This window comes from Oncorhynchus nerka, linkage group LG10 (genome assembly GCF_034236695.1).
Source record: "Oncorhynchus nerka isolate Pitt River linkage group LG10, Oner_Uvic_2.0, whole genome shotgun sequence".
Classification (NCBI taxonomy): Eukaryota; Metazoa; Chordata; class Actinopteri; order Salmoniformes; family Salmonidae; genus Oncorhynchus; species Oncorhynchus nerka.
Window position 1 is genome coordinate 25178619 of NC_088405.1, and position 144179 is coordinate 25322797.

Sequence of the window (144179 nt, forward strand, 5' to 3'; positions counted from 1 at the left end):
TAAAGGTTGGGTTGGGGGATGTGAAAGATCTAGCTATACAACATCCAACATGTGACAACAGAAAGAGGAGAAGAAGATTGTAGGTGAGTGTGAGTAAGAATAGAGGGGGGAGGGACAACGGGCAGGACAGGAGGGTGGCCCTGTGGATCAGTTTTACCCTCCCCTGGGTGTGGGGGATGGGGGTGGTGGAGTTGGAGGTGGGGCAGGAGGTCTTGAGGTAATGAGTGGGAATGTATTAATGTAGGGGATGAAGACGCAAAGAGGGAGGGAGGCAGGGACCTCCAGGGGTGGCCCCAACAACACATTTCATTTTCACAGATAAAGGAGCGAGTCCCCTGGGATGGGGGAGCAATTGAAGGGGGGATGGAATTTGTATTCAGAGCTCCTTTCCACTTGCCGTGGTGACTGTGTTAACAGCTTGATGTGCAGGTCACTCATTAGTAAATACAGCCTGCTCTCAATTGGCTGATCTCCGATCACGCTCCTATATCTGATCATTTACAGCTCCTCTCACCGTCTGTTTTTTCCTCTCTTCTTTTCTAAAACTCTGATACTGCCTCCAGTGGTCTCGTCTTAATCAAAAGTGACGAGAGCGAATCTGAGACATCAGGAAAAAAAATCTTGTTTTTATTCTTTGGGGGTTTATCTGGGCACATTGCAAATCTCATTCCTCTGTTGCCCCGTGTCTGAGAAGCATCTGTATCTTATGTTGAATATTGAAATATCTCTCTCTATCTTTCCTCCTCCCGGCAAAGAAAAATGTGAGGGATAATTAATCCAGAGACACCAGTGGAACTGAGGAACCCACCCGGGGCCGCGCACATCCCCTATTGATCTTTTAGAATACACACACGCACAGATGAAACAAAACATAATGAGAGCTGTGGAAAAGCTGAGGCATCAGATCAAATATCTCAAAATGATGTACTGGACTGTGTAAGGGCTGATGATTTGGCTCTTTGACCTTATTATTTCTTCATTTCCTGCTTCCTGTTGACAAATATCATACGCCATGGCTACTATTTCCACAACATCAAACCTCTTCTCAGTTACTCTTCTTCTCCCACTTCTCTCAGACTATTCCATCCCCCTTTTGTTCTTTCTCTCATTTCTGATCCATTTTTCATGCATTACTTTACCCACCGCCATCTCTACTCCCCATTTACAGTGCATTACCCCCCCTTCCATAAACACACTTTCTTACTTCCCTCCTTCCTTCGTTTACAGTGCATCACCCCCCTCCATAAACACACTTTCTTACTTCCCTCCTTCGTTTACAGTGCATTACCACACTCCCCTTTCTTCCCCCGTCTCCCCCTATTATCCCTTGTTCCCTTCCCTGGTAACGGCTTCTCACACTAAGCTTCCTTTCCTTACATCATCTCTTTTCTATCTCTTCCCTCCATCCTCCCTCCATCACAGTATCCCATTGTCTCTGTGAGGCTTTCACCATCTATCTCTCCCTCCACAGTAATTGAATGCTTGATCCATGCAACACGTCCTCCTGGTTCTTAATGAGCCCCTCTCTCCTCCGGCCATCCCCATATAGACACTAAGATGGTAGCCAAGACTCATAGACATTTATTACAGGCCATTTCTCCACACAGACGAATCTACAGTGGACTCCTCAAAACAAATGATGTCATTAATCAAAAATAAATGCAGTACCGAGTGTGACCGTTAGAGGGAGTAGTGGAAATATGATACAGGCAGTGGGTGATTAATTGATGCGGATGATTGTAGAATGTAGATAGCATTGATAAACAGATGCACATGTAGACAAATCAAATTAAAATCAAATCAAATGTTATTTGTCACATGCTTCATAAACAACAGGTGTAGACTAACATTGAAATGCTTACTGACGGGCCCTTCCCAACAATGCAGAGAGATAAAAATGAGAAGTAACAGAACATTTAAAAAAAATGATAACACAATAATACACAATGCGAGAAGAGAGGTGTTCATATCCAGGTCAAAGGTGGTTGTCAGTCTTCATGGGACACAGCTTACCGGATCCCATTTTCATAGCTGTCAGAGAGAGAAAGAAACATTTGCTATAATCAATTGTTGTAATCAAAGCATTTGCTGTAATCAAATTTAGTTCAATTAAAGACGAAACGAATTACTCACTAGGTTTTAAGGGTAATGGTACTCGTACTCCGTGTATATAGCCAAGTTATCGTTGCTCATTGTGTATTTATTATTACGTGTTATTGGGAAGGGCCCATAAGTACTCATTCCACTGTTAGTCTACACCTGTTGTTTACAAAGAATGTGACAAATACAATTTTATTTTATTTTATAATGTTGCATAGTTTGGATAGTGAAGTTAAGGGATTGCACCCACACATGAAGCTGTGGAACCAGATCTCTGAGCGATCCACCAGACAGGAGATCCATTCATGCAGGGTCACCTTAGTGTTCTTGTTATGGTCACACGACCTGTATGCAGAGAATTAACATACACAATACCACATAAAAGATTACTGTAGCTCTGTTGGAAGAACATTTATAGATAACTTTGACACCTTTTGGAAACAGAAGATGCTCTACAGGAATGACGGAGTCCATCCAAATCATCTTCACTCCTGGCCGGGCTTGGGTCATGACTTATCAATGACCCAAGCCCAGCTCAGATAATCCCTACCACTGTGTCGTTGTTGTCATGCTGTAGAAAATGTACATTATCCCGGGGGTGTTGACAGGCACAATGTAAGTAACCTAATTTATGCCCCTCTAACTCCCCTGAATGCCTCTGTCGATCCTACAGCTATTGTATACAGTAATCGTGTGCCTATGAACCAGAGTTATACTGTTAGCACTGAGGAGGTTTGCCCCACTGTGCAGCTCACCCTGCACTATCAGCTCAAACATAAATAACATTGGCATGTCTACTGCTGATAGGTTTCCCAGTAAAGCAATAAAAACAATCTAGCATCCCAGAAAAGTGCTAAAAATAGCCCACATTAAACATACTGTATGCAGCCTAAGAAACAATGTTCATGGCACTAATAACTTGCTAGTAACAGACAACATTCATATTCTGACTATCTCTGAAACTCACTTAAATAATACATGTTTAAAAATATATATATATATTTCACCTTTATTTAACCAGGTAAGCTAATTGAGAACAAGTTGTCATTTACAACTGTGACCTGGCCAAGATAAAGCAAAGCAGTGCAACACAAACAACAACACAGAGTTACACATGGAATAAACAAGTGTACAGTCAAAAAATTAAGTCTATATACAGTGTGTGCAAATGGCATGAGGAGGTAAGGTAATAAATAGGCCATAGTAGCGAAGTAATTACAATTTAGCAAATTAACACTGGAATGATAGATGGTGATGTTCAAGTAGAAATACTGGTGTGCAAAAGAGCAGAAAAGAGCAGAAAAATAAAAACAATATGGGGATGAGGTAGGTAGATTGGGTGGGCTATTTACAGATGGGCTATGTACAGCTGCAGCAATCGGTTAGCTGATGTTTAAAGTTAGTGAAGGAAATACAGGTCTCCAGTTTCACCTCTTTAAGGAATACCTAGGATAGGATAAAGTAATCCTTCTCACCCCCCCCCCCCCTTAAAAGACTTAGATGCACTATTGTAAAGTGGCTGTTCCACTGGATGTCATAAGGTGAAAGCACCAATTTGTAAGTCGCTCTGGATAAGAGCGTCTGCCAAATGACTTAAATGTAAATGTAAATGTATTTTGGCAATTCATTCCAGTCATTGGCAGCAGAGAACTGGAAGGAAAGGCGGCCAAAGTAGGTGTAGGCTTTGGGGATGACCAGTGAGATATACCTGCTGGAGCGCTTGCTACGGGTGGGTGTTGTTATGGTGACCAGTGAGCTGAGATAAGGCGGAGCTTTACCTAGCATAGACTTATAGATGACCTGGAGCCAGGGTGTAGCGAAGGCCAGCAGACTAGAGCATACAGGTCGCAGTGGTGGGTGGTATAAGGGGCTTTGGTGACAAAACAGATGGCACTGTGATAGACTGCATCCAGTGTGCTGAGTAGAATATTGGCTATTTTGTAAATGACATCGCCGAAGTCGAGGATCGGTAGGATAGTCAGTTTTATGAGGGTATGTTTGGATAGTAGGATAGTCAGTTTTCACTCACTCCGTGAGTGAAGGAGGCTTTGTTGCGAAATCGGGAAGCCGATTCTAGATTTAATTTTGGATTGGAGATGTTTAATATGAGTCTGGAAGGAGAGTTTACAGTGATGATGATACAGTTGTAGCATTACATGGTTATAAAAAATACAGAAATGCCAATAGGGGCGGTGTTGCAGTCTATATTCAGAACCACATTCCTGTAAAGCTTAGAGAGGATCTACTGTTAAATACGGTTGAAGTAATATGGCTACAGGTTCACCTGCCTCACCTAAAGCCCATTCTTGTGGGAAGATGCTATCGACCACCAAATGCTAACAGTCAGTGTCTGGACAATATTTGTGAAATGCTTGATAATGTATGTGATATCAACAGAGAGGTATATTTTCTGAGTGACCTTAACATTGACTGGCTTTCATCAAACTGTCCACTCAAAAAAAAGCTTCAAACGGTAACCAGTGCCTGCAACCTGGTTCAGGTTATCAGTCAACTTACCAGGGTAGTTACAAACAGCACAGGAATGAAATCATCAACATGCATTGATCACATCTTTACTAATGCTGCAGAAATTTGCTTTAAAGGTATCCAAATCCATCATATGTAGTGATCACAATATAGTAGCCATATCTAGGAAAACCAAAGTTCAAAAGGCTGGACCTAATATAGTGTAGTGGCCATACAATATGTTTTGTGGTGATTCCTATGTTGATGAGAATATTTTCTGGTCTGTGGAGAAACCAGACGCTGCACTTGACTCATTTATGAAATTGCTTATTCCTGTCACTAATAAGCATGCACCTATTAAGAAAATGACTGTAAAAACTGTTAAATCAATGTGGATTAATGAGGAATTGAAAAATGTTATGGTTGAGAGGGATGAGGCAAAAGGAATGGCAAATAAGTCTGGCTGCACAAACAATTGGTAAACGTACTGCAAATTGCGAAATCATGTGACTAAAATGAATAAAAAGAAGAAGAAACTATACCATGAAACAAAGATAAATTATATAAAGAATGATAGTTAAAAAGCTTTGGAGCACCTTAAATAAAATTTAAGGTGACAATGACAAGCCACCTGGGTCTGACAACTTGGATGGAAAATCCTTTTTGCCATATCTTCAATATAAGCCTACAAGAAAGCCTGTACCCTCAGGCCTGGAGGGAAGCAAAAGCCATTCCGCTACCCAAGAATAGTAAAGCCCACTTTACTGGCTTAAGTAACTGACCAATCAGCCTGTTGCCGACTCTTATTAAACTTTTGGAAAAAATGGTGTTTGACCACGTACAATGTTATCTTACAGAAAAACAAATTGACAACAGACTTTTAGCACGCTTATAGGGAAAGACATTGAACATGACCAGCACTTACACAAATTACTGATGATATGCTGAGAGCAATTGATGATCAAAAGATTGTGGGAGCTGTTTTATTAGACTTTTGACATTATCGATCATAGTCTGCTGCTGGAAAAATGTATGTATTATGGCTTTACACCCTCTGCTATATTGTAGAGGGTGTTCTTTAATGGAAGCCTCGCCAACATAATCCAGGTAGAATCAGGAATTCCCCAGGGCAGCTGTCTAGGCTCTGTACCTTTTTCAATATTTACTAATAACATTGAGTAAAGCCAGTGTTTCTATGTATGCGGATGACTCTATACTTTACACGCCAGCTACCACAGCGAGTGTCACGCCCTGACCGTAGATTTATTTTTTTGTTTCTATTTTTAGTTTGGTCAGGGTGTGATGTGGGTGGGTATTCTATGTTGTAGGTCTAGGTTTCTGTTTCTATGTGTTTGGCCTGGTATGGTTCTCAATCAGAGGCAGCTGTCTATCGTTGTCTCTGATTGAGAGCCATACTTAGGTAGCCTGTTTTCCCATTTTGAGGTGTGGGTGATTATTTTCCGTTTCAGTGTTTGCACCATACGGGACTGTTTCGGTTTTCATTTATTCTCTTGTTCCTTTGTATTTTGTATTAATTCCTGATTAAAAGGTATTATGGATACCTACCACGCTGCATTTTGGTCCTCCTCTCCTTCCACCAATGAAAACCGTTACAGCGAGTGAATTTACTGCAACACTTAACAAAGAGGTGCAGTCAGTTTCAGAATGGGTGGCAATTTAAAAAATATATATTTCAAAAACTAAAAGCATTGTATTTGGAAAAACAATTGACCAAACCCTAAACCTCAACTAATACTGTGGAAATTAAGCAAGTTGAGGTGACTAAACTGCTTGGAGTAAACCTGGATTGTAAACAACCATGGTCAAAACATGTTGTGTGGTCCAGTTGTGTGGTCAGGTGCCACAAAGAGGGACTTAGGAAAATTACAATTGGCTCTGCAGTTTAGAAAATGCTGTCATAATGCTGTACTGATAAACATTGACAATACATGTTTAACTTCATTTAAGATGGCCCTTAAATATACACAGTGACCTAACATTATTAACATGCATGTCAATCTCTTTAGGCTCAAAGTAGAGGAGAGATTGACTTCATCACTGCTTGTTTTTGTAAAAAGTATTGACATGCTGAATGTACCAGGGTGTCTGTTTAAACTACTAGCACACAGCTCAGACACCCATGCATACCCCACAAGACATACCACCAGAGGTCTGTTTAAACTACTAGCACACAGCTCAGACATCCATACATACCCCACAAGACATACCACCAGAGGTCTGTTTAAACTACTAGCACACAGCGCAGACACTCATGCATACCCCACAAGACATACCACCAGAGGTCTGTTTAATCTACTAGCACACAGCTCAGACACCCATGCATACCCCACAAGACATACCACCAGAGGTCTGTTTAATCTACTAGCACACAGCTCAGACACCCATGCATACTCCACAAGACATGCCACCAGAGGTCTGTTTAAACTACTAGCACACAGCTCAGACACTCATGCATACCCCACAAGACATACCACCAGAGGTCTCTTCACAATACCAAAGTCCAGAACAGTCTATGGGAGGCACACAGCACTACATAGAGCCATGGCTGCATGGAACTCTATTCCACATCAGGTAACTGATGCAAGCAATATAATCAGATTTCAAAAACAGATAAAAATACACAGTGAACAGCGGGGACTGTGAAGAGACGTTCACACAGGCACAGACACACGCATACACATGATAACACACGCACTCTACACACATGCACACATGGACTTTGTATTGTAGATATGCGATAGTAGAGTAGTGACCAGAGGGCACACACTTAATATGTTGTGAAAAGTGGTATGAAATGCCTTTATGTTGCTGCACCCCAGGAAGAGTAGCTGCTGCCTTATATCCTTAATAAATACAAATACACATAAACAAACCTACTATTGCAAATACACACACACACATGCATGCATGTACACACACAGACACACACGCAAACGCAAAGGACTTACGCAAACCAACGCATCTGCATACAATATGAACAGGCTGACATTTGTCTTCACCCACACAGAAACATTATCTTTGAAGGGTACCGTTTCCATTTGTGCTACGGGAAGCACAGTGGGTAATAAACATTATCATCGCTGGGAATAGGTTGACATTGAGCCAGCCAGCCACACTCCCACAAAACCTGTCACTGCAGACTGGCAACACACACCAGCTTTACGACTGAGGTGGGAGAGGGGTGGAGAGAGAGAGAGGGAGAGAGAGAGAGAGAGAGAGAGAGAGAGAGAGAGAGAGAGAGAGAGAGAGAGAGAGAGAGGATAGATTTAGTAGGGAGGAAAGAGAGGGATGAGGACATGGGGTATGGAGGAGGGAGTGTTAGAGGGATGGATGAGATAGAGAGGAGAGTGTGATGAGTGGGGAGGTGGGTTGGCTGAGTAGTAGAGGGAGAGGGGGGACTCACAGGAAGGGGGTTGGCACAGATGATGTCTGCTGAGGATGGGGTGCAGAGAGAACATGAGGATGGGAGGTGCAACATGGAATGGGGGCGATTGACATTTTAATCCTTTACATTAAGGAAATCATTTGACCTTCTCTTTACAAATAGGTCATTGCCCCCAATTTCACATTTTTCCATGACGTTCTCAAATTATCAGTTGAATTTGAATTGATTTCCTGTATTAACTGAGGTTAAAGTATATTGACAGTTGGCAACTGATAAAGACAGGGATAAACATAATGGGGATTTGGACATGTCGTAATTTGTATATGGTGCATAGAGGACAAGAAAGATGAAGTGTAAGTGTGTATTCAGAGTGGGGCTCACTGGAAGAAGGAGGTAGCACAGTGCTCTAGAGGCATTCTTTTGTAGCGTAGCTTCCTCAGGTCTTTCCGGCTCAGCTTTCCATCCTTGTTCTTGTCCAGCAGGCCAAACCTCCGCTATACAATTCGGGAGAGAGAGGAGACATCGAAGCAGAGAAATATTGAATGACAACACTGAGCTATTCACCCCAGCACTCCTAATGCCAATTTACCTAAAAGGAGGATGAACAGTCTAGAGAGAGAGGGAGGAGGACAAAGCTGGGTTAAAGATGTCGTTAGTTGAATAGATAAAGGGAGGGCTAGAGGGCAGGAAGGCAGGAATGAGGATATAATATTACCACCCAGTTATCTTTCTTATTGAATCATTTAGTGATTATTGACTAAGTCTATTTATACTGGGGTTCCTGAATGCTCCCTCATTCTGAGTAGTGGAAGACCACATAATAAGCTACACAGGAGCTTTTCAACCTTAAATGACATCTGCTCCAGGTAACTAACAATTTCACACCACAACACAAATTAAAGTGCTCTTATGCCAAAGTGCTCTTCATGCTCTTCAAGTTAGTTCATGATAAGTGTTATCAGGTGTGGTAGATCTTGTGAACACTGCAGCCCTCCAGGACCAGAGTAGCCCAGCTCTATTCCTCTGTCTTGTCTGTTACCTGGGCTAGTTGGGAGCGCTGGGTGTGGCTCAGGCAGCTCTGAGGCGGGGCGTAGGGGGCGTAGGACTCTCCCATGCGACTCAATAGGAGGAACCAGTCCATGAGGCGGTATGGGAACTGGCCATACTCCTCCTCTGTACAGTTTGCCTTGGGAACTTGGAAACAAATATAAGCAAGCATGAAGTGGAACCTGATCTTGAAGAAGTCTTATTATGTAGGTATAGTACTGCAGTACTGTGTGTGTTTGTGAGTCCTACCCAGACAAGGCCCTTTATGAGCCAGTCCAATGTGACGTCTCTTGCGGCAGGCTTCTCTATGCAGCAGACACTCGTTCCCATAGGTCCTTCCCAGAACACTGCACACTGGTGCCCCCTGCCTGCACACATAGGTCATTACATGCACAATGACATCCTGTAGTGCAAGGCACCTTTCTTTATCACTTGAATACAACTTAATTAAGTTTGTGGTGTGGCCCTACCGTGGGCAGATCTTAGGACACACACACTTTGGGAAGAGGACTCCGTTGTCCTGCACCACCTGGCACCAGGAGCCCATTGGACTGTGACACTTCAGAAGCTCACATAGTAGGACTTGCATATGGATAGATGGAGAAATGGAGAGGGAGGGAGGAAGGGAGGGAGGTGGAAGAGACTTCATGCTTTGAACATAAAGTCAGTCGATACAGAACTACAATGGGGTTATTTTGCAGTCTAAATAAACAAGGTCAACGTGTATTAAACATCCAATTTCACTATAAATGTGTGCAAATGTTAAAAGATATGTTAATTTGGGGGCATTAAAACCATTTACTTGTGTTACAAAAGGTTAATAAAAGAGAAAGTGTTACTGCTTGACAGACAGTGCCTCTTTGCCAACATTACCAATTTGGCGCTTTTAGGGTTAATGATGGCAGACTTACAGTTGAAGTCGGAAGTTTTCATACACTTAGGTTGGTGTCATTAAGACTCGATTTTCAACCACTTCATAAACTATAGTTTTGGTAAGTCGGTTAGAACATGCATGACACAAGTCCTTTTTCCAACAGTTGTTTACAGACAAATTATTTCACTGTATCACAATTCCAGTACGTCAGAATGTGCCTTTAGAAAACAGCTTGGAAAATTCAAACCTGACTCAGTTACACCAGTTCTGTCAGGAGGAGTGAGCCAAAATTCACCCAACTTATTGTGGGAAGCTTGTGGAAGGCCACCCAAAACGTTTAACTCAAGTTAAAGAATTCAAAGGCAATGCTACCAAATCCTAATTGAGTGTATGTAAACTTCTGACCCACTGGGAATGTGATGAAAGAAATAAAAGCTGAAATAAATAATTCTCTCTACTATTATTCTGACATTTCACATTCTTAAAATAAAGTGTTGATCCTAACTGACCTTAGACAGGGAATTTTTACTCTGATTAAATGTCAGGAATTGTGAAAAACTGAGTTTAAATGTATTTGGCTAAGGTGTATGTAGACTTCCGACTTCAACTGTATCTCACCTGGGTCCACTCTACCCAGATATGGTCTCAGACTGCTCTCAGCCTGCCATTGTTTGCGCTGGGCTCTGCCTCCCTGGAACACATAGAATTCGGGGGCAAAAAGAGACAGACTAGTCTGTTATCAGTTTGTAACATGGAATAAACCTTGAACATGTGTTTGTCTTTTAATGCTGTGTTCTTTTGAAAATGCTGTACTAGTACAACATATTGTAGGGCCTAACCACTCAACATGAGTAGATAACCTAACTTCTCTGTTTTGAAAACAGACTTTTGTGTTGAATTATATTTTGGGTGGTTGGGTTCTCAGACAACTAGAGGCCAAGCAACAGTCAGAACCTCTCCCAAATTTTCAGATTTATCTTCAACCATGATAAATCTGTACATGCCTGACAGTCTGCCACTGATAGCAAATAATTTCAAGATAATTAAAGTCCTTTCACTGTTCGTATTGAAGCTATGTAAATCGATGACTTGTCTTCTCTATAACCCCTGTAGTGTATGAAACCCTGACTGGCATAGAATAGCCCCCACTGGGGGGGGGGGGGGGGGGTGCTCCTAACCCCCCAAATCCCCACTATCCTCAATCCACTACTATGGTCTTTGTAGTCTGAGCCAGACCCACATCTGCCCTGAAAGCACCTGATGAGAAACAGGTGCAATCCCACTGGGCACACACCGGGCACACACTGGTTGAATCAACATTGTTTCTATGCAATGACGTTTCAATGAAATTACGTTGAAATAATGTGGAATGCACTTTGACGTCTGTGCCCAGTGGGTTGTGACCCAAAATACTGGAGCCTCAGCACCTTTAGCTCCTTCAGCTCCCAAAACCCAATTGTTTCATTAGTCCATTGATATAGTTGATATATATTCCCCAAAATGTTTTGCATGTCAGCAATCAAGTTTTCAAGATATATCACTTTCAAAATACAGAAATACAGCTGGCATGATGTCACGCCCTGACCTTAGTTATCTATGTTTTATGTATTATTTTGGTCAGGTGGGTATGTGTGTTTTTGTCCTGTCTAGGGTTTTTGTAATTCTATGGAGTTTTGGTATGTCTAGGAATTGGTAGGTCTATGGTGGCCTGAATTGGTTCCCAATCAGAGGCAGCTGTTTATCGTTGTCTCTGATTGGGGATCCTATTTAGGTTGCCATTTTCCATGTTGGTTTTGTGGGTTATTGTCTATGTGTAGTTACCTGTCAGCACTTGTGTTATATAGCGTCACGGTTGTTCAGTGGGTTTCTGTCATTAAAAGAACAATGTATGCTTATCACGCTGCGCCTTGGTCACATCAATATGATGACCGTGATGCATTTTGCATCATGTGATTTCTGTATTTTGAAAGTGATCTTAAACTTGATTGCTGACATGCAAAATATATTTTTACTATATTAACATTGGACTAATTACACAAATACCAAAAGCTAGTTTTGGGTGGAGTTTTCCTTTAACATGAATTTCTTGCCTAACAACTCCAACTCAAATCCATCTCAATAACAAACAGAGGAATGTTGATTTATCTCCAACTCATTTCAACATGTGGGAAAATGTCTCAATGTGTATGCTACATCAAGTTGTTCTATTTCAGTAACGACTTACTATTTTTCCTTCAGTTGTTTTGACATACCAAGATTTCCTCAGCTATACACTTTTACCAGGTGCCTGGCTGGATATAAACGTATGTGTTGACGTCTATGAACATTCTTCAAGGTATAAAAGTCTCAACTTTCCGTCCTACTAGAGACGTATTTAACCAGATCAAAAATGTAGAACGTTGCAGATAGATATATAATGAATAGAGCTGACAACATTCACTATTCGACATGACAGACCATAGACTGTGACAGACAAGCAATTATATCTGTTCTACAATCTTCTGTAACATTTCTGTCTGAACCTTCTGTAACATTGCACTCTCCTGAACAGGTCCCAGCCTCCTAATGTAAGGAGGAGAAAGGTTATTCTCACCATGGCCAGGTCAGGGTGAAAAGCCAGGACCAGCAGAAAGAGCAGGTTCATAGTAAGGCTGAACGCGAGAGAAGAACGTTTCTAACAGTCCTGCAGGAGAAATAAACCAAACAGAACTATTTCTTTGATATGGCCAATTTATGTATACTACTTGTATATCAAATGAATTAAATAAAACAATTTCCTTTTATATGATCCACTGTAAAATAACGGAAGAGTGAAAGTGAAATATAACTTTGAGATATATGCTTGAACAACATACACATATTACCTTATTTGGTGTAATATCCCTCCATTATTCACCAGTCATTCGAATCATCCAGAAAAAAAACAATGAGGCTCAGTCAAAAGAAAGCAATAATTTCCAATTCCTGTTCTGTAGGAAGGTTAGGTTACATGGACAGGAGGACATTAGCCATCAACAGAGGAAGTCATTATATGGAACAAGTCATTTTCCCAGACAGCTTCAGAAATCTTACCAGAGTTTCACTTGCTTCTATCCTCTGTTGCTATTCCGCTTGCTGTTCTGCGTCTTGCCAGCTGCACATATTTCCCTCTCCTTTACACCCGTTCTTTAAAGGTATCTGTTTTTAAGTTCTGCTGCCTATACTTTCTCCCTCCTTTTATTTGATCTCCTATTCTTACAATCCTGCCTTATCTGCCCCTCCTCTCCCCTCATTTCTACCTCCTCCTCTTAATCTTCAGTTCACAATAGCCCCCTGTGTATAGGCCACATCAGCAGACCAAAATACTCAGAGAAAATATATGCACCTTCAGTCAGTCAATCAATCAATTAGATGAAAACAGAAAATGCAACTCAGACAGACAGTAGGTGTTGTGAGAGTGTTTATTAGGGGGTTTGATTTTACATATGATGTAAAGAGAGAGAGAGAGAGATGTATTGGCTGAATCCATGTGTGCCCTGGCCTGTAAATGCATGTGCCTGTGATGTACTGCCAGCCTCAATGAGAACCAGTTCCCCTTTCCTAATAGCCCCGGGAAGTAGGGGTGCTGAGAGTGCTGCAGCAACAACCTGAAAAATCAGAAGAATAAAACAATTACTAGTATTAGCGGACCGTGATACTGTAGCCGTCTGATACAACAGGTGTAGACAAACAGTGAAATGCTTACCCTTCCCAACAATGCAGAGAGAAAGAAAATAGAGCAATAATAGAAAAGTAATAACACGTAATAATAAATACAATACACAATGAGTAACGATAACTTTGGTATATACACGGGGTACTAGTACCGAGTCCATGTGTAGAGGTACGAGGTAATTGATGTAGATATGTACAGTTGGAGTTAGAAGTTTACATACACCTTAGCCAAAAACATTTAAACTCAGTTTTTCACAATTCCTGACATTTAATCCTATACAAAAATCCCTGCCTTAGGTCAGTTAGGATCACCACTTTATTTTAAGAATGTGAAATGTCGGAATAATAGTAGAGAGAATGATTTCTTTCAGCTTTTATTTCTTTCATCACATTCCCAGTGGGTCAGAAGTTTACATACACTCAATTAGTATTTGGTAGCATTGCCTTTGAATTGTTTAACTTGCGTCAAACATTTTGGGTGGCCTTCCACAAGCTTCCCACAATAAGTTGGGTGAATTTTGGCCCATTCCTCCTGATAGAGCTGGTGTAACTGAGTCAGGTTTGTAGGGCTCCTTGCTCGCACATGCTTTTTCAGTTTTGCCCACACATTTTGGGATTGAGGTCAGGGCTTTGTGATGGCCACTCCAATACCATGACTTTGTTGCCCTTAAGCCATTTTGCCACAAGTTTGGAAGTATGCTTGGGGTCATTGTCCATTTGGAAGACCCATTTGCGACCAAGCTTTAACTTCCTGACTGATGTCTTGAGATGTTGCTTCAATATATCCACATAATTTTCTTGCCTCATGATGCCATCTATTTTTTAAAGTGCACGTGTCCCTCCTGCAGCAAAGCACCCCCACAACATGATGCTGCAACCCCCGTGTTTCACAGTTGGGATGGTGTTCTTCGGCTTGCAAGCCTCCCCCTTTTTCCTCCAAACATAATGATCATCAGACCAGAGGACATTTCTCCAAAAAGTACGATCTTGTCCCCATGTGCAGTTGCAAACCATAGTCTGTCTTTTTTATGGCGGTTTTGGAGCAGTGGCTTCTTCCTTGCTGAGCGGTCTTTCAGGTTATGTCGATATAGGACTCGTTTAACTGTGGATATAGATACTTTTGTACCTGTTTCCTCCAGCATTTTCACAAGGTCCTTTGCTGTTGTTCTGGGATTGATTGGCACTTTTCACACCAAAGTACCTTCATCTCTAGGAGATAGAACGCGTCTCCTTCCTGAGCGGTATGATGGCAGTGTGGTCCCAATGGTGTTTAAACTTGCGTACTATTGTTTGTACAGATAAAGTGGAACCTTCAGGCATTTGGAAATTGCTCCCAAGGATGAACCAGACTTGCCGAGGTCTACAGCTTTTTTTCTGAGGTCTTGGCTGATTTTTTTGATTTCCCCATGATGTCAAGCAGAGGCACTGAGTTCACCAGCAGCATACCACCCTGCATACCACTGCTGGCTTGCTTCTGAAGCTAAGCAGGGTTGGTCCTGGTCAGTTCCTTGATGAGAGACCAGATGCTGCGGTGTTGGATGGCCAGTAGGAGGCACTCTTTCCTCTGGTCAAAAAAAAAAATCCCAAATGACACTGCCCTGTGTTGGGTGCCGTCTTTCAGATGGGATGTTAAACGGGTGTCCTGACTCTCTGAGGTCATTAAAGATACCATGGCACTTATTGTAAGAGTAGGGGTGTCAACCCCGGTGTCCTGGCTAAATTCCTGGCCCTCAAACCATCACGGTCACCTAATAATCCCCTGTTTACAATTGGCTCATTCATCCCCCTCCTCTCCCCTGTAACTATTCCGCAGGTCATTGCTGCAAATGAGAACGTGTTCTCAGTCAATTTACCTGGTAAAATAATGGATAAATAAAGTTTGAAGGTAGGCCTTGAAATACGTCCACAGGTACATCTCAAATTATATCAATTAGCCTATCAGAAGCTTCTAAAGCCATGACATCATTTTCTGGAATTTCCCAAGATGTTTAAAGCACAGTCAGCTGAGTGTAGGTAGACTTCTGACCCACTGGAATTATGATACAGTGAATTATAAGTGAAATAGTCTGTCTGTAAACAATTATTGGAAAAATACTTGTGTCATGCACAAAGTAGATGTCCTAACCGACTTTTTAAAACTATAGTTTATTGCAAGAAATTTGTGGAGTGGTTGAAAAACAAGATTTAATGACTCCAACCTAAGTTTATGTAAACTTCTGACTTCAACAGTACATATAACTAGGAATACAGTGACTAGGCAACAGGATAGATAATAAACAGTAGCAGCAGCATATGTGAGGAGTCAAAAAAGTTAGTGCAAATAGGGTCAATGCAGATACTCCAAGAAGCTATTTGGTTAACTATTTAACTAACTATTGATCAGTCTTATGGCTTGAGGGTAGAAGCTGTTTAAGGTCCTGTTGGTTCCAGGCCTGGTGCATCGGTACAGCTTGCTGTGCGGCAGCAGAGAGTACAGTCTATGACTTGGGTGGCTGGAGTCTTCCTCTGACAGGTACTGGTATAGAGGTCCTGGGAGTGTTGTAATCACAATGGACAAACATATGATGCCCCTAGCAATTGCTTTTCTCAGTTTTCAGAGAAACTTCTAGGTATGAACATCTAATATTTCCTTCAGTCCTTATAAAGGGACACACTTTATACAGTTTGTTGTGGGCTGAAGATAGTGAGATGACTGACTGACTTGGGGGCGATGTCAGGAGAAGCTTAACACTGTCACCTAGTGGTCATTGTGATGCATGACCACTATACAGATTCTATTAGACATATCATTACATGAATAACTTGGTTTATTGTACTGTCCATGATCCCACAACAGAACTTCAATTTTTATGTATGTATTTTCTATTCAAATGTAAGTTATTCCCTTCGTTTATTGGTTTTAAACGTTTAGACCAGAGAGCTCTCAGGTTTCTCACTAGATTAAAATGTCACGAAGAGAAGTTTCCCTTCACATGGATGATCATCAAAGGGGATTTGAGAGGTAACTGCTAAGAGTGGAACGAAAACATGCACTTTTATCCCTCTGAAAATTGTTCAATGTACGTGTATTGATGTGAGAAGAGAAAGAGTCATATACTGTGTCTGTGTGCGCGAGTGAGAGAGAGCGAGCTAGAGAGAAAGAGTGAAGGTGGGGGGTAGGGACCATGGTAGTAGGAATGTAACTATACAGGAACGTTTGAGATTATTTATGTGCAGAAATGATCCAACCCCCTATTTTCATCATGTTTTTTATGCAAATGTTTTACATACCTTACTCTCTGATAACACATGTGCCTGCCTTACTGTATATCCCATACGTGCGCAAAAACTCATACTAGCGAGCGCGCACATTTACACTGAGGGCAGGATGAAAATATGACAGATGACGTCAGTGTCAACACTAACGAGAATGACTGAGGTCGAAGTTTGGGAAGGCAGAAAAACATGGATCATGACTCCTGTCGATCATGTGGACTAGTTATTCAAATTGGGAAAGATATGGAACATTTCTAACGGCTTTTACTTTTGTTATCGAACCGTCCAAACGGGGGTTCTACTAAAACGAAATAATTTGCATCACTTGTTATCTCACACATTGAGATTAGAGATGTTGCCAAACCATAGAGTACCACATTATGAGTCATAATCTTTCAATATTTTTATTTATTTAACTAGGCAAGTCAGTTAATAACAAATTCTTAATTACAATGACAGCCTACCCGGGGAACACTGCCTTGTTCAGGGGCAAAATGACACATTTTTACCTTGGCGATTTGATCCAGAAACCCTTTGGTTACTGGCCCAACACTCTAACCACTAGGCTACCTGCCACCCAAAGTAATGCTCACGAATAATATTACTCTGAGTATTTTGGTAATAATACTCATAATACTCATAAAATCCTAGTGGTCAAACAGGGAAATGTTTCCAATCATTTTACCGTACTCATTTTTCCCATATAGGATTTTAGAAACACTTAAAATAAGGTCTGTGTTTTGTGTAGACTTACCCTGGTGTGATGTTTTGATAACCGTGTGAATCTCTCTAAGACAAGGTGACTTTTATCAATATATTCACCTGTATTTACCCCCCAAAAATGAAATGCTGATTAGCTGCTAATGAGGCTATCATAAATGAGGCTATCATAAAGAACTACAAATGCTATGATGATCGGGACGAGACTGGTGAATCAAGGTAATGGATAGAATCTCTGGATTAATTATCTAATGTTAGCAAAATTTAGTAATTAATAAATTGGCAAAATTTCTTCAAATGGACAATTCTGTAATCTGACTTGTTCAAGTTTGACATTTACACAACACCTGTTAGCAAAGTTGTCAGCTAGAGATGATGTGCAGGAGCTTGCAGGGATTTGTAGTTTTGCATGTCTACTTTGATAACAATTGGCATTTTCGAATCTGAGCGTAAATAGAGCTGAATATATTGATAAAAGTAATATTGTCCAAGAGAGAAGTACATGGTTATCAAAACGTCATGCCAAGGTAAGCCTACACGAAACACATACAGTATTTTAAGTGTTTCTGAAATATCTTATGGGAAAAATTAACGATGGAAAAACGATTGGAACCATTTCCCTGTTTGACTGCTAGGTTTTATGGGTATTATGACACCTCCGCCGTGGGACTCTATTGAGGTCCAGGTGACGTCTGAACGCTCCGCCCATCAAGTAGAGGAGGATGCTGGAATGATAAAGCATCATGCATCTAATCTCCTTTGAGAATTCCGCTGAACTGTTTTCTGATGGACGTTTGAATTATTTGACGGCACGGACACGTGGATATGTATGACTGTTGCTTCCGAACATCATTCGACGTTATCATTACATTGTATCGGTGTTGACACGATAATGCTGTAGTTTGCGTTTATCATGACTAAAGTGCAACTAACCTCGTCCCCAGGCTATTGCGCATATAAAGCGGAAGTGTCTGGGGACGAGATTATAGCGAAACCTGGGGTTATTTCCAATGTTCTTTACATTAGTCATATTACAATAATTGAATTGTAACCACATTTCAACGTCAAGACTCAAGATAATGTTTTATTGAACAACAATAATAGTTTAGAAGGCTTTAGTGAGAAAATGCGGTATAATTCTCTTTCTGCCATTTTTGTTGTTGCGTTTTCCACTTATTGTTCACATTCTAAAGAAAATTGTTCTTACATAGAGAAACAAACTTGGCGATGGTGATACCAAGAGGATAACTTCAACTTCAGGACAGCCACTGCCTTCATCTGACACTTGCCTTCGTTGGACCGTGGACCCTAGTAAACCTGACCGAATAACTTCATAATTCTGTTCTTCCAGGTAGGAGTCCATTTTACTTTAAAAAGTTTACCACTATACTAATTCAAAGTGTACCATTAGTTTACTACGCTGTAGTACTTTTCTTTATCCACGGTATTCTGAGCGCATGTCACCTGTGTGATAGGGAAAGAGGAGACACCGTGTATAAATATACAATATTTACATGATAACCACAATAACATGTCAATAACAGAAGTCATTACTCAGGGTAATCCTTTGAGTCCTTCTGTAGAAGAGTAAGGAATATAAAGTACAATACATGGATCACTTGTAAATTATTTTATATAATATTTTCTAGAATGGGCATATTGCAATGGCTCAAATGGTTGTTCTTTGTCTCTCATCACTGTTGTGTTTAGTCACTGGTATATTTAAGCAATAAGCATGAGGGGGTACAGGCCAATATACCATGGCTAAGGGCTGTTCTTATGAACGCAACACAAAGTGCCTGGATACAGCCCTTAGCCATGGTATATTGGCCGTTTTCCATAAACCCCCTAGGTGCCTTATTGCTCTTATAAACTGGTTGCTAATGTAATTAGAACAGTACAAATATGTTTTGTCATAGTTGTGGTATATACCACGACTTTCACTTATTATTAAGCAATAAGGCAGAGGAGGTGTGGTATATGGCCAGTATACCATTGTATAGGCTATATTAAATATATATATGTTTTACTTTTTAAATGTACCTATTCCAACGGTATGCTTCTGTGGCTTGTAGGCTATGCGTGGAAGCCAGGAGATGCTAAACGTGTTTATGTTTATGAACGATCAATTACATTGAGACCGGTAGTTATTTGCATGACAATCACCGGCTACAGCCCTAGTGGCGGGAAAACTATTCTGGGTCCAATAGATTTTCCTGATCTGGTAACCTAACCAGATGAAACTATGGATCTTATATGGTATGACATGATTCATCTGTTGTAAAAAGGTTTAATATATGGGCTATGATGGGATCCAAGTTTTTTAGAATCAAGTCACATGGTTTAGAAAAACTCCTCACCTTGGGGAATATAAAAACCCTGTCAAACTGCAGCAGCCTTGTACTTGTTCATATGAATTATATTTATAGACAGAGAAAGCATCATAGTTGGACAATAAAACTCACAGGGCTGAGCTTGCTTTATCCAGGTTGACATTGTGTAGTCCTGCCCTATGCAACTGTAGGCCTAATGAAACATTTACTCAATCTATGTCAGCTATTGTGTTTATTGATTAATTCCAGTTAATCATTTTGGATTGAAAAAGTGTGGGTTGCCTAGTCAGCCCAAGTTTGAATTTAAACCAAATGTGATCCCATTCACATTTTCTCACAATCAAATGGACTATAAATACACAGCGTTACCACTTCGTTTACCCTGGCCAGAGGGACAGGGCACATACTGTATGTAGTAGGCTAGACTATGCAGCTGCTGTTGATAGTAGCCTACAGTTGATCAGACTAAAAAATAGTCTAATTTCCATGCCATACAGCATGTCAGATCTCACGTGTTAGATGTATAGAGTTTTTGCTTGTGTCTGTCGGGAGTGATGTGTTATCACGCTTGCTAAATAAATACTGGAGGAAAGTGAAGAGCACGCCTTGAGCTTTGTGCTTTGTGCCCGGTCTGCACAACCTGCGATTTCTGTGAATCTGATTGGCCACGACTTGCAAAGAGCCTGAAGCCACACTCTGATGTGAAGGACAGATAAATTGTGTGTGAGTTGACAAATCATGAGGCAAATCAGTCTAAAAAAACAACCATTTTAATGTTTGCTTCAATATATTTTGTTAAACTAAATCAATAGTGGTGTGGCGCTGCCACACATAATTGAAAATACTGTGGCAAATGCCGCCCCCCACACGTTTTCCGACGGCTCTGCATCTGTCAACCGATCATCCTAAGGCCAATAGTACAAACGCTCTCTTTCCCTACTGCTCTCCAGCCATGCAGAAGACACACTGTTATAACCCTGGGGATGTTACTGTACCGTGAATGTTTATGCTATGCTTAGACATTTATGTAATAGTGGTAAAAAAAATAACTATGGGAATTATGTAACTGTTCATTGACGTATTATTATTCATATTTTTTGTTCACATTTGTACTAGAGGGCACTTAATGTGACGCTCCAGATCTTTTGTATAATTTCAGCCAGTAGTTATGGAAGTTGTACTCACAAGCCAAAACGGGTCCCAGTTTTTGTGTACTATGTCATCCATTTCATATGATCTGTTACGTCCTCAAAAAAAAAACTATACATACAGTTCCTTCGGGGGGTATTCAGACCCTTTGACTTTTTCCACATTTTGTTTTGTTACAGCCTTATTCTAAAATTGATTAATAAAAACAATTCCTCAGCAATCTACACACAAATACCCCCATCCTCCGAGACAGGATTATGTCAAGGCACAGATCTGGGGAAGGGTACAAAAACATTTCTTCAGCATTGAAGGTCCCCATGAACAGAGTGGCCTCCATCATTCTTAAATGGAAGAAGTTTGGAACCACCGAGACTCTTCCTAGAGCTGGCCGCCTGGCCAAACTGAGCAATCGGGGGAGAAGGGCCTTGGTCAGGGAGGTGACCAAGAACCCGATGGTCACTCTGACAGAGCTCCAGAGTTTCTCTGTCGAGATGGGAGAACCTTCCAGAAGGACAACCATCTCTGCAACACTCCACCAATCAGGCCTTTATGGTAGTGGCCATAAAGGTACCTAAAGACTCTCAGGCCATGAGAAACCAGATTCTCTGGTCTGATGAAACCAAGATTGAACACCTCGGCCTGAATGCCAAGTGTCACGTCTGGAGACCAGTTATTGTCAATGACATGTGATACTGTCTCCCAAGTGAAATAGATAATCCAGACAGCGCTAAGCTCTCTGTACCATCACCCCAAATGTACAGAACAAGTGGAATTCCTCTGACTGTGATTGTATTCATTGCCAGTTTTGACACTCCATAGTGTAAGTGAGCTGGACATTCCTTGGTTCTCTGATGGAGGCGTTCTCCTCCACTTCCACATATCTCTGTGTGTGTTCCCCTGGCACCTGTCTGTGTAGGTCCCAGCCTGCTGCGTTTGCTACTTTGTGTTTAGTACCGCACTACCCCACAACAGCTGAATGTCTCCACAGAGGTTCTGCCCACGGAGGACCTCCATAACTTGTAGTATCAGGGTATACTCGGGTTGTGTGTATGTCTGTGTATATATGTGCGTGTATTTCTAATACACACAATCTGTCATGGCCGGTGTGTGAAAGCAGCACAAACCAGTCATACCCAGCAATGGTGGTGGCCTTGAAAAACTGTCTAGTTGAGCAGATAAGATGTCATTACTAGACCACACCAGCATAAAGGTTGCATGTTTAGTCACAGAACTGTGTCACTGAGAGTCAAGAGTTTACTTGTATCTCAAGGTATTGAATTTACAACTAACCTGCTATTTTTAAGGTGAGTGAGCATTGAACAACTGAGTATTTAACAGCTTGGTTTAAACTCAACACCTTTATTGCCAGAGTGGCCTGGCAGTGTAATCTCATGTCTGTTGTTTTGAATTGTATTGTGGTTTAGCAATGTGTTATAACATCACTATAACAATTGAATGTCTGACCCCAGAGAGGATTTGGGTAGCAGTGCTCAATGGAAGACTGTGTGTGTAACAGTAGAACATGAATGTCAGAGTGGCCCGCAAACCCCACTCTGAAAAGTTTCAGTAGAGCTGGTTGTAATGTGGGGTTGATGTGACTTTGACGGTAGTCTGATCTGTTTCTCCGTCTCCACAGTCTCACTATGGGGCCTATCATTACAGCTATATTTAGCCCTGCTTATTGCTGCTATCTGACAGAGCTATGTGTTTCACGGTCCGGTGGAAGGTGTGCGTGGCACTGTTTTTAGTCTCTCATTGTCAATAATTGCAACATTTATTCCCATATCTTTTTCACCTAAATTAGTAATAAACAGACTCTCAGAATGTATGATTGGACTTGCCACTAGCCAAAAGCAACACTGTGACATGGATGTGAAGGGATTGTGTGTACACAGGTGTGTTGGGTAAGATTATGGATCTTTGTTTGATTGGGAGTGTTTTGAATCATAGGATATTTATGAGCCTCGTGCTTAAGTAGATTATTAATGTGCAGGGGCTGCTAATACTGGCAGACAGGTGTGTTGTATCAATGTGTATACTAAGGCTAGACAAGGCATCAGCATGATGTGTCCCACCTCAAGAAGTCTGATTTGTGCTGACTGCCATCTTGGCTCTAATGTGTTTGGATGACAAGCAGCATATGTGCTGTTTCCAGTCTCTTAGTAATGCCCTCCAGCTCTCAACAGCAGCTGGCAGCTCCATTGAGACCTTCCTATACGAGCCCCTAGAGGCCCCCTCCATTAGGCCTCCAAGTTGTTTCATTCAATAATACCCCCCCATGTCATGTGATACTAGTTTCAGCATTGGGTCTGCTCTTTGCCCCCAGGGCTAGGGCTGGGACCAATAAGTCCTGCTTATGGACTGCTGCTGCACTCTGAACTGGTGCTTTTATAGAAAGTGCACATGGGTGTGTACATGTCTGTGTGTGTGAACAATGCCCTATATGTAAAAGCTTTAGTATGCTGGCTTTGGATTTCTGCACTCTAAACAGCTGAGTCATTCCAATTCCAAGCATCACCATGTCTAATGTAGTCTGTTGCTCTCTTAAAAAAGCTCTTATACATTTAAAATAGCCATCCAGTATGCAGGCTAATGTGATGCTTAACTGCCATGAGGGTGTTTTCCTGAACATATAACACACAAGAAAGCGAGGATGACATTCTGTGTCCTCTCTTTTGAATTGGTTTCTTCTTGTGTCAAATATTGGAGTAAATCCATTCCACTATTTTTCATGTTGTTATTCAACATTGCCATAAACATTCCACCTACTGCAAGCTCTTATTCTTCCCAAAGAGTTTGCTTAGGATATGCTAAGCACTCACTGTCGGATGGGATCTCTCTTCCCACCTACCACTACATAGCCTCTCTAACAACCTTATTGTGGTCTTGGTAACACTTTGATTTCACTTATTTATGAGATGGTGGCATTTGAAACAAGTGCTCTCCTGTTCAATACACAGCACAATAGCATGCCCCGCCTACTGGCTAAAGACATGGAAATGAGATGGAGCTAATAAAATACTATTTTAAACACATTGTGGACTAAGAAGCTATAGGGTGTGTATTGAATCCAACTGCATTAGCATTGATCTCCATCACTCTCATACCCCCCATTATGATTGGCTAGCATCCATCATATGACTCATAAGCAGTCATGGTTGTCTGATCTTGTTACATATGTCAAATGAGATATGAGAGGAGTGTCGTATCACTTTACAGCAAAGGGAGGGTTGTGAGTGATGTCATTGTTGGTATCAGTGGATTGTGGCTGAGGACTGCAATTGAAGTGATTGAACTTGTGGCATGTCTGTTTTGAGCATCTGTTTTGAGTCTGCCCGTCTGTCTATGTCATGTGAGGAGAACCCTAAACATGTCAATGAAATTACGCCGAGCTTTCACCTCAGGGACTGTCAGTGCAGGGTTATTGGTCTGTTAGTCTGACCTCTACTGAGTTAGCAGGTAGGGAAAGTAGTAAAGTACAATAGTTGGTACGCTTTAGTGGTTATATAGATGTCACATAGGGGACTGTTGCCCACGACAACAACAATCTGACGATGGCGCCGGAGGGGAGGCTGCTGTCTTATCTGCTCTTACCAACCACAGCTTACCAACCACGCTATTAAATTAATCGCAATGGCCGATTAATTAGGGCCGATTTCAAGTTTTCATAACAATCGGAAATAGGTATTCTTGGGCGCCGATTTTTAGATTTTTAAATAAAATTATTTATATTTTTTACACCTTTAATCTTTATTTAACTAGGCAAGTCAGTTAAGAACACATTCTTATTTTCAATGACGGCCTTGGAACGGTGGGTTAACCACCTTGTTCAGGGGCAGAACGACAGATTTTCACATTGTCAGCTTGGGGGTTCCAATCTTGCAACCTTACAGTTAACTAGTCCAATGCAATAACGACCTGCCTCTCTCTTGTTGGACTCCACAAGGAGACTGCCTGTTACGCGAATGCAGTAAGCCAAGGTAAGTTGCTAGCTATCATTAAACTAATCTTATAAAAAACAATCAATCAATCACTAGTTAACTACACATGGTTGATGATATTACTAGATATTATCTAGCGTGTCCTGCGTTGCATATATTCTGACTGAGCATACAAGTATCTAAGTATCTGACTGAGCGGTGGTAGGCAGAAGCAGGCGCGTAAACATTCATTCAAACAGCACTTTCGGGCATTTTGCCAGCAACTCTTCTTTGTGCGTCAAGCCTATCAACTCCCGAGATGAGGCTGGTGTAACCGAAGTGAAATGGCTAGCTAGTTCGCACGCTAATAGCGTTTCAAACATCACTCGCTCTGAGCCTTCTAGTAGTTGTTCTCCTTACTCTGCATGGGTAACGCTGCTTCGATGGTGGCTGTTGTCGTTGTGTTGCTGGTTCGAGCCCAGGGAGGAGTGAGGAGAGGGACGGATGCTATACAGTTACACTGGCAATACTAAAGTGCCTATAAGAACATCCAATAGTCAAAGGTTAATGAAATACAAATGGTATAGAGGGAAATAGTCCTATAATTCCTATAATAACTACAACCTAAAACTTCTTACCTGGGAATATTGAAGACTCATGTTAAAAGGAACCACCAGCTTTCATTTGTTCTCATGTTCTGAGCAAGGAACTGAAAGGTTAGCTTTCTTACATGGCACATATTGCACTTTTACTTTCTTCTCCAACACTTTGTTTTTGCATTATTTAAACCAAATTGAACATGTTTCATTATTTACTTGAGGCTAAATAGATTTTATTGATGTATTATATTAAGTTAAAATAAGTGTTCATTCAGTATTGTTGTAATTGTCATTATTACAAATAAATACATTTTTAAAAAATCGGCCGATTAATCTGTATCGACTTTTTGGTCCTCCAATAATCGGCATCGGTATCGGCCTTGAAAAATCATAATCGGTCGACCTCTAGTCAGGGTGCTCTCGATGGTGCAGCTGTAAATTCTTTTGAGGATCTGGGGACCCATGCCAAATCTTTTCAGTCTCCTGAGGGGGAATAGGTTTTATTGTGCCCTCTTCACGATTGTCTTTGTGTGCTTGGACCATGTTAGTTTGTTGGTGATGTGGACACCAAGGAACTTGAAGCTCTCAACCTGCTCCAATGCAGCTCTGTCGATGAGAACGGGGGCGTGCTCGGTCCTCTTTTTCCTGTAGTCCACAATCATCTCCTTTGTCTTGATCACATTGAGGGAGAGGTTGTTGCCCTGGCACCACACGGCCAGGTCGCTGACCTCCCTATAGGCTGTCTCGTCGTTGTCAGTGATCAGGCCTACCACCTACCTATCATAGACAAACTTGATGATGGTGTTGGAGTCGTGCCTGGCCGTGCAATCGTGAGTGAACAGGGAGTACAGGAGGGGAATGAGCGCGCAGCCCTGAGGGGTCCCTGTGTTGAGGATTAGCGTGGCGGATGTGTTACCTACCCTTACCACCTGGGGGCGGCCCGTGAGGAAGTCCAAGATCCAGTTGCAGAGGGAGGTGTTTAGTCCCAGTGTCCTTAGTCCTTTAGTCCCAGTGTCCTAGTGAGCTTATTGATGAGATTTGAAGGCACTATGGTGTTGAACGCTGAGCTGTAGTCAATGAATATCATTCCCACATAGGTGTTCCTTTTGTCCAGGTGGGAAAGGGTAGTATGGAGTGCAGTAGAAATTGCACCGTCTGTTGGGGCGGTATGCAAATTGGAGTGGGTCTAGGGTTTCTGGGATAATGGTGTTGATGTGAGCTATGACTAACCTTTAAAATCACTTCATGGCTACAGATGTGAGTGCTACAGGTCGGAAGTCATTTAGGCAGGTTACCTTAGTGTTCTTGGGCACAGGCACTATGGTGGTCTGCTTAAAACATTTTGGTATTACAGACTCGAACAGGAAGAGGTTGGAAATGTCAGTGAAGACACTTGCCAGTTGGTCAGCGCAGGCTCGCAGTATACGTCCTGGTAAGCTGTCTTTCTCTGCGGCCTTGTGAATGTTGACCTGTTTTAAAGGTCTTACTCACATTGGTTGCGGAGAGCATGATCACACAGTTGTCTGGAACAGTTGGTGCTCTCATGCATGTTTCAGTGCCATTTGCCTCAAAGCGAGCATAGAAGTAGTTTAGCTCATCTGGTTGGCTCGTGTCGCTGGGCAGCTCTCGGCTGTGCTTCACTTTGTAGTATGTAATGGTTTGCAAGCCCTGACACATCCAACTAGCATCAGTGTAGTACGATTTGATCTTAGTCCTGTATTGACGCTTTGCCTGTTTGATGGTTCGTCGGAGGGCATAGCGGGATTTCTTATAAGCTTTCGGGTTAGAGTCCCACTTCTTGAAAGCGGCATCTCTTTCCTTTAGCTCAGTGTGGATGTTGCCTGTAATCCATGGTTTATGGTTGGGGTATGTACGTACGGTCGCTGTGGGGACGACATTGTCTTCATCTCTAAGTGCATCAATGACTGATGTGTTGTACTCCTCAATGACATCGGAGGAATCTCGGAACATATTCCAGTCTGTGCTAGCAAAACAGTCCTGTAGCTTAGTATCTGCTTCCTCTCACCACTTTTGTTATTGATCTAGTCACTGGTGCTTCCTGCTTTAATTTAGCTTGTAAGCAAGAATCAGGAGGATAGAATTATGGTCAGATTTGCAAAAATGGAGGGCGAGGGAGAGCTTTAAATGCGTCTCTGTGTGTGAAAAGAAAGCTCTCCCTCGCCCTCCATTTGGCAAATCTGACCATAATTCTATCCTCCTGATTCTTGCTTACAAGCTAAATTAAAGCAGGAAGCACCAGTAAAGGTGGTCCAGAGTTTTTTCTCCCTGTGGTTACATATTTAACATGCTGAAGGAATTTGGTCAAACGGATTTAAGTTTCCCTGCATCAAAGTCCCCGGCCACTAGGAGTGCCGCCTCTGGGTGAGCGTTTTCTTGTTTGCTTATGGCGTAATAAAGCTCATTCAATGTTGTGTTAGTGCCAGCCTCTGACTGTGGTGGTATGTAAACAGCTACGAAAAATACAGATGAAAACTCTCTTGGTAGATAGTGTGGTCTACATCTTATAGACTCAGGCGAGCAGCAGCTCGAGACTTCCTTAGATATCGTGCACCAGGTGTTATTTACAAGAAGTAAATAGTCCGCCGCCCCTTGTCTTACCAGACGTCTCTGTTCTATCCTGCCGGTACAGTGTGTAACCAGCCAGCTGTATGTTGATAGTGTTGTCGTTCCTCAGATTTGCTTTATTAAAGTCCCCAGCTACAATAAGACAGAGGTGAAACAGATTTGACAACAGAGAGGAGATTAGTTGAGTGTTGGTGGTTCAGCTGTCCTGTCTTGATCTTTATCTGTGATCTACTGAATGATCTCCAATGTAATGCTGGTGTCATATTGCATGTGGATGCATTTGCTGTGTCTTCTCATGTTGTGATATGGGCAGGTTGTGTGATCATGTCCACTTTGCCATAGAACGGGCGATCAACCAGCTGTCTTCCTTTGTGCTTTTGGCAACATGATACCAGGGTATCTGATACGAACTTCCTTAAAAGGGTATTTTACTTCAATATATGACAGTATGGTGAACACAGTGACCAGGCTAACTCATAGTAGCTTGATGCACCATTTCTCAAGGTAAATTATTTCCATATTTTCTTTGTGCTGTTCACAACCCTCCAGTGTAATTGTGTGTGTCTAAAGTACATGAAAGCTGGGTCATATGAATGTCACATGACTTCCACACAGTGGTACAGCCACAGAAAGAAAAAGCAAGGTTTATCTCTCTCCAAACAAAATAATTGGTTGGTGGTTCCCTGGGCACATGCCCAGCGTGCCTGTTCAGCTCCTTGTAACATGTCTTTGCTCAGGCATTGCAAGGGACATTCCTCCTCCACCAGCCAGGAATAAAGACGTTATTTCCACATCAGCAAATAAAGAATATGGCTATGTGTTCTAAAACATCAGAAGTACTGAGCACAGATTTGATGCCTACTTTAGAGTTGAAGTCATTATTGAATTAAGAAGAGCATCTGATGACGGTGACTAAAATGTAATTACCAATGGATTCTCACCTCTACCCTTTTATCAATGGCAAAATGCATGTGAGCATAAATATTATATTATTTTCTATGGGTGAGAGAGTAGAGTTAAGTATGTCCTCCTGTCGCTCGATAAACTCCTTTAATGACTTCACTGACAGTGATTGACACCACCAACGCTGCTGCAGGGCACTCATCAGCCTCGCTCTCCCCCGCAGCCAATCAGAGGCCAAGAAGTAAACGGGTTGTCAAACGCACTGCAGTCTTCTAACAGTGTTTGATGTCGAAGGTCATGTGAGCACTAACACGCCTGCACACTGCACAGGACACGGCTGAGTTAAGAAGATAAAAGATTGCTGTTGTTGGGAAATGTGATTTCAGTGATATAGCTGTTCAAACCTTTTCAAGTCACATTTCCTATATTAAAAATCTAACCTGACTCCCACTTCAGCAGTGCACAGGGCCATTATCCGGAAGCATACATCATATTAGGGAGTCATTATAATTTTTAATGGAGAAATTAGATTCAATGTTTGTGACGGCGGTTCTGAGTTGCTACTGTATCACTATTAGTCATTTTCTCCCGATATTGATTCAGTAATCAATAGACTATTTATTAAAATTTTATTTATGCTTTATTTAACTAGGCAAGTCAGTTAAGAACAAATTCTTATTTACAATGACGGCCTACCCCGGCCAAACCCACTGCTAATCCGGACGACACTGGGCCAATTGTGCGCCGCCTTTTGGGACTCCCGATAACAGGCGGTTGTGATATAGCCCGAGATTGAACCTGGGTCTGTAGTGATGCCTCTAGCACTGCGATGTAGTGCCTTAGACCGCTGCAACACTCTGGAGGCCTGGAGGGGAGCAGTGATTGATAAGAGACATATGGTAAATCCATATGAATTCAAGCACTTTTTAACAGCATCCCTTTTAATTCAACAAAACCTTCCATACATGTTTGTCCACTTTTTGGATCTGAATGCCAAAACATTCAAGAGATGGAGTTCCTCAAAGTTGACCCATTTTGCATACCCCACTATACCATGAGACATCCATGTCTTCATCACTGGTAAAGATAAACAGTTGAGTTTGATATCATTTAAAATCTTACAAACAGGGTTGTCATGGTATAGTGAATTTAATGTGAATGATCTAAAAATGTGTTTTTTCTTCATATTCACATATGTTGTACTTTATATCATCTGAGGTTTTTGTTTTGTACTTGCCATCGGTTGAGACACAATATGCTCTTGAAGACAGGGTGGGTCAGTGGTGTAGTGGAGGGTATATGCAGGTATATACCGTATACCCACTTATTTTTCAGTGGGAATTGCGTGTACTCACTTCTTATCCCCATGCTGCATATCAAAGTAGTCTAGTGGAGGTATACACAGTATCAATAGGTAAGGCTGATGGAACAGATCACAATGTTTAGCTTAAAATGTTGATTAACTATTTTTTTCCTATTTAAGTGCAGCAATGTGCGCATATCAATAGGCCTATGGGCGAATGTTCCAAAATGTGCAGATAAACACCGTTCTGAAATGCGCACTGCTCATGCAAGCAGTTTTATGGAAAGAGATGGAAATGAGAAATATTGAAAGAGGGGAGATTTTAAGATTCAACAACTATCATGGGTTGCTAATATGACTAGGATAATGCCCTTGGCTGCTAGACAATGAAAGAAAGTTTAAAGAAAACCAATAGAACAGGAGAATGCATATGAGGATGTCTTTCTTTATAAAACACAGTGCCTTCAGAAAGTATTCATACCCCTTGAATTATTCCACATTTACAGCCTGAATTAAAAATGGATTGCAAAAATAATAATTCTCACCCATCTACACACAATACTATATAAGTGAAAACTTGTTTTTAGAAATGTTAGCAAATATATTGAAAATTAAATACAGAAATATCTAATTTACAAAGGTATTCATACCCCGGAGTCAATACATGTTAGAATCACCTTTGGCAGTAATTACAGCTGTGAGTCTGGGTAAGTCTCTAAGAGCTTTGCACACCTGGATTGTACAATATTTGCACATAAATTGTATTATTCAGTCTTTGTCAACTCTGTTGTTGATCATTACTAGGCAGGTATTTTCAAGTCTTGCCATAAATTTTCAAGCGGATTTTAAGTCAAAACTTTAACAAGGCCATTCAGGAAAATTCAATGTCTTCTTGGTAAGCAACTCCAGTGTAGATTTGATCTTGTATTTTAGGTTATTGTCCTGCTGAAAGGTGAATTTGTCTCCTAGTGTCTGTTGGAAAGCAGACTGAACCAGCTTTTCCTCTAGGATTATGCCTAAACTCCCCGTCCTTGCCAATGACAAGCATACCCATAACATGATGCAGCCACTCCCATGCTTGAAAATATGAAGAGTGGTACTCGGTGATGTGTTGTGTTGGATTTGCAACAAGCATAATTCTTTGTAGTCAGGACATTTCATTGCCACGTTTTGTTTTTGTTTTACTTTAGTGCCTTATTGCAAACAGGATATATGTTCTGGAATATTTTTATTCTGTACGTGCTTCCGTCTTTTCACTTGGTCATTTATGTTAGTATTGTTGAGTAACTACAATATTGTTGATGCATCCTCAATTTTCTTGAATCAAAAGCCATTTAAATCTGTAACGGTCACCATTGGCCTCATGGTGAAATCCCTGAGCGGTTTCCTTCCTCTCCGACAACTGTAGTGACTGGGTGTATTGATACATCATCCAAAGTGTAATTAATAATAATAATAATTTCACCCTGCTCAAAGGGATATTCAATGTTAGCTTTTTTTTCTCTTTTTTTTTTAACCTCATCTACCAATAGGTTCCCTTCTTTGCAAGGCATTGGAAAACCTCCCTGGTCTTTGTGGTTGAATCTGTGTTTGCAATTCAGTGTTCAACTTTGGGACCTTACAGATAATTGTATGTGTGGTGTACAGAGATGAGATAGTCATTCAAAAATCATGTTAAAAACTATTATTGCACATAGAGAGTCTGTGCAACTTACGTGACTTGTTATGCACATTTATACTCCTGAACTTATTTAGGCTCCCCATAAAGAGGTTGAATACTTATGGACTCAAGACATTTCAGCTTTTCATTTGTAAAAATGTGTAAAAACAGAATTCCACTTTGACATTTGTATTTAACCTTTATTTGATTGGGGAGTCATACTGAGACCAAGCTCTCTTTTACAGATGAGCTCTGAATTACATACGGTACATTACAGAAAATACACACATCAAAATGCAAGCAGAAAGAAGAAAACACTGTCATAAAAACCTAACACCTTCATCTCATCAGTAATAAGGACCTCAATCAACCTTCTGAATTGCCCTAGAGGCACCAGAACATCAAATTTAAGGACATTTTGAAGATTGTTACGCAAATGAGGTGCAAGAAAATAAAACGCTAATTTACCTAACTAGGTAAAGACCAAAGGAATTTCCAGAGTTAGCTGTCCCTGAGACCGGGTGTGGTAAGTTTAGTAATGATGTTAGGTACAGTGGGTCTTCTTGTAGAAAGGCTTTATCAATAAAAACATAGCAATGTATCAACCTACGTGACATCAAAGAGGGCCAACCAACTTTCTGGTAGATAATGCAGTGATGAGTGCTAAAACTGTCTCCCTTAATAAAGCGCAGTGGGCTATGATAAACTGCATCTAACTGCTTTAATGAGGTGGCAGCTGCGTTCATATAGATGATGTCACCATAGTCTAGGACTGATAGGAACGTCGACTGAATGATCTCCTTTCTACTATTTAGCGATATTTCTATAGAAGAAGCCCATTTTTATGGCCCATTAACTAACTCATCAATATGCTTTTTAAAAGACAGGTTTTCATCTATCCATATGCCCAGATATTTGTAAGCAGGGACACGATCAATATGGACACCAACCAAAGTACATGTGCTTAAATCATTAGTGTTATTTGTATGCACTCTAGAGAACAACATGTACTTTATTTATATTTTTACCTGCAATCAGCACTAATTTCAGGTCAATAAAGTTGTTCTGTAATCAAGGATGCAAACTAGTTTGCCGTTTTGAATCCAAAATAGGTGACCTCAGGTGACAGCTTCATTTCAATAGTAGGCCTACTATTAGCCTACTTGCAGAGTGAAGCTTGGGTTGGCCTGACTGAAAGAACAATATGGGATTTATGATTTTAGGTCATTCAGAGTATATGTCACTGTTTCATAAAATGTTCACACAGGGCGCCTATTCGTAAGTAAGCATTCCACTGTAAGGTACCTGAATACCTGTTGTATTCGGCGCATGTGACTAACATGATTTGATTTGACATGTATTGGCTAGCACAATTGTGGATTGATTTAAAAAACAATAAATTCATCTTTAAATTCTTTCTAAAACTCACAGGCTGCCAGTGCAGACCTTGAAACCGGTGTATTGTGCGCTCTCCGCCTGGTCTTGGTCAGTACCCATGTTGCAACATTCTATATGTTTTGCAGGATTTTTTTGGTAGACCAGACAGGAGAGCATTACAGTAGTCAAGCCTGCTAGTAAAAAAATAATGGATGAGTCTCTGTAGCAACCTGAGAGAGAAACAGATGCACCTTGTCAATGTTCCTCAGTTGGTGAAAAGCAATTTTGGTCACATTACTAATGTGTGATTCGAAATTGAGTTCAGGAATATAAAATAACACCTAGGCTTTTTAACTGGGGTTCTATCTTTATTGCCGTGAAATAAAATGTGTGGCCAGATTCTCTCTCTGTACTTTGGCTCCAACAATAAGTACCCCGGTCTCGTCTCGATTTAGCTGGAGGAAGTTGTGAGCCATCCAAGTATTTAAATCACTAATACAGTAATCATTTATCTTTGGAGCTAAAATCCTCTGGTGACACAGAAATGTAAAGTTGTGTATCGTCTGCGTAGCAGTGAAAATCAATGCTGTGATTTCTGATAACGCTGCCAAGGGGTAACATATGAACAGTACCAGACCCAAAATCAAACCTTGTGGAACGCCATGTGATGTATTTTCTCTGAGTTATGTTCACCAAGGGTGACAAAAAACTCTTGACTGGTTAAATATGTCCTAAACCAATTTAGAACTGGACCAGAGAGGATAACCCATCTCTACATTCTGTCCAGAAGGACATCATCGTCAACAGTGTCAAATGCAGCACGTAAATCCAAGAATACAAGGACAGAGAGCTGTTTGGCATCTGTATTGGCTCTAAGTTCATTTACCACTTTAACTAAGGGGTTCTCTATGCTGTGGAGGGCCCGGAAACCAGATGGGGATTTTCAAAAATAAAGTTATCATTTAGCCGTTTGAAAACCAATTGCTCTAGAATTTTGCTTAAGAATTTAAGGATGGAGAAAATTGCTAAAACCTGAAGAATCCACGATAGCAGGTTTTTAGTGCAGTGGGTTTGAAAGCACCTGTTAACAGGGAGGGATTAACAATAGTTTGCACTTCTTCAGATATGCAGTTAAAAACTGCTTTGAATTGAGAAATCACTTTCCTGAGCAGGTTTGTGTCAACCACGGAAATGTAATCCATAGTGTCTTTGCGTGATATGCTAGGGCACATGTCATCAAACTTCAGGTCTTGCTTGACTGATACCCAGCCTAATGGGTGTCATCTTATCTCTGAAATATGCAGCAAACTCATCACATTTAGATGTGGAGGAAAGTTCACATATGTTTTGCAGGGGTAGGATTTATCAGGCCATCAATGGTCGAGAACCATTCTGCAGCTAGAATAAATGTGATGTGAAAACAAGCCAAGGTTGAATGCGAATCAAAATGGTGTATGACATCAACAGACACTTGTAAAGAGTGGCTATTGAGGAACATTCTCAATAGTTCTTCTTTTTTACTGGGCATGTCTGGCTGACTGGGGAACAACTTGAAACCAGTGGAAGCTGCTGAGGGGAAGACTGCTCATAATAATGTCTGGAAAGGAGTGAATGGAATTCCATTTACTCAATTACAGCAGCATTATGAGCCGTCCTCCCCTCGGCAGGCTTCACTGATTGACACTGTGTCTTTAATAGAACGATAACAGATCCTGTTTACTGGCAGATATCCCTCTGAAATGTGTCTGTTGAGCCCTCTAAAATGGGTTCTCATAGCTATTGCCAAGTTGATATTTCTTTTAGTACTCACAGTTGTGTGCTTGTGACTAGTTTCACACTGAGAAATGCCACATCAGCCTTTTTCTGGGTAAAGTGTGTGTGAATGATCTCTTGGTGGCATGTACCCTTTCTTTCATTTACAGTACTCTAACTTTGCCACTGTCACTTTCATTGCTCCGAACACTGCCTTGTGTGAGAGACTTGTGTGACGTATGCTACACATCTCTAACCTGGCTCCTAAAAGACGCCCCATCAAATACTAAAGGACCCTTGAAAGCCCCTTTCAGTTCTCCCTTAGCTCCCCACCCAATCTCACACACATGCTGTATACAGTCAGACGGAATAAATAGCCAACTGAAACTGAAAAGGTTATTTCTGTGTCCTTGCGTAGCAATATCGCAACTGGGTGACAGTAAGACACGGGAGAAAATGCATGAGCTGTACTGAATGTCTAAACAGTATCTAACTGTGCTTTCAACATTGATGTCTGGGAACTTGAGTAACTAGAAGACTTTGTGGTGTCAAGGCAGGTGGACTGCAAAGATAATGTATTATTCCCGCGGAAAGCGAAGTGCTGCTTGTAATGTCTACAGGGATGTCCCCTGCTGTCATTGAGTCACTGTGAGAGATGGGTGGTGGCATAGTGTGGTGTAATGCGTTGCTCTGATAGAGCACCACGTGTAGTGCAGCACGGTAATGGAAGCCTATCCTGCATCACGCTTCCTCATCCATTTGATTTGCTTGTTAGAATATAGCACTAGCATAGCTTTCCATGCTCTCTCAATCATTTAGCATCACTTGGCGTAGCATCAGTATAGCTTTGCTAACGCATTCGATTTTCATTAGTTAGCATAGCCTCAGTGTAGCTTTCCTCGCTGTCTTATTCAATTAGCATCAGCTAATGGCTAGTTTGGGATCCCTTTGGGAATTGTGGAGGGAGGTTACACTACACTGAGGCAGTGTTTCTCAACCCTTTTCCAAGGACTGGCACGCAATTGTTCTCTAAGGCCCTCTGATTGTACAACTTGCATTTGAGAACTGTTTAAATTAGTTTCAGCGAACCATCTGCTTCATGTATCGGGGTTTGAGAAACACTAATGGATGTCTCTCTTTTACACAGCCTTCTCTTTGCAGAGCCAGTGGAAGGAGTCCATTTCCAGATATGGATGAACTACTGCATCTGGGTTAGACTGACAGGGTTGTGTTGCATGGGGGGCTGTGAGTTTACCTCCACTGGGAAAGCTCTAGTTCTCTATTTCTAGGCATATGTCTGAGAATGGGACCAGTTGCCCATCAAACTGATGGTGTAGAGTAAATGATCAGTGCAGAGAGCAAACTGTGGAGCCTGGCTCAGCTCTGCTCAGTAAGAGGATGAAGAGAGAGGACTTGGGAGAGGCCATGGTCTACTGTAACCTCTTGGAAACTAGGAGGTTACAGTAGATACCAGTATTCTTTTCCATGACAGAAATGATAACAAGAAGCAGACCAAACTTTGGTAATTTAAAAACCTTTTATACATAAAATGCTAGAGCTTGGAAAATAAACACATGTGACTCTGGATGACAACATAATGATGTATGTTTCCAACATTAGGGCTGTTTTCCTAAAGACGTTATTTCTGCTTTGCACTTTGTTTCCTTGCTATGATACTAACAAGAATCGTCATACTGGTATCATCCCGGCCCTACTGGAAACCAGTGCCAATGCCCATTAATGGAAAGAAGATACAGCATGATAACCCAGTTTCCCCCTCGCATTTCCTATCTCTTCCCTCCTTCATTGCTTACCGCCCTTATGACCTAGCTCTTAGTATCTAGACAGAGGCTCCCTAGGTTGGTTGGTTGTGTTTGTGTTTGAGATGAAGATAGAAGAGAGATACTTCTACAGAGAGGAAGGCCTAGTAGTTATTGGTCGCTCCTGTACTCAGACCTATCGGCAGATAGTGGAAACTGAAGGGCGTGGGGAGGGTTATAGCAGGGCAGCATGGGGTTTTGGAGATGGGGGCCGGGACGGCTGCTGTATGATGCACTCATGCGTAAACCCACTTCCCAATTGATCACAGCCCAGGAGCTGTCATGTGCTATCTGTGTCCATCCTGTTGCTCTTGAAGAATGCTAGTCTGTATTTCAAGGGGGCGTGGACTGATTCGAGGCTGTGTGTGTGTGTGTGTGTGTGTGTGTGTGTGTGTGTGTGTGTGTGTGTGTGTGTGACAAGAAAACTCAATTATCTAACTCAACGTCTATACTGTCTGTATTTTGTCCTGCACAATTCAAACCATTTTCTAGGCTTGCTGTATCTTTGCCAAGTGCTAACTGTAGCCTCTGGGTCGGAAATGCGTTCCGGAAAGCTGCACTGCCAAATCAAAAGCTCTCCAAACGCATACGGGAGTAAGGAAAGATCCACTCTCTAAACAGATGATGATGCAGCTGCAGTGCACTCTGATTTAATGGAGGACACATTAAGACATGGCCATGTCTGAGCTGTATGTCTAATCTGTTTGATATGGATTATGTAGGTTACATTAGACACTACATTAGAGATTTCACTTACAGGTACACTCACCATGTAGTATTACTTTGGCAATTAAATCATACACATTTTATAGAGAATATATATATTCTACAGTGTAGAAAATAGTAAAAAATTAAGTAAAACCCTGGAATGAGTAGGTGTGTCCAAACTTTTGACTGGTACTGTGTGTGTGTGTGTGTGTGTGTGTGTGTGTGTGTGTGTGTGTGTGTGTGTGTGTGTGTGTGTGTGTGTGTGTGTGTGTACACACAGTTGAAGTCGGAAGTTTACATACACCTTAGCCAAGTACATTTAAACTCAGTTTTTCACAATTCCTGACATTTAATCCGAGTAAAAAGTCCCTGTCTTAGGTCCGTTAGGATCACCACTTTATTTTAAGAATGTGAAATGTCAGAATAACAGTAGAGATAATGATTTATTTCAGCATTCCCTTCCACAAGCTTCCCACAATAAGTTGGGTGAATTTTGGCTCATTCCTCCTGACAGAGCTGGTATAGCTGAGTCAGGTTTGTAAGCCTTCTTGCACAGTCAACTTAGTGTAGGTACACTTCTGAGCAACTGGAATTGTGATACAGTGAATTATAAGTGAAATAATCTGTCTGTAAACAGTTGCTGGAAAAATGACTTGTGTCATGCACAAAGTAGATGTCCTAACCGACTTGCCAAAACTATAGTTTGTTAACCTCTCTAGGGTACGTGGGACGCTAATGTCCCACCTGACCAACATCCAGTGAAAGTGCAGGGCGCCAAATTCAAACAACCGAAATCTCATAATTAAAATTCCTCAAACATACATGTATTATACACCATTTTAAAGTAAAACTTGTTGTTAATCGCACCACAGTGTCCGATTTCAAAAAGGCTACGACAAAAGCATGCGATTATGTTAGGTGCAAAAAATCACAGCCATTTTTCCAGCCAAAGAGAGGAGTCACAAAAAGCAGAAATAGAGATAAAATTAATCACTAACCGTTAATGATCTTCATCAGATGGCACTCATATAACTTAATGTTATACAATACATGTATGTTTTGTTCGATAAAGCTCATATTTATATCTAAAAATCTCTGTTTACATTGACGCGTTGTTATGTTTTGCCTCCAAAACATCCGGTGAAAGTGCAGAGAGCCACGTCAATTTACAGAAATACTCATCATAAATGTTGATGAAAATACAACTGTTATGCATGGAATTAACGATATACTTCTCCTTAATGCAACCGCTGTGTCAGATTTAAAAAAAGCTTTGCGGAAAAAGCACACCATGAAATAATCTGAGTACAGCGCTCAGAGACCAAAACAAGCAATACAGATACCCGCCATGTAATGGAGTCAACAAAAAGTCAGAAATAACATCATAAATAGTCACCTACCTTTGATGATCTTCATCAGAATGCGCTCCCAGGAATCCCAGTTCTACAATACATGTTAGTTTTGTTTGATAAAGTCCATCATTTATGTCCAAATACCTCCTTTTTGTTCACGCATTTAGTACAGTAATCCAAATGCGCAGGCACTAGGTCGAGACAAAGTCAAAAAGTTATGTCAAACCATGTATATAATCAATCTTTAGGATGTTTTTATCATAAATCTTCAATAATGTTTCAACCGGAGAATTCCTTTGCCTTTAGAAATGAAACGGAACGGAGCTAACTCTGGTGCGCGCCTGACTGAGCACATGGCCTTCTGGCAGACCCATGACTCAATCAGCTCTCATTCTCTCTCACTTCACAGTAGAAGCCTGAAACAAGGTTCTAAAGACTGTTGAAAGCCTTAGGAAGTGCAATATGACCCCGCAGACACTGTATATTGGATAGGCTAAGACTTGAAAACCTACAAACCTCAGGATTCCCACTTTCTGGTTGGATTTTTCTCAGATTTTTGCCTGCCATATGAGTTCTGTTATACTCACAGACATCATTCAAACAGTTCTAGAAACTTCAGAGGTTTTTCTATCCAAAACTACTAATAATATGCATATCCTAGCATCTGGGCCTGAGTAGCAGGTAGTTTACTCTGGGCACGCTTTTCATCCGGACGTGAAAATACTGCCCCCTACCCCAAAGAAGTTAACAAGACATTTGTGGAATGGTTGAAAAACGAGTTTTAATGACTCCAACCCACGGTAAGTGTACGTCAACTTCCGACTTCAACTGTATATACATCCCTGGATTACTGGATCTTTGCGAGGTTTCATCAGACTTGATGAGTGTGGATAGAAGGGCAGGTGGTATAGTGTGTTAGTTTAGGGATGTTTATTTACCACAATGCTTTGGGGGAGGGGGTAATGTAGGAGCTTTGAGTGAGTGACAGATGGTGTGTTGGTAACCCTGACTCTATGAACTTCATATACTGGATGTGTGTCAGTTTCCCTGTTTGCTTACAGTTGCTATTTGTTTCTGTTTAATGAGGCGGTGCTAACATGTTTGTACTGGTCTTAGTGCAGGCCACAAATTAAGCTGTGAGGACAATGAGTTAATGCCTTCAGTACAGCAGCAGTTGTTAGCAATTTTGTTCAGGTGAATGGGTGTATATCGTACATTACAGAACAGAGAAAATATGTTATAGGATAAGTACGCACATATCAGGCAGCCTTGCTGGCCAGCTGAAGATGGTTCCCGAAGCTGCGCCAGGGTGTAGTCTTGTGTCACTCTGGATATGAATGGAACCTGGGTGAGGTTATTGAACTATGACAGCAGTGCGTCAGTGAGAAACTCCGTATATGCCCGTCCTCCCCCACAACCCTGCCCTACCCCCTCCCTGGGCAAAGAGGCTTTGGCTACGTTGTCTCCAGTGACTGACCTGATTTCTAAGAGTGTGTGCGCGTGCAAGGCAGATTAGTGAGGCTGGCAGCAACTCTATTCTCTATTACATTGCAGTGTCAGTTTGGGCTGGTGATGGCACAGTGTGTGCGTGTGGGAATGTGGGTCAATGTGTAGTGTGAGGTCAGTGTTCCCAGACACACACACACACACACACACAAACCAGCTTTGTGGATTAATGGCCCAATGTCATCCTTTAGTTTTACGTACACTTCTGTAGGTTTTTGGTCCAAAACACAATGATTTACTCAAGAATAGGAAGTGGCACATCAATGTAAAAGGGCAGGGATGGGCAATTTTGATAGGGTTGGCCCCCCACCTTGCGACCAACAACTTTAGCGGACCTCTTCTTGACAGCAGAGAGGAAAAAATGTATGTTAATTTCCTGCAATTGTATAAATGTTACCATGGGGCGTAGAGAAAATGTTGCAGTTTTAAAGCAAGTTTGTTGCAATTCTAAATCTTTTGCCATGGGGCGGAGAGCAGATTTTGGAATTTTATAACACATTTCATGCAATTCTACTCATTTTGTCATGGGGTGGAGAGAAAAATGTGCAGTTTTACAGCTAACTTCCTGCAATCGTATACATTTTGCCATGGGGTAGAGACAATTAGATTTCTGAGTGAGAGTAACTAACAAAATCAATGAGGGCCCCTCGGTCAGTGATTTGACCATAATTAATACAAGTGTAGATAGCTAGCCGCTACACTAACTTGCCAAAAGCGGGGCCGCCAGTTGCCCATCACCGGTTTAGGGCGATTCCACGGGAACAGTGTGACACTGAGAGTTTTCTAAATGTATGTCAAACAAAAACCAATTATTGCAAAGTTAAAGGTGTCACGCCCTGACCTTAGAGATCCTTTTTATTCTCTATTTTGGTTAGGTTAGGGTGTGACTAGGGTGGGCAATCTATGTGTTATATTTCTTTGTTGGCCGGGTATGGTTCCCAATCAGAGGCAGCTGTCTATCGTTGTCTCTGATTGGGGATCATACTTAGGCAGCCTGTTTTCCACCTTAGTTTGTGGGATCTTGATTTTTGTTAGTTGCTGTATAGCCTGCAGAACTTTACGTTCGTTTTGTATTTTGTATTTTTTTTTGGTGTTCATTTGAAATAAAAGTAAGATGTTCGCCTACCACGCTGCACCTTGGTCTAATTCATCTAACGAAGGATGTAACAAAAGGTCCAATGCATCCATTTTTTCTCAATATCAAGTGGTACCGTAACGCCAAGTCTAGGTCCATGAGTCTTCTACCCCCAAGCCATAAGACTCCTGAACATCTAATCAAATGGCTACCCAGACTATTTGCACCCCCCCCCTTCTACACTGCTGATACTCTCTGTTATTATCTATGCATAGTCACTTTAATAACTCTACCTATATGTACATATTACCTCAATTACCTCGACTAACCGGTGCCCTTGCACATTGATTGACTCTGTACCGGTACCCCCTTGTATATAGCTTCACTATTGTTCTTTTACTGCTGCTCTTGAATTATTTCTTACTTTTATTTCTTACTTTCTTTAGGTATTTTCTTAAAACTGCATTGTGGGTTAAGGGCTTGTAAGTAACCTGTTGTATTCTGCGCATGTAACAAATAAAATGTTATTTAATTAAATCCTTTCTGGGTAACAATGAACTGATTGCTTTCAATTATAATGGTAATTATTGTTTTTTGTTTGACATAAGTTTGTATGTGAAAGATTTGAGTCTCAGTGTCCCTGTTACTGTGGAATTTCCCTTTACCAATAGAGCAGTAGATATCCCTTATGTATTAGGTTAACTACGACCCCGTATTCTGTGGTTGTGTATGAATACTATGGAAACACATATTAGTCCTCTAGAATGATTTATTTTTGAAGTTGACTACTAGTTATTACAGGCAATGGTGTCTCTTTGACAGGCTTCTGACTGGAGTCTGTCAATATACTGCCTAGACCACCCAGGCTGCATTCATTATTTGAGTTGAATGGTTATAACTGAAGGATAATGGAGTTAGGCCTCAACTCACCAACGGCTTACGTCCATCCTCCATTCAGTATTGACTGAGCTGGCCTGAGTCCCAGCATCAGTATCCTACTTGGGGTCCTGTCCTGTACTTGGCCAAGCCCTCTTGGCATCTTACCCCCAGGTTCTGATATCCACATCTCACATGGCTGCACTGTGGGGTTGGGACTCAGGCCAACACATCCCTTTAAATTATATTTCCTTCTATTAACACATTTCTTCTTTACCCCATTATGTTCTGATAGTCTTAAGTTGACCAACTAAAACTACTCTGGAGTTTCCTCTTAAGCCACTATAGTTCCCATAACTATCTGGAATTTCCCCTTTGAAGGGACTTATCTGATGATGGACAATTAAAAAAACAAAAACAATGATGCCAGTCAGCATGGCCCTTGGATGATGGACACCGTGTAGCAGTTTATCCATGCTCATGAATTAAATGACCTATACTTGTCCCACTATTCCTGTGTCAGATAAGCCAGACATGCAAATTCCCCTCCTCCACAACCTTCTGACCTGGTTAAGGGGACCGGCACGTATATCAGCATCAGCAAGGTCTTTACAAAAGCCCTTATTATTGTCAATATGAAGTGACCTGCTTTGTGTGTGTGTGTATGTGTATATGTGTGTGTGTGTGTGTGTGTGTGTGTGTGTGTGTGTGTGTGCTGCCTTAATGCAGCCTCTGTTCTGGAGCTGATCCAGATGAGTAGTAATGAGTCTGGGAATGGGGAACCGTTGGATAAGGAAGATGAAGGTTCTTTACCAGATGCTGCAAGAAAAGGAAGCTATACTACATGCAGAACCTAAAACTTCCCCTTCCCTTTGAACCAAATATGATTCACTATTATGCCCTATGGTTCTGTGATATCATAAAGCCTATGGCGCTCTGGTGTTTTTATGATAAGGTAGCTGTGACTCATCAGCTTTGTTAAGTGGGGGGGGGGGACCAGAGGTCCCATTGAAGCATATCTAAAGTGGTAATGAATAGAGAAGACAATGGGGAAAGTCCGCCAAATACCTTTCAAAGTTCATTCTTCATTGTCTGTGGTTTAAAAATCTAACGCTGTAGATTTAGAGGAAAAGGCTGATATTGAAATAGTGAAATAACAGACGGTTGTTTCTGGTACTGTACAGTCCAACAAACGATTCTGTCTATCAGGGATTGACTCCAGAATGTTTACTATTTTCAACTTGCATATAAAAAAATAACAATGAGTTAGTGTAACGGCTAGCTAGTTAGCGGTGGTGCGCACTAAATAGCGTTTCAATCGGTGATGTCACTTGCTCTGAGCCCTTGAGGTAGTGGTTCCCCTTGCTCTGCAAGGGCCGCGGCTTTTGTGGAGTGATGGGTAACGATGCTTCGAGGGTGACTATTGTTAATGTGTGCAGAGGGTCCCTGGTTCGCGCCCGGGTATGGGCGAGGGGACGGTCTAAAGTTATACTGTTACATTAGCTTTGATCTTGTGCCAGACTGCCACGCTCGACACAGAACGCAGTAGGGCCGGAATCCTTGTGTCAATGCCGGTTTCCAGTCTAGTCATTGACCCAAATAAATTATTACTAATCTAGGAATCATGACATCATGTCATTGTCTGTCTCACTGCTACAACATACTGTATATATACTGAACAAAAATATAAACGCAACATGTAAAGTGTTGGTCCCATGTTTCATGAGCTGAAATAAAAAATCTCCTACATTTTCCACATGCACAAAAAGCTTATTTCTCCAAAATGTTGTGCACAAATTTGTTTACATCCCTATTAGTGAGCATTTCTCATTTACCAATATAATCTACTAGAAAGGTGTGGTATATCAACTAGCTGATTAAATAACATCATCATTACACAGGTGCACCTTGTGCTAGGGACAATAAAAGGCCACTTTAAAATGTGCAGTTTTGTCATACAACACAATGCCACAGATGTCTCAAGTTTTGAGGGAGAGTGAAATTGGCATGCTGACCTTAGGAATGGCCACCAGAGCTGTTGCCTGGGAAGTGAATGTTAATTTCTCCAAGATAATCTTCCTCCAACGTTGTTTTAGAGAATTTGTCAGTACGTCCAACCATCCTCACAACTGCAGACTATGTGTAACCACAGCAGCCCAGGACCGCCACATCCACGCATGCATGAAAGTATGACTTTGCAACAGAATTTAAATGTTGATCTCTCTCTCTCTCTCTCTCTCTCTCTCTCTCTCTCTCTCTCTCTCTCTCTCTCTCTCTCTCTCTCTCACACACACTGTGCTGGCAGCTGATGGAACAGAAGATACCCATCAAGCTTGCCATGGTGTCCAGACTGCCTAAGTTCGGTGTCCGCCCCACCACGGGGGTCACCAGCCCCCTGCCCAATGGAACCACCCCTTCACCCCAAGACAGCAAGACCACCCCCCCAGCAAGACCCAATGGGGTGGTCCGTGCCTCCTCCTTCTCTCTAAAATGGAGGAAAGACGGTGGCAGTACTCCAACCACCCCCACTAGCCTTGAAGATGATGCATGCCCAAAGGAGGGAGGGGACAAGCCCAAGACTCAGCACTCCACATGGGGGAGGGAGATCAAGAAACCGTCCCCATCCACCCCTAAGAGGGTCAGGGTTTCTGGTTCGTCTGAGTCATCTACTTCAAGCCCCAGGGCCATCCCCCGCCAAGTCGCAAAGTCCAGCCCCAAGGCAGGGCCCAGACAGGGGCAGAGCGCCTCCTTCAGTGGAGGCCTCAAACTAGGCCAAAATGGAGCTACTGATGGCTCAGGACAGTCAGGTTCAGGGCTGGTGAGGCCACGGGCCAGCTCCAGCTCCCCGCGCAGCAGCTCTAGAGATAGCCTGTCCCAGTCCAGCGACAGCCTCAAGTCCCTCACACTGGACAACATGGTGCGCTCGCAGAGTTTCACCCACTTCAAGCAGATCCCGTCCCCGACCAACTTGCCCATGGCACGCTCCTTCTCCTTTAACCGGGCAGTGGAGCTGGCCAAGCCTCTGGCCAACACCCAGCTACAACCACCCAGGACCAACCACATCAGACCCCACCAGCTGTCGAATGGGAGGCAGGGGATGGGCCTCGGCCTGGGGACAGGGCTGGGGGGGCTTCAGTATCCTAGGAGCCTCTCTTCAGCCGGCTCCCCCTCCACAACCCCTAGTGCCCTGAAAAAACCTCTTCTCCCCAACTGTGTTCTGAACAAGCCTTCTGCTCTGGGCTATAGACTGACACGGCCTGGCCAGGTCAAGCAGCAGAAACCCCTGTTTACAGGGAGGGTGAAGGGGGAGGTCACGGCTGGAGGAGTGGGGGATGGGGATAGGGCAGAGTCACCCCCCCTCACCCTCACTCCAGACCCCCTTAGTGACAGCGACAGGACCTCAGGGGGGCAGCTCAGGGGGACAGGGGAGGGGCTAGAGGACATGTCTCTCTCCTCAGCCTCATCGCTCTCTCGAGGAGACACCAGCGAGGAGTTCTTGGATGACTTTAATAACCTGGCTGATGGGGATGTCCCAGATAACAGGGCGAGAGGTAGTACTGCCACTCAAACCCGCCTGCGGAGCTTCCTGAATGAGACCATGGACTGGAATGAGATGGGCCTCTCAGGTAAGCAAAAAAATAAAAAACACCTGCTGAAATCTTATCTTCCTTTGTTACTACTAGTTGCCACGATTAACCACTCTAGAGCTTTTATAACACTGCTTCAGTCCCATAATTCCTGACAGTAAGTAAAATGTACCGTATTAACTGTTTGTGTCCCTTGTGCAGGGCGGAAGGAGGAAGTTGGGGTGAGGACAGCCCTTGACATCCTGCCCCCAGAGAGGGGAGACTTCCTTCAGGGCTCGTCTCTGGAGCTGTCCCCTTCCAACAGCTCGGGGGGCACCTACATGTGGGACGAGGAGGATCTGGAGCCCCTGGGACCCAGAACACACCCATGTGAGAGCTATGACGACTCAGACCGCCTCAACAGCATGGTGAGTCAACGCTTGGTTTGCCCCAGGGTACCAAATTCATACACACAAAAACACCCATATTTACCTGGCTGGTCAGATACAGTCAGAACATAGAGAGTGTCAGGAGAATATTTAGTCATTGTTTAGAAAAACAGACTGTTTTATTGTCAGCAATTGTCTTGTCTTCCGCTTAGCATACACTTCATATAGTATCACTGACTAGTAATGACATACTGTCATTTCTGTATGATGCACAGTACAGTACAAAGTTAATTCATCAGATTGACTAGTGTTGGTATTCACCAGAGGCCTGATAGTGTGTACCTTTGACCCTATTATGTCAGTCCAGTTCTCCCAGCAAGAGCTACCTGCTTTATTCTATCAATTGATCCCGCTGCTAAAAATTCAGTTAAATTAGATCCTTAATTAGGGATTAGGAGAACAAAGACTCAGGTCAGAAAGGGAATGTGAATGCCAAGGCTGCCAGCCACCCACTCCCAACCAAGGTCTCCCTCCTGTGGGGTTCCCAGATTCTGGAATGTCTGCATAGCTCCTTACAAGCCACATATGATCTCCTGGAGATAATCGAAGTTTCTTTCTGTTTTCCTCTCGGTGTTCCGGTGCCATTGGCTCTGGAATGTTTAACGAGCTTAATGACGGGGATTTAAAACAGTTAATCAGCTTAGTCTTTTCTTCCCTTCCTCTGGGGTTTACCATTACATGAAGACAGAATTGTTGACCGAACAGTAGTGCATAGACAACTGAGACAGTGTGTATTGGGGAGAGAGCTGTCTGGGGATGCCAACTGTTCTGAGTGGGTGTGAGTGACTCTCTCTAATATATAATAATAATATTTAGCAGACACTTTTATCCAAACGACTTAAAGTCATGCGTGCGGCTTCGGGAATCGAACCCACAATCCAACTGAGCCATAAATCATTGCACTGATACAATGACAATGTCATTCATGTATCTGGTAAGCCTAGTAGAATAGGGTCCATCTAACATAATGTGTCCTAATTGTTTGGCCTATTAGGTCAAAGCACCCTTGAGATGTGCTGCATTTGTTTGGAACACGTGATTCAGAGCAAACACAGCAAAGTAAAGCATGTATGTAGGGTGACACCATGTGGCCAAAGCCATTTGTTACACCGATAAAGAAGTATAGATTGGAGTAGAACAGGGGACTCTAATAACATATTGTACGGAACACATTTGTACTGTAGTGAAGCTGTCTCTAGAGCAATGCAAGGTGTCTTTCATGATCATGTGAAACGTCAATTGCTATGGAAATGCTGGGATGTGTTTTTCAATGATGTTAAAATTAATTATGATGCAACTATGACGGTGATACGATATGGATTACAATTATCATCATGAATATTAAGGCTATACACACTACATGTTACACACACAGACACTCAACCATGCAAGTTGGCGGAGTTATTATTTATTTGGACAGCACACATTGTAGTCTTACTTTTATACAGACATCGTACACACTCTCACTAAATCACATCCTATATCATACACACCAACCTACTCAGATTTACTTTACACATAATATCTTGTCTCAATTTTCTAACATCTGTGGCATTGGCTCACAGGCAAACAGGCAAGGGAATAAAACCGATATTGCTAGAACCTATTTCTTAAATTCTAAATATCAGACATTTTAAAGCTCTAATTTTGGCCGTCATAATACCTCTGATGGCAGTAACTTTACAAGCACTAATTATGGTAAATTTAGACTGAGAATAGTATCTAGTTATGGTAAGGGGTGAAATAAGTATAGCCAGTTATAATTGTAATGGTTTAGCAGATTACAAAAAAAGAAGATCAGTCTTCATCCTTAGATGAAGTTGTGTGGAAAAAGGAATGTGGTGGCGATTTTTTTTTCTGTCATGGACAAAGGAACTCCAAAGGTGTGATGATATTAATTAACAAAAATGTTGCTCTGAATGTGCAAATAGTCAGGAATGATTCGCAAGAAAGGTGGATCTTTTTGAATAGGAAAGTGGACGAAAAAGAGATTTGGCTCATTCATCTATATGGTCCAAATCAGGATGATCCATACTTTTTCGAAAACATTTGTACCAACTTATTGAACGTACAGTCAACAAATGATCAAATCAATATGTTAGTAGACGATAATACAGTGTTACGTACCTCAATGGACCGTAAAGGTAATCACTCTACAAACTATCATTACCGTGCCCTTAAGGAAATCACAAATATTATGGACACATTAGAAATAGTTCATATTTGGAGACTAAAAACCCCCAACCTAGTGAGATATACACGGAGGAGACTTAATCAAGCTATTCATCTTGACTACTTTCTTGTCTCTTTCATCAAAGGTTAAAAAAGTTTTAATAGGAGACAGAATGTGATCGGATCATCATTTAATTGGCATTCACATAACTCTTATAGATTTTCCATGAGGACGGGGATATTGGAAATTGTATCGAAGTGTATTGGAGGACAACCTATTTTTAACTAAGACAAAATAATTTATAACTGAATTTTTCCAGTATAATATAGGTTCAGCAAATCCCCTTATTGTTTGGGTTACCTTCAAATGTACCTTCAGAGGTCATTCAATTCAATATTCATCAATAATAAAAAAGCAGTTTCTGTCTAAAGAAACAAGACTAACTAATAGTACAGGTAGATAGCAATAAAAATGACACTACAGAGATACAAAATAAGTTAGAGGAAAAACAAAAATAACTTATTCAAGAATGATCTAATGTAATCTATTACAAAAATAAATCAAACTGGATGGAATGTGGAGAAAAATGCACAAAATGCTTCCCGAATCCATGAACACTAACAAAAAGAATTTGGAGAAACTCATTACTGAAGACAGAGTCATCCATGATTCTCCGAATTATATTTTAAAAGAGGAAGCTAATTATTTTAGGCAGATGTTCTCTTTTCCGTCCCATTCTATCCCACTGAATGAAGATTACGGTAAGGAATTAATATAAAAAATGGAAAATTAACAAATGTACAGAAAAAACAGTGCGAAGGCCAAATTACAGAGGAATAACTTTTTGAGGCTATTAAATCCTTTCAGTCTGGAAAACCCCAGAACTTGATGGCATACCGGTAGAGGTATATCAAACCTTTTTTGATATACTAAAAGCTCCATTGTTAGATTGTTTTAACTACTCCTATAGAAATGGTAGTCTGTCGGGTACTCAGCAGGAAGGTCTGATTTCTCTATTATTAAAACAAGACCCAGATGGCAAATATAAAGACCCAGTCTATCTAAGACTTCAATGTTGTGATGCAAAAATACTAGCGAAATGCATAGCACTCAGAATTCAAAAGGTTTTACCAGGTATTGTTCATCCTGATTCATCCTGATCAGACAGGTTTTTTACATGGACGATCCATTGAAGATAATATACGACAACTACTAGAAATAATAGAATGTCAAGAAACATCTAAGAGGCCAGGCCTTGTATTTATAGCGGATTTTGAAAAGGCATTTGATAAAGTAAGACTGGATTTTATTTATAAATGCCTGGATTTTTTCAATTTCAGTAATTCTCTTATAAAATGGCTAAAATAATGTATAGCAACACCAGGTGTAAAATTGTAAATAACGGCTACTTCTCAGAGAGTTTTGAATTGTCAAGAGGAGTTAAACAAAGGTGTCCACTGTCACCATATCTATTTGTTATGGCCATCAAAATGCTAGCTATCAAAATGTTAGCCATTAAAATCAGATCCAATAACCACATTAGGGAAAATCTCACTCAAAATAAAACATAATAAAAAGTATGTTTGAATGACACCTGAGGATCAGTGTTTTTCCAGCTAATTCCGGTTTGCCTGAGGCTGATTCCATGCAGGTGTTTGTGCACATACATATACACACACTCTCATTCAAATAAATAAATACAACACACACATACATGTAATAGTGCCAGACATGCACACAAACATATACAGTTGGCATTGTCCTTGATGTCCTTTGTTTTTATAGATTTTTGTTTGCTGTTTTCTTCTATCTTTTCCTTTTTTCGATTTAGTTCATTCTCTTGGTTGTTGGTGCATTGGGGGATTCTTGGGGGTGAAGAATGAAATTAATTGTAATCAAAACAAATATATATTCTTAGGGGTTTGGGAGGGGTCTTGAATGGTTGAGGGACAGCTAATTGGGAACTGTGGGGGGGGGGGGGGGGGGATCTTGGAGTGTTAGGGTTCATGTTTTTTGGCCAGGTGGGAGATCTGTCAACGTGCCCTTGAGCAGGGCATTGACCCTGGATGCTTCTGTGTGTCGCTCTGAATGGGAGTCTATTGGATGACTGGTATGGTGTAGTTGTTGAGAGGCTTCACTGCAAGTATATTGTATGTTTTGGATATTCAATTTAAAAGAATAAATAAAAAAAAGTTAAGGACCCTGGGACTAAACACCTCCCTCTGCAACTGGATCCTGTACTTCCTGACGGGCCGCACCCAGGTGGTAAGGGTAGGCAACAACACATCCACCACGCTGATCCTCAACACTGGGGCCCCTCAGGGGTACGTGCTTAGTTCCTTCCTGTACTCCCTGTTCACCCATGACTGCGTGGCCAAGCACGACTCCAACACCGTCATTAAGTTTGCTGATGACACAACAGAGGTAGAGGCCTGATCACTGACAACGATGAGACATCCTATAGGGAGGAGGTCAGAGACTGCCAGGACAGCAACCTCTCCCTCAATGTGAGCAAGACAAAGGAGCTGATTGTGGACTATAGGAAAAGGAGGGCTGAACAGGCCCCCATTAACATCGACGGTGCTGAAGTGGAGCAAGTCAAGCGTTTCAAGTTCGTTGGTATCCACATCACCAACTAACTATCATGGTCCAAACTAAAGGTTGACCGATTAATCGGAATGGCCCATTTAATTAGGGCCGATTTCAAGTTTTCATAACAATCGGAAATAGGTATTTTTGGACACCGATTTGGCCAATATATATATTTTTTTACACCTTTATTTAATCTTTATTTAACTAGGCAAGTCAGTTAAGAACACATTCTTATTTTCAATGGCGGCCTACGAACGGTGGGTTAACTGCCTTGTTCAGGGACAGAACAACAGATTTTTACCTTGTCAGCTCGGGGGATTCAATCTTGCAACCTTACAGTTAACTAGTCCAACGCTCTAACCACCTGATGACATTGCACTCCATGAGGAGACTGCCTGTTACGCTAATGCAGTAATCCAAGCTAATTTGCTAGCTAGCATTAAACTTATCTTATAAAATTAAACTTATCTTATAAAAAACAACCAATCAATCAATCATAATCACTAGTTAACTACACATGGTTGATGATATTACTTGTTCATCTAGCGTGTCCTGCGTTGCATTTAATCGATGCAGTGTGTATCGTTGCTCCAATGTGTACCTAACCATAAACATCAATGCCTTTCTTAAAATCAATACACAGAAGTATATATTTTTAAACCTGCATATTTAGCTAAAATAAATCTAGGTTAGCAGGCAATATTAACCAGGTGAAATTGTGTCACTTCGCTTGCGTTCATTGCACGCAGAGTCAGTGTATATGCAACAGTTTGGGGCCGCCTAATTTGCCAGAATTTTACGTAATTATGAGATGACATTGAAGGTTGTGCAATGTAACAGCAATATTTAGACTTATGGATGCCACCCGTTAGATAAAATGCGGAACGGTTCTGTATTTCACTGAAAGAATAAACGTCTTGTTTTCGAGATGATAGTTTCCGTATTCGGCCATATTAATGACCTCAGGATCGTATTTCTGTGTGTTATCATGTTATAACTAAGTCTATGATTTGATAGAGCAGTCTGACTGAGCGATGGTAGGCACCAGCAGGCTCGTAAGCATTCATTCAAACAGCACTTTCGTGCATTTGCCAGCAGCTGTTTATAACTTCAAGTCTATCAACTCCCGAGATTAGGCTGGTGTAACCGATGTGAAATGGCTAGCTAGTTAGCGGGGTGCACGCTAATAGCGTTTCAAACGTCACTTGCTCTGAGACTTGGAGTGGTTGTTCCCCTTGCTCTGCATGGGTAATGCTGCTTCGAGGGTGGCTGTTGTCGTTGTGTTCCTGGTTCGAGCTCAGGTAGGAGCGAGGAGAGGGACGGAAGCTATACTGTTACACTGGCAATACTAAAGTGCCTATAAGAACATCCAATAGTCAAAGGTTAATGAAATACAAATGGTATAGAGAGAAATAGTCCTATAATTCCTATAATAACTACAACCTAAAACTTCTTACCTGGGAATATTGAAGACTCATGTTAAAAGGAACCACCAGCTTTCATATGTTCTCATGTTATGAGCAAGGAACTTTAATGTTAGCTTTCTTACATGGCACATATTGCACTTACTTTCTTCTCCAACACTTTTGCATTATTTAAACCAAATTGAACATGTTTCATTATTTATTTGAGGCTAAATTGATTTGATTGATGTATTTATTATATTACGTTTAAATAAGTGTTCATTCAGTATTGTTGCAATTGTCATTATTACAAATACATTTAAAAAATCATCTGATTTAATCTGTATTGGCTTTTTTTGGTCCTTCAATAATCCGTATCGGTATTGGCGTTGAAAAATCATAATCGGTCGACCTCTAGTCCAAATACACCAAGACAGTTCTGAAGAGGGTACGACAACACCTTTCCCCTTCAGAAGGCTGAAAAGATTTGGCATGTGCCCAAAGATCCTCAAAAAGTTTTACAGCTGCACCACTGCCTGGTATGGCAACTGCTTGGCATCTGACCGTATGGCGCTACAGAGGGTAGTGCGTACGGTCCAGTACATCACTGGGGCCAAGCTTCCTGACATCCAGGACCTATATACTCGGAGGAGGAAGGCCCAAAAAATGGTCAAAGACTCCAGTCACCCAAGTCGTAGACTGTTATCTCTGCTACCGCACGGAAAGCGGTACCAGAGCGCCAAGTCTAAGACCAAAAGGCTCCTTAACAACTTCTACCCCCATAACCATAAGACTGCTGAACAATTAATAAAATGGACACCCGGACTATTTACCTTGACACCCAAACTCTATTTCATGAACTGCATTGTTGGTTTAGGGCATGTAAGTAAGCATTTCACGGTAAAGTCTACCTGTTGTATTCAATGCATTTGACAAATCAAATTTGATTTGATTTGTATGTGTGCCATTCAGAGGCTGAAAGAGTGTGCAACTCAATAGTAGGAAGGTGTTCCTAATGTTTTGTACACTCAGTGTAGACAGACAAGTCTCTTAAGAGGCAACAGCCAGCCATGATGATCTGTCATCTGGTGTAGGATTAACCTGACAAACGTCTTATGATCCTGTGTTGTAAAAGAGCTTCATAACACAGAACCCAGACAAAACAAATCACAGTCATCCTAGTTAAGCTGTGTTGCAATACCTCTGTGACTCCGCTTGATGGCAGTGTTACGTTAAATATGACATAAGTGTGTGTGTGTGGTAAGAGAAATACATCACTTGGTTTCCATGTTTTTCACTTGATGATTTCCTATAGCCTGCTGTTGAGTAGTAGACAGCCAGCTTCATAATTAGAAGTACTCCTGCCCTCATATTAGAGGTTTTAATGCATTATAATTGCATTTTTATTCATCTCTGTTTTGGATATAAATGGCATGATATTTAGTTTAACTTGAGCGAGACGTTCACATTCCCATTCTTCCGCCTGCTTGCGTGTGTACAAGCATCCTGCAGATGAAAGTTGACGCTTGTCTGTTTTGTGGATATCGGCAAAGATATGTCCTAAATGGGCTATAATGATATGGCAGCAGCTAATATTTATTTGGCTTGATTTGGTTGCTATAGAAACCATCACTATCATCACAATGGAAACAAGAATGTAAGTGCATGCATATGCATGAAGTGTAACGCTTGAGTCCAACAAAATGAAATATAACAGTCTGGATAAAGTTCGAAATGACACGGTTTCATATGTACAACATCTAAAGACCTGCCACACTATATTGGGAGCTTTGCTGTTTCTAAAATGCCGTATTTGGGTGTTTCTGTAGCCGTTGTTCATGTTTTCTGCTTCCCCTAATACTGCCCAATGAGCCCGAGGAGGTCTATCGCTGGTGGGGTAAGTTTCTCAAAACCAAGTGAAATCAAAAAGTGTAATGACACTTCTGTAGCCTCCATTTAAATAAAAACGTGTGATTTGGTTAAAAATAGCCAGTGGAAGACATATTGTAGAGTGGCTGTCTGTATTCATTCTAATGTACCTGAAATGGCTATTTCCACCGAAATGCTGTAACTGATAGACATTGGAATAAACAATGTGAAGCCACTCTCTCTTCTATTCTTTTCACTTACTCGCTCCTTGGCCTGTTCATTCCTTATTCCTGCAGATACCTAGTATTTGCTGTGTTTTTATTTGAACTCGGCTTCTCTCATGTGAGACATATCCTCTCAGTAGCAGAGAAAGCTCCTGACGGCGCTCTGTCTCTAATCCTCGCCTCCTCTCTGACTTCAAAGCTGCAGAGCTGCTGCTTCTTGATTTATTTATTTGGATCTAATGTTAGGCTTTGTAGCGCTGGGTGGTGACAGCCTAATTCATTAGCAGATAAATGAGCTAGGTGCTTAAGCCTTTCTCTCTGCAGTACACTGCTGTTTATAGTACACACACTCAGCAAGCAGACTGTTGTCGTATTAGTTAGCTAATATCTAGGCTGCTTTGTTTGCCATGCAGAAATTGCCAACATGTCCCTACATTGTCTTGTCTGATCATTCATTGATTTCTTATTTCTCTCTCTTGCCTTCTGTCTTCCCTCTTAGTATATGACATACGCCTGCATGCATTTATAGCTGCTATACTGAACCAATGTGTCGTCAGCCAGAACCCGTAGAAACACATTTGATAGTGGTTACTACTGTTTTTTTGAAAGTAGCTATTTACAATGATGAAGGTGATCTGTGTCAGCCCTAAGATTAGTGGGCTCAATGTAGTCATCATATTTTCCTGTTGGTTGCTGTCCACAGTGGTAACTATTAGTAACTCCCTTAGTCTGTTTTAAATGTGATAGTTGAAGGTCTCCATTTAATCTCCATTTAGACTCATTTTGTTCCTCAACATAACGTTCTAAAACTGGCTAGTTTTGCCTCCTAGCATCTTTCCTTATGGAGTCTGCTTGATGTAAACCAGGCTTACTTTTACTTTGCTGCTTTTGGGTTTGTCGAATTGATTATGAAGTTGATAAAAGCAGTCAAGTGTGGGCAGTCAGGCAAGGCAAAGGCAGGCACCTGGTTGAAGGAGGCATAATGAAGGCAGAGGTTTATGAAAAGAGTGGAGGACGAATCTGTCACTCACTTATCCCCATAGCTCTGTTCACATCAAATGGAGATGACAGGAGGATGAAAATGGAGTGAAGAGGGAGAGATGTATGTAGTGTAATTATGAAAGGCCTAATTCCCTCATGCCAAGTACAAAGAGACACCGTATCAGAACACACACACACACCAAATACTCGCTCCACTTTAGCACTGTCCTTAAATACAAAATCCTGTAAACAGTGTCGTTTCAAGTAATTGATTATAGTCAGCTAGATGGACAACAGCTTCTTGTCTTGTCATTTAGCATAAATACGACCGCCGCCGCTCTCAAGCCGTATTCACACACTGGCGTCAGAATCCGCTTCTGCTTCCGCAAATGAAAGCGTGCATATAATGTCCCCCGTTTTTCCCATTTTAAATCTGGATGAATTTAAACGAATCTACACCGACCACTGTCCATCCAACACATTCTGGTGGGTTCGGGTTGGCTGAACTAAGAGGCACCTGTCACCAGAAGCAGAGAAAGAGCAGTGATCTATTTCCCACCACTTCTGCCGCCCATATGACCAAAGCAGAAATAAAACGTTTGTTGACTCTATGGTGGTCAATGCGGATTCCGCTTTTTGGAACGTTTATGAATGTGAGGTCACTGTAGGCAGTCAGAGGGCAAATTATCCTGGCACCGGATTATGTCCTCACTGGAATAGCTGGTTCTAATGGAAAATGTGGAAATTCTGCTTGTGTTTCCAACAGTACAAACTCCAGCCTGTGAGCTCATAATTTTTGTGGACAGACACATGTAACATAAATAGTATCGTAGCGTCTGTCAACAGACTGCGGGATATGACAATGAATGAGAAATGTTGTTATGTTTTGCTGGTTTTTAGTCTCTGATTATCTGGACAAGTCACGATTTTGAAGGTCTTTCAAATGTAGCTGTTATAAAAAAATATATATTTTTAAATGTACAGGGAAACCTTTGCCTATCACCTTTAACCATCCCAACCCTGAATGTCCCAACCTAAAGCAGCACAACTGACCTTAGATCAGTGCTATGGGGCCATCTCTCCTTAAATCTCTCTTTTGTGCCCAAGTCAGTATCATTCTAGTGTCCTTGGAAGGGAAGTTCTGCTCTCATCAATCTCTCTAACACTTTCCGTGCTCATAGTGACCCTCTAATTGTCCCTGTAAAAGTCAATAAGCCCTTTGCAGCAACGGACGCCTAGATTACACCACATTACATCCCTTATAGAACCACAGAGAATGGTCATATGCAGTTGGCTAGAGCCTGAGAATTGGGTTTGGGGGAAATGCATTAGTTCAAGAGCAGTAAATGAGTCGAATAATTGGATTACAAAGAAGTGCTATCATTGTAGAGGTAGAAGGCATATTTTATATTTAAAGGACAAGCTTAGTGCTTTCAACTCAGAACTTCAGTGTAGAATAAGGTCAACATAATGTCATTGTGGAGGCATTGCAGAGGCACACTCACACATAGCTTAGTAAAACTTGATTTGGAGATACTGTATGGGTCTTTTATCAAAGAAACAGTTTTGAGATCTTCAGTATCTCAGTATCTCACATTACAGTAAGCCCCACTGTGTTACATTTAGTCTGGGATTGACCTTCAATTAGAGTGAAGATCTACTGAAGGAGCAGCCGTTGATCTGCAGGCAGCTCTGAAGCCTTCATTGAGAGTTATGGGAAACAGAATGGACATGTAATGAAAATGCCATGATAATTCTAATCTCAGGCAGAGGGGCTGGTGACTACGTCTGAGAATCTGCGACAGCTATTGATTTGAACAGTTTCAGACTCATTTCTTAAGCCTCTCTAGGATATATTAGAAGTTTGGATGTTTATATTTGTACCCATAATTCCTTATACAGTAGAACAATCATTTTTTATTTGTTCTAGTTTCATTTTGTATTGATTACGTTTCTGGGTTAGGCAGACTGAAGTTCTGTAGGGCTTGGGTTGTGGGGGCAAAGCTACATCATATATTAATCACACTAGTGGGTCATATGAGGTAATCTGTGTGGGTTTTGAGCCTCAGCTAACCTCAGATTCATATCTGAACAGAGAGTTGTGTTTGTTTGAAGTTTCAATTCAATATGGGGTTGAATGGGCCAAGGCTTTTCCTTTGGTTTATTATTCTTCATTGATCTCCCCACCGGGTGCAGATTGAGAGGGTAGTAGGGAGAAGATGGGGAATGTGAGGTTAACTGACTGAGGGACACAGAATGTTGCAGGAATTTCCATAGCATGTTACAGTCCCTGTGCACAACCACAGCAAAATGCATTCTGAATTGATGTAATCATAATGTGAATAATATGTAACCTCAATCGATTAAATATTTGAACAACGTGTAAGCTCAATGAATGAATTATCTTTATATGAAAGATGTATGACGAGAGAGAGGGATAATCATGCTAATCCTGTAAATCAGTTGCCCATTAGTCTCCATCTACTGAACAGGAGGTGTAGCACCACTGAGGGGACCACCACTGGAGCTAGCTTAATTTCAACATGGGGACCTGCTGTGGTACTGTGGTTCTGTTGGACCCCCCTGTCCTCTCTGTTTGGCTGGCGGTTCCAACGTCAGAGCCCCAGGGCAGTCAGCTGGAGTGGGATTTGTGTGAAATATGACCCCAGATTCCCAGTTCATTCAACCAGCGTTTTTCTCCTCCTTGGGGGAGATTATGTGGCCCGCTCAGCATCTAAGCCGTAGCCTACCGGTGTGAAATGCCATTTCCTCTCGAGCAACTGTGCCGTGACTAAGGCCTGCTCTGCATGAGGAACCTCTAGAGGAGAGAGGGATAGAGTGGGGGAGGGGGAGGGGGAGGAGATGAGGAAAATGGAAGAGAGCGAGGAGACGAGAGGAAGAGGACAGAGAAAGGGAAAAAGAGAGAGTGGGAGAAGTAAAGAGGGTGATAATAGAAGTAGTAAAAAAGCAGAGGAGGGAGCAGAGGAGAGCAGGCATGTGGGAGAAAGACTGAGTACAGTTCAGTTGGGTGCACTGGCAGATAGAAGTATGGATCAGAAGATATTGGATGTTATTTTTCTGTTTTCTATCATGGTTCCCTGCTTCAATGCCAGTTTTTGATTTAGATAACCATTCTCTAACCTTTAATAACACAACATCCATGAAATACCACCAACCACCATCATGTTATGGGTACATCTTCAAGTAGAGGCCTCGCTATGTATTTTCATTTTCTGCTGAAGCACAAAATGGCCTGGGAATTGATGCTTTGGAAAGCAAAAAGGTGAGGAGTACAAATCAACACTTCATACTTTGAAGTAGTAATTTGTACTCTTGCCTTTTTTGCTTTTGGGTACGTTATGCTTTGAATTCAACAACAAGCAAAGTGCAAACTATTTTAGCTTTAATAATAAGACATACTTACCGATTTTACATTATTATACTCATTCAAGAGTGATGTTTCTTTTGAGAAATTCATTTCTGCAAATCTTTTGTTGTCTCCGACTCTGCTTCTTGTTGTTTTGAAAAACAACCTTTGTTTGTCCGTGAGAGTCTGATTCAAAAGGAGAACTGTTAGCATAAAAATGTACTCACTACTTTTGCACTGGCAGACAAAAACAGTGAACTAATCATGCCTTTACAGATGGGAGCATTATGAGATGTTTTTTGAAATACCCCGACATTCTGTACAATCTTTTTTTGAGGATCTCTTGTGAACTGACAAAACAAAACAGTTGACTTACTAGCTTGAGTATTGTCATAATATAAATTGAATCAAAATAACATAACATCAATTGAACCAACTTTTGTCTCTCCCACCATGCAGGACATTCTGAACAACCTGGACCCCCTGGAGCCAGCTGACCTGGAGGATGACGACCTCATGCTGGACGTGGACCTCCCTGAGGACGGCTCTCTACGAACACAGACAGCAGTGGCTCCAGGTACAGTCATCGCTTCATTCATCTTTCCCCAGGCTTGGTGCTCATTAACACTAGTGATTGGTTCAGTAGAGCCCTAATCATTACAATGAAAGCCTAATCACTGTGACCAGACCCTCTCACCTTTTGAGTGTAGCTTTTGATTCCATTCTGTAAATGTAATCATGGAACACCTATGGAAATGACAATTTAATCTCTAATCATGACACATTCCTCTGGTCCTATTTCAACTGCTGATTAAGTAACGAGATAGTTTTGGTGAATAGGTCTCTATTCTCAGAGACAGCAGGATTGTATTTGTGTGTGTAGGTGTGCTGTGGGTGTGCGTGGGCACCTATGTGTGTGTCTGCGTGAGAGAAAGATTCTGGCATTTTGTGACATTATACAAGCCATCACAAACTCCCTACGTCAGTGCTCATCGGTCATTGATCATGAATCTTAGGTTATGAAGTCTCTCCACTGTATTGTGAATGCCATACTGACAGTGTCATTCATGGCGAATGCAGTTCTTTCCACTGCTCTGAAAACACTCGGCCCAGTGTGAGACTGCTGACCAGTCCTGCCAATGGATTGCTAACAAGGGTCCCTTTATGACCATAAAACTCACAGACAACCCAAAGTGCATCTCGTTCTGTCTCTATACACTCAAACACACACAGAGCCTGGTTTGTCAGTTCACAGAGCACTACATTGAGTGTGTTGTGTGTGTGACAGGAATGTTCACTCTGAAGGATTGTGAATCCAACCGGCATCCTGGAAAGAGACCGTATTTATTTATAGCTCTGTATGTCGTAGCGAGGGGTCGTAGTTAAGGGACAGAGGGTCCAGCCAAGCTCAGCCCTCCGTGGCAGGCCTAAAGAGAGGGGAGGAAAGGAGGGAGCTTCAATGTAGCATAGCCGTAGGCCCATCCTCCCTCCTTCCCATGGGCACAGGCTCTGCCAGCCAAGCAGGAAGGGGAAAGGGAGAAGGGAAAAGGAGGCCCTGCTATTTTCTCCTGCAGGCAGGCTCCAGCTCTAATGACAAGAGAGGTCCTGGTGGCCTCTCCCCACCTTGCCCAAGCCAGTGACTCCCAGCCTGGCCACAGACACAGCCACCCCAGCCTCTCCCTCTCTGGCCACTTGGGGAGTTTCTCCGAAAACAGACAGCAGGGTGGAAGAGTTTCTCCAGCCCTTTAAAAAGCTGACCAGGACTTTAGCTTCTTTTCCCTCTTCATTTTACCACTTTGGATTTGTAATGTTTGGACTTGAGTTTTGTACATATTGAGAAGAAGTTGACGGATGTAGCAGAGCATGTTGGAATGTAGCAGGTCACGTGTGGAATTACTGGGCTAACTATTTAGACAGGCTCGTCTTCAGTTGCGGTATGTGGAGAGGCTGCGTAAGGTATTTGTTTAGTCCTCAGCTGAAGAACTCTCATGCTACAACAGTAAGATTGAGTTATTTGAAGACTGGCACACAATTTTATTTTGTCTCAGTTCATTAATGGCTTGTTTTATTAGAGTGTCGCCAAATATTTATGATCCTTGGTTGCTCTGTTTGGAAGATAAATTGTGTGTCTGTCTGTGTCTGTAATGTACAGTAAGGGTTTCGTGGGTGTGTATAAGTTTGTTATTTTCCTCTGTTGATGTTAACCCCTGAGAGTCCTACTATCTGACTGTTGGCCTTAGCTTAAAGCCTTCTTCTTGGGTTTGATGTCTTATTCAGTACAAATCAGTGAATATATATGTATATATATATATGTGTATGTGTATGTGTGTGTGTGTGTGTGTGTGTGAGAACAAATACAAGTCCCCTAAGTTAACCTTGTACCATGAGGCAATGTTTGTGTATGCTTGGCACAGTGTATACAGGACTCTGCTTACCAGAATGGAATGGTATTGAAAACATCAAACAAATGGAAGCCACGTTTGACTCCATTCTAGGACTGACCCCACTTAGTCGACTGGGTCGATTGTTTGGTCGATAGGCTGTTGGTCGACCGAGATTTCTTTAGTTGAGCAGTAGCAAAAAAAAAACACACAAAAAATCACGATGTACAAGACATAGTCCATCAGTCTAAGACGTGCTACTGAAATTGTATATTGTTATATTATGTAAGAACAATAATAATGTAATTATTTTAAAACAAATGTGCTTTCTCCCACGTGCGATTACAGCCCATGCCTTAATTGTCTCAGAAAAGTGAGGCGAGAGGATACCCTGACTTAATTAGGTCCATAATCAATAGCCTAACTGTTAAATGTGCCTGGCTTCATAAATCATCCATATACAGTGCCTTCAGAAAGTATTCAGACCCCTTGACTTTTTCCACATTTTGTTACATTACAGCCTTATTCTAAAATTGATAAAAAATCCTCAGCAATCTACACACAATAACCCATAATGACAGGTTTTTAGAAATGTTTGCAAAAAAACAGAAGTACCTTATTTACAAGTATTCAGACCCTTTGCTATGAGACTCAAAATTGAGCTCAGGTGCATCCTGTTTCCATTGATCATCCTTGAGATGTTTCTACAACTTGATTGGAGTCCAACCATCTCTGCAGCACTCCACCAATCAGGCCTTTATGGTAGAGTGGCCAGACAGAAGCTACTCCTCAGTAAGAGGCACATGACAGCCCACTTGGAGTTTGCCAAAAGACTCTCAGACCACGAGAAAAAATATTCTCTGGTCTGGTGAAACCAAGATTGAACACTGGCCTGAATGCCAAGCGTCACGTCTGGAGGAAACCTGGCCCATCCCTAAGGTGTATCACAACCGTTCGTGACTATGAGTCCCATTGGGCGCCGCACAATTGGCCCTGCGTCGCCCGGGTTTGGCCGGTGTAGGCCGTCATTGTAAAAAAGAATTTGTTCTTAACTGACTTGCCTAGTTAAATAAAGGTTAATTAAAAATGTATGTAAAATGTATGTAAAAGGTGAAGCATGGTGGTGCCAGCATCATGTTTTTCAGCGGCAGGGACTGGGAGACTAGAGCAAAGTACAAAGATTCTTGATGAAAACCTGCTACGGAGTGCTCAGGAGCACAGACTGTGGCAAAGGTTCACCTTCCAACAGGATAACAACCCTAAGCACACAGCCTAGACAATGCAGGAGTGGCTTCGGGACAAGTCTCTGAATGTCCCTTAGTGGCCCAGCCAGGACCCGGACTTGAACCCGATCGAACATCTCTTGAGAGACCTGAAAATAGCTGTGCAGCAACGCTCCCCATCCAACCTGACAGAGTTTGAGAAGACCTGCAGAGAAGAATGGGAGAAACTCACCAAATACAGGTGTGCCAAGCTTGTAGCATCACACCCAGGAGGACTTGAGGCTGTAATCGCTGCCAAAGTGCTTCAATAAAGTACTGGGTGAAGGGTTTGAATACTTATGTAAAAGTGATATTTCAGTTCCAAAAATGTTATACATTTGCAAACATTAATAAAAAACTGTTTTTGCTTTATCATTATGCGGGTATTGTGTGCAGATTATAAAAACAATTGAATCAATTTCAGAATAAAGCTGTAACGTAAACAAAATGTGGAAAAAGTCAAGGGGTCTGAATACTTTCCGATCTACAGAAATAAGATTGATCCTGCTTGTGTTACCTATATGAGTGTTTGCTTAATAGCCTACTGATTCCGTGAGCACCAAGCCTCACACAACCACATGTTGAATACAATCAGAATTGGCTGTAATTATGTAGCACGATTAACACTGTTGATGTTCTGTGGTGGTTGCTGCAGCAGGGAGGAGATAGAGACAACGGGTGTTAGTCACACAGTCATTCTGTCTTTTTTTAACACAGCGCAGCAAGTCTGAGCCCGGCACAATCAAATCAATTGCAGTAGGACTCCCTGTAGTCATTTGTGTGTCTTAATTATTTTATCAAACAGTTTGCTTAAAGCATCAGACAAGCTCAGTGCATAAATACAGTTGATTAAAAATATTTTGACCGATTGATTCGTCGAAAGAACACTTGGTCGACAAAGATTTGTTTTTGTCGTGGACAGCCCTACTCCATTCCATTTATTCCATTTCAGCCTCCCACCAGCCTCCTCTGCTGTTTACATGCAACATATAGTCCCACTATCACACACACACACACACACACACACACACACACACACACACACACACACACACACACACACACACACACACACACACACACACACACACACACACACACACACACACACACACACTTCTAAGCTACCTTGTGGATTACCCATCTATCTATCCATCCATCCATCTAGACGCTGATGAGATGGCCCATTCTGACCGCTCAGAGAGGGGGGGACGAAAGGGTCACTGGAGGAGGAGGCAGCCTCGCTGGAATGGACTAGACCACTTCCATAATGACAACAGGTGAGACTCAGCAGCTGTTCTACAGCATGAAAATGGCAAAAAAAGACCAAACACAACATAGTCTACTAGGTGTGCTGTATTCGTGAATATAAAGCTGCTGTGTGAAATATGATGGGCCATTATTGGATATTTTCTGGATAAAGCCAGAGTGCATTTGTTAAGTGACTTAATTTTCCCATTTAAGCCTAGTCAATGTGGCAAAGGTCCTTCTCTTACTGCCTCTCCTCTTTCTATAATATAATAATAACACATGCTCCTCTTTTTCTCTCTCCTCTCTCTCTGTTCTCTCTCTATCCATCCTCTCTCAGGGGTCCAGTGTTCCAGCAGTATGAGGGTTACACTTGTCATGGAGGGTTCATGGTTGGCCCCCGTCCTCTTCCTCCTGTAGGGAGACACGATGGCTACTCGGGGGCGCTGGACGAGCTCACACTCAAACACATGGCCCAGGACTGCAGCTCTGTGAAAAACAAGCTGCTCAAACTCAAGATTTTATTACAGGTAACACACACACACACACACCCTCAAAGTCTCGAAGGCAGTCTTTAGGAACTCAATACAATTCCAATCTAATCACTTAGTTGATTTGAGCTATTTACTGACTAAGCAAGTGGAAATCACATCTTGTCACTGGCGTCAGCTCCTTTTAGAATCAAATAGATTTAACGTCCAATAAAATGTCACTTGATTAGGATAACTATGATGTCAGGTTAGAGTTTTTAATTTGCCAGACGGAGGCTGCACATGTTTTGCTAAGCAGTAGCTTTATAGGAGTTTATCACACATCAAAATATCCAGGTGACAGAAGGCTTCTGAAGTTTAAAGGCAGTAGAAATATGCACTGCCGCATGCCAGTCACAGTGACCCTTTAGGCCTGTGTAGCAGAGATGCACTGGTTTAATCCATTTTGTGATGTAGAAAATAGCTGCTGGCTTTACTCTGAATGCCATGTCTCATGCCCATGTCTTGAGAGTGAGCAACAGTTAAGCTGTGGCACAGGGTTTTATTCTGTGTGTCAGTCATCTCTTCTTACCTGTTATTACTCCTGGAGCCAATCCTCCTCACTTGTGGTTACCTGTGGCTCCTTAATCACTTAATAGATCTGTCAGATGAAGCATTCCATTCAACAGAGACACACACACAAACACACAGAGTCAGTGATGTGATGTGTGAGACAGTTAATCAGTAGTGTACAGCTTTTGACGGTACAGCGTCTCTGTCTGGCCCTGTAGGACCCCATTATCTATGTTAGTGTCAGGCTGGGTGATATTGGCTTTGCCCTCACAGCCCTCAGCACATTACATTCCTCCAAAACAAGTCAACTGTGCCCAAAGAGGGTCTGTGAAATGACAAAGCACCACACAGCCACTCTCTGTGATAGTAATTTGATTGGCTTGTCAGAGCCTAGAATATGTTCATTATCTCCAAAAAAGGAACATCTTTTATCGTGACCAAAGTGAGTATAAATGTGCGTTATTTGTACCCATGTTTGATTCATGTTAATTTGACCTCTGACTGTGCAAAATGTAGAGATCGTAGCAAGGGGTGGGGGGGGGGTCATAACAGGCCTACCTAGGCAAGGTTCGTTACACTAAGTAATGCGGTTGCTGTTGATTATAGTCATCTAATTGCTAAATGACAAAAATGTCTAATTGAGAAAGTCTGAAAGTATGTCTGTCTGTTTGTTGTCTGTATTTAGCAGGGTAGTTGGCCTTGGGCACCATTAGATGTTCTCTTCTTAATTATCTTTCTTTGGAGCTGTGATGATGTGCTGTGGGCAGCAGCTGTAGAATGACGCTCTACTTTAATCGTAATTGTTCTCTCTGAGCTACGAGCAACTGGCTTTATCAGTGTACCCAGCTGACTATAGGCTAGCTAGAGCAAGGCCTGTCTACAGAAGACATTACAGAAGAGGCTCCAAACTTAGTAGCAATTAGTAGTGTCATTATAATCACCTGTCAATATCCATACAGCTAGTCATGCTGTCTGCCCCCATGTAGTATAGTTCAGAATACTGAAACGTATGTGCTTCGTGTTTGTAGATGGAGGATGGAGGCCCAGAGCTTGTGAAAGAGGGCGAGGAGGTTGAGGAGGATAACAGCACAACTATACAGGTACAGTCAGCCACATCCAGGAACCAAGACAAGTAGCATTGTTAGCCGTGTTCAGAATGAACCACTGTGTATGTGTTCCAGTTGGAGGAGCTAATGAAGGAGGTGCGGGAGCTCAGGGAGGAGCTGAGGGATAAGGACAGGACAATCACGCAGCTCACACGACAGCAACAGGCGGTGAGTCTCCAGGAGGGGTCAGTGAGACAACGGCAGTCATTCTCTGCCAGTGCGTTTGCCTCCATCATAATGCAACACATTACACGTGGGAGTTGTGTTTCTATGAATTCCATAGTCAAGACACCGACATACTAACCTCAGTTATGTTTGCTTTCACATGGATCCATCAGTGTTGTGACGTTCATTAGTGTCCAGGGCCTAGTGTGCTCGTTAGGTAAACAACCAGACTGTCCAATGACATTATTCAAATTCCCCATGTAGAGTAATAGCAAATGTCAGAGCAACGTAAGGTACAGTAATAGCAAATGTCAGAGCAACATCAGTGTTCCAAACGCTCTAGTTCTCCCAATTAGGGGGAGAGGGAGAGGGGGAGATATAATAATAATTCATTACTATGGAGAGAAATAGTAAGGGAGTTACTGATTGAATAGTAGATGAGAGAAATAATAATAGAGAGAATGATATAATTAGCCAAATAGGGAGTAAGAAATACTGAATGCTCTGTGGGTTGAGCTGCCAGGAGTTCATGCAGATGTTCTGTTTTACTCATTAGCAAAGGGTGGTTGGTGTTGTTTTTATTGAACTGTGAGGAGAGAGACAGACGTGGGTATGTTGAATTTTAATGTAGCTCAGCTTAATTGATTATATGAAGTTACCAATTGGATTGAATATTAACCTCCCCTCATCTGACCTTGGTGCTCCTGGAATGAATACATTATTTAACGACAAACTGTGAATTAGCAACTGATCCACTGCTATAGTCTAAAGTTGAAAACCCACTGGGAATGACCTCCATAGTATTAGAGTTAATAGGGTCTAGTAGTTTTTGAATACCAACTCACCTTAGTGGATCAGTTGTTATTGTATTTTCCTGATACATTAGTGGTAACTCTCTCTCCTGCCCCAGTCTGCTCATGCTGACCAGCCTGTGAGCTGTCACTGTCACCAGAGGGCACCGTCGCTGGAAGAGGACAGACAGACGCACCAAGACAAGGCCACACAGACCCCCTGGAGAGGACAAGGAAACAGCCCTGCCGTGAGTACACCTGTATAATATATACCTGGAGAATGGAGTCCCACAGCCAGTCTCATCTGTCCACTGCAAGTCAGTCATCAAGTCAGTCCATCAACTATAGTCCCCTTCCTCACACCCTATCCTCCCATTCAACTTACTCACTGGTACTAGACCTCTCCAGATCCCCCACCCCATCACCATTGTCCTAAATGGTGGAACCATTTAATGGATAGTGAGACTGTCTGTGTGTTTGAGACACGCCGTCAGCCCTCAGCCATCTACACACAAGGCAGGTGTAGTGGCTACCTCTTTTATCTTTCTACCTCTGTATTTGTCATTCTCGCTTATTCTTTCCCTATTTAATTATTATTGTTGTCTCTCTCTCTCTCTCACTCACTCACTCACTCACTCACTCACTCACTCACTCACTCACTCACTCACTCACTCACTCACTCACTCACTCACTCACTCACTCACTCACTCACTCACTCACACACTCTTTCTCCACAGACAGTTCAAAGGGACTGTTGGAGCAGGTGGAACATTGGCCCAATATTTGACCTCTGATTAATTATTTCATTAATAAGATGAGGTCTAAGGGCGTTCCATAGTGACATCGTGTGAGATAAGTCATGCTTCAATCACTGTACCTGCTGTGTCCCACATCCGAAGATACAGCCATAATCTGTAGACGGTTCTGATTGGAGAATCGCCATTGGCATCACATTTCATGTTGTATCCTCACTTTGCGTGCACACTGGTCTGTGTTTCACACCTGTTTGTCTAGCTAATCAGTCTTGCAGTAGAGGAAATGTGTGCGTGCAAAACCAGAACAAAACATTGGCATCCATATTAGATTTTGATTTGTGGAGGGGTGTGCATCTAAAAACTGGGTTTAATAGTTTCTTGTTCACTGATTGGCGATACAAATTGCGATTCTCTAATCAGAACCATCTACCAATTATGGATGTGTCTTCGGATGTGGGACACATGTGGCTAGCAGGTAGAGTCATTGAAGCATGACTTATCTCACACGATGTCACTATGGAACGCCCTTAAACCTCATCTTATTAATGAAATAATTAATCAGAGGTCGAATATCTCCTCTGATCCTAATTACTACCGATACTGTTGTTGTGTGACATCCAGGTCCTTGCCTACCAGTCTCTTTTTGAGGTTTACCCAATACACTACTCAGAGTTTACCCAATACACTACTCATGATCAGGATGTTGTCAGGGCTTTCTGATCTCTTATGGAACGAGAGTCTTCTACACACCACACTTAGATAGATTTAACGTAGTCCACATTAACTACAGAAGATATGAATGGTACTCATGTTATGAGATATAACTCCCTATGGCTTAATTGATACACTGTTAATGCAATGCTGGGATTCGAGAGCGACAGAGAGAGATCGAGAGAGTGCGCATGTGTGCCTGGAGGTTCAGGATTGAAAGAGGACAGGAGAAGAGGTCTCTGAACAAAGGGCTTAGACAACAGGGGAATACCAAACGGCCTCATTAATAATGTAGAAAATCAAACAGGCAGGAAGAATAATAGAATGCAAAACCTTGTTTCGTCACACCAAGACAAAAGGCTAATTACTGTCTTCCTGTCTCTCCTCCTCAAACTTTTCTATTTTCTTTTCCTCCTTCTCTCTCCTTTCCCCTCCCTTTCTTTCTATCATTATCGAAGTGGTAATTAGACACTATGCTCTTGTCATCCTGTCAGCAGGAGGGAGAGAGGGAGAGAGGTAGAGAGAGAGAGAGAGAGACCCCAGAGATTCCACACTCACCGCCCTGCCCCCAGCTACCACCAGAACGCTGCTGCTTTGTAAATCAACTTCATATTATCAGACAGGTGCAAATTTAATTGCCAGAACTACTGAAGTAAACATTTGTGTACAGACCTGGGTTGTATCACTTTTCTTGGTGCTGTCCTCAGTCTAGCAAAATACTTTTCATCTAGTGGATGATACAAGGTACTTCAGGACACTGCTAGCAGAACTGCTAATGCCTTGATCATTTGTAAGGAGCAATGACACCATGCTCCACAAATAAGGCCTCAGACCAGTTTGTAAGATGAAAGGGGAAGTGAACACTTTACTAGTATAACTGCTTGTGCTTTGCTTCATTATGAACAAATCAACAGCAGTATGCACACCTTATTACTGCTTCACACTGACATGCTAGGCCAAGACACTGTTAGCATGCTAATGACATCATGATGAAAGACAAATCCATCTAATAACGGGTCCATCTACTTGTGTGCTTGAGGCCCAGACAAAATCAGTGGACATGTGGGGCAGAACATGGCTAATGAACTGAATGTTTTCTTCTCACAATTTGAATCAGACGAGGTGCAACTAATGAAAGTGTCATTACAAATGTGTGAGCGGGTTATTGTTAAATAGGTTGATGATTTGAAATAGTTCAGGGAATGTAATACACACGAAAGCCCAGGCCCAGACAAAATAGTGTTAAAGTTCTGTGCTGAACAATTATCTGGTGTTTTTACAATTTCCAATCCTCCCTCATCCAGCAACACCTGCCACTGTTGTGGAACAACTCAACAAGTATACCCATTCCTAAAGAATCTAATACCTCTGTGCTGAATGACAACTGCCCTGTCGCCTTTACATCCTTAGTAATGAAATGCTTTGCGGAAATTGTGAAAAGCCATGTCCTCGACCCTTTTCATTTAGTCTATCAGCCCAGCAGAGGAGTTGATTTTGCCGTTCTTACGCTCCTCTAGATATCTAGAGGGCGCCAAATCCCATGTCAGAGTTCTGTTTGTTGACATTTCTTCTGCCTTTAACACAACCCAGCCGTACATTCTGGCACAGAGACTCACTCGTAAGGGACTTCTTCTTAGATGGGGGTGGGGGGTTGTGGCTGTTGGACTTCCTGAGCCAGAGGTCAAGGTGGGTCTCTGTGTATCAGACCAACGCACCACCAAGACAGGCTCCCCACAGGGATGTGATTTGTCCCCACTCCTGTACATTTTGTACAGCAAGTATTCACTTTTTTAAAACGTTTTGTATTGTTTGTTGGTTTGGCAATGCCACTGTCAGACAGAAAATATGCTGAGAAGGATTATTACCACAGCAAGCAAGGTACTTGGAGTCAAACAGACAGGCCTGGATGAGATCTTTAAGCTCAGGGCCCTCAGCAAGGCTCACAAAATACTTTTAGACCCAAACCACCCCCTGTACCTGGACTTTGAACTTACTCCCCTCTGGGTGCAGGTATAGGACACCCCCGGCACGAAAAACAGAACTGGACAATCATTTGTGTCACTTGTGATATACCTTTTAAACAGCTCTGGTTAATGTTCCGATCTTATCCACCCAGTAAGGTCAGCAGGCTGGTCTTCTTTCATCAGTATACACTGTATGTAACTGTTATTCATTTTTTATTGTCAATTTGTATTTAAACACCACTTGAAGCGTGTACATGATACTGCAACAATATTTCACTGGGACAATAAAGTCAGTAAAGTAAAAGTGTTCCCCCTGAACTGTCAGACATGGGAAGTAGCTACGTCTTCACCCCAGAATGTTAGATGAAGATGGGAAAGCTCTCCCTGATCTGCAGACAGCCCAATAAAAATGCCAGTCACTGTCAGCTCTAGGCAAGCCCAGGCCCTCTTTCCCATTTCAAACTTTCCTTTCTGCAAATGAAGCCGTGGCAGGTGGCCATGCAGAAGGGTTCTGCTGTAATTGTGTTGTACAAGAATGACAGGGAGGAGGTTGATCAGAAACCTCATTTCTTATCCACTTCCCTAACCGTGGGGGTCTTTGAAATAGCGCGGGGCCCCCCAGGGAGTCCAATCTCTTTCACCCTAGATGCATATATGTCCCTCTCGGCTTGAGGAGATTTGAGCAATTTAAGAGGCGGCCCCAAACAGTCAGGAGAACCTGTTGACTGTCATCTCTGGTTAACGTAGCGCCTGCGGCCGCCCCTCCACTCCTCTTTTACCCAGAATGCTTTTATGTTTATGCCCATTTTGGGACTCTTCAGGTGGGATTGGGGCGGTTATTGAGGACAGGCATTCGCCCTCACACACAGACAAACATTCTGTCTGATTATTCAGTGCTAAACGTAACTGTGAGAAGGAGCGAGTGAGAGAGACACCGATTGAAAATAAAGGAAGTATTGGAGAGAGGTTCACATAAGTACAACATGCATTTGAACTTGTATGCCTTTCAAAAGTGTTATGTTTTTGCATTGACATCCTAGAGCAGGGAAACAGAGAGTGAGGATGTAAGAGGAGACAAATAACAGACAGAGTGAGCGATGTGGTCTTGGTGGTAGCGGTGGGAGGAACAGTGGGGTACAATTGATTCGGGCTACTTGCTGTCTGCTGACTGACATTGATGTCTGTCCCTGGCTGCAGAGTGAAATGGAGAGATTGGGTTGATAACCCTTCCTTCTTCCTCCCTGCACCCCTTCACCTGGAAATGAGAAGTCAAATTAAGCACTAGTTCTGCGACAGGGTGACTGGCTTTACAATATGTGACTCTACCTTTCTTACTTTTGTAGATGGTCTTTACAAAGTTGAAACGTCATGCCACTAACGTTAGGATGTTGACAGGGTGTGTGTTTTTTCATGCTCGTCGACGTCATGCTTCCTACTCACACAATCGCTCATAACATGGCTGGATGTCTTGTGGAGAAAACAGTGTCTGTCAGTGTCAGTGTGTGTCAGTCAGTGTGTGTGTGTGTCAGTTTCAGTCTGTGTGTCAGTTTTAGTCAGTGTGTGTGTCAGTTTCAGTCAGTTTGTGTGTCAGTTTCAGTCAGTGTGTGTTTCAGTCAGTTTGTGTGTCAGTGTCAGTGTGTGTCAGTTTCAGTCAGTGTCAGTGTGTGTTAGTTTCAGTCGGTGTGTGTCAGTTTCAGTCAGTGTGTGTCAGTTTCAGTCAGTGTGTGTCAGTTTCAGTCAGTGTCCGTGTGTGTCAGTTTCAGTCAGTGTCAGTGTGCGTGTCAGTTTCAGTCAGTGTCCGTGTGTGTCAGTTTCAGTCAGTGTCCGTGTGTGTCAGTTTCAGTCAGTGTCCGTGTGTGTCAGTTTCAGTCTGTGTCCGTGTGTGTCAGTGTCCGTGTGTGTCAGTTTCAGTCAGTGTCCGCGTGTGTCAGTTTCAGTCAGTGTCTGTGTGTGTCAGTTTCAGTGAGTGTCAGTGTGCGTTAGTTTCAGTCAGTGTGTGTCAGTCAATGTGTGTCAGTCAATGTGTGTCAGTGTGTGTGTTAGTGTGTGTGACTGTCAGTGTGTGTCAGTGAGTGTCAGGGTGAGTATCAGTGTGTGTGTCAGTTTCAGTCATGTCCGTGTGTGTCAGTTTCAGTCAGTGTCCGTGTTTGTCCGTGTTTGTCAGTTTCAGTCAGTGTGCGTGTCAGTTTCAGTCAGTGTCCGTGCGTGTCAGTTTCAGTCAGTGTGCGTGTCAGTTTCAGTCATGTCCGTGTGTGTCAGTTTCAGTCAGTGTCAGTGTGTGTTAGTTTCAGTCAGTGTGTGTCAGTCAATGTGTGTCAGTCAATGTGTGTCAGTGTGTGTTAGTGTGTGTGACTGTCAGTGTGTGTCAGTGTGTGTGTGTCAGTCAGTGTCCGTGTGTGTCAGTCAGTGTGTGTGTGTCAGTGTGAGTGTCATTCAGTGTCAGTGTGAGTGTCATTCAGTGTCAGTGTGTGTGTCATTCAGTGTCAATGTCAGTCAGTGTGAGTGTCAGTGTGTGTGTCAGTTTCAGTGTGTGTCAGTTTCAGTCATGTCCGTGTGTGTCAGTTTCAGTCAGTGTCCGTGTGTGTCAGTGTCAGTGTGTGTCAGTTTCAGTCAGTGTCAGTGTGTGTCAGTTTCAGTCAGTGTGTGTCAGTTTCAGTCAGTGTCAGTGTGTGTTAGTTTCAGTCAGTGTGTGTCAGTCAATGTGTGTCAGTCAATGTGTGTCAGTGTGTGTGACTGTCAGTGTGTGTCAGTGAGTGTCAGGGTGAGTGTCAGTGTGTGTGTCAGTTTCAGTCATGTCCGTGTGTGTCAGTTTCAGTCAGTGTCAGTGTGTGTTAGTTTCAGTCAGTGTGTGTCAGTCAATGTGTGTCTGTCAATGTGTGTCAGTCAATGTGTGTCAGTGTGTGTTAGTGTGTGTGACTGTCAGTGTGTGTCAGTGTGTGTCAGTGTGTGTGTCAGTCAGTGTCCGTGTGTGTCAGTCAGTGTGTGTGTCAGTGTGAGTGTCATTCAGTGTCAGTGTGAGTGTCATTCAGTGTCAGTGTGTGTGTCAGTCAGTGTCAGTGTGTGTGTCAGTTTCAGTGTGTGTCAGTTTCAGTCATGTCCGTATGTGTCAGTTTCAGTGTGTGTCAGTTTCAGTGTGTGTCAGTTTCAGTCATGTCCGTGTGTGTCAGTTTCAGTGTGTGTCAGTTTCAGTCATGTCCGTGTGTGTCAGTTTCAGTCAGTGTCAGTGTGTGTCAGTTTCAGTCAGTGTCAGTGTGTGTTAGTTTCAGTCAATGTGTGTCTCAAATCAAATCAAATCTCCCCTTGTGTGTTAGTGTGTGTGACTGTCAGTGTGTGTGTCAGTCAGTGTCCGTGTGTGTCAGTCAGTGTGTGTGTCAGTGTGAGTGTCATTCAGTGTCAGTGTGAGTGTCATTCAGTGTCAGTGTGAGTGTCATTCAGTGTCAGTGTGAGTGTCATTCAGTGTGTGTTTGTGTGTGTGTCTGTCAGTCAGTGTGTGTGTGTCAGTGTGTGTGTGAGTCAGTGTCTGTGTGTCAGTGTCTGTCTGTCCGTGTTAGTGTCTGTCTGTCAGTGTCTGTCTGTGTCAGTGTTTGTGTGTCAGTCAGTGTCTGTGTGTGTCAGTGTATGTCACGCCTCCTTTGTCTTTTCTCTGTGCAGGGTGTGCTGCCCGCCCCCTTCCTCTCCCCCTGGCAGAGCCAGTACCAGGGGCCGCCCCGCACCAGCATGCCCCAGCGCAGACAGAGTGAGTCACTAACCCAACCCCCCTCTGACCCTCTCACTTACCCTTCTGTCTCCTTCTCTGCTCCCCTCAATTATCCCATGTCTCTGCCCCCCTTGACATGTTTCTCTCTATCATTACTTTCTTCCTTTAATATGATCTACCCATTAACACTTGAATTCAGTTAGGAGGGTGAGGAGGGTGAGTGGTGCTCAGTTCAGTCACCTGTGTGTTTGGGGAAATCAGTTGGTAGCAAGGTTGAGTGAGCAAACGCAACGGGTAGTTTTAGTAAATTGACTTGGATCGTTATCAGACACCCTAGTGTAAATGAACAAGACTAGCTAATGCTTGGATGAGTTCAGTGACAGGGAGTCAAGACTCCGAAGAAGGGTGCATTTCCACAACCTGGGGCAGTCTATTGGCTGCTCTTGTATTAGGATTGACAAACATAATGTGGCAATCCCACTGGACAATCAAAGGAGTGCATTGACAGAGTTATGAGTCCACACACGATATTATCCTGCGTTTAGATGAGGGACGCAAAAACAGTTATACCAGTCGGCATAGCGGGACAAGAAAGCAAGAAAGACTGTGACGGCAAAAGCAAACGAGCACGATGGAATGCGTTGCTATGGTGATTTCAGTAACCTCAATGGCATTGACCGTCATGCTCTTATTGAAAACAACGACATCCGGTTTGCCGTCTACCTCGTACCGTGTAAACACAGAATGAGAGTGAGAAAGAGGGAGAGAGATGAAAGAGGGAGCTGTTTTAATGTGTTGTAGCCAAATGCACTGGATTGAGCTTGTTTGCAATTAACCATTTAACCCTTGAATTCAGGTGTGATGTGAGTATGTCTGTCTTTTTCTGTGCCTGAATGGGACACTGAGTCATCATGATGGAGTGGTTATTGGTCAAGGTATTTGTCTGCGAAAATGTGGATGCCAGTGAAGATGTCATCACTCAAGTGCTCCTTTTCAGCTACCTTACTATCTTAACCCTGTTTTAATCCTGTGTGTGTGTCTCTCTCCTCTCAGTCTGCCTTCTGCTCGTCTTTCTCATCTATCGATCTCTCTCTCATCCCATCTTTCTCTCTCTCTCTCGCTCTCCCTCTCTATATCTCTCTCTCTCTCTCTCTGGGAATACCTTGTCAATGTTCTCTCTCCCTCTCTCTCTCTCTCTCTCTCTCTCTCTCTCCCTCTCTATCTATCTCTCTCTCTCTCTGGGAATACCTTGTCAATGTTCTTTCTCTGCCTCTCTCTCTCCCTCCCTCTCTCTCTCTCTCTCTCTGGGAATACCATGTCAATGTTCTTTCTCTCCCTCTGCCTCTCTCTTTCTCTGGGAATACATTGTCAATGTTCTTTCTCTCCCTCTGCCTCTCTCTCTCTCTCTCTCTCTGGGAATACCATGTCAATGTTCTTTCTCTCCCTCTGCCTCTCCCATAATGCCTTTGGCAAGGAATGGAGCACGTTGTGCATTACATCACTGACAAAGCGTGGTACAGTAACCATCTAACCATCACCCTGGGCCCTGCACGCTGGCGTAGCATGACGTAGCACAATGAAAGCATGCAGTGTTGATGTGCATCTGCATGCCTTGGGTTGAGTTTGGAGTCTACCTTGTCTTCCTGCTGGGCCTGCATTGCTCTGTTAAATGATAATGCATGCATCAATAAACATCTACTGTATTTTTAAATTGGCTTTCAAAAAAGTACAACTCCTGAACACGGCCACATGTATTTGAAGCCCCATTATCGCTGTTGTCAGCTTTCGCTGTCCCACTATGTAATCACAAACAGTTTAGCTAAGCCAGCAGTCGACAAATGAAAGCAATCAGGCTTCTCTCCCCCTGTATCATTGGCTCTAATCTGAGCAGTGTAATATAGACAAAATTGAAATTGCCACTATTTTCGCAGCAACCAATATACGATTGTGCACTAAACTAGAGCTGAAATAGATAATGATCATCATTGGCAATATTCAGAGGGTTATAATAGGGGGATTTCCAGGGAGCTAAATTAGTATCATTTTTCAATTCCACAATATCTAGGTCCTTCTGCACTCATTATGCTTAAATCACTGTAGTTTTATTGACACAGTGGGATGGGTTGTTGAGATTGGTTTGATAGCCCGGGCAGATACTTGTAAATGGTGTTAGAAAGGGATGTTCTATTGTACTTCATAGACATTCCACTCAAAATCACAGACGTAGAACCTATTATTTATACACTGGCCACTCCTGTGGGATAGAAAACTGTTCACTCGATTTCTCATTTAATTACACATTTCTGCTTTAGATTTCAATATGGTGTGCTATTTTTTCATACATACAATACATCAGCAAAAGTATGTGGACACCCCTTCAAATTAGTGGATTTGGCTATTTCAGCCACACCCGTTGCTGACAGGTGTATAAAATTTGAGCACACAACCATGCAATCTCCATATACAAATATTTGCAGTAGAATGGCCTTACTAAAGAGCTTAGTGACTTTCAACGTGGCACCATCATAGGATGCCACCATTCCAACAAGTCAGTCGGTCAATTTTTTGCCTCAGGAAGCAACGTCAGCACAGGAACTGTTTCGTCGGGAGCTTCATGAAATGGGTTTCCATGGCCGAGCAGCCACACACAAGCCTAAGATCACCACACGCAATGCCAAGCGTCAGCTGGAGTGGTGTTGAGCCATTGGACTCTGGAGCAATGGAAACATGCTTTCTAGAGTGATGAATCACACCTCACCATCTGGCAGTCGGACGAATCTGGGTTTGGTAATGCCAGGAGAACGCTACATTCCCCAATGCATAGTGCCAACTGTAAAGATTAGTGGAGGAGGAATAATGGTCTGGGGCTTATTTTTTATTGTTCGGGCTTGGCCCCTTAGTTCAAGTGAAGGGAAATCTTAATGCTACAGCATACAATGGCATTCTAGATGATTCTGTTCTTCCAACTTTGTGGAAACAGTTTGGGGAAGGCCCTTTCCTGTTTCAGCATGACAATGCCCCCTTGCACAAAGCGAGGTCCATACATTAATGATTTGTCGACAGTTGGTGTGGAAGAACTTGACTGGTCTGCACAGAGCCCTGACCTCAACCCCATCGAACACATTTGAAACACCGACTGCGAGCCAGGCCTAATTGCCCAACATAAGTGCCCAACCTCACTAATGCTCTTGTGGCTGAATGGAAGCAAGTCCCCACAGCAATGTTCCAACATCTAGTGGAAATCCTTCCCAGAAGAGTGGAGGCTGTTATAGCAGCAAAGGCATATTTTAATGCCCAAGATTTTGGAATGAGATGTTCGACAAGAGGTGTCCACATACTTTTGGTGATGTAATGTATTTTGTTACATTTGTTCTTTTTGGTGGTTGTGCTTGTCAATGTCTAGAATGTTATCAAAAATGAATTGCAGGCAGGAGGTACTCATGGTAATCTAATAAAAAGCATAATCACCAAAGACAATCATGATGTTTACCATATCTGATTGATGTAGTACGGGAGATGACCACCAGGTGGAGCTGTGGGCCTAGTCATCCCATTGCCTCTGTCAGGTTACTGCTGGAACAGACGCCTCCCTGGTCTCCTGTTGGATGTTTGAGGCGGACTGCCTTGGCCAGACCAGGGCCATCATAAGTATGTTCCCTTTGGCTTAGGAGGGATTCACACAGAGCAGGGTTGGGCTCAATTCAGTTTGTAGGCAGTCAATTCAGGAAGTAAACCAACAATACAATTCAATAATCGAAATAGGATACTTCTTTTTAATGACTTCTCAATAAACTGAAAGGTAGAAGCACGTTTTTTTCTTCTGATTTTAAATTCAAATCACTTCCTGAATTGACTGCCCAACCCAGCACCACCCTGACACAGGGCCCTGGAGCACAACTAGAATACTGACTCATGCTAGATCATAAAGATGGCAGCCTCCTAAGGATTTGTAGGATTTAGGAAGATGATCATCACAAGATAGTCCCTTTTTATTGACTGCAGGTTCACAGACAATAAAGGACTTGAAAGCATGAACTTGTTAAGGACTAGGAGCAGAGGAGGCTGGTGGAAGGAGCTATGGGAGGACTGGCTCATTGTAATGGCTGGAATGGAATACATGGAACGGTATCAAACATATGGAAACCGCTTGTTTGGCTCCGTTCCATGTATTCCATTCCAGTCACTACAATGAGCCAGTCCTCCTATAGCTCCTCCCAACAGCCACCTTTTACTAGGATGTATATAAGCCCACAGACCAGTTAGTATACCAGTCTGTTTTATGTCTACAGACATCTGGTTGATGTATGATCCTCAGGCTGTCTGAGAGACACAACCCCGACCACCACAACATCAAGCCTTCATTCCCCTCTCCCTGGATATCACCACAGGGTAAAGAAGAGTGGAGTATGGTTGCCCTCAAAACCCTGCTCTAACCATGGCCTTTCCTTGCTCCAGCCTGGTTCTCTCCCGACAGGAGAATAATCTCGTACCACATACTAACTGATAGGTCACCCTGAACTCAGGACCCACAGCTAGCAGCCAGCTGTGCTCTTCCCCGACTCTACCCAGTGTTAGATCTGCTGTTTGTCTGATGCACTGGCCTGTGCTAGGTGGGTGGGAGGACCACTGTTTGACTACTGCTACTACTACTCTCACTGATTGTTAGAGAGTACAAACAAGTCCTCAGGGCAAAGAATCTTGGCTCGCTGTCCACAGTCTACAGTTTTCACCCATTTTTAAGGGCAAGTTTTTGTTCCAAGAATGAATTAAAAAAGTGAATGGGGAAACCTCACCTGAAATTGTAGATAGAATACATTTACATTGTAAATGAACATCTTCATCAATTATAGACCTTTAAGAAGGATAACTCACCACTGGTGAATTGATAATAATGTGTATGTTTTTTGTTTTTCTTCCATAGCTTCAAATACTACAGCCTTCCAGCCCCAGCCACCACGAGCACCTCACCCAGGAAAGACTAGTAAAAACAGCCCTCACCGAGGGCCACAGTGACCCCCAGAGAAGGAGGAGCAGGGGAGATGGGTCCCCTTGCACAGACTCTAACCGCCCTGCTAGAAGCCCGGCCAGGGGTGTCGACACTCCCCCAGTGCCCAACCCAGACGAGTTGAGTGTGCTACTCAGCACCCAGCTCAACATCAATGACAGAGAAGGGCCTGGGACCACCCCCAGCCCTACCCAGGGGCTCCCTGCAGCCAGCAGCCCAGCAACAGGAGCGCTGTCCAGGCCAGACGGGGGGCAGCGAGCCTCTCCAGAGGGCCCTGGCTGCCCTCGCGTCCTGCAGCGGCCTCGCCTCCACAAGCGTGTGTCTGTCCCAGCTCTGCCTCAGAGGTACACTAATGGCTCTCTTCTCCGATCAAGCTCTGTAGGACTGCTGGCCAACCACAGGACCAAGCAGCTGCCGCCTCCCTCCAGGGGTCTACCCTGCTTCAATTCTGGTCCCCAGGCAGTGGGCCCCTCCCTGGGCCACGGTGTGCTTGCTCAGCCCCGTAATCTGGGGGTCAGGAGGGACCTCGAGAGCACCAGCCCTCCTAGTCTGGAAATGCTAGACCTGGGACTTCTCAGAGCTAGAGTCCTGGTTCCCCCCATCCTGTCACGCCTCCCCAAGCCAAAGATCCATTGAAGAGTTCACATCATCAAACATATTGTATACTATACTGTATAACATCTCTCCTCTTCCACAGCCTCATGGTTATGACTGAGATACGTGGAGGGACTGTTTCTAACTGACAAATCTCCTTCATAAATTGTCCAGTTACTTACTTAGCAGCCTTTCATTGCACATAGTCATTATTTCTATATATATGACAAACATTCATATTTTTTATTTGGTAATCTCACTTGTGTGTTTTCTTTAAGAACGCCAAGACTGTACAGAATGCTCCGGTCAACTCTACTCACACTCACTTGGGTCCTTCCTCTGGAACAGCAGAACATGGTTTGACCATGGTCTTCCATGACATCAGCAATGTTACATTTCCCCCAGAGGGTAAACATAGAATGACAGAAAAAAAGCGGGGGGGGATAAGGAGTGGAGCTTTCTGCTCAAACAGGGTGGATTGAATGAGGAATCATTCAAAGAAAGAGGCTCAAACATAAACAGAATTCTCCTGAATAAACCAGAGTTCATCTTGTCGTCCTATTCCACCTCTATGAGTATGTAAGGTGATGTGTGTCTGTGTGGGTGCTCTCCCTTTCCTCTGAGATCAACATCAGTGTTTATTGTATTTTGAGTTTAGGGCGAAGGTCAGTTTGAGGATTTGAGAGTTATGTTTATCTCCTCTTCAGAATAGTGGTTAACGTTTGGATGCATCCAGACATGGAGAGTGTGTTTAACAGTTTCTGACAGACTATGGCAGCTTCCATGAATGTGGGCTATGGCTGTAAGTTAATGCCTCTGGCACTCTCTGTTTTACAGTACCGATTAATACCATGCACACATGAAACACACACACATAACACACATCACACACACACACACACCGAATACTCTCACCACTTTGGCGCTGTCCATAAATTCAAATCACTGTACACAGTAGTGTTGTTTCAAGTAATTTATTACAGTTAGCTAGATGGTCAACAGTGTCTTGTTTTTTCATTTAGTATAAATCCGACTGACTGAGAGACACACACACTTCTGGAAAGTTCTCATAGGGACATTGATCCATCTGTCCCCTACAGCAAGACAAGATGGGTGCCAGTGTGGTCCTTGGGGACTGAGCTGAGCCCAGGTGATGACAGGACTGTGTGTGTGTGTGTGTCTGTCTGTCTGTTTTGTGGGAGAGAGAATATTTGTGTTTGCCATGGTGAGATGTCCCATGCCATCTGGACCTGTCAGTCAATACCGCTTGGTAATTCCAAACAGAGAAATCAATAGGACCTTGGTTTTTAGTGAGAAGGGAGGATGTGTGTGAGTCTCTAGATACACCAATCTGGCAGTGTTTTCACTGGGTGTGTGTGTGTGTCAGGTGTACAGTATGTGCCCACAGGCCACAGAAATAAAGCCAGGGAGAAAGGGTAATGCTGTTCTCTCCATCAGCCAATCAATAGCTTTCATCAATTATTCTAAAGCAGGAGTATAACTATCTCGGGGGTCCAACAGGTCGATCTCGCATCCCGTACTCTGCCATGATGTGCACTAGGCCTAAACAGATAAATCGCTAGCCAAACACATTCGTCTCTTGCTAGGTGTGCACTTGAATTAAAGGGGAATCACACTCAAATGTATACATTTGTTATTTTTTTTCATGACCTTAACATTTTTATTTTGATGTGATTTATGCATTGACATGGACTCTGAACATCCAATGTTGTTGTTTTTCAATAAGTAATTGTAATTGTCTGAGTGAAACAACAGAAAAAATTAAGCAAATAAATGAGTAACTCGCATTTTTAAAAGTAGATCTCATGTTATAAATTGCCGGAGACCCCTGAGCTAGCTAAACCAGAACAAAGAGCCCACACTGCAACTGTAACAGTGTAACTTTAGTCCATTCCCTAGCCCCGACCCGGGTTCGAACCAGGGACCCTCTGCACACATCAACCACAGTCACTCACGAAGCATCGGTACCCATCGCGCCACAAAAGCCGCTGTCCTTGCAGAGCAAGGCGAACCACTACTTCAACATCTACTACTTCAACATCTCAGAGCAAGTGACGTCACCGATTGAAACGCTATTAGCGCGCACCACTGCAAACTAGCTAGCCATTTCACATCGGTTACACAACAAAACAAGAGGAATTAATTAATTAGCCATTTCTAATACGTTCTCTTTAGTGGCAAAACTAGCCAGCCTTGTTCATCGTGTTAGTTAATGGAACATAGCTGCCTGCCTATCATCATTAGGATATTATACTTTACTTGTTTGTAGCTGTTGTTAAAGATGACATATTTGATGCAATTGTGCAGGTTCAGTTTAGGATAGGGTTGTCCACTGCTGTTTGGTTGTCTGTCAAGGCTTTGGGCTTACTCTGATCACATTTCTAACAAAATGGGGGTTAAGTCATGTTTGTAAATCTACCTACACTGTTAATGCAACAGGACTAGAGTTCCCTCCTGTTTCTCCACTACTTACACATAAACCACTAGACGTTTACACACCAGTTAACTCATTTGCTGATTACTTACTTAGTTACTAAAGTGTACAACCGTGTACATCCGTTACAACCGTTGTGAGAGGTATTTGTCTATCTTCAATGCGTAACATTTCTTGTTTCTGTATTTCATGTCAAATCACCTATCCACCCATCCTGCTGTAATACATTGTCCCATTGCATAACGTGCAATATTGTAAGAAACAACAGCTATATTAACCAATATAGATACTGATATTGAAGCAACGCTATATGCCTAACAACTGTTGTTTACCTATATGCAAGTGGATTTTTTTTTTTTGTAAGCTAATCAGCGATGCACTTTAAATGACAGTTGAGACTGAAGGAACACTAAACTGGAGATTTGTTAAAGATTTGACTGGATTTTTTCGTGTTTTCCTTTCTCTGTTTGTCTCCCCTGGAGGTTATGTGAGACAGCAATAAAGACTGTATCAAACTTGCCAAGTCTGTTTTGGAGTCATTTACCTCAGGTCAAGCAGTGAAAGATGTCAAGTTGTTGTTGTGCAGGATTGCACTTATTCATGCTTTAAAGCAGGCAGCTTCAAACCCTGTTATTGTGGGCCATTGTTGTCTGTTGCTTGTTTTCATCCAGGCCTTTTTATCAACTGATTCAGACCTGATATGCCAGATATATGGATGTCAAGTGGCATTTATTAATGTAATACTAGGAGGAAGAATGATTCTGGAGCCAACTTCGTCTAGGGTGACGGCAACCATAGAGAAATATAGGCCATATTAGCATGGGTACTGTAGCTCCATTTTAATGTAGTCAACTGGGTGGGACTTACAACTTCATTGGTTGATCCCACCCGGTGACCCTGTTGTAGTCCATGTCTAACTGGGTCATCAGGAGGGATCAAAAACCAATCGTGAAGAAAATTGACTACAATAAAATGGAGACGGCCTCAATGGCGCTGCTCATGTAACAGATGCTTGTGCTCCTGAGTGGTGCAGAGGTCTAAGGCACTGTGCTAGAGGTATCACTACATACCCTGCTTTGATTCCAGGCATCACAACCGGCCGTGATTGGGAGTTCCATAGGGCGGCACACAGTTGTCCCGGGTTAAAGTTTGGCTGGGGTAGGCTGTCATTGTAAATATGAATTTGTTGTCTAGTTAAATGAAGGTTAAATAAAAAGATAAAGATGCTAAAATGGCACAGATACAAAGATGAGTCCTCTGTCTATATGATGGCAACAGATATATAGTTTTCCTGATGTGTTGTGCCCCTACTGTATGAGTTTTGTGGATGGAATAAATGGAGATTGTGCTGAAACTACTGTGTCTTGTTTTCTGAATTGTTCAAGTCCTAACTAAGTTGCTCTGGATAAGATTTAGGATTTTTTAAAATGATTTTATTCGGATCCCCATTAGCTGTAGAAGAAGCAGGAGCTATTCTTCCTGGGGTCCACACAAAACAGAGCATGACAAAATTAGCTCTCTAATGGACAGGAACAGCAACACAAATTTTAACTAAGAACACTATGACTAAAGAACAACACGACCAATGATACATTTTAGGTCTTGTGAGCGGAAACTTGACATTTGTGCCACTTCCGGTGCGCGTTTACAGTGAACACTGAGGCTGTACCCTTACAGTTTTCGACAGTAGCCAATAGGCTATTGTGACTGTTTGAGCATAGTGTAGGCCTACCAACCAAACCAATGTAACAAATCCTATAACATTTTCACATGGAAATAGCTTTGATTTCTATGATAAAGCCTATAGGTGGTGTTCAATGCAGGCCTACATTGCATGAGACTTAAAAACGTTTTTACATTATGAAGGGCTTGACATTAATTTATTATTATTTACTTGGTCTGTGACACCATGGGTCAAATAGGTTACTGAAATTGCATTGTATTGTGTTGTATGATGCAAGAAACCACTTTACAAAATATAATTAATTATTTTTACCATACAGAGAATTTGACAATACCCATCTGCCTATTGGCTTATTTGCATATTCAAAACTGTCTCAAAATACAACAATGCCCCTTTAATTAAGACTGGCTTTTCAAAGACAGCTTTAAATGTAGCCTCCACGTTTTGTGCTCTTGTAGGAAAAGAGACCCTTAAACTCAGACTTGGATCACACACCCACTCCACTAATGCTTGCAGTAAGCCACTGATTCCTTCAAAACGCATTGTTGAATTTGCGATTTCCAACTTGTTGTATAATGTTTATGTCCAATGGCCAATGAGCCCTGATACGTTTTATCTATAATTTCTCTTCATTTCTTTTCATATTGAAAAGGATTTGCCAGTAGATTGTCAACTTGATTCATGATAATGACTGCTAGCTTGCTAGCTAAGATTTTGAAAGTATGATGTTGACATGATCAGTCCAATCAAAACTACAGTAGATATAATGTGATTTGATTTTATCTGTGGCCAATGACCTTGAGCCTTTTTGGATGGGCACTTCTAATATAACTCTATGGCAGCACCAAAGGGACTTGAATTTTCGAGCTCTCCCCATAGATTTTGCCGTGACGTAGTGTCCCCACGAGTGACAGAACACGGAGCCAATCACAGCTAGAGAACATTACCAACCCCGACACCCTGTATTTTCCACTGGCTGCCCTACAACCACAGAAAGCACTGAGCTAGGCTGAAACACCTGCATTTTGGAGCTGCTTTACTCAAGAAAGCAAAAAAGAGACCATGTTTGCATGCGCCTTTATTTATTTTTTTATACATTGTTTGCAAACTGATCTGTGACATGTATTAATTCCTAAATAATTGCAAAACAGGCACCATTTTCTAAATTTAAATAAAGTATTTCTTGTGTATATATATTTTTTTAGCTTAACAGGTGGGGCTCAAATGAATGCCGTGTCGCCACTGAATTTTACTAAAAATACTACGACTAAAGAACACTAGCACTATTTTAAGATGAAAGAGAAGATAAAGAAAAATGAATAATAATAATAATAATAATAATGTATGTGGGTGTGTGTCTCTAGAGTCTGTGTTGTTTCTTGAGGTTTTGTTTTATCTGTTTTTTTAAACAGATTTTATTGCTTGCCTGAGTTACCTGGAAGAGAATTCCATGTAGTCATTGCTCAATATATCAGGGGTATTCAACTCTTACCGTTTGAGGTTTGGAGTCTGCTGGTTTTCTGTCCTACCTGATAATTAATTGCACACACCTGGTGTCCCGTGTCTAAACCAGTCCCTGGTTAGAAGGGAACAATGGAGAAAAATACTGTGAAAGTGGTTTTGATGTCCATAGTTGAGTTTGAGGTCTCTATACAGTGCTGTGCTTCTTCCAGCCTCTCTTCTGGTCTTGGGTACTGTGAAGAGACCCCCGATTGCATGTCTTGTGGGGTATGTATGTTTTTTTTAGCTGGGTGTTAACTGTTTGAACAGACAATTAGATACTTTTAGCATGTCACTACTTCTTACAAAGACCAGCAGTGACGCAGTTCATCTCTCCTCAACTCCCAACCAGGAGACTGACATGCAAGTTATTGACATTGGCCCTCCATGTACATTTGAGGACCAGACGTGCTGCTAAGAGCATCTGCTAAATGACTAAAATGTCAAAATGTTGTAATATTTCACTAACAAACTACAGAATCTTTCTGCAGCTGAAAGCTGAATCCTTATGAGCAGAATGCTGACTTCAACATCCCATGTCAGAAGTTGTAGTGATATTCCCTGTAGGTTTGATAGACGAATGAGAAACCCCACATACTGTAGATAACAGCACAGTTTGTAGAGGTCTTTGGGGTGTCATGGGCCTGTATTGCAGCTAGTTGCCTAGCTTTGAAGCTTTGGGAGAGTTATCAGTCAAAGGGGAGTCTGGAGGATCCAGTCATCTAAGGTGCAATAGGGGGAAGGGAGCGAACCAGAGTCTTTGAAGACACTATCCTTTTGAAGCCTCACTTGGCAGGACAGTGTATGAACCCTGACCCCACTTCCGCACCAATCACCATCGCTCTATTGAAAGCTTGGCATAGCCACGGTAAGTAGGGGTGCTGAAGGTGATGCAGCACCCCTTGAAAAATCGGAATAAAAAACACAATTCTTAGCTGTGTACATACAGAATGTGCAAGCTTTCATCCGAAAAATATATATCTGAGTCCACTGTGTACTGAGTTCCAGGTTTTGCAGAAGTCAGGTAAACAAACATCTTCCAGTTGTCTATGGTTGTGTGTTTGAACAAGGAGGATCTTCTTGTTTCATATTTCCTCCTCTATGATAGCTATGTCCAGAAATACAGATTGAGTCCCTGCATCCTTGTTAATCAGCAGTAAATAATCTGTCAGCTACAGAATATCGCCTGTGGAAAATAACATAGTAATTAAAACGAAAGATTTTAGAACAAAATCTCTGTTGATAACATGTAAACTATATTTTGCCTTAATGTTTATTGAAAACATACAGTACCAGTCAAGTTTGGACACATCTACTCATTCAAGGGTTTTTCTCTATTTTTACTATTTTCTACATGTACACCTCCAGGCTGTGTAAGGGCTATTTGACCAAAAGGAGAGTGATGGAGTGCTGCATCAGATGACCTGGCCTCCACAATCACCTGACCTCAACCCAATTGAGATTGTTTGGGATGAGTTGGACCGCAGAGTGAAGAAAAAACAGCCAACAAGTGCTCAGCATATGTGGGAACTGCCAAGAGTGTGCAAAGCTGTCTTAAAGGCAAAGGGTGGCTACTTTGAAGAATCTCAAATATACCATTTATTTTGATTTGTTTAACACTTGTATGTTATTTCATAGTTTATGTCTTTACTATTATTCTATAATGTAGAAAATACAAAACATTTAGAAAAACCCTGGAATGAGTAGGTGTGCCCAATCTTTTGACTGGTACTGTAAATAAAGTTGCACAATGAGCACATGTCCCTCAAATACATCGTTACAGTTGTTGGTTTGCTAACTAGCAAATGTTATCCATATTAGCATAGATGTGACCTCAAAACAAGACATGGTATCAAGACCAAGATCAAACAAGCTTTAACAAGCCACTTACAAATCACCAAATGGCCGTTTCTTGTAATTGTTGCTAGCTACAGTATCTGGCCATCCAGAACCATAACAACACACAGCCTTCTTCCCCCTTGAAGCTCAAGCATCGTTTTCGTGACATTGTCATCTAACCCATAAATAAAGCAAGATGCATGTGTGTGTGTGAACTTGTTGATCACATAACTCTCTGAGGAAGTGCGTACTTGAAGTTCAGTGTCAATATAGACAGTGACAAAACAACACTAGTCATGGTTGTCATGAAGTGTCCCTGTGTGATTTTAATGAAGAAATGAGCCACTCTGTCACTCACAACGTCAAACAGAAAATCTATGTTACCCGCTGTGTTTGTTTCTAGAGACACCAATATCCCAATGTGTTGTTATTGAATGTGTGTAGTGCGTGTGCCTACAGGGCAGAGGCAAACCATACCAGGGAGAAAGGGAGTTGAAGGGAGTCACTTCAAGTTCATTCCAGTCTAGTATTCTCTACAATGCACCATATTCTCCACCATCGATCTCTGCATAGGACGCCCTTTAAGAGTGTGCTCACTTTAACCTCTCTCCACGTGACAGCTTTTAAGAATATGGGAATATCAATCTAATTCTGCTGAAGCATTCAAGAAACTGTGTACTTGAACTTACTTACAGATTAGACTGGTAGGAGGTTGATTAGCTGAGAAGTGAATGAAAACTGGTGGGAAGCACTTTGACTCTTGGTGACTGATTGACAAGAAATCTGACAGGTGGTCAAGGTTCTCCCATCCCCACTTATTCTGTATTTCTGGCTATTCTGTACAATACTATCAGATTTGATTGATTATCTCTACTTTGAGTCCAGGGTAAAGAAAACATATCCATATGCACAGATATAGATTCCAATGTTTAATTAGTGCGACCACACAACTTCAGCGGATTAATAAAATGCAAGGAGAGATTATATGAGTAAAGAGCTGGAACCTTGGTTGTAATCATTAGGCCAAACGGGAGTTTCTAGTTCCGTTTGTTTCCGTTTAAGAAACATTTTGCAACAGAATAGGCATAATGAATACGCCCATGCCGTGGCACGCAAACCCTAAACTGAAGAGCTATCTCAGCAACCCGTGCTCTTTATGCCCTAGAGCTTCAGCTTCCGCTATCAAAATCAAAGTCACTTAATTACGGTCCCACACTAGCTTTACCAGCTAGAGCTAATTAACATCTAGTGAGTTTTGGAGTTGTGGGTAAGGAAAGTGTTGGCCTTGATTCCGACGGTTAACTCTTCAGAAAATCTCACTAGACCCTGGAGAGTAATGATAATTCTATCTATAGTGCTTGTTTGATCAACTACAAATACATTTGACTCTGTCTTTATTATGCATTAAGTACATGTCAAGTAAGATCTTACCTTAATGAAACATTTACAGTATGAATAATGTGCATGGCAAGTCTGTGATTTGTCCATTAATGAGTTATCAGTTTTAATCTAAAGGAAATGTATTGAAATATTTCATATTTTTCTGTTTTTATCCCTCTCATATTTGCTCCATGAAGCAACATGTGTTAATTCATACAAGGGCTTCTAAATACCCGAGCTGTGAAACAGCACAAAGGCACAGAGGAACTTTTTACATTTGACTTGCGCTGTTTGAGGGGTTACCTGCCTCACTTCCACAGTGTAGGCTGCCGTGCCTCTCTTAAAGGGAGATGCCAACTCTCCTCTCTTCCTCAAGGCCATACTTTCAAATATTCACAAACGCTGCAGGCGTGACGGCGTGTTCTGAAAGTGAAAGAAAAAGCGACATGAGAGAGACGATGGCAGCAGAACACAGTCATAATCAGATCCCCAGACGCTAACCTTCATTCTAAAAATCTCTTATTTTGGACTCCATTTTGCTGATTTATTCAAACACCGCTCATGTGGTTTCATACACATTTCAATGAGTCAGTGCAAAGGATAGATGTTACCATTCCTTTGCTGCAGGACATGCTGATCGTACTTGCTGTGGACTGGCTGGGCACTGAGAAACATGTGCTACTCTATAGACAAATCTGTATGATTCATGTTCAAAGTGAATGTATAATGCAAACTGATGAACACTATAATTGCAATGTGACATCTTCAAAGAGATGTAAATGGCCTGCATCAGCGCACAATTATCAATTATCAGATAGCATATTGAGCAGTAAGACTGGTAGGCTAAGCAGTGGTGTCAATAATGGGATTTTACAGAGGGGTTGGGTTAAATGAGGAAGACACATTTCAGTTGAATGCATTCAGTTGTCTAACTGACTAGGTATGGTGAATGAATGCAATCCAACATTTGTTTGTAACAGTGCTGCATTGTTTATAAAAATGTACATTTACTCAATCATTGCTGTGGAAAAACACGTTTGACAGTAATACAATGTAAAACACAGAAGGGACATGAACCTGGTATTACAATGTAAAACACAGAAGGGACATGAACCTGGTATTACAATGTAAAACACAGAAGGGACATGAACCTGGTTTACAATGTAAAACACAGAAGGGACATGAACCTGGTATTACAATGTAAACACAGAAGGGACATGAACCTGGTATTACAATGTAAAACACAGAAGGGACATGAACCTGGTATTACAATGTAAAACACAATGAACCTAATTACAATGTCAACACAGAAGGGACATGAACCTGGATTTACAATGTAAAATAGACAAGGGACATGAACCTGGTATTACAATGTAAAACACAGAAGGGACATGAACCTGGTATTACAATGTAAAACACAGAAGGGACATGAACCTGGTATTTACAATGTAAAACACAGAAGGGACATGAACCTGGTATTACAATGTAAAACACAGAAGGGACATGAACCTGGTATTACAATGTAAAACACAGAAGGGACATGAACCTGGTATTACAATGTAAAACACAGAAGAACCTGGACAAAACACAGAAGGGACATGAACCTGGTATTACAATGTAAAACACAGAAGGGACATGAACCTGGTATTACAATGTAAAACACAGAAGGGACATGAACCTGGATTTACAATGTAAAATAGACAAGGGACATGAACCTGGTTTATTAAAAATACAGAAGGGATATGAACCTGGAAAATGTAAAACACAGAAGGGACCTGGATGAACCTGGTATTACAATGTAAAACACGGAAGGGACATGAACCTGGTATTACAATGTAAAACACGGAAGGGACATGAACCTGGATTTACAATGTAAAACACGGAAGGGACATGAACCTGGATTTACAATGTAAAACGCAGAAGGGACATGAACCTGGATTTACAATGTAAAACGCAGAAGGGACATGAACCTGGTATTACAATGTAAAACACGGAAGGGACATGAACCTGGTATTACAATGTAAAACACAGAAGGGACATGAACCTGGATTTACAATGTAAAACGCAGAAGGGACATGAACCTGGTATTACAATGTAAAACACGGAAGGGACATGAACCTGTTATTACAATGTTACATTATATAACTGCATGCTGTTACTATACATCAATATGTTGTTACAAAGGTTTCTCAGAAAGACTACCCATTTTGATTCAGTGTTGATTTGCAGAGAAAAAAGTGTTTGCTAGGTGAGAAAAGCATATAGAGTCATTATTTCACAGGTGCCTCCAAGGCAACATAATTGAATTTCCTACTCCCAGCAAGCTATTCACTCTAATCAGGAGTTCACACAGGTCTGAGAGAGGTGAGAAAATCTGTGTGTAATCATAACCTTGACCTAGCCTCCGACTGAAGATTGTAAACACACAAGCCTGAGGGATAGAATGCTTTTGGAAATATAAAGAGAGCTCCTTGACCTCTTTTTCAAGTTTGAGTTTGTTATTATTAATTAATAAACACAATCCATGTTTGAGATGTTAATGTTTGATATAATTCACACTTTTCTGGCAAATCTTTTATCTCAAATTTTAATATTCATTATTCGAGAGACTTTGACTTGAATGGAATAATTCATCCAAGTACAGAATTCAGACATGAAATCAATTGGAGCTGCTTCACTACTGTGTGTGTGTGTGTGTGTGTGTGTGTGTGTGTGCGTGTGTGCGTGTGTGCGTGTGTGTGCGTGTGTGTGCGTGTGTGTGTGTGCGTGTGTGTGCGTGCGTGCGTGCGTGTGCGTGTGTATGTGCGTGTGCGTGCGTGTGTGTCTGTGTTTCAGACAGCAATAAAGGGAGAGACAGGTACATACAGAAAATGCCACCAAGCTTTGAAGATATTTCTTATGTGTCCTTTCTCTCCTTCCCACCTAGTGACTACTATATGTTCAGACAGAGAGATCACTCGATATTGATGAAATCCTGCTGGCATATAACAAATACATTACAAGAACCACCCTTTGAGGACAGGCTTATTTGTATGATTTTACCACTTGCATCTTTATGGATGAAAACAGATAAGAGTCTGTCATTAGTTTGTCTTAGCTGGTCTGCTTGATGAATTCTACACATACAGTGGGGCAAAAAAGTATTTAGTCAGCCACCAATTGTGCAAGTTCTCCCACTTAAAAAGATGAGAGAGGCCTGTAATTTTAATCATAGGTACACTTCAACTATGACAGACAAAATTAGATTTTTTTCTCCCAGAAAATCACATTGTAGGATTTTTAATGAATTTATTTGCAAATTATGGTGGAAAATAAGTATTTGGTCAACTACAACAAACAAGATTTCTGGCTCTCACAGACCTGTAACTTCTTCTTTAATGGTTAACCAGTTGCGACGAGCAAACCCGTATCCGGGAGCGTAATCATAGTCTCAAGCGCATAGCATTTCCTATTCATGAAAATCGCAAATTAAATTAAATAAATATATTCAAACACAAGCTTAGCCTTTTGTTAACAACACTGTCATCTCAGATTTTCAAAATATGCGTTACAGCCAATGCTAGACAAGCTTTTGTGTAAGTTTATCATGGCATAATGCTATGCTAGGCTCTGCTGGCAGCAGGCAACATTTTCACGAAAATAAGAAAAGCAACCAAATTAAATCATTTACCTTTGAAGAACTTCGGATGCTTTCACTCAGGAGACTCCCAGTCAGTTAGATAGCAAATGTTCCTTTTTTCCAAAAATATTATTTTTGTAGGCGAAAAAGCTCCCGTTCCTTCACCATGCTTGGCTGAGAAATCGACCGAAAAATGCTACAACTATAACGCCAAACTTTTTTCAAAATTAGCTACATAATATCGACAGAAACACGGCAAACGTTGTTTAGGATCCATCCTCAAGGTGTTTTTAACAAATATATTCGATAATATATCCATCGAGGCAGTTGGTTTCTCATAAGAAGCGACTGTAAAAATGGCTACCTCAGTATTTTACGCAAGGTTTTCTGCGGGAGACACCATGTGACCACATGCCATATATGGTCCCTTACAGCCATTCTTCAAGGGAAATGCCTAAAAAGACGTCACAATGCTGTAGATACCTTGGGGAATACGTGGAAAACGTAAGCTCATTCGTAGCTCATTCACAGCCATATAAGGAGTTATTGGCATGAGGTGGTTTCAAAAAATGCGGCACTTCCTTGTTGGATTTTTATCTGGGTTTCGCCTGTAACATCAGTTCTGTGGCACTCACAGACAATATCTTTGCAGTTTTGGAAACGTCAGAGTGTCTTCTTTCCAAAGCTGTCAATTATATGCATAGTAGAGCATCTTTCCGTGACAAAATATCTTGTTTAAAACGGGAACGTTTTTCATCCAAAAATTAAAATAGCGCCCCCTAAATCCAAGGCTCCTCTGTCCTCCACTCGTTACCTGTATTAATGGCACCTGTTTGAACTTGTTATCAGTATAAAAGACACCCACCTGTCCACAACCTCAAACAGTCACACTCCAAACTCCACTATGGCCAAGACCAAAGAGCTGTCAAAGGACACCAGAAACAAAATTGTAGACCTGCACCAGGCTGAGAAGACTGAATCTGCAATAAGTAAGCAGCTTGGTTTGAAGAAATCAACTGTGGGAGCAATTATTAGGAAATGGAAGACATACAAGACCACTGATAATCTCCCTCGATCTGGGGCTCCACGCAAGATCTCACCCCGTGGGGTCAAAATGATCACAGGAACGGTGAGCAAAAATCCCAGAACCACACGCGGGGACCTAGTGAATGACCTGCAGAGAGCTTGGACCAAAGTAACAAAGCCTACCATCAGCAAGGGCATTGAAGATGAAACGTGGCTGGGTCTTTCAGCACGACAATGATCCCAAACACACCGCCCGGGCAACGAAGGAGTGGCTTCGTAAGAAGCATTTCAAGGTCCTGGAGTGGCCTAACCAGTCTCCAGATCTCAAACCCACAGAACATCTTTGGAGGGAGTTGAAATTCCGTGTTGCCCAGCAACAGCCCCAAAACACCACTGCTCTAGAGGAGATCTGCATGGAGGAATGGGCCAAAATACCAGCAACAGTGTGTGAAAATCTTGTGAAGACTCACAGAAAACGTTTGACCTCTGTCATTGCCAACAAAGGGTATAAAACAACGTATTGAGATAAACTTTTGTTATTGACCAAATACTTATTTTCCACCATAATTTGCAAATAAATTCATTAAAAATCCTACAATGTGATTTTCTGGATTTTTTTTTCTAATTTTGTCTGTCATAGTTGAAGTGTACCTATGATGAAAATTACAGGCCTCTCTCATATTTTTAAGTGGGAGAACTTGCACAATTGGTGGCTGACTAAATACTTTTTTGCCCCACTGTATACTCTGTATCCAAATAGACCCATTAAAGAGTTGGGAAAGAAAGTCTTTGCAAGCAGTATTTCTGACAATGTATTCTGCGATTAAACTACCTTCATCAGGGTATCCATTGGGCCTTGTCAATGATGATAAATAGTTTGTATTGGGTAGACTGATGCCATCAATGCAATTAGTTGAACTCCTCTCTGCTTTATTACTCAGTATCAATGCATTGATCATTTGTTGCCTTAGCTTTGAAGTTGTCCATATCACTTGTAAGCACAATTTTCTTCCTAAACTGTACGTTTCTCTGTATCTTGCAAATTTCAAGGGATGTTTTGTCGTGTTTTTATTCACCTCAGGCTTATTGGTCTGTTAAAATGCATCTTCCAGAACAAATTCCAGATTAAAAACCACCTCACTTGGCCTGTATGTAAGGCTCATGAAGAAAAACTTGCCACAATTACCGGGTGAGGTGCATCAAATGATCTCTTCCGTCAGACTAAAGACAACAAATAGAGAGAGAGACACAAAACACTGAACACAGGATCACGGCCTAAACTATCAGTCGTTTCTCAGTTGGCCTCAAATTAGGAGGACTGTGTCAGTACTTGAGAGATCAAACAACCTCACGGATGGTTTGAAGTGTGACTGAGATAGCAAATCATCATTTCAGGAGCAAAACGAAGAACGCAACATAACCGTGATAGGAGCAAGAGAACGTGTTGCTCCCTACACGTTTATGGAGATCAATAGCACTTCACTATAAAGCCGCCTTAGGATGCAGCCTGGTTGCTAATGATGGTAGTGGAGGTGATCCTAAGGGGGCCTGTTGCCACTGATTTATCAACACCTACCGCGTCAAAGATTTATCACTCGCTCACCACAGGCCAGACTGTACAGCAGGGAACACCGGCTAATTGCCCAAAGTATACACACGGTGACTAGAGGACCTATGAAAGATTAATGAGAGGTGCTCCAAGAACAAGGGGCTGTTGAGATGACTGGGAATAAAAATCACAAACACTCCTAAACATACAGTACACTCACCCACACATAGGGCATACTTTGCTATCAGACCCACGAATACAACACACACACACTCATCTTTGAGCAATAGCTCATATCCATGAGAAGCTTCACCCATACACGAGAAGGGATAATCATGTCAGGAGTATTATGATATTAAAATAACATTACGGCAGTGAGAATCGATGATGTATAAACCCTGGATTGCTGATGCTATGTATTGGCCATCGAGAGTCTTTAAAGCCAACTGTGTGCCATATTGGCACTCCCTAGTAGGAGCAGTCCTCCATAGGAATTAATGAAATTATACAGTAATTCAATTCAATTTCAAGGACAACGTTTCATGTATTTAAGCATGTTTTTGTTATATTGGGGACAGTAACATAAATAATAAAAAATATATATACTTTAAGGAATAAATACCCGTCAGAAGTTTGGACATACCTACTCATTCAAGGCTTTTTCTTTATTTTGACTATTTTCTACATTTGTAGAATAGTAGTGAAGACTTCAAAACTATGAAATAACACACATGGAATCATGTAGTAACCAAAACAGTGCTAAACAAATCAACATATATTTTATATTTGAGATTCTTCAAAGTAGCCACCCTTTGCCTCGATGACAGCTTTGCACACTCTTGGCATTCTCTCAACCAGCTTCACATGAAATGCTTTTCCAACAGTCTTGAAGGAGTTCCCACATATGCTGAGCACTTGGCTGTTTTTCCTTCACTCTGCAGTCCAACTCATCCCCAACCATCTCAATTGGGTTGAAGTCGGGTGATTGTGGATGCCAGGCAAGTCTCTTCTTCTTATTGGTGTCCTTTAGTAGTGGTTTCTCTGCAGCAATTCGACCATGAAGGCCTGATTCACGCAGTCTCCTCTGAACAGTTGACCTTGAGATGTGTCTGTTACTTGAACTCTGAAGCATTTATTTGGGCTGCAATTTCTGAGTCTGGTAACTCTAATGAACTTGTCCCCTGCAGCAGAGGTAACTCTGGGTCTTCCATTCCTGTGGCGATCCTCATGAGAGCCAGTTTCATCATTGCACTTGATGGTTTTTGCGACTGCACTACATTTTCAAAGTTCTTGAAATGTTCCGCATTGGCTGACCTTCATGTCTTAAAGTAATGATGGTGATGGTCTGTTGTTTGTCTTTGCTTATTTGAGCTGTTCTTACCATACTATGGACTTGGTCTTTTACCAAATAGGGCTGTCTTCTGTATACCACCCCTACCTTGTCACAAGACAATTGATTGGCCCAAACGCATTAAGAATTAAAGTTCCACAAATGTACTTTTACAAGGCACACCTGTTAATGGAAATGCATTCCAGGTGACTACCTCATAAAGCTGGATGAGAGAATTCCAAGAGTGTGCAAAGCTGTCATCAAGGCAAAGGGTGTCATGTGTGCTCCCTCTCCAGCCTCTAGGTCAACAGGCTGCTCGTTAAGGCGCACACTTGTCACCATTGTTACTCGCAAAATGAAACTCACCTGTACTCCATCACCTCCTTGATTACCTTCCCTTTATATGTCACTCCCTTTGGTTCCTTCCCCAGTTGTCATTGTTTCAGGTCTGTGCATTGTTTGTCTCTTGTTTTGGATTATGTTGCATTTTTTCATTAAAACACTCACTTCTTGAACTTGCTGACTCTCAGAGCACATCGTTTACCAAGGTATTTTGATTTGTTTAATACTTTTTGGTAACTACATGATTCCATATGTTATTTCATAGTTTTGATGTCAACACTATTATTCTACAATGTAGAAAATAGTAAAATATAAAGAAACCCTTGAATGAGTAGGTGTCCAAACTCTTGACTGGTACTGTATATATATATTTGTTTATGTTTAGCTCACATAATATACTTTAAAAGTATGCATTAAAGTGTCTAATTGAATACAATGTGGCAAAAATGAATGAAGACATTAATAAATGCCTTTCCATAGTTTTGAAAATATTTTCACAAAGGTGGGGCATTACCAAGATGGATGCAAGTTGGTTTCACCTAGATTGTTTTTGAAATTATAAATCCTCACCTCAGAGATTTCCAACCACTTTAAATCTTATGTAGGGAACCTGTTTAATGTGTAGCACCTCACGATTTTAATAATTAGGCTGAGTAGTAGAGGCAAAGCAAGGCAAGGGCCCTCTACTAGAAGGAATGGCTCAGCACATTTCTTGGGGAGTTCATTGCCAGCTGTTCTGCCACTACATTGATTTTGCTGACATGGAAATGATTCGCCATGTTAGAGAAATCTTCTAGTCTGTTAAGTGGGTCATACTTTACCTGTGCCTGACAGAGGCTACCGGTATGTCTTCCTGTTCATACTGACTGCCACACAACATTTGTCAAATGCCTATCTGTTCTCTGTAGAGAGAGATGAAAGGAATAGGGGAATGGCATACTCAGAGATGATTTGAACTGTTTCATTTCTGCAACTTCCTTTGTGCTTTCTCGTCCTTGACTTGTCATTAGATCACAGACAACATATATTTCCGATATTTGCTCAAACTATTTTATTTCAAATAGAACACCACTGCCTTGAAGTCATATTACTGTTTGCCTGTTTGGTTCCTATTTGTTACCTCATGATTGAGTCTCCAAAGCCCATATTTCCCCAGCTGGCAGTGTTATTGCTGTCATTACAGACTAATGTTTGTTGGTGTAGAGTTGGAGCACTCTCAGTAGGCAGCCCTGCGGGGCAGAGGGGGCCAGGTGGGTGTTGAACAAAAAGTGAGGGATGGGGGCATGAAATATACTTTCAACTTATGTCTGTAGCTCTCTTGAGCAGCCAATCATAAAGACGTATACCTCCACTTCAATAGAGGTATTGTGGCTCCAACAACATAATTGCAACCTTTAGAGAATGAAAAGGATTAAAGTGGTGTGAAATCAATCTTCATAATAGACTTGAATGACTAACAAAGAAAAATACAGCCAAAAACGAAAAGTAAGGTGAAGGGAAAACGGCAACACATGGAACCTCATTCACTTCAATGGGAAGGTCCTTCATCATGGTCAGAGCAACACAGTTCAATGACTGAGAACCTTCCGTTTAAAGTTCTGCCTCTCATCCCAAAAAAATTAATTTACTTTAGTGTGAGTTTTTTTTAAGTGCCACATATTAATATTGTATTGTCCAATTCATCAATGAGTAACAAAATATTGTGTTGACATCAACAAATAAAATGACATCAATGATCTTGAGTGTGTCACACAAGATCCTCCACTTATCTCCTGCCTCACCTAGATGCTTTTCCTCTTCTTTATATGACACGACAGAGGGAGGTCACGGACACCCTTCTGATCGCTATCCCACCTGTCCCTCAGTTGGTGGGATTAGGCTAGATTGATGTTGCCGGTAGCGTATTTGTCAGAAATTGATAAACGTGGCCAGCCCCACTGACGGCCGCTTTATCATCTCAATGGTGGATTGATTGAATTCCACTTCCTCCCAACAGGAGAACATAGAAGCACAGCTGCAGAAGGTGTGGCATTCTAGCCTCTGGGCTCCACTGAGCTCCATACTTAGAGAGCTTTGCCTACACTTAGTGCCCTATAAAAATCCATGATGCAGAGAACGCGGATGGAATCACGGAATCAACAATAACGAAATTCAACAATATTCAAAAATGTAGGAAATCAACTGAATGTATTGAATTTATTAGAAAAAGAATTCATATGCCCAATATTATCATAAGACATGAACACAATTCATCAGTGAATCATATTTTCCTTCAACTTTCTTAAGAGGCAAACCCTGACAGATATTTGAGATAAAAATGGCTGCATTGGACCTTTAACTACAAAGTAGTAGAATGATATCATGATTATTTGCATCAATTCAGTGACGATTTGTTTAGCAAACTCTGCAATAACATGTGTGCTATAGAAACACCATGACCAAACAAGTCTCTTGCTGGTGTGCATTTGAATTAAAGGGTATCTACAATAAAATAAAAATGAGATTTTTCCCAGACATTCAAAGTGGTGTCCTGATAAAAAGTGTGATTTTGAAAGCGAAAAACAAAAAAGACAGAGACAAATCTGATACCTGGAAAAACAAAACTGAGAAAACGCAAAAAAAACTACAGAAATAGGCAAAAAAATAAAACATTTTGTATGGCCCTATACTGTACACTGTACACTCCAGCACAGAAATTATTCCTTTTACTCTTGCGACTTTTCCACACCATTGGTGGTGCCATTCGTTTTTTACTGTTAATGTTACAACTGTGGAAAAGTTTGTAATGACCTGTCAGTCAAACACACGCCGGTTGAGTCTGAAGTGGGCTCAATGGAATACAATGGTTTTTCGTTGCATCTATAAGAATGGCAACTCTTGGTATTGGATTTAATGCATCGTCTCAACACTTGTATCACAAAAAAAATGAAGAAAGATAACTTTATTTTGGTGGATGTTCATTGTTTGTGCAATTGAAAACAGTACTTCCAGAAATGAAAACGTGGACTATAGTGATTATGTCTGATCTCACAAACAACAAGTATGTAGAGATGTAAGATCTTAATTTGATCAATATTGTCACAGCAAAATAACCCTGCAGCAACAGGATTTTAACGTTTTGTCCATTCACAATTTCCTGCCGATGTAATGTTGCTTGATCGGTGGTTAGGCTATTAGCTAGCCAAAATTAAGCTACATTAATATAATCGTGTGTAAGTGCAGGTTTTCAGTGAATTCATGTCAATTCTGTGGTGCAGGAAAATTCTAGAGCAAGGCTTGTTGATCGGGTGGGTGTCCTTCTCTTTACACACTTGTTGAATTACGCAAGAGATTGTGAGAACAGTAATTAGTAAATATAGCTGTGAGCAGCAATGAATGATGTTCACAGTATGACAGAAAAGACACAAGATCAGTTGGATAACAAAGTAAGTGCTCTATCATGTAGGAACTATCTTCCTTTATGTGCAATGATGAGTTTAAAAATAACATCTGGAGTGAATCTGACTTAAGGTTCATTAGAGGAAGATGATTTTGTGTATTAGCGTTACAAATGCAAAAAATTAGTTGTTAATATTTTTCTTGTTTTTTGAAATACCAACACCAAATTCAGTGTGGTTCATCTTAGGGATGCCCATGATATGTTAATACACCACTGTGGAATGGATTTATATTGGTTTAAATGGATTTATAGTGGTTTAAATGGATTTATAGTGGTTTAAATGGATTTATATTGGTTTAAATTGATTTATAGTGGTTTAAATGGATTTATAGTGGTGTAAATGGATTTATATTGGTTTAAATGGATTTATAGTGGTTTAAATGGATTTATATTGGTTTAAATGGATTTATAGTGGTTTAAATGGATTTATATTGGTTTAAATGGACACCCTTTTTTTACCATTCCCTTAACTTTTCTCAAACTAAGCTAAGACATGCACTATGGGTCTACATTCCAAATTTGGTGTCATTTGGTATGGAATATGGTTCATGACAAGACGATTTCTGAAATATTGTATTTTAGCATATTATTATATCTGATAATATGCAACTTCTGGTATAGTGTGGCCATCTTTAAATGGATCAACGTTATTTTCTCAAACTCTTTAGGGACTATTGTGATTCCAAAAATATAAGTTTTATGTGCTATAATTCAGTCGATATCTAATGGATCTTAACTTCAAGTTTGGAGTATCTTCATCCATTGTCACACTGTTGCATCTATCAGAATTGTATTTTTAACCTTTTAACAATTTTGACAACCATTGCTAGGATGGGATGCTGGCTGCTTCAGTGAATGGCCTAGCAATTGATAATGCCTCTCAAGCACAGCGGTGACGGACGGCTCAGCTAAGTTTTAAGAGGAACATCTGCCTTAAAAGTGTGTGTATTCTTAAAACTGGGTAGGGAGAAATTAGTGCAGCACACACCAATCACTGTCTACCTGCCCGCAAAATCTTAGATGTCATATAAGGTGCCTTCAGAAAGTATTCATACCACATTACCTATTCCACATTTGTTATGTTACAGCCTCAATAAAAACATGATTAGATCTATTTTGTCTGACCTATATACACACGATACCCCATAATGACAAATGGAAAACATGTGCTTGGAAATTTTACCAAATGTATTAAATTAATTACAGAAATATGTCATTTACATAATTATTCAGTCTCCTTTTCAATGACACTCTAAATTGAGCTCAGTTGCATCCAATTTCCTTTGATCATCATTGAGATTGTTTAGATTTAGAAAGAAACACACCTGTCTATATACTGTATGGTCCCACAGTTGACAGTGCATGCAGAAACTATACCATGAAGTCCAAGGAACTGTAAGTAGATCTCAGAGAGAGAGTTGTGATGTTAAACATTTCCAAGAGCACAGTGGTCTCCATCATTGGGAAATGGAAAAAATATGGATCTACCCAGATTGCGCCTAGAGCTGGCCGTCCAATCAAAATGAGCAACCAGGCCAGAAGGGCCTTCGTCATGGAGGTGACCAAGAACCCAATGACCATTCTGACATAACTACAGAGTTCCTTGGCTAAGATGGGAGATCCTGCCTGAAGAACAACAAAAATGTAACTCTATGGCCTGAATGCAAAGCATTTTATCTGGAGAAAACCAGGCACAGCTCATTTCCCATCTAACACCATCCCTAACATAAAACATGGTGGTGGCAGCATCATGCTGTGGGGAAGCTTTTCAGTGGCAGGGACTGGGAGACGGTAAGGATAGCAGGAACAATGAATGGAACCAAATAGAGGCAAATACTTGATGAGAACGACGGACTGGGGGCGAAGATTTACGTTCCAACAGGACAATGACCCCATGCATACAATCAAAGCAACGCTGCAGTGGCTTCAAAACAAAAATGTGGAAGACCTTAAGTGTCCTAGCCAAAGCCCAGACTTGAATCCCATTGAAAATCTGTGGAAAGACTTGAAGATTGCTGTTCACCGCCGCTCCCCATCTAACTTAACAGAGCTTGAGAAAATCTGCAAAGAAGAATGGGAGAAAATCCCCAAATCCATATGTGCAAAGCTGATGCAGACATGCCAAAGACAAATCAATGCTGTAATCGCTGCCAAAGGTGGTTCTACAAAGTATTGATTCAGGGGTGTGAATACTTTAAATTAGATATTTCTGTATTTCATTTTCAATAAATTCTAAAAAATATGTTTTCACTTTGTCATTATTGGGTGCTGTGTGTAGATGAGTAAGAACAAAATCCATTTAACCAATTTTGAATTCAGGCTATAACACAACAAAATGTGGAATTAGTCAAGGGGTATGAATACTTTCTGAAGGCACTATATCACTACTCTCCTCCTCCAAAACCTAATTGTCCTTTATTCAGAGACACCCTCCTGGTCACCTCTCTTTCAGAGCACTTAAACAGACAGGCACACACAAAGCTCCCCTCTCTCCCATTCTGTGGTGCTCCACTGAAATGGTTTCTGTTGATAGACAGGCACAATCTTAGAACGTGTTCTTTCCTCTCCACATCCGTCATTGACCTTCGAATTGGACACATGAACCATACAATTCACAGCGATGAATGGGAAGTGATGAAACAGAAATTATGGAGCACTGTTAGGTTGTGTAACACAACAACACATTTTCTTTAAGGTATCTTCATCCATTGTCCAACTGTTGCATTTATCAGATTTTTAAAATATTTTTTTAACCTTTTAACAATTTCTGATTGTTGCTACAGGAATAGGGATGGGAAGTTAGCTGCTTTAATGAATGACCTAGCTATTGATAATGCCTCTCAGGCACGATGGAGAAGGAAGGCACAGTTTAGCTTCAAGAGGAACAGCTGCCTTAAAAGTGTGTGTACTCCTAAAACTAGGAAGGGAGAGATTAACTTGGTACACACCAATCACTCAATACCTGCCCAGAAAAGCATATACTGTAGCACTGCTCTCCTCCTCCAAAACCTAAAAGAGTTGTCCTTTATTCAAAGACATGCTCCTGTTACACTCTTTCAGAGCACTTAAACAGACACGAACGCACAGGGGCACACGCACGCACGCACGCACGCACGCACGCACGCACGCACGCACACGCACGCACGCACGCACGCAAACACACACACACACACACACACACACACACACACACACACACACACACACACACACACACACACACACACACACACACACACACACACACACACACACAGCTCCACTCTCTCATTTTCTGTGGTGCTCCACTGAAAATGGATTCTGTTGATAGACAGGCACAATCTTAGAATGTGTTCTTTCCCCTTCACATCTGTCATTAACCTTCTTATTGGACATTTCATAGCGATGAATGAGAGGCGTTGAAAGAGATATGATGGTGCAGTGTTGGGGAATAGCTGTGATATTCTACATACAGAATCATTATGATGTAACATTATTAGTCATGCAGAGACCTCCCTCAACTCTGGTATGATAACTGGGTTCTGGACTTCCTGACGGGCTGCTCCCAGGTGGTGAAGGTTGGAATAACATCTCCACTCCGCTGATCCTCAACACTGGGGCCCCACAAGGGTGTGTTCTCATCCCTCTCCTGTACTGCCTGTTTGCCCTTGACTCTGTGGCCATGCACGCCTCCAACTTAATCATCAAGTTTGGAGACGATTACCAACAACGACGAGACCGCCTACAGGAAGGAGGTGAGGGCACTCGGAGTGTGGTGTCAGAAAAATAACCTCTCACTCAATGTCAGAAAAACAAAAGAGATGATCATGGACTTCAGGAAACAGTAAAGGGAGCACACCTGTATCCAGAACCAGTTCTCATTTACAACTGCGACCTGGCCAAGATAAAGCATAGCAGTGTGAACAGACAACAACACAGAGTTACACACGGAGTAAACAATAAACAAGTCAATAACACAGTAGAAATAAAATGCATACATGCATACATTGTGTGCAAAAGGCATGAGGAGGTAGGCGAATAAGTACAATTTTGCAGATTAACACTGGAGTGATAAATGATCAGATGGTCATGTGCAGGTAGAGATACTGGTGTGCAAAAGAGCAGAAAAGTAAATAAATATAAACAGTATGGGGATGAGGTAGGTAAATTGGGTGGACTATTTACCAATGGACTATGTACAGCTGCAGCGATCGGTTAGCTTCTCAGATAGGAGATGTTTAAAGTTGGTGAGGGAGATAAAAGTCTCCAACTTCAGAGATTTTTGCAATTCAGGCAGCAGAGAACTGGAAGGAAAGGCGGCCAAATGAGGTGTTGGCTTTAGGGATGATCAGTGAGATACACCTGCTGGAGCGCGTGCTACGGGTGGGTGTTGCCATCGTGACCAGTGAACTGAGATAAGGCGGAGCTTTACCTAGCATGGACTTGTAGATGACCTGGAGCCAGTAGGTCTGGCGATGAATACGTAGCGAGGGCCAGCCGACTAGAGCATACAGGTCGCAGTGGTGGGTGCTATAAGGTGCTTTAGTAACAAAACGGATGGCACTGTGATAAACTGCATCCAGTTTGCTGAGTAGAGTATTGGAAGCTATTTTGTAGATGACATTGCTGAAGTCGAGGATCGGTAGGATAGTCAGTTTTACTAGGGTAAGTTTGGCGGCGTGAGTGAAGGAGGCTTTGTTGCGGAATAGAAAGCCGACTCTAGATTTGATTTTGGATTGGAGATGTTTGATATGAGTCTGGAAGGAGAGTTTACAGTCTAGCCAGACATCTAGGTACTTATAGATGTCCACATATTCTAGGTCGGAACCATCCAGGGTCGTGATGCTAGTCGGGCGTGCGGGTGCAGGCAGCGAATGGTTGAAAAGCATGCATTTGGTTTTACTCGCGTTTAAGAGCAGTTGGAGGCCACGGAAGGGTGTTGTATGGCGTTGATGCTCGTTTGGAGGTTAGATAGCACAGTGTCCAAGGAAGGGCCAGAAGTATACAGAATGGTGTCGTCTGCGTAGAGGCGGATCAGGGAATCACCCGCAGCAAGAGCAACATCATTGATATATACAGAGAAAAGAGTCGGCCCGAGAATTGAACCCTGTGGCACCCCCATAGAGACTGCCAGAGGACCGGACAACATGCCCTCCGATTTGACACACTGAACTCTGTCTGCAAAGTAGTTGGTGAACCAGGCAAGGCAGTCGTTAGAAAAACCGAGGCTACTGAGTCTGCCGATAAGAAAATGGTGATTGACAGAGTCGAAAGCCTTGGCCAGGTCGATGAAGACGGCTGCACAGTACTGTCTTTTATCGATGGCGGTTATAATATCGTTCAGTACCTTGAGCGTGACTGAGGTGCACCCGTGACCGGCTTGGAAACCCGATTGCACAGCGGAGAAGGTACGTTGGGATTCGAGATGGTCAGTGATCTGTTTGTTGACTTGGCTTTCGAAGACCTTAGATAGGCAGGGCAGGATGGATATAGATCTGTAACAGTTTGGGTCCAGGGTGTCTCCCCCTTCGAAGAGGGGGATGACTGCGGCAGCTTTCCAATCCTTGGGGATCTCAGACGATATGAAAGAGAGGTTGAACAGGCTGGTAATAGGTGTTGCGACAATGGCGGCGGATAGTTTCAGAAATAGAGGGTCCAGATTATCAAGCCCAGCTGATTTGTACGGGTCCAGGGTTTGCAGCTCTTTCAGAACATCTGCTATCTGGATTTGGGTAAAGGAGAAGCTGGGGAGGCTTGGGCTGCGGGGGGAGTTGTTGGCAGAGGTTGGAGTAGCCAGGAGGAGGACATGGCCAACCGTTGAGAAATGCCTGTTGAAGTTTTCGATAATCATGGATTTATCGGTGGTGATCGTGTTACCTAGCCTCAGTGCAGTGGGCAGCTGGGAGGAGGTACTCTTGTTCTCCATGGACTTTACAGTGTCCCAGAACTTTTTCGAGTTTGAGCTACAGGATGCAAATTTCTGCCTGAAGAAGCTGGCCTTTGCTTTCCTGACTGACTGCGTGTATTCGTTCCTGACTTCCCTGAACAGTTGCATATCGCTGGGACTATTCGATGCTATTGCAGTCCGCCACAGGATGCTTTTGTGCTGGTCGAGGGCAGTCAGGTCTGGCTGGAGTGAACATAGGGCTATATCTGTTCTTAGTTGTGCATTTTTTGAACGGAGCATGCTTATCTAAGATGGTGAGGAAATTACTTTTAAAGAATGACTAGGCACTCTCAACTGACGGGATGAGGTCAATATCCTTCCAGGATACCCGGGCCAGGTCGATTAGAAAGGCCTGCTCGCAGAAGTGTTTTAGGGAGCGTTTGACAGTGATGAGGGGTGGTCGTTTGACTGCGGACCCGTAGCGGATACAGGCAATGAGGCAGTGATCGCTGAGATCCTGGTTGAATACAGCGGAGGTGTATTTGGAGGGCCAGTTGTTCAGGACAACGTCTATGAGGGTGCCCTTGTTTACAGATTTAGGTTTGTACCTGGTGGGTTCCTTGATGATTTGTGTGAGATTGAGGGCATCTAGCTTAGATTGTAGGACTGCCGGGGTGTTACGCATATCCCAGTTTAGGTCACCTAACAGAACAAACTCTGAAGCTAGATGGGGGGCGATCAATTCACAAAGTGTTTCCAGGGCACAGCTGGGAGCTGAGGGGGGTCGGTAGCAGGCGGCAACAGTGAGAGACTTATTTCTGGAGAGAGTAATTTTTTTAATTAGTAGTTCGAACTGTTTGGGTATGGACCTGGAAAGTATGACATTACTTTGCAGGCTATCACTGCAGTAGACTGCAACTCCTCCCCCTTTGGCAGTTCTATCTTGACGGAAAATGTTATAGTTGGGTATGGAAATCTCAGAATTTTTGGTGGCCTTCCTAAGCCAGGATTCAGACACGGCAAGGACATCAGGGTTGGCAGTGTGCTAAAGCAGTGAGTAAAACAAACTTAGGGAGGAGGCTTCTGATGTTGACATGCATGAAACCAAGGCTTTTTCGACCACAGAAGTCAACAAATGAGGGTACCTGGGGACATGCAGGGATTGCGTTTACCTCCACATCACCCACGGAACAGAGGAGGAGTAGTATGAGGGTGCGGCTAAAGGCTATCAAAACTGGTCGCCTAGAGCGTTGGGGACAAAGAATAATAAAAGGAGCAGATTTCTGGGCATGGTAGAATATATTCAGGGCATAATGTGCAGACAGGGGTATGGTGGGGTGCGGGTACAGCGGAGGTAAGCCCAGGCACTGGGTGATGATAAGAGAGGTTGTATCTCTGGACATGCTGGTTGTAATGGGTGAGGTCACCGCATGTGTGGGAGGTGGGACAAAGGAGGTATCAGAGGTATGAAGAGTGGAACTAGGGGCTCCATTGTAAACTAAAACAATGATAACTAACCTGAACAACAGTATACAAGGCATATTGACATTTGAGAGAGACATACAGCGAGGCATACAGTATTCGCAGGTGTTGATTGGGAGAACTAGCTAAAACAACAGGTGAGAAAACAACAGCTAATCAACTAGCACAACAACAGCAGGTAAAATGGCGATGACTAGGCAGAGAGGGTCCGATTAACTACATACAGAGCCTGAGTTCGCGCCGACAGATAAAATATAAACAAACAGAATGATTGATGGACAGTCCAGCAGGCATCAGCTATGTAGCCAAGTGATCACAGTGTCCAGGAATCCGGCGTTGTTGTGGAGAGACAGTTCGATACTGGTAGACTGGCGAGTATTATCCAGGCTAAAAAACATGGCTGGCTATGCAGAAGGTAAAAGCCGCTAGCAGTGGCTAGCAATGACTAAATAGCTTGTAGCTAATTAGCTGGTTAGCTTCTGGAGGTTCTTGAATGTGATCTAAAATAAAAAATAATAGCGATTCCGTATCACATTGGGTGAGGCAGGTTACCGGAAGGTATAATCGAATTAAAAATCGAAAAGAGATTGAAAATAAATATGGGTCCAGTGAGTGGTTGGGCTGGCTGGGGACACGGCGATTCAGACAGTTAGCAGGCCTGTGCTAACAAGCTAACAGTTAGTAGGCCGGGGCTAAACAAGCTAGCAGTTAGCAGACCGGGGCTAAACAAGCTAGCAGTTAGTAGACCGGGGCGGGTTAGCAGTTAGCAGGCAAGCAGATAGCAAGCAAACAGATAGCAAGGGCTAGAAAGTTAGCCTTTGGGGGATGTCGCGATGGGGTTGAGTCTGTATTTTGCCTCTTCATGTGGTGACGTCGATAGACCGGTCGTGGAATTAGTAGGGTTCCAAGTAGCTCTAGTTAGCTAAGCAGGCCTAGCTGGTTAGCATAATGGGCCTTCAGCGGGCGTCGCGCCTGAGTCCTCGGGCAGATTATGTCGGTATTCCAGTCGTAGGGGATCTGCGGGGTTCCATGCATCGTACCGGCTGTAGAAGGGGTCCGGATATTGTAGCCCAGGTGTATGCTTCGGTGGTAGGGTTATGCTCTGCTCTGGTTTGAGTCACGTTGAACTGGCGAGAGCTTTCCGAGCTAAAGGTTAGCTGATGACCGCTAGCAATGGTTTGCTAGCAATGGTTTTCTGACTGATAGCTGGCTAGCTTTGGTTGAGGGATTCCAGATCCGAAGTAAATATAGATACTTTAGAAGGAAAAAAAAGCAGATCCACGCTACATTGGGTGAGGCGGGTTGCAGGAGAGTATTTAGATGTTGAGGTTTAGCAAAATATTTTAAAAGATATGCGAAGAAAAATATGTAAAAACGATATATACAAGGGACACGACAGGACAAAGACGTCTGACGACTGCTACGCCATCTTGGAAATAATGTTAAAATAATGTTTACATTTATTATTGAAAGGTTTATAGTTTGCTCAGTTGATTGATTCCATTTCTTTATTGCTCTAAATCTAAATGTTATTTTGCCTATTTATTTTTTCTGTCTGAATAACGCATAGATGATGGACAATCTATTCCTAGTATTTACGGAATGTCTGTCTCTTACCAACTGAATACCTTTGTGAATAGAACTTGGCCGTTTTAAATGATTATATTATGAAATAAAATAAGCATGTTTTTTCAATTATCTTGTTGATTGATGACCAAGAACACTGCGCATGACTGCAACAGAAGAACCATATCTCTACCTTAAAATAATCCTTGCTGCTTTGTTCGGTGCATTCTGCAGCCTCCTAACTTCACTTGATGATGCATTTCCCCAGACCAACGAACAGTAGTTCACCTGACTCTCAATTCATGCTTGTGTTATTTGCTGAAGAATTTTTCCTGGTAAATATTTAGCTATCCTTCTGATTATGCATGCTGTTTTAATATATATATATATATATATTTTTTTTTACATAGATTAGTTATTTGAGACGACCATGATAAGCAGTTGTCTAGCTGCACTACCAACAGTTTGGTTTCTGCCACTTCTTCAATTTGTACTCCTCCCATACTTAATTGTATCCCATGCTGTTTTGTCCTTTTCCTAGTTGAACAGACCAAAATAACTTTGGTTTTCTTGGTGTTTAAAACAAGTTTGTTTTGGCAAACCCACTCCCTTATATTCTCCAAATCTCCTTGTAAAGCTTGCTGTACCTGTTTTATCCGATTGTCTTGCAGCATAAATTGTAGTATCATCTGCAAATATAGTAGCTTGAGTTTCAGCTAAGGCATAGGGAAGATCGTTGGTATATATCAAATGAAGAAGTGGCCCAAGGCAGCTGCCCTGCGGTATTCCACAGTTTAACACATGAGGGGAGGAAAATGAACCATTGATTTAGGTGGACTGTTTCCTGTCAGTTAGATATGACTGTACCCAATTCAATGCTACCTCCTTAAAACCATAATGCATTCATTTTGTCCAAATTATTTCATGATCCACTAAACCAAATGCTGCACTTGAAATCTAAAAATAGTACACCCACAAACTTGCCATTATCCATAGCATTGAGCCACTGGTCAGTCATGTCAACCAATGCAGTGGTAGTGGAATGTTTTTTTGCGATAAGCATGCTGATTGGCTGTAATCAGATCATTCTTTTCCATGTACTCCCACATTTGTCTACTCACAATACCCTCCAATATCTTACTGAGTGTAGGGAGTAGACTAATTGGTTGACTATTGGCAGGAGTAATGGGTTCTTTGCAGTCTTTCGGAATAGGACACAGTTTCGCATGCTTCCATACATTTTAAGTTCCTCAGTGTACACATCACGGACAAACTGAAATGGTCCACGCACACAGACAGTGTGGTGACAGCGCCTCTTCAATCTCAGGAACAGCGCCTCTTCAACCTCAAAAACCCTCACTAACTTTTACAGATGCACAATTGAGAGCATCCTGTCGGGCTGCATCACCGCCTGGTACGGCAACTGCACCGCCCACATCCGCAAGCTCTCCAGAGGGTGGTGAGGTCTGCACAACGCATCACCGGGGGCAAACTACCGGCCCTCCAGGACACCTACAACACCCGATGTCACAGGAAGGCAAAAAAGATGAACAAGGACAATAACCACCTGAGCCACTGCCTGTTCACCCCGCTTCCATCCAGAAGGCGAGGTCAGTACAGGTGCGGCTGCCTCTCTGTAGTCTTGATATCATTGGCCACTTTAATACATGGAACACTAGTTACTTTAATAATGACACCTTAAGAATTGTACATATCTCACATTACTCATCTCTTATACTGTATCCTTCACAATCTATTCTTTACGATCTATAGCCGCTCTGTCACTGCTCATCCATATACGTATATGTTCTCATCCCATTCCTTTACTAGATTATGTGTATCAGGTTTTGTTGTGGAATTTGTTAGATATTAGGTTTTGTTGTGGAATTGTTAGATATTACCTGTTAGATACTGCTGCACTGTCGTATCTAGAAGCATCTGCATTTCGCTACACTCGCAATAACATCTGCTAACCATGTGTATGTGACCAATACAATTTGATTTGATCTGATAACCAGATATAATAGAAATATAACTTGTTTTACAATATAGAGATGTGTGTATTCCACAGTAGAGGACGGAAGGGGGGAGACAGACATGGAGCGACGGAAGAGAGAGAATTATGAGGGAGAGGGGAGAGAGTGTTTAGCAGAGCTGCAGTAAAGAAGTTCAAGAGGGGAGAGGGGTGGTCTGAGGAGGAGAGATGAAGATGGGTGAGATGAGCCTTGTTAAATCTGCCCTTATTACTGTGCGTGTGCTAACACTTCCCCCTAGGCTCTCCCTAATGAGAGTGCTATGGGGATAGGTCTGGAGAGCCAAACAGATCGATGGGAACTGCTCCGTACATGCTAAACTGGGCCATGTCTATAATGAAGGACTGTCTCCCTTGAGGCCGAGAGAGAGCGGGAGGGGGAGGGAGAGACGGATACAGGGAGCGAGAGCAAAGCTATGGAAATGGGCAGTCCAGAAAATAGTATTTAATATCATATTGTCTTGTATAACTAACGCATTGTTTATACATGAAATATGTCATTGTTACATTTTCTCAGACGCCAAGAACATCTCCTTTGAAAGACGTCAGGCCTTGCAGGGCTCCATGGCCACAATGCTCCCCAACCACTCAGTGCAGCATAGCAACTAACCCACAAACAACACTGTTCTATTCCCCCAAAAATACCTTGTTCATCATCATGTGGTGGCTAACAATACACAAACAAAACATCTAAACACGGATTATCTGAGAATTCCAAGCTAAGAGTAAAGTATTGTACATTCAAGTCTAGGGAGCTTGGCTGCCAAAATGCTTAATGTAATGAGCATATGGAATATCAACAATTTCCCTGACAAAGCAAGAGGGCAGCCCTATCAGCCTACCAAAGCCACGAAAACCTCACAATTGGGGAGGCCAATATTGGGGAGACGGTAATTTGATACAGTAAAACACCAACATTTTATTTTCTGTGGGAGAATATACTATTCTAAATTCATTCAACCATGTTGATTAGCTTTAGAAAGAACACCTATCAGTTTCAGACCTCGGTTATGAAACAGCAGCAAACAGATTTGCTTTCACTCTCATTGCTGCAAATGCCAAGTCTGAAATGATGTTGATTTGCAGCAGCCAGGACAGCTGGGTCTTTCTCTGTGCCTTTGCTGGACTCACCCAGGGAATCTCTGGAGATTGATTGGGCTCTAGTTGCAATTCAATTGGATTCTGACAAATGCAAAACAAACATTGCACCTGGGAGTGTAGTTGCAGTAACCTCAATTTACCTATTCCTTACTTAACTATAAGAAGGTAAAATGGTAATTGTGCTGTATAAATTCATTCATTTCCTGTTGGTGGTCTGGTGGGGGGGTGAATTAATGCCTATTCTATTTTTCTTTTTGGTTTTCACTTGGGAACATGGTCTTTATCATTTACTACAAAGCAGAATTACTCTGTTACCACAAGCCCAAGACCAAATCTGACACTAATCATACCTCAGTGTGTGGGCACTGATCTAGACTGCCATAAAGTGCCCACAAAGAAAAGGCAAGGAAGGAGAAAAGTGCCAACACCATCAGACAGCAGCGGAAATACCTATCAGTTCTATTTAAGTGGTCTCTAACCTGCATCTTTAGTGACAGAGCGCTCACTCAACCTCACGGCTTCTGTCCTGATCGCTGATAGTCAGGATTAAAATGACTAAGCAACTTTGCTCTCTCTCTCCCTGGTTGAAAACATTGACTGCTGCACTATACATTTCTCAAGGGACACTACACTGCTCTCTTGCCCTCTGGTCTTCCTCTTTCTAATGCCTGTCTGATCCATTTAAAACACTAAACATCCCGGACACACAGCTCAGCAAAGAATTGCTAAGCCATTTGGCCATGCTGCTGTAACCGGAGTGGACAGTAGTGGAAGGTTACCTGTCGACCGCGGCCCTCTAATGCAGCCTGTCTGGGCGTTCGTGCACTGGAGGAACAAGGACACAGCGGAGAACAGTGACGGTGTGTTCCAGAGACACGGCAGAGCTGCGTCAGGTGTGAACTGATGTAGAGAGACAAGGCGGAGGGCCGACTGTGAAATATTCATCAACCCAGCCTGAGCAACTATCCTCCCCACCCCCACCTCACCCTCCCCTAAAGAAAGGGGCATCAGGATCAGTGACCAAGTGCGTATTAAACAATGTTTCCACACTCAACATCTTACTGCTCTGTCCTCTAAAAGTTTATGATGAGATGGAACTCCTAAGAAAAGTAAGCCACCCAGAAAAAATACTATTCTTAAATACTACCAAGTAATACTCTACGGTCTACCAACTGTCTTGTCAAGTTATCAATGTTGACATTTAATTTGCATTGGATTACTGTGTTTTAACTGGGAATTACAGCTGTGAACAGACTTTGCCAAAAGCGTTTGACTGGTCAGTTCATATAATGTACTCTCTATGGCAGGCCTTCCTTTCAGGTACTGAAAGGAACTCTGCCAGACCAGAGTCACCTCATATGGCAGGTACTCTGCCAGACCAGTCACCTCATCAAGTAGTGTGATTGAGTGATTGGCCATCACTATAGCGGCCCTCTACCCTGTCCTTACTCTATCCTGTCCCAGCCAGAGCACTAATGAAATTTTAAACTTTAAATGGCAGACACCACTTTCAATTACCACACCGTGAAAGGCAGCTAATTCCCATTTGTACGGCTCACCCCGTTCATTTAACGCTTTATCAGTTAACACTGCTTGTGTCGTGTTTTTCCCCCTTTGTTCTTATGAGCAGCAGGATGCAGAGCTATTGTGATTATATTCCCTGTGGTTAATGAGCTCTCTCCTTCCTTTGGTGATCTGCCTGCTTCACTGAACCCCTAGGAGCCTCTCTGGATAGGGAGCTAGTGGGCCCGGCTCTCACTTCATCCTTAGGGATATCAGGCAGCAGTGTCATGCACATCTGAGGGGGCAGAGTTGCAAAGAAAAAGCCATATCTCAGACTGGCCAACAAAAAGAAAAGATTAAAATGGGCAAAAGAACACAGACATTGGACAGAGGAACTCTGCCTAGAAGGCCAGCATCCCGGAGTCGCCTCTTCACTGTTGACATTGAGACCGGTGTTTTGAGGGTACTATTTAATGAAGCTGCCAGTTGAAGACTTGTGAGGCGTCTGTTCCTCAAACTTGACACTTTAATGTACTTGTCCTCTTGCTCAGTTGTGCACCGGGGCCTCCCACTCCTCTTTCTATTCTGGTTAGGGCCAGTTTGCGCTGTTCTTTGAAGAGAGTAGTACACAGCGTTGTACGAGATCTTCAGTTTCTTGGAAATTACTCACATGGAATAGCCTTCATTTCTCAGAACAAGAATAGACTGACGAGTTTCAGAAGAAAGTTATTTGTTTCTGGCCATTTTGAGCCTGTAATCGAACCCGCAAATGCTGATGCTCCAGATACTCAACGAGTCTAAAGAAGGACAGATTTATTGCTTCTGTAATCAGGGACAACAGTTTTCAGCTGTGCTAACATAATTGCAAAAGGGTTTTCTAATGATCAATTAGTCTTCTAAAATGATAAACTCAGATTAGCTAACACAACGTGCCATTGGAACACAGTAGTGATGGTTGCTGATAATGGGCCTCTGTACTGTAGACATTCCATAAAGAATCTGCCATTTCCAGCTACAATAGTAATTTACAACATTAACAATGTCTATTCTATGTACACTGTATTTCTAATAAATGTTATGATATTTTAATGGATCAAATCACCTCCACCTTATCTGTCACCCTAGACCCACTTCAATTTGCTTACCACCCCAATTTGGCCACAGACGATGCAATCGCCATCACCCTGCAAACTGCCCTATCCTATTTGGACAAGAGGAATACCTATGTAAGAATGCACTTCATTGACAATAGCTCAGGATTCAACACCATAGCACCCTCCAAGCTCATCATTAAGCTTGAGGCCCTGGGTCTTAACCCCACCCTGTGCAATTGTGTGTTGGACTTCCTGACGGGCCGCGCCAGGTGGTGAAGGTAGGAAACAACATCTCCACTTCGCTGATCCTCAACACTGGGGCCCCACAAGGGTGCGTGCTCAGCCCCCTCCTGTACTCCCTATTCACCCATGACTGCGTGGCCACGCACGCCTCCAACTCAATCATCAAGTTTGCAGACGACACAACAGTAGTAGGCTTGATTACAAACAACGACGAGACAGCCTACAGAGAGGAGTGTGGTGTCAGGAAAACAACCTCTCACTCAACGTCAACAAAAGGAGATGATTGTGGACTTCAGGAAACAGCACAGGGAGCACCCCCCCTATCCACATTGACGGAACAGCAGTGGAGAAGATGGAAAGTTTTAAATTCCTCGGCGTACACATCATGGAAAAACTGAAATGGTCCACCCACACAGACAGTGTTGTGAAGAAGGTGCAACAGCGCCTCTTCAACCTCAGGAGGCTGAATAAATTTGTCCTGTCACCAAAAACCCTCACAAACATTTACAGATGCACAAATGAGAGCATCCTGCCGGGCTGTATCACCGTCTGGTACGACAACTGCACCGCCCACAACCGCAAGGCTCTCCAGAGGGTGGTGCGGTCTGCACAATGCATCACCGGGGTCAAACTACCTGCCCTCCAGGACACTTACAGCACCCGATGTCACAGGAAGGCCAAAAGCATCATCAAGACAACAACCACCCGAGCTACTGCCTGTTCACCCCGCTTACCATCCAGAAGGCGAGGTCAGTACAGGTGCATCAAGGCTGGGACCGAGAGACTGAAAAACAGCTTCTATCTTAAGGCCATCAGAATGTTAAACAGCCATTACTAACACAGAGAGGCTGCTGCCTACATACAGACTTGACATCATTGGCCAATTTAATAAATGGATCACTAGTAACTTTAACAATGCCACTTTAATAATGTTTACATATCCTGCATTATTCATCTCATATGTATATACTGTATTTTATACCATCTATTGCATCTTGCCTATGCCACTCTGTCGTTGCTCATCCATATATTTATATGTATATATTCTTATTCCATTCCTTTACTTAGATTTGTGTATATTACGTAGTTGTTGTGGAATTGTTAGATTACATGTTAGATATTGCTGCACTGTCGGAACTTGAAGCACAAGCATTTCGTTACACTCACAATAACTTCTGCTAACCATGTGTATGTGACCAATAACATTTGATTTGATTTAATAGTTGCACTGTATTGTGGGAGTATTGTTTGATAAAAGTGAAAACATTCATTAAGTGAAAACAACCATAATTGAAGCTGCAGACTGTACCGCAATATCAGCAGATGTCAGTAAGTTGTAGCTGAATGCCAGCTGGAGTGCACTCATTGTGACAATGTTACTGATAGCACTGTTCTTTGGAAGTATGCTTGGGGTCATTGTCCATTTGGAAGACCCATTTGTGACCAAGCTTGAACTTCCTGACGGATGTCTTGAGATGTTGCTTCAATACATCGACATAATTATCCTGCCTCATGATGCCATCTGTTTTGTAAAGTGCACCAGTCCCTCCTGCAGCAAAGCACCCCAACAACATGATGCTGCCAACCCCGTGCTTCACGGTTGGTATGGTGTTCTTCGGCTTGCAAGCCTCCCCCTTTTTCCTCCAAACATAACTATGGTCATTATGGCCAAACAGTTCTATTTTTGTTTCATCAGACCAGAGGACATTTCTCCAAAAAGTATGATCTTTGACCCCATGTGCAGTTGCAAACCGTAGTCTGTTTTTTTATGTCGGTTTTGGAGCAGTGGCTTCTTCCTTGCTGAGTGGCCTTTCAGGTTATGTCGATATAGGACTCGTTTTACTGTAGATATAGATACTTTTGTACCCGTTTCCTCCAGCATCTTCACAAGGTCCTTTGCTGTTGTTCTTGGATTGATTTGCACTTTTCGCACCAAAGTACGCTCATCTCTAGGAGACAGAATGATTCTCCTTCCTGAGCGGTACGACGGCTGCGTGGTCCCATTGTGTTTATATTTGTGTACTATTGTTTGTACAGATGAACGTGGTACCTTCAGGCATTTCAAAATTGCTCCCAAGGATGAACCAGACTTATGGAGGTCTACAATTGTTTTTCTGAAGTCTTGGCTGATTTCTTTAGATTTTCCCATGATGTCAATCAAAGAGGCACTGAGTTTGAAGGTAGGCCTTGAAATACATCCACAGGTACACGTCCAATTGATTCAAGCTGTTTAAAGGCACAGTCAACTTAGTGTATGTAAACTTCTGACCCACTACAATTGTGATACAGTGAATTATAAGTTAAATAATCTGTCTGTAAACAATTGTTGGAAAACTTACTTGTGTCATGCACAAAGTAGATGTCCTAACCGACTTGCCAAAACTATAATTTGTGAACAAGAAATTTGTAGAGTGGTTGAAAAATGAGTTTTAATGACTCCAACCTAAGTGTATGTAAACTTCCGACTTCAACTGTACGTGTTTATACTACCTACTGGGGACGCCTGTTCTGGCACCACATTGTCAGAATAGTCGTAGGAATACGAAAATATAAAAACAGAAGAAAAAAACTACACAATCCAAAACACACACACACACACACACACACACACACACACACACACACACACCTATATTGTTGCTAAACACAGTGTGTTTAACAGCCCTTAAATGCGCTTAACATTTAAAGGTAATTTCCAATTGAGCCGACCGCAGCGTTTATGAAACGTTTACCGTGAATGCGGTTTCCATGAACGTGGGGGAAATTATCTATAAAAGGCCTAAAGTACAGAGGTGTTAGACCATTTATCTTCCAAACCATTACTCATTGTGAATTCTCTGATATTAGCAGCTAATAACGTTCTCAAATTGGGGAATACACAAAGTAATTACTCTGACGTCAAATAGGATCTTATTTTTGTGAGCCTGTCAAATCATGCAGTGTTGTAATTACTCTCGCATTTCTGTAAATCAACACTATTTCTAAACCAAAAACGACTTGAGTCCCAATGATGAGTTGAAGTCCTCTTTGCTTGTCACCGCATATTCAGCTGTAAAACTAGTAGACTTGTTATATAGTTTTCCTGATTTGGTACCTGTGGATATGTGCCTGCCCTCATTTAGCAGGACAAGGGGGTATAATTGAATCAATAAAGCTAGTATTTGTTGTTCTGTTTTACTTCTTACAATGCCAGGCAGGAATTGAAACCAAAGTAATTTGAAACTACAGTATAATTAAACAATTTAACTTGTTCTGGTTGCTGTGATATGAGTGCTGGTGTCCAGTTTCTTGAGCCCTAACAGGTTTAATAATTTCGGGAGTTCTCAGGGAGCCATCCTAATCTTGTTCGATATACTTCCTGTAGAAGTATTTTTTCTATGAAAAAATAATACATTTTATGGCAAAAATGGACTCTGTGGGGCACTTTGATTCATCAAATTGTGATTGAAAGGCTTTTTATCATATCTCATCTAGATAGGTTCCCCTGAGTAGCCAAGTTCCCTATTATCACATTTTCTGAGCAACATATTTCTCTAGAAAGTGCTGCCATGGACATGGAACGATGTTTACCAGAATGTTACATTAAGGAGTAACATCCAAGCCAAATATAATCTGTGTGAGTCAAATAATCCAGAATGAAATAATGGTAAACTCTCTGTAGGAAGAACAGACATATTTGCATCAGAGCTTTTACGTCAAAGCAAAAGTCTGCGATTTTGGGAAAGCAACACTGACAAGAGCCAGAACATATACAATCAGGTCGGTAATTATTGGCTTCCTTGATAAAGATGAGCAAAAAATACTACAAAAGAAATAGAACAAGCACCAAGCTATGTTGTATGCTAAAAGAAAATGGTGAAATTATATAAAATTGTGAATGTGAATTATATGTTAAAATTGTGAAATTAATAACCCCATGTTATACTAATACAATTTCTCAGAGAAAGAGATGTTGTTAAACAAGTAAAAAAGTCATCTAAAATAATCTAAAAGATAAAGGTTAACAGTTTTGGCCGCCCGTTTTCAATACTCTAGCACCCTCCCCTTGCGAGGATAACGACACTGAGCCTTTTTCTTAAATGTTTTATGAATTGTAGAACACATTGGGAGGGATCTTAGACCATTACTCCACACAGAATCTTTCCAGATCCTTGATATCCTTTGTCTTGTTCTCTGGACTGCCCTCTTCAATTCAAACCACAGGCTTTCAACGGGGTTCAAGTACATGTTCTGGTACTTGGTAAGGTTCATGATGCCGTTGACCTTAACAAGGGCCGTGGGACTAGAAGAAGCAAAATAGCCCCATAACAAAGATCCACCACCATATGTTACTGTAGGTATAGGTATCTTTCTGCATATGCTTCTGTTTTTCGATTGCGAAACCCAACACTGGTTCTTGGCCAAAGAGCTCTATTTTCAAGTCATCTAACCGTAGCACCGGTTCCAATCCAAGTGCCAATGGCATTGATCAAACTCCAGGCGGTGCTATAGTCAGATGACATGAAAATAGAGCTCTTTGGCCATGCACACCAGTGGTGGGTTTGGCGTTGAAAAACAAAACATTCATAGTGTTGTATGGGTATTATGACACCTCCAGTGTTGGGTTTCTCATTCCCACAGTGGAGGTGTCATAATACCCATACAACCTAGCCGTCAAACAGGGAAATGGTTACAATCGTTTTTCCAACAATCATTTTTCCCATGGGGAATTTTAGAGACATTTAAAATAAGGGCTGTGTTTCCTGTAGGCTTACCCTGGCGTTTTGATAACAATGTAACTCTCTCTCGAATAAGGTGACTATCAATATATTCGGCTCTATTTACTCTCAGATTCTAAAATGCTAAATAGCATCAAAGTAGACATCATGCAAGACTACAAATCCCTGTAACTTCTTGCACGTCATATCTAACTGACACCTTTGCCAACAGGTATTGTGTCAAGAGTTCACATAATTGTACATTTAAAAAAATATATAGCCAATTTATTCCTTACAAAATGTAATGCTAACATTACATATTTAATCCAGAGATTCTTACCTTTGTCTCATCCAGGTCATCATGTCATTTGCAGTTATTTATGATAGCCACATCAGCAGCTAATTAGCATTTCATTTTGGGGGGGTACAATGCATTCGGAAAGTATTCAGACCCTTTGACTTTCTACATTTTGTTAGGTTACAGCCTTATTCTAAAATTGATTAAACTGTTTGGTTCACTCATCTGTTAAGCGGAGCGACACAGGGGAACCCAAGAGCAGACTCAGATGAGGAAACAGGAATGAACCAAAATATTTATTGTTGCACAGAGAGATATAGAGTGCAGATCCGGGGTAGCTCGGATGGGGTTGCAGAAAAACCAGATGTGGAGACAGAGGTTGGAGTTGGCTGTGTAGAACAGGGTAAACAGGTCCTGGGGGGAATCCGAGGTAGTGGTGGTGAGTAAAATCCAGAGCAAGGTAGTTGGGTGGTGAGATGTGGAACAGGAGCCAGAGACAGAGCAGTAACTGCAATGAGAGGATAAATGGTGTTAGGCAGGGAAACAGGCACAGCAGAGTAACAGGATCTTGAGTAATAATACATGGCTAGAATCATGAACTGACTGAGCAGAGATTACAATCTGGCAGAGTGGAAGTGGCAGGACTGAGTATTTGTAGAGGTCTTGATTATGGAACGAGTTGCAGCTGGTAGGGATCTGCTCTGACTCAGCATACCTGTCTCCAACCACACAATCACAGAGAGAGGGAGAGAGAGAGAGTGTACAGGGGGAGTAACTGCAGGTCAAGAAGACACCGGATTAACACCAGAGGGCGTAGCAGGAGCAGATGTGACATCTTCAATCTCCACACAATAGCTGCATAATGACAAAGCAAAAACAGTTTTTTAGACATTTTTGCTAATGTATAAAAAATGCAAACTGAAATATCACATTTACATAAGCATTCAGAGCTTTTGTTGAAGCACTTTTGGCAGCGATTACAGCCTCAAGTCTTCTTGGGTATGATCTACAAGCTTGGCACACCTGTATTTGGGGAGTTTCTCCCATTCTTCTCTGCAGAACCTCTCAACCTCTGTTAGGTTGGATGGGGAGCATCCCTGCACGGCTATTTTAGGTCTCTCCAGAGATGTTCGATTGGGTTCAAGTCCGGGCTCCGGCTGGGCCACTCAAGGAAATTCAGAGACTTATCCCGAAGCCACTCTTGTGGTGTCTTGGCTGTGTGCTTAGGGTCGTTGTCCTGTTGGAAGGTGAACCTTTGCCCCAGTCTGAAGTCCTGAGCACTCTGGAGCAGGATTTCATCAAGGATCTCTCTGTACTTTGCTCCATTAATCTTTCCCTCGATCCTGACTAGTTTCCCAGTCCCTGCCGCTGAAAAATATCTCCACAGCATGATGCTGCCACCACCGTGCATCACCGTAGGGATGGGCCAGGTTTCCTCCAGATGTGAAGCTTGGCATTCAGGCCGAAAAGTTACATCTTGGTTTCATAAGACCAGAGAATCTTGTTTCTCATGGTCTTAGAGTCATTTAGTTGCCCTTTGGCAAACTCCAAGTGGGCTGTCATGTACCTCTTACTGAGGAATGGCTTCCATATGGCCACTCTACCATAAAAGCATTTACATTACATTTAAGTCATTTAGCAGACGCTCTTATCCAGAGCGACTTACAAATTGGTGCTTTCACCTTATGACATCCAGTGGAACAGCCACTTTACAATAGTGCATCTAGGTCTTTTAAGGGGGGGGGGGGAGAAGGATTACTTTATCCTATCCTAGGTATTCCTTAAAGAGGTGGGGTTTCAGGTGTCTCCGGAAGGTGGTGATTGACTCCGCTGTCCTGGCGTCGTGAGGGAGTTTGTTCCACCATTGGGGGGCCAGAGCAGCGAACAGTTTTGACTGGGCTGAGCGGGAACTGTACTTCCTCAGTGGTAGGGAGGCGAGCAGGCCAGAGGTGGATGAACGCAGTGCCCTTGTTTGGGTGTAGGGCCTGATCAGAGCCTGGAGGTACTGAGGTGCCGTTCCCCTCACAGCTCCGTAGGCAAGCACCATGGTCTTGTAGCGGATGCGAGCTTCAACTGGAAGCCAGTGGAGAGAGCGGAGGAGCGGGGTGACGTGAGAGAACTTGGGAAGGTTGAACACCAGACGGGCTGCGGCGTTCTGGATGAGTTGTAGGGGTTTAATGGCACAGGCAGGGAGCCCAGCCAACAGCGAGTTGCAGTAATCCAGACGGGAGATGACAAGTGCCTGGATTAGGACCTGCGCCGCTTCCTGTGTGAGGCAGGGTCGTACTCTGCGGATGTTGTAGAGCATGAACCTACAGGAACGGGCCACCGCCTTGATGTTATTTGAGAACGACAGGGTGTTGTCCAGGATCACGCCAAGGTTCTTAGCGCTCTGGGACGAGGACACAATGGAGTTGTCAACCGTGATGGCGAGATCATGGAACGGGCAGTCCTTCCCGGGAGGAAGAGCAGCTCCGTCTTGCCGAGGTTCAGCTTGAGGTGATGATCCGTCATCCACACTGATATGTCTGCCAGACATGCAGAGATGCGATTCGCCACCTGGTCGTCAGAAGGGGGAAAGGAGAAGATTAATTGTGTGTCGTCTGCATAGCAATGATAGGAGAGACCATGTGAGGTTATGACAGAGCCAAGTGACTTGGTGTATAGCGAGAATAGGAGAGGGCCTAGAACAGAGCCCTGGGGGACACCAGTGGTGAGAGCACGTGGTGAGGAGACGGATTCTCGCCACGCCACCTGGTAGGAGCGACCTGTCAGGTAGGACGCAATCCAATCGTGGGCCGCGCCGGAGATGCCCAACTCGGAGAGGGTGGAGAGGAGGATCTGATGGTTCACAGTATCGAAGGCAGCCGATAGGTCTAGAAGGATGAGAGCAGAGGAGAGAGAGTTAGCTTTAGCAGTGCGGAGCGCCTCCGTGATACAGAGAAGAGCAGTCTCAGTTGAATGACTAGTCTTGAAACCTGACTGATTTGGATCAAGAAGGTCATTCTGAGAGAGATAGCGGGAGAGCTGGCCAAGGACGGCACGTTCAAGAGTTTTGGAGAGAAAAGAAAGAAGGGATACTGGTCTGTAGTTGTTGAGATCGGAGGGATCGAGTGTAGGTTTTTTCAGAAGGGGTGCAACTCTCGCTCTCTTGAAGACGGGAGGGACGTAGCCAGCGGTCAGGGATGAGTTGATGAGCGAGGTGAGGTAAGGGAGAAGGTCACCGGAGATGGTCTGGAGAAGAGAGGAGGGGATAGGGTCAAGCGGGCAGGTTGTTGGGCGGCCGGCCGTCACAAGACGCGAGATGTCATCTGGAGAGAGAGGGGAGAAAGAGGTCAGAGCACAGGGTAGGGCAGTGTGAGCAGAACCAGCGGTGTCGTTTGACTTAGCAAACGAGGATCGGATGTCGTCGACCTTCTTTTCAAAATGGTTGACGAAGTCATCTGCAGAGAGGGAGGAGGGGGGGGAGGAGGATTCAAGAGGGAGGAGAAGGTGGCAAAGAGCTTCCTAGGGTTAGAGGCAGATGCTTGGAATTTAGAGTGGTAGAAAGTGGCTTTAGCAGCAGAGACAGAGGAGGAAAATGTAGAGAGGAGGGAGTGAAAGGATGCCAGGTCCGCAGGGAGGCGAGTTTTCCTCCATTTCCGCTCGGCTGCCCGGAGCCCTGTTCTGTGAGCTCGCAATGAGTCGTCGAGCCACGGAGCGGGAGGGGAGGACCGAGCCGGCCTGGAGGATAGGGGACATAGAGAGTCAAAGGATGCAAAAAAAAAAAAGCCTGATTGGTGGAGTGCTGCAGATATGGTTGTCCTTCTGGAAGGTTATCACATTTACATTTACATTTACATTTAAGTCATTTCCACAGATGAACTCTGGAGCTCTGTCAGAGTGACCATTGGGTTCTTGGTCACCTCCCTGACCAAGGCCCTTCTCCCCAGATTTCTCAGTTTGGCCCAGGCTGCCAGCTCTAGGAAGAGTCTATGTGGTTGCAAACTTCTTCCATTTAAGAATGAGGCCACTGTGTGTGTTCTTGGGGACCTTCAATGCTGCAGAAATTGTTTGGTACCCTTCCCCAAATCTGTGCCTCGACACAATCCTTTCTCTGAGCTCTATGGACAATTCCTTTGTTTTTGCTTTGTCATTACGTGTGTAGATTTTTTAAATTTTATTTAATTCATTTTAGAATAAGGGTGTAACATAACAAAATGTGGATAAAGTCAAGGGGTCTGAATACTTTCTGAATGAACTGTAAATACAGGTGAATATATTGATCAAAGCCACCTTGTCCTAGGGAGATTTACATGGTTATCAAAACGTCATGCCAGGGTAAACCTACAGGAAACACAGCCCTTATTCTAAGCGTTTCTAAAAATCTCCTATGGGAAAAACGAATGGTGAAAAAAACGATTGGAACTATTTTCTTGTTTGACCTGTAGAAATGTTCATGTAAAATGTTTCATTAAAATGTGTTTTGTTATAGATTACATGGTAATTTACTCCATGTTTTGCACTGATTAGATCAATACACCTGGTGCTTTAGGAGAAAGTGTCTCACCTGTAATTTGGTGTATCAATAGCAATGAATTATAGACGGTTTACATCAGTGTTTGTTTACATTTAGTTTACAGTGTTTGTTTACATTTACAGTGTACAACCTTATGGGTTCTGATGGGGTACGACAGTTGAACTAAGCTCATGAGGCATTTATAAGTAATATTCTTCAAGAATCATAAGGTTATTTATAAGTCCAATATGTAGCAACTGCAGATTGCCCATTTAAGCATGAGGCTGACTTCCCCTGTGTGTGATAATTGTAGATTATGTCTAAACTTAGATTTTACACTTCTACATCAGCCTTCACAAATTATTTCCAAACATGTTTACTCTTGAACATGTTTTTAAGAACTTCAAAGTTCCTCATCCACATCAATAAGGCCGGCTATAACAAAAATAACCACAGTCAAATGAACACTGCGTTGTGGTTGGACAAAATCTTCTCTTCCTCTTTATGCATATTTAATGAACTCTGTTCTCGCAAATAACATCAACAAAGAGCCAGGGAACCTTTCCTTAAGTCTTCTGTCCACCTTTGTTAACTGGGTAACAGTCTATTGTGAGTGACTTTGTAAGTGCTGCCACTGAGATAAGAGATCAGAGAAGAAGGGTTGAAGAATGGCCCTAAACCACATCATTTCATAACGAAAGTTTCAAATGTTTACTGCATTCAATATTACTTGGGAATCCTGTACCTACAGGACCAAGTCACTGAGGTCAGAGACAAAATAGTTTTGTTTCTCAATAAATTGTATTCAGACACAGGTCTGTGTAGATATCCCTTGAATATTTTATTTTTTGAAATGGCACTAACTCAAACTAAAAACTAAGGGGTTAAGTAGTAGTTCACTCAATTTACTTGATAAACGAGCAGTTTAATATCGAAGTGACTACAGCCGTTTCTTCCCACATTTCTATAATTCAGCTTATTTGGTTTCATCACAGAGCCATGCCAAACCATCTATTGCTCTCGTGCCCAAAAGGAAGAACAAATAAAGCAGAAATCAATCCTTTAGAGGTCACCTGCACAACAAGTCACACTTAACTCATGTGAATTCAAGGATGACAGACTGCACATGCAAAGGTTGTGGCCCTCTTTAAGAATGACAGCTCCTGCTCATCCATGCATCAACCTGTCACTTATGGATATAACAAGGTCATTTACAGTGCCTTCAGTAAGTATTCCTACCCCTTGACTTATTACACATTTTGTTGTGTTACAGTCTGAATTCGATATGGTTACCAAGCATATTTTTCTCACCCAACTACACCCAATACACCATAACATACATAATACACCATAATACACCCCTTTTTGATCTGGTTTCAGCTCTGCAACTCCCCAACATGCTTGGGGGACGAAATTCGAGTCATGCGTCCCCCGAAACATGACCCGCGTGCTCCATCACGTCCAAACACGATCAGGACACGCAGGTTTGAAATATCAAAACAAACTCAGAACCGATCATATTAATTTTGGAACAGGGTGAAAATCATTGAACATTTATGTAAATTTAGCTAGCTAGCTTGCTGTTGCTAGCTCATTTGTTCTGGGATATAAACATTGGGTTGCTATTTTACCTGAAATGTACAAGGTCAGCTACTCCGACAATTCATCCACAGATAAAACGGTAAACCAAATGTGTTTCTAGTCATCTCTCCTTCTTCCTTCAGGCTTCTTCTTATTATTTTGGACTTTATATGGCAGTTGGCAACCAACTTTAGGTGCATTACTGCAACCGAGTGTGGACCTAAATTCATCTTTCAATCACACACGCGGGTATTGTTCCTAAAAACCAATGAGGAGATGGGAGAGGCCGGACTTGCAACGTGTTGATCGTCACAAATAGAACGAATTTCTATTTAAGCATCTGGACACGCAGACGCTCGCTGACGCACGTGAGAAGTTTGGGTTCAATGATTGAATAACGTGTATTCGTACATTTATTTCTCAGCTCGACATGTCCGATCTGGTCAGCATGTAAGAGCTTTCCATACCTGGATTGTGCAACATTTGCCCATTATTCTTTTCAAAATTCTTCAGGATCTGTCAAATTGGTTGTTGGTCATTGCTAGACAACCATTTTCAAGTCATGCCATAGATTTTCAAGTAGATTTAAGTCAAAACTGTAACTCAGCCGCTCAGGAATGTTCACTGACTTCTTGTTAAGCAGTTCCAGTGTAGATTTGGGCTTGTGTTTTCGGTTATTGTCCTGCTGAAAGGTAAATTAATCTCCCAATGTGTTGTGGAAAGCAGACTGAATTAGGAGTTTCCTGTGCTTAGCTCCATTATGTTTCTTTTTTATCCTGAAAAACTTCCCAGTCCTTAATGACTACAAGCATAATCATAACATGTTGCAGCCACCACTATGCTTGAAAAAAGTGGTACTCAGTAAATTGTTTTATTGGATTTGGCCCAAACACCTTCTATTCAGGACAAAAAGTGTATTGCTTTGCCACATTTTTTGCACTATTACTTTATTTTCCATGTTTTGGAATATTTTTATTCTGTACAGGCTTCATTCTTTTCACTCTGTCAATTAGGTTAGTATTGAGGAGTAACTACAATGTTTTTCATCCATCCTCCGTTTTCTCCAATCACAGTCATTAACCTCTTAAGTCGACCCTCTACTTTTTTGAACATTCTGTTAAAAATCGCGCAACATTTCAGCGCCCTGCTACTCATGCCAGGAATATAGTATATGCATTTGCTTAGTCTGTGTGGATAGAAAACACTGGTTAAATCACTGCTGTGGCTTTACCAGAACGGCATTTACATCGAAAAGCACAGGAAAACTGATCACTGAAAATGGGAAAATATATCCATGCGCTACTTGAACCCATTGATAAAGGTGAACCACAATTAATTGACTGAGGTTGCAGTACCTACAGCTTCCACACGGTGTCTAGAGTCTTGTCATTTCCCTTCGAGTTTTTTCTTGGTCAAACACATGCAGGGCACCGTATCTCCTCGGGTCTAGGACCGGATATTTTCGTTGAGTTTCTAGCCGGACATTTTTCCAGACGGACAGCTAATGATCTTTACATCGCCTCCTGATGAATTTTATCGCTTATTAACGTTTACTAATACCTAAAGTTGCATTACAAACGTATTTCGAAGTGTTTTGTGAAAGTTTATCGTCGACTTTTTGAATAAAAAAAAATGACGTTACGTTTTGAAACAATGTTTTTTTCGTTTATCACACAGTCTACATATAACGATATCTAGGCTTTATATGGACCGATTTAATCGAAATAAAGACCCAAATAGTGTTTATGGGACATCTAGGAGTGCCAACAAAGAAGATGGTGAAAGGTAATGAATGTTTTCTATTTTATTGTGCGGTTTGTGTAACGCCGAAATGCTAATTATTTTGTTTACGTCCCCTGTGGGTCTTTTGGGGTGTTACATGCTATCAGATAATAGCTTCTCATGCTTTCGCCGAAAAGCATTTTAAAAATCTGACTTGTTGCCTGGATTCACAACGAGTGTAGCTTTAATTCGATACCCTGCATGTGTATTTTAATGAACTTTTGAGTTTTAACTAATACTATTAGCATTTAGCGTAGCGCATTTGCATTTCCAGAGCTCTAGTTGGGACGCAAGCATCCCGAGTAGAAGCAACAGGTTAAACTCTGTAACTGTTTTAAAGTCACCATTGTCCTCATGAAATCCCGGAGTTGTTTCCTTCCTCTCCGGCAACTGTGTTAGGAATGACACCTGTATCTTTGTAGCGACTGGGTGAATTGATACACCATTCAAATGTATCAATAAGGGATATTGTATTTTATGTCATTTTTAATATATATTTTTTTACATCTACCAATAGGTGCCTGTAATGCTGCGGGTGTCGTGGGTGTGGAGTCAAACGCAGGAGACAGAGAGTGCAATGCTGTGCGTCTTTAATAGCACCAACGCACCACAGGGTGCTCACAATAGTAACGGCCCCAAACACAGGGAATGAAAATTTACAACGGAAAAGTCACGACCAGGCACTAACACGTACCTCTACAACAGAGCCGAAGGTTACACTGAAATAATCCCGCACAACAACCAGGCGGGCCGGCTGTCTAATAAAGACATTTACATTTACATTTAAGTCATTTAGCAGACGCTCTTATCCAGAGTGACTTACAAATTGGTGCTTTCACCTTATGACATCCAGTGGAACAGCCACTTTACAATAGTGCATCTAGGTCTTTTAAGGGGGGAGAAGGATTACTTTATCCTATCCTAGGTATTCCTTAAAGAGGTGGGGTTTCAGGTGTCTCCGGAAGGTGGTGATTGACTCCGCTGTCCTGGCGTCGTGAGGGAGTTTGTTCCACCATTGGGGGGCCAGAGCAGCGAACAGTTTTGACTGGGCTGAGCGGGAACTGTACTTCCTCAGTGGTAGGGAGGCGAGCAGGCCAGAGGTGGATGAACGCAGTGCCCTTGTTTGGGTGTAGGGCCATTTTTAAGACGAACTAATCATACATAAACAGGTGCTACCAATAAACATACAAGGAGGGGGAGGAAAGACAATCAGTGGCAGCTAATAGGCCGGTGACGACGACCGCCGAGCGCCACTCGTGACAGTGCCCTTTTTGCGAGGCATTGGAAAACCTGAGGGACTTTACAGATAACTGAATGTGTGGGGTACAGTGATGTGGTAGTCATTCAAAAATAATGTTTAACATTATTATTGCACACAGAGGGAGTCTATGCAACTTATTATGTGACTTGTTAAGCAATGTTTTACTCTTGGGCTTATTTAGGCTTGCTATAACAAATGGGTTGAATACTTATTTAATCAAGACATTTCAGCTTTTCATAATTGAATGAATTAGTTTAAAAAAACTTTGGGGTGGAACATCTCAAACATCTCAATTTAATCTATTTTAAATGAATTCTGTATAACAACATTTTGGGGGAAAAAGTCAAGAGGTGTGAATACTTTCTGAAGGCACGGTACCTGGATCCAGTAGTGGTTTAATGTATGCACTATTATGGAACTTTAAAATCCAGCCGTCACTTTCAGTATTACCCCTCCAGAAAGCTAAATCATTATTATTTAATCCTAGGGTTACATAATGGCGAGCCTTTTTACCTCATCATCAGTGCTGAATTCATATTCTACAGCATAGAAATCATGTCCCCCTGCCGCTACAGCCACTTCTATTCCTTCGGACATATGTGTGTACTGTGTACCATGGCCCAGGGGGGTAATAGACATGAATGCATAAAGCGAGGGTGACTTTGACAGTGCTGACAGGATATCCAATCCCCAAGGAGGCTTGATTATCATGTATTCAGACAGTCACTGTAGCCAATCATTTTTCTTTTTATTATTACATTTACATTTAAGTCATTTAGCAGACGCTCTTATCCAGAGCGACTTACAAATTGGTGCGTTCACCTTAAGACATCCAGTGGAACAGCCACTTTACAATAGTGCATCTAAATCTTTTAAGGGGGGTGAGAAGGATTACTTTATCCTATCCTAGGTATTCCTGAAAGAGGTGGGGTTTCAGGTGTCTCCGGAAGGTGGTGATTGACTCCGCTGTCCTGGCGTCGTGAGGGAGTTTGTTCCACCATTGGGGGGCCAGAGCAGCGAACAGTTTTGACTGGCCTGCGCAGGAACTGTACTTCCTCAGTGGTAGGGAGGCGAGCAGGCCAGAGGTGGATGAACGCAGTGCCCTTGTTTGGGTGTAGGGCCTGATCAGAGCCTGGAGGTACTGAGGTGCCGTTCCCCTCACAGCTCCGTAGGCAAGCACCATGGTCTTGTAGCGGATGCGAGCTTCAACTGGAAGCCAGTGGAGAGAGCGGAGGAGCGGGGTGACGTGAGAGAACTTGGGAAGGTTGAACACCAGACGGGCTGCGGCGTTCTGGATGAGTTGTAGGGGTTTAATGACAGGCAGGGAGCCCAGCCAACAGCGAGTTGCAGTAATCCAGACGGGAGATGACAAGTGCCTGGATTAGGACCTGCGCTGCTTCCTGTGTGAGGCAGGGTCGTACTCTGCGGATGTTGTAGAGCATGAACCTACAAGAACGGGCCACCGCCTTGATGTTAGTTGAGAACGACAGGGTGTTGTCCAGGATCACGCCAAGGTTCATAGCGCTCTGGGAGGAGGACACAATGGAGTTGTCAACCGTGATGGCGAGATCATGGAATGGGCAGTCCTTCCCCGGGAGGAAGAGCAGCTCCGTCTTGCCGAGGTTCAGCTTGAGGTGGTGATCCGTCATCCACACTGATATGTCTGCCAGACATGCAGAGATGCGATTCGCCACCTGGTCATCAGAAGGGGGAAAGGAGAAGATTCATTGTGTGTCGTCTGCATAGCAATGATAGGAAAGACCATGTGAGGTTATGACAGAGCCAAGTGACTTGGTGTATAGCGAGAATAGGAGAGGGCCTAGAACAGAGCCCTGGGGGACGCCAGTGGTGAGAGCGCGTGGTCAGGAGACAGATTCTCGCCACGCCACCTGGTAGGAGCGACCTGTCAGGTAGGACGCAATCAAGCGTGGGCCGCGCCGGAGATGCCCAACTCGGAGAGGGTGGAGAGGAGGATCTGATGGTTCACAGTATCGAAGGCAGCCGATAGGTCTAGAAGGATGAGAGCAGAGGAGAGAGAGTTAGCTTTAGCAGTGCGGAGGGCCTCCGTGATACAGAGAAGAGCAGTCTCAGTTGAATGACTAGTCTTGAAACCTGACTGATTTGGATCAAGAAGGTCATTCTGAGAGAGATAGCGGGAGAGCTGGCCAAGGACGGCACGTTCAAGAGTTTTGGAGAGAAAAGAAAGAAGGGATACTGGTCTGTAGTTGTTGACATCGGAGGGATCGAGTGTAGGTTTTTTCAGAAGGGGTGCAACTCTCGCTCTCTTGAAGACAGAAGGGACGTAGCCAGCGGTCAGGGATGAGTTGATGAGCGAGGTGAGGTAAGGGAGAAGGTCTCCGGAAATGGTCTGGAGAAGAGAGGAGGGAATAGGGTCAAGCGGGCAGGTTGTTGGGCGGCCAACTATTATATATTATGATGTGTACTGTAGAATTCTTCCCCTTATCCTAGGGAGAATTGGCTTGTCTAATTGAATATGCTGCAAATAGGAGGCATCCCCTCGGGACATTGTCTAACACTTTTGAGTGGGGATTGTGACTGTGTGGGTGTTGCATATAAAATGTTGCTTCAAGGCTATACTAACGTGGCTCTTGGGGAGAGGAGGCACATCTGGGAGATAATGCAAGCTGTCACCCATGTCAGATGGAGACCATTCTCATATAATCTCCTGCCATTTAGCTGCTGGTGAGAGTCTGCATGACCAATGTTGATGAAGGTTAGCCAAACACCTCACAGATAGGGCGCATGAATGCTTGCCATGTGAAATTACAGCGCTGTTTCAGAGGCAGACAGAGAGAGCTCCACTGTTGTTTAAGTAGGTTATTTTTCCTGTGATTCAGTCGTGATTGAAGCTTTCAGACAAATGACTCTATTTTTTGCTTTTGTAATAGATTTTGCATGCCACCCTCTCTATGGAACTAATTTTCCTTTTATATGTCCAATAGTGTGACAGAGCCATTTGTGAGTCAAGCCACAGGAGAAACTAAACTGTATGCAGAAACATGTTGTACTGTACATATTGTACTGTACAACAGACTTTCACTGAGAAAACAGGGCATATTGAATTTATCCTGTACATCAAATCACAGTGCTTATTTGTAGATTAGGGGTGCAGTCTTTATACACCTTCAGACAATTAGACTAACAACTAGAACTATGGAACATGAAATTCTGTTCTGTACACGTTTCACTCAAGAGGTTAGAGAGTGAGAAGCATGGCACGATAGCTCACCCATAACTATACTAGCTACTAATAATTTCTTCCCATGCATGCTGTCTAATGGCCAATTTGTTGTCCTCTTTCAGAAGACGGCAGCACAAGAGGTGATGTGATGTGATGGTCCAGTTCAAAATTGATTGTAGGTTACTTCATTTCAGAACAAACATCAAAACGCTCTCATATGCCCTATGGCCTACTCAGTGCTGTTATTGATCGTTTTTTTGTGACAAGATTATAAGGTGTAGTACAGTGATGTTAAGTATATGTTGCTGATCTTCAACAGATGTGACTTGCGTTTCATCACACTCGACTACTGATCTGTCAACAGGAAATAGACGTGAGACTAGAGTCTGAGCACTGGGGTTTTCGGTATTGTTCATACCCATATTTACATCCTTGCATAATATTTGAAATGGTACAACTGTTCTAAAGGCAGGGGGAATTATGTCAACATGGAAACCAATATCAGTTTCTCCCATGTTCAGTATGTACATCCATATCGAACTAAGTTGCATTCATCAAATGCCTCCTGGTTGTAGGCCTACCATTCAGTATCTCAATAGAGTATTAAAACAGAGAATGTCATTAACTTAACCTGCATCTTTTCATGTTGTGTTGCAATCCGCAGTGTCTTATGGTTTACATACACAATGTCATTACTCTTATCTTAAAAAATTCTAAATGCACTCGCACATCTGAGCAATCTAATTTGCAGGTGCATGGCAACAATTGAACAAGATGAAGGAAAAAGGAAACCGCACACTGCTCTTGATAGTATCACCGATCTTTAATAAACTTATGTATCGGCCACACAGCCTTCGTTAGAGCTTTTGGGATTTTTTTGAAAGTTGCACCCTTATGTAGACCTGGCCCCACCCACGTCCGTTCTACACATCGAAGGGGGTTGGAGGCAAAGGAAAAATAAATAAGTGCTACCAAATATAACAATATGCGTTTCATAAATATTACTAAAGTGTATAAATAAGGCGTATTAAACACGTCTGTAAAATCTCAATGAGGACATAGCAAGTTTTCATTAGTCATAGGGTACATCATACGAGAAACGCCAGAATAATCTACAAGAGACACATATTTCATGTGCAAATTCACAACATAACATACATAGGCATTTCATCATTAAGTCCTTTAGGAAATAATGTCTGGAGGGTGAAAATCCAAAAACATGATTATTATTAATATCACCTCCCCTGTCTGATATCTTAACTTTCTCTGTGCCACAAAATCTAAAGGTGGAAATGTCATGCTTCAGGTCATTAAAATGTACAGCGACTGGATAATCCCTGTCATTTCTCCCGATTGAACTTTTATGTTCACTAATTCTCTGTTTGAGAGAGCGGGTGGTTTTAAGGACATAACAGAGCCCACATGGACATTTAATAATGTAAATAAAATGGGTGGTGGAACACGTAATAATGTCATTTATTTGGAACCGTTTTCCAGTGTGTGGGTGTCAGAAATATTCACACTTCATCATATTGTTGCACTGTGCGCATCCTCTGCATTTATAGCTACCATTTGGTAGAGGGCGTAAAAGAGCTTGGCTAATTTTATTTTGTGGCTGGCAGTTGGCATGAACCAATTTTTTCGCGTAAATTGCGACCTCTCCTATACACAATATGTGATGGTTATTTAAATTCAGCCGGCAAAGCTGGGTCCGATGATAAAATATGCCAGTGTTTCTTGACCACACCTCCAACTTTTTGCAAATTCAAAGTATATGTAGTTGTGAACATTACAGTCTTCTTTGGCTTTAGCGGGTCCTTTTAGTAGCAGTTCATCTCATGTTTTTTCCAATGCCAAATTATGAGCTTCATCCACACATTGTGAGGGATAGCCTCTTCTTAGAAACCTCATGTGCATCGCCGCTGCTTTGTCTAGATAATCTTCTGTGGAGTGGCATATACGGCGCAGTCTAAAAAACGTGCTTCTTGGAAGTCCTCTTTTAATTTGCTCAGGGTGGAAGCTGTCACGTGGTTTAATAGGGCTCCAGTTTCGAGCAAATATCCCTTTGGAACACCTGTGTGGGATCAACACTCAGTTTTCTATAGAAACGTTCATTGCTGAGTTGTCTCTGAATTTCTTCTTTATATTTTTCAGTCTAAAACAACCACAGCACCGCCCTTGTCTGCAGGTTTTATAACCAAAGATGAATCTTTCATTAATTCATTGAGTGCCAGTTCTTCTGTTCTAGTGAGATTCTTCTGAATGTGGTTTGTTTGTCTCGTATATACTGACATGGCTTCTTGTTCGACTAACCTACAATAGGTATTAATCGAGGAGTTGTTAAAACCATGGGACAGAATTTGCTTTTGGCCTTAAAATGGTTTCCAGTTCTTTGATCTGCTTCTTGGCCCAATCAGTGTTTTGTGAAAACACATGCTTAAGTTTAATCTTGCGAAAGAATGTAAACAGATCTACTTTCGTATGAAATGGTTTATCTGTACATGTAGGTACAAAAGAGAGGCCCTTAGATAAGACTGAGTCTTGTAGTAGGTGAGTTGGAGAACTACGATGGGCAGGCTGTTTTCAGTCTTGTAGTAGGTTATCAAAGGCCAGGAGTTCATCCAGATAAACCTCTTCAACAAAGTCGTTGAAGAGGTTTACCTGGAAGAACTCCTGGCCTTTGATAACTGTCGTTCTATCTTTTCTAGTTTGTCCTTTTCCCCCTTCTTAATAGGAATTGCTCTTCAGCCAACGTCATCCATCATCTAAGATCTTCCAGTTGAAAGACTTGAATACAAACACTGCATCAACAAAGTTTCTCCTTCTGCTGTGATTCCTCCACTACATTGATATTACAGTAGCCTGGCAGTTTTTTCAGAGCGTTCCGGCAATGAAACATCAAAGTTTCAGTTATTTACCCATCAATCATTTTCGACAGAAGCTTGTGCAGCTCTGTTTTCAGGGTGGACCTAGTGAGACTCAGAATGAAACTGTTTCCACTCCTAAACACAACCGTATGTTAACACTAAGTCACACAACATGCTTGCAGTGAAAGGTCAAACTAAATACACAGGGCTCACATGTTGCTTGCTTTAGTGTCATATACAGTTTGTCACAAACTACTGAGATTTGCACTTTACCAGGATGGAATGGGTTCAATACAAATCACTGTAACACCAAGACATGTTCTGATAGTGGATCCTTGTTAACTTGAGCCTGGCCAACTGTTTCATCACAATAACACATACACAATCAGAATCCATTTAGAGAGACAGGACTGTTGGTTGTGTTTAATTAAACAAGACATGCTTCATTGCAGAGACTAATGTAAAGTTAGCTTATGCTTTCACCCATAATACACTATACAAATTAAAGCATTATCATGTAGTCACAGCCTAACTGTTCAATGGATGTTCCAAATTGAATCACAGATGATACCAGACTTGGGGGGAAATGATGACTACGATAAGATATATATTTACCACTGGAAAATATATTTCTCGTGATCGCTCAATCACTTACAGTATAATACCAAATAGGTAATGCATTATACTTATATGTTGTACAGAATGTGACTTGCATGACTTATGACCATGTTGGGATTCATGAGTCACTGTTCACTCATCCCTATGCCCATAGGGAGAACTCAATGACATGTGACTTAAATAACCAATAGAAACAATCCAACCTGTTAGCATATGTATTTTCTTACCATCTGACCAATTATTTACCCCATACAAACATTTACATTGTAATTTTAGCAGACACTCTTATCCAGAGCAATTAGGGTTAAGTGCCTTGCTCAAGGATACATCAACAGATTTTTCACCTAGGCAGCTCTGGGATTTGAACCAGCAACCTTTGGGTTACTGGCCCAATGCTCTTAACTGCTATGCTACCTGCCACCAAACAAATGTAATACATAATGCATCTGACAGTTTCCGTAAAAAAATTTTTTAACCCACACATTCACTGTCCAACATTTCTGGTTTTAATCTACTAAATTATTAATTCCATTTTCCCATGAAAGATTGGGAGTAAATAAACTGTTATTTGCAATAATATTGTGTTCAAACATGTCATTAGCCTCATCTAACACAATCTGTCTGTCAGTCATTTGAGATGTGGATGAAATTACTCATACATTTTGAGAAAGTAAGACCTGTTGTAGAAAGAATGAAGAACATTGTAATCTAAACAAAACTGCAAGGGCTAGCTGAAGCCGTACATTGTGTAATTTAAAGAAAAGGTTTAAATCTGCTGAAAATCATCTGAGGCTCTCAATGTCTTAAATACAATTCAAAAACGATAGAGAACGTCAGTCCTTTTGAACTAATAAGCTTCCTATTTCAAAGCTTCTACTTTAAAATATTTTAATCTTAATCAAAAAGACAAATCTAACCAAATGAATAGTACTTCTTTAAAATGAGCAAGAATGTCATTATTACTAAAGTGGTAGCATTGGCCAGCTAAATCCTGAAATATTTGCTGCTCGATCTGCCAGACACACTTTCCTGTTGAGTGTGTATCTCCCTGTCCAGGAAAAGCTGCTGTGTGGTCCTTAATGTACATAGACAGACCAGCCAACTTATATTGGAGGTCTCATTAGATTTTGAAAGGACCAGAGAAAAAAATTAGGATATTTTACTGTAGATGCTTCCCATAGTTCCAATTGTAAAGGAAAGGCCCATCAGCAATTGGCCTATTGTCTTTGTATGTGCCTGCCTAAAAACGTCTCACAAAATGTTGTCTTGAAGCTTGTTAGAATACATGGAGGGGACAGTTAGATGTTATCATACTGAGATGTCTGCTCCAGTCCTTAACATATTTGAAGGGGTGGGGGTTAAGGCTAGGAGTGAGTCTTCATATTTTGACATAACTCACGACTTATTAGCTGATAGACCATGGGTAGTGAGAGAGCTGAGCTGACTAGTGTTGTCACGATACCAACATTTTACTAACAATACCATACCAGACCAAGTATCACGACACCGAGTATTATCACGACACCACAGGGAAAAACATTCTGAGTGACCTAGCATCCTCTTCATCCATTCTCTCTGACGCTTTTTCTTTTCTAAACATTATGAGAATGTGCTACACAGAAAACATGTCCCTTATATTCACACTTCTACTCAATACAACACATATAGAATTTAACTTCACACTGTATAATACAATGCTGCATAGAATGACTGATTTGCTCAAATTTTCAAAGGCCTATCTGTGATTTGGCTGGAGAAATGGGGGAAAGGAATATACATGCATAATGATCTGCATTGCATTGTTTGCAGTAAGCAGAAAACACTGCATGAAACCTTCTTTACCCTTCAGTAAAGAGACCCACACAGAGCTCCCTCCCTCCCTCTCCCTCTCTCTCTCAAACACACACACAGACACACACACACACACACACACACACACACACACACACACACACACACACACACACACACACACACACACACACACACCTCTCTCCCACAAACACAAACACATACACACACACAACTCTCTCTCCCACAAACACATACACACACACACAACTCTCTCTCCCACAAACACATACACACACACACAACTCTCTCTCCCACAAACACATACACACACACAACTCTCTCTCCCACAAACACATACACACACAACTCTCTCTCCAACAAACACATACACACACAGTTCCCAACTTGAAAACGTTAAGCACCAAACAGAATATCAGGACCATCAGAAAGAGATAGATTGTTTGATATAGTTTAGGCCTATATTAGGCCTATATGAATCCTTCCTTTGAAACACATCTCACGAGTGGTGAAGCAGACCTTTTACTTTCTTCATGCGCCAATCACATTTGCCTGACGGAACAAAATTGTTTATCAGACCAATAATTAGCAACCTGGGATTAGTTTAAAACAACCTGCGACATGGTTTGTGAAATTATATAAAATCAGTGTGAAAACGCGCAGGGAAAAAAGGTAGCTCCAGTAATATGGGTCATATTTTTTATTACCGTTTGAGCTGGAGACAATACGTTGTCTTTGATGTAAAGCTGCAAGCCTACCTGTCGTGAAGCTGTGCTCTATTTTTCCTCTCTGGCACCTAGAGACTGCGTGACAGCAAACTTGCAAAGCCTACTCAGACTGGCCTGTGCTTTATGAAATTATACAATGTATCAACTTTGCTCACAATGCACTCTGCAGACTGAGCGAAGCAGATGAGTGATGGCTGGAAGGGAATGTGGCTGCCGGCTGGCTGATTACAGCTCCCACAAGTGATATGTGCATGAAAGTGAAGTGGACAGTATTGGACTGTCGCATACAAGAGACTAGTGTTGCTTAAAACTTCATAGGGATAGGCCCCTTTTTTCTCAATTTCCTGCCTGAATGACGTGCCCAAAGTAAACTGCCTGTAGCTCAGGCTCTGAAGCCAGGATATGCATATACAGTGGGGTAAAAAATGATTTAGTCAGCCACCAATTGTGCAAGTTCTCCCACTTAAAAAGAAGAGAGAGGCCTGTCATTTTCATCATAGGTACACTTCAACTATGACGGACAAAATGAGAAAACAAATCCAGAAAATCACATTGTAGGATTTTTAATGAATTTATTTGCAAATTATGGTGGAAAATAAGTATTTGGTCACCTACAAACAAGCAAGATTTCTGGCTCTCACAGACCTGTAACTTCTTCTTTAAGAGGCTCCTTTGTCCTCCACTCGTTACCTGCATTAATGGCACCTGTTGGAACTGGGAGCAATTATTAGGAAATGGAAGACATACAAGACCACTGATAATCTCCCTCTATCTGGGGCTCCACGCATGATCTCACCCCGTGGGGTCAAAATGATCACATTTTGGAGGGAGTTGAATGTCCGTGTTGCCCAGCAACAGCCCCAAAACATCACTGCTCTAGAGGAGATCTGCATGGAGGAATGGGCCAAAATACCAGCAACAGTGTGTGAAAACCTTGTGAAGACTTTTTTATTTTATTTTATTTTTTTATTTCACCTTTATTTAACCAGGTAGGCTAGTTGAGAACAAGTTCTCATTTGCAACTGCGACCTGGCCAAGATAAAGCATAGCAGTGTGAACAGACAACACAGAGTTACACATGGAGTAAGCAATTAACAAGTCAATAACACAGTAGAAAAAAAATGGGCAGTCTATATACAATGTGTGCAAAAGGCATGAGGAGGTAGGCGAATAATACAATTTTGCAGATTAACACTGGGGTGATAAAAGATCAGATGGTCATGTACAGGTAGAGCTATTGGTGTGCAAAAGAGCAGAAAAGTAAATAAATAAATAAATAAAATAAAAAAACAGTATGGGGATGAGGTAGGTGAAAATGGGTGGGCTATTTACCAATAGACTATGTACAGCTGCAGCGATCGGTTAGCTGCTCGGATAGCTGATGTTTGAAGTTGGTGAGGGAGATAAAAGTCTCCAACTTCAGCGATTTTTGCAGTTCATTCCAGTCACAGGCAGCAGAGTACTGGAACGAAAGGCGGCCAAATGAGGTGTTGGCTTTAGGGATGATCAGTGAGATACACCTGCTGGAGCGTGTGCTACGGATGGGTGTTGCCATCGTGACCAGTGAACTGAGATAAGGCGGAGCTTTACCTAGCATGGACTTGTAGATGACCTGGAGCCAGTGGGTCTGGCGACGAATATGTAGCGAGGGCCAGCCGACTAGAGTATACAAGTCGCAGTGGTGGGTGGTATAAGGTGCTTTGGTGACAAAACGGATGGTACTATGATAGACTGCATCCAGTTTGCTGAGTAGAGTGTTGGAAGCCATTTTGTAGATGACATCGCCGAAATCGAGGATCGGTAGGATAGTCAGTTTTACTAGGGTAAGCTTGGCGGCGTGAGTGAAGGAGGCTTTGTTGCGGAATAGAAAGCCGACTCTTGATTTGATTTTCGATTGGAGATGTTTGATGTGAGTCTGGAAGGAGAGTTTGCAGTCTAGCCAGACACCTAGGTACTTATAGATGTCCACATATTCAAGGTCGGAACCATCCAGGGTGGTGATGCTAGTCGGGCATGCGGGTGCAGGCAGCGATCGGTTGAAAAGCATGCATTTGGTTTTACTCGCGTTTAAGAGCAGTTGGAGGCCACGGAAGGAGTGCTGTATGGCATTGAAGCTCGTTTGGAGGTTAGATAGCACAGTGTCCAATGACGGGCCGAAAGTATATAGAATGGTGTCGTCTGCGTAGAGGTGGATCAGGGAATCGCCCGCAGCAAGAGCAACATCATTGATATATACAGAGAAAAGAGTCGGCCCGAGAATTGAACCCTGTGGCACCCCCATAGAGACTGCCAGAGGACCGGACAGCATGCCCTCCGATTTGACACACTGAACTCTGTCTGCAAAGTAATTGGTGAACCAGGCAAGGCAGTCATCCGAGAAACCGAGGCTACTGAGTCTGCCGATAAGAATATGGTGATTGACAGAGTCGAAAGCCTTGGCGAGGTCGATGAAGACGGCTGCACAGTACTGTCTTTTATCGATAGCGGTTATGATATCGTTTAGTACCTTGAGCGTGGCTGAGGTGCACCCGTGACCGGCTCGGAAACCAGATTGCACAGCGGAGAAGGTACGGTGGGATTCGAGATGGTCAGTGACCTGTTTGTTGACTTGGCTTTCGAAGACCTTAGATAGGCAGGGCAGGATGGATATAGGTCTATAGCAGTTTGGGTCCAGGGTGTCTCCCCTTTGAAGAGGGGGATGACTGCGGCAGCTTTCCAATCCTTGGGGATCTCAGACGATATGAAAGAGAGGTTGAACAGGCTGGTAATAGGGGTTGCGACAATGGCGGCAGATAGTTTCAGAAATAGAGGGTCCAGATTGTCAAGCCCAGCTGATTTGTACGGGTCTAGGTTTTGCAGCTCTTTCAGAACATCTGCTATCTGGATTTGGGTAAAGGAGAACCTGGAGAGGCTTGGGCGAGGAGCTGCGGGGCGGAGCTGTTGGCCGAGGTTGGATTAGCCAGGCGGAAGGCATGGCCAGCCGTTGAGAAGTGCTTATTGAAGCTTTCGATAATCGTGGATTTATCGGTGGAGACCGTGTTACCTAGCCTCAGTGCAGTGGGCAGCTGGGAGGAGGTACTCTTGTTCTCCATGGACTTCACAGTGTCCCAGAACTTTTTGGAGTTGGAGCTACAGGATGCAAACTTCTGCCTGAAGAAGCTGGCCTTAGCTTTCCTGACTGACTGCGTGTATTGGTTCCTGACTTCCCTGAACAGTTGCATATCACGGGGGCTATTCGATGCTATTGCAGTCCGCCACAGGATGTTTTTGTGCTGGTCGAGGGCAGTCAGGTCTGGAGTGAACCAAGGGCTGTATCTGTTCTTGATTCTGCATTTTTGAACGGAGCATGCTTATCTAAAATGGTGAGGAAGTTACTTTTAAAGAATGACCAGGCATCCTCAACTGACGGGATGAGGTCAATGTCCTTCCAGGATACCCGGGCCAGGTCGATTAGAAAGGCCTGCTCACAGAAGTGTTTTAGGGAGCGTTTGACAGTGATGAGGGTGGTCGTTTGACTGCAGCTCCGTGGCGGATACAGGCAATGAGGCAGTGATCGCTGAGATCCTGGTTGAAGACAGCGGAGGTGTATTTGGAGGGCCAGTTGGTCAGGATGACGTCTATGAGGGTGCCCTTGTTTACAGAGTTAGGGTTGTACCTGGTGGGTTCCTTGATGATTTGAGTGAGATTGAGGGCATCTAGCTTACATTGTAGGACTGCCGGGGTGTTAAGCATATCCCAGTTTAGGTCACCTAACAGAACAAACTCTGAAGCTAGATGGGGGCGATCAATTCACAAATGGTGTCCAGGGCACAGCTGGGAGCTGAGGGTGGCCGGTAGCAGGCGGCAACAGTGAGAGACTTATTTCTGGAGAGGGTAATTTTCAAAATTAGTAGTTCGAACTGTTTGGGTATGGACCTGGAAAGTATGACATTACTTTGCAGGCTATCTCTGCAGTAGACTGCAACTCCGCCCCCTTTGGTAGTTCTATCTTGACGGAAGATGTTATAGTTGGGTATGGAAATCTCTGAATTTTTGGTGGCCTTCCTGAGCCAGGATTCAGACACGGCAAGGACATCAGGGTTAGCAGAGTGTGCTAAAGCAGTGAGTAAAACAAACTTAGGGAGGAGGCTTCTGATGTTGACATGCATAAAACCAAGGCTTTTTCGATCACAGAAGTCAACAAATGAGGGTACCTGGGGACATGCAGGGCCTGGGTTTACCTCCACATCACCCGCGGAACAGAGAAGGAGTAGTATGAGGGTGCGGCTAAAGGCTATCAAAACTGGTCGCCTAGAGCGTTGGGGGCAGAGGATAAGAGGAGCAGGTTTCTGAGCATGGTAGAATTCAGGGCATAATGCACAGACAGGGGTATGGTGGGGTGCGGGTACAGCGGAGGTAAGCCCAGGCACTGGGTGATGATGAGACAGGTTGTATCTCTGGACATGCTGGTTGTAATGGGTGAGGTCACCGCATGTGTGGGAGGTGGGACAAAGGAGGTAACAGGGGTATGCAGAGTGGGTCTAGGGGCTCCATTGTGAACTAAAACAATTATAACTAACCTGAACAACAGTATACAAGGCATATTGACATCTGAGAGAGACATACAGCGAGGCATACAGTAATCACAGGTGTTGAATTTGGAAAGCTAGCTAAAAACAGTAGGCGAGGCTAATCCGCTAGCACAACAAACAGCAGGTAAAATGGCGTTGACTAGGCAACGGGGCCGACAGGTAAGACAAACAAGCAGAAAGGAGTACCGTGATTAATGGACAGTCCAGCGTGCGTCAGCTATGTAGCCAAGAGATCAGTGTCCAGGGGGCAGCGGTGGATGGGCAGGGGGGCTGGCGAGTGTTATCCAGTTTTTTTTTTTTTTTTTTAACTAACAATGACTAACTAGCTTGTAGCTAGTTAGCTGGTTAGCGTCTGGAGGTTCTTGAGTGTGTCATAAAAATAAAAATAAGAGTAAAAGTAACAGCGATTCCGTATCACATTGGGTGAGGCAGGTTTCCGGAAGGTATAAACAAATTAAAAATCAAAAAGAGATAGAAAGTAAATGGGGTCAGAGAGTGATTGGGACGCGGTGGTACAGACGGTTAGCATGCGGTGAGCTGGAGATACAGCGATTCAGAAAGCTCGCGGGCCTTGGCCAGCAGATGGATCTTTGGCGATGTCGCAGCGGAAAAGCCTGTTGAAACCCCCTCGGACGATTATGTCGGCGGACCAGTCGTGATGGATCGGCGGGGCTCTGTGTCGGCAGTAGAGGGTCAGTAGAGGGTCCAGGCCAATTGGCAAATTAGGTATTTTTGGACCTCTTCGGGTAGTCGGGAGATGGGCTTAGCTCGAGGCTAGCTCCAGGCTAACTGGTGCTTGCTCTGGGACAGAGACGTTAGCCAGGAGTAGCCACTCGGATTGCAGCTAGCTATTTACGATGATCCGGTATAAAGCTTCAGAGCTTGCGGTAGGAATCCGGAGATGTGGTAGAGAAAAAGCAGTCTGATATGCTTTGGGTAGATGTCGCGCTGGTGTCCTAGTTAGCGTTGAAGACCGCTAGCAGTGGCTAGCTAGTAGCTAGTTAGCGGCTAGCTTCTGGTGAGGGTTCCGATTCTAAAGCATAGAAAAAGCAGATCCGTACCACATTGGGTGATGCGGGTTGCAGGAGAATATATTCAGCCTGTGGTTGGGAAGTGAGATTAAAATATGTACGAAATATATACGGGAAAAAAAAGAGGAAAAAAACTATATTTACACTATACAGGACGGGACAAGACAAAACACACGTCCGACTGCTACGCCATCTTGGATGAAAACGTTTGACCTCTGTCATTGCCAACAAAGGGTATATAACAAAGTATTGAGATAAACTTTTGTTATTGACCAAATACTTATTTTCCACCATAATTTGCAAATAAATTCATTAAAAATCCTACAATGTGATTGTCTGGATTTTTTTTCTCATTTT

General features: G+C 42.4%; 2 protein-coding genes across 7 annotated transcripts; one reads left to right on the forward strand and one right to left on the reverse strand.

Annotated features, from left to right (window-relative positions):
• Window positions 1–1558: 1558 nt before the first annotated feature.
• Window positions 1559–13132, reverse strand: LOC115136327 (SPARC-like). The gene is made up of 10 exons (XM_029671916.2): window positions 12966–13132; window positions 12758–12776; window positions 12487–12576; window positions 10512–10584; window positions 9490–9601; window positions 9269–9387; window positions 9012–9166; window positions 8354–8466; window positions 2351–2445; window positions 1559–2031 (listed from the first exon to the last, which is right to left on the reverse strand). Exons 3-10 carry the CDS (start codon window positions 12535–12537, stop codon window positions 1976–1978), a joined length of 774 nt encoding a protein of 257 aa, XP_029527776.1. The 5' UTR covers window positions 12538–12576; window positions 12758–12776; window positions 12966–13132; the 3' UTR covers window positions 1559–1975.
• Window positions 13133–18287: 5155 nt separating this feature from the next.
• Window positions 18288–82800, forward strand: LOC115135058 (serine-rich coiled-coil domain-containing protein 2-like). Of its 6 annotated transcripts, XM_065023159.1 has the most exons (14): window positions 18288–18388; window positions 18773–18912; window positions 44786–46106; window positions 46269–46474; window positions 59564–59681; window positions 63916–64027; window positions 64336–64525; window positions 66067–66138; window positions 66220–66312; window positions 67220–67348; window positions 69064–69189; window positions 74182–74266; window positions 77736–77875; window positions 79149–79238. In XM_065023159.1, the coding sequence occupies exons 3-13, from the start codon at window positions 44789–44791 to the stop codon at window positions 77873–77875; spliced, it is 2589 nt and encodes an 862-aa protein (XP_064879231.1). In that variant the 5' UTR covers window positions 18288–18388; window positions 18773–18912; window positions 44786–44788; the 3' UTR covers window positions 79149–79238. The 6 variants fall into 6 exon arrangements, with proteins under 6 accessions (XP_064879231.1, XP_064879233.1, XP_064879230.1 ...); XM_065023161.1 differs by lacking the exon at window positions 77736–77875 and having other exon boundaries at window positions 79149–79340; XM_065023158.1 differs by having other exon boundaries at window positions 77736–79239.
• The last annotated feature ends 61379 nt before the right edge of the window (window positions 82801–144179 follow it).

What these genes read in the sequence shown, in the direction of transcription:
- LOC115136327 (XM_029671916.2), bottom strand. Translation starts at nt 12,537, where the DNA reads ATGAACCTGCTCTTTCTGCTGGTCCTGGCTTTTCACCCTGACCTGGCC. An exon ending in TTCACCCTGACCTGGCCATG is followed by an intron (nt 10,585 to 12,486) that starts GTGAGAATAACC and finishes TATGTGTTCCAG; the next exon opens with GGAGGCAGAGCCCAGCGCAA. An exon ending in CTGGTTCCACAGCTTCATGT is followed by an intron (nt 2,032 to 2,350) that starts GTGGGTGCAATC and finishes TCTCTCTGACAG; the next exon opens with CTATGAAAATGGGATCCGGT.
- LOC115135058 (XM_029669286.2), top strand. Translation starts at nt 44,789, where the DNA reads ATGGAACAGAAGATACCCATCAAGCTTGCCATGGTGTCCAGACTGCCT. An exon ending in GAATGAGATGGGCCTCTCAG is followed by an intron (nt 46,107 to 46,268) that starts GTAAGCAAAAAA and finishes TCCCTTGTGCAG; the next exon opens with GGCGGAAGGAGGAAGTTGGG. An exon ending in CACTTCCATAATGACAACAG is followed by an intron (nt 64,028 to 64,335) that starts GTGAGACTCAGC and finishes ATCCTCTCTCAG; the next exon opens with GGGTCCAGTGTTCCAGCAGT.